The sequence below is a fragment of the Akebia trifoliata genome, chromosome 1 (genome assembly GCF_017979445.1).
Source record: "Akebia trifoliata isolate Shusen 1 chromosome 1, ASM1797944v1, whole genome shotgun sequence".
NCBI classification, from domain to species: domain Eukaryota; kingdom Viridiplantae; phylum Streptophyta; class Magnoliopsida; order Ranunculales; family Lardizabalaceae; genus Akebia; species Akebia trifoliata.
The window spans coordinates 31,528,506-31,644,339 of NC_141375.1; the positions used below are offsets into that span (position 1 = coordinate 31,528,506).

Consider the following 115,834-nt stretch of genomic DNA (forward strand, 5'->3'; position numbering starts at 1 on the left):
GTTGGTAGTCAACTCAAGACTGCATCTTAAACATGTGTCACTTATTTAGGAGAATTAGATACATAAAATATTCTGTGAAATAATTATTATTATTATTATTATCAGATATCCATATAGACAGTGGATCAAGATCGTATCTGGGCTTTCCCAAGACCATAGACTATGGTTTTATCTAAGAACTAGTCCTAGGGCACGTGCGATGCCACTCATCACACGCACCAAATAAGTGAGGGTGCATCCTCGCGAGTGGCTCCTGAGGAATTAATGCTCCTACAATCTTATAGGGTATCGAACTCACAAGCCTTAAAGGCAAAGGATTAGTAGAGTAAATTTTTTTTTTTCTTTTAAATTGACACCCAACCAATTAAAATATCCTATCATTTAAATTATTAGACAATAGTTCACACCAATATTACTATTCGACCCTTTTTTTAATTATCAAAATTACAAATTTATCCTTATATGAGTTACAATTTTTGGTAGTAAAACACTCCATAAAATAACGAGCAGCGATGTAAATCTTCAGAATTTAAAGTGCCCTATGAGTAAGTACGATATTCCCTTGAATTAATAAGCTGTAAATCAAAATGAAGAACACTAAATTATATATATGCCATAAGTCAAAAATATGTAGGTCAAGTCTGTGGGGGCGAATTTAATCTAATTAATTGATATTTTGATTAAACTATAAATAAGTCTTATTAATGATAGTCTGTTGCATGGTTCCATCATATTATTGTATTTCACCCCTATTTGTCAACAATTATTTGTCACAATCTCCAATCAGGTCCATTCAATTTCATCTAATCCTCTAATACCATTTTATTCGATCAATAGGGTTAAAATAAGATGATATTAGTTTAAGATTAATGATGGACAGAACATTATCGAGTGACGAATCTGGCAGTTAATTTGACATGGGGAGGCACGTGTGACTGTACATTTACCATCGGTGAAGCATGTGAAAATTAACAGAAAAAGGCCCTGTTTTTTGTGGTGGGTCCGCAGTTCTAGGTGGAGCACGTGCCACACGAAGAACAAGAAATATAATTATTTAAAAAGCATCTGTAGCAAAGGTGGGTAGGTGGCTCGATTTTTATATTTTCAGCTTATTTCAGTCTAAATTTCCTATTTATATGTGAATGAAAGGATGGCTCGCTAGTTACTGCTGACTATCTCACTCAATACTTCTCTCTCTCTCTCTCTGAAGACTCTCGGGAGGTCTCTCTCTAGCTCCGATTTTTTTTTTTTTTTTTTAAATCTTAATTTCTCTTTAAATGATCTACTTTTTGTTAAATATCTTGGAGAGTGTTGTTGATTTTGTGTGCTTCTATCAATCTCTTGTTTGATTCTTATTTCGTTCAGTATTAGATGGAGATCATATTTGCTTCGATTTAAATGTTTGATATCATGGAAGTGCTGTTGAATCTGTAATTTTAGCTCCACTATCTATTTTCGAGTCTAATTTCTTCGTTTATGAATGATCTTGATCGATTTCCTGCTTTTCTTTTTAGCTTTTTTTTTTGTTTGTTTTGAACTTGATTAGGATTTCCGTTTTAGTCAATTGGAGAACTATAGATTTGAAGGTTTTTCTCTGGATGAATTATTTCTCATTTTCTCTGTTCCATTTTTATTCGTTTATTAAAAAAAGGACGATAATTAGATCCAGTAAAAAAGATGCCTCTTTTGAGACTTGTTTTTACATGTTTTAGCCTTTTTGGACTCCGGAAGAGGGTGTTTTTAAGAGCTTTTCGAAGTGAAATATATGTTTTTTTTTTTAATTTTCTTTTTGTTGGTACAAAAGGTTACCTAAAGTCCTAAACATGCCCTTGGGCTTGCGCATAGTCATTTTGAGTTCGAGTGTTAATTTGGTTGTAACCATTTGAAAAAAAAAGTTTTAATTTGGTTGTTTCGAAGTGAAACCGTACTAATAGGTTGAATTAATACTGTGCAGATCTCATCTCTGATTTTTCGATGGCTCCAGTAGCAGCACATTCAGATTCACCGAAGCCTAGAGGTAATTTAATCGCTTGAATAAATTTGGAAAATAATACATTTAAAAAAAAAAAAAAAAAACAGTGCTTTTGAGCTAATTTATTGTTGTGGCTTCTGGCATTATGAATTTTAATGGGTGTACATATTTTCATGGATTTAGTTCAGTGTCTGTTTGAGTTGCAATTTATTGCCGATAAAGAGATAGAATACCTTTAAGATCTCCCCTTTTTTTTACTATAAAGTGGAGATCCAAAACCTTTGTACACCTTTTGAGATGTTGATCTCATAAAAATCTAGCTTACCAGTTGGCAATACCAAACACATACCCACGGAAAAGTATTGACCGAATTAGCCCTTCTATGTGGCTTGATGTCTAAAAGTAGTGAAAAAAATTACACCAAATTGAAGAGAGACCCGTTTTGTAATGTTTTTAAGCCAAGTAGTTATAGTTTCTCTGTCCGTTCCCCATATATCGTTTGTTCCATTTGTTTGCACTTTTTTTATATTATATATCGAGTCATTAGTGGGCTATTCTTTGATAGTAGGATATTGTTTTCCATAGAAGGTTGAAGGTTTTCTTGAGATCAGAATTTAGTACATGAACTAATGTTTAGAGTACTATTGTTTTAATTAGCTTTCTTGATTCTTCTGTGACAGATGTTTGTATTGTTGGTGTTGCGCGTACACCAATGGGCGGTTTTCTTGGTACCCTTTCATCGTTGCCAGCAACCAAGCTTGGGTCAATAGCTATTGAGTGTAAGATTCGAGCCCTTCTCTTCAGTCTCCTTTTGATCTATGGGAAAATATGCTCCTGCTTTCAAAATGTTTATTGAGATGTTCTATAATGGCAACTTGTAGCTGCTCTAAAGCGGGCAAATGTTGATCCATCACTTGTACAAGAGGTCTTTTTTGGAAATGTTCTGAGTGCAAATTTAGGGCAGGCTCCAGCTAGACAGGCTGCATTAGGTGCAGGAATATCTAATTCAGTGGTGTGCACCACAATTAACAAAGTCTGTGCATCAGGGATGAAGGGTGAGGACACAGTCTAATAAGAAAATATTTTGTGTTTGTCATACCAAAGTGTAAGTGTAATGACATGTTCCTTTTCTCCATTGTCACAGCGACAATGCTTGCAGCACAGAGTATTCAGTTGGGTATCAATGATGTTGTTATAGCTGGTGGCATGGAAAGCATGTCTAATGTGCCTAAATATCTAGCAGAAGCAAGGTTCGTGTTCCTTATATTTCACGATTGATATGTTTCTGATTCGTATTTTAGCAGAGGAAAGTCTTTTAAATGCTAAAAATAGGGTTTCTAGTAAAGAAAGTGAAAAAATCATACTTCCAACTATTAGTCTCCAATGTACGCCTTGTGGAGTTTAGCTAAGTAGGATAATAGGTCAAAAGATATAATTATTTGAAGAAAAATATCTGAAAGAATTATTTAAGTTCCATATTGTTTTTGCCTTTGGTTTTCATTACTCATGCCTTTGGTTATCATTACTCATGTCAAAATTTTCTTCATCAAACAGGAAAGGATCTCGACTGGGACATGATACTGTTGTTGATGGGATGCTCAAAGATGGGCTATGGGATGTTTATAATGATTTTGGAATGGGAGTGTGTGCTGAATTATGTGCAGATCAACATACAGTAACAAGAGAAGAGCAGGCATTGTCCTAAACCCATCTCTGCCATCTTAAATATTTTCGAGATTTTTTGGCCTTGTTGATTGAATCAATTATTTTTAACAGAAATTTTCACTGAGTTTGGTTTTAACCCTCCACAGTTTTAGCATCTAATGCTCCTAGTCTATGATGGTCTACTATCATTTTTTGGTGCAATTGCATCCATAATTAATTGGATTTAGTGATCTTGATATCCATGCTGAATAAACACATCAAAACATTTGATGATCGACACAAGTTCAACATTAACAGTCCACCCGAAGAAATTACTATTTGTTCTCTTGTCTTTTATTTTTTGGTTTCTCCTCAATAACTTTTAAATACCACTCAATATACTTTTTTGGACCTACAATTATCACTGTACTTCATTATTCTTCCGAGTCATCTCTGTGAAGCCTACTGCCTTGTGTGTTATGTTTTTGCCTTATGTAGAGGCTTTTTTAATTGGATTTCCTTATGCAACTCCTGCAGGATGCTTATGCTATTCAGAGCTTTGAGCGAGGTATAGCTGCTCGTGATTCTGGTGCCTTTGCATGGGAAATAACTCCGGTTAGACCTTTGGTTATATGTTAAATGCAAGCAAACTTTGTAGTCTGTATTTAGTTGCAATGATTTATAATGATTTTGTACCATGCAGGTCGAAGTTTCCGGGGGAAGAGGAAGACCATCCACACTTGTTGATAAGGATGATGGTTTAGACAAGGTGACAAGATTGATGGTTATTGACTTAAGTGTCTTTCGGTTATATCATGTCATATCTATTGAGTGTGTAGTTATGCTTAAATTTTTTCAGTCAATGTAGATTCAAATTACTTTTCTTTGCATCAGAAAGATGTCTTTAGATGTCCTTCTCCTTGCAAATTTATCCACTTTTGTGTCAAGAAAATTGTTGATATCTATCTTGTGCAAAAACTTAGGAAAAAACAGAATATGTTAAGTTTCTTTCACTTGATTTTTGGAATGAACCATTGTATTCACACCCAATTCTGTTGCAACATGTTTTTCCACCCTTGATTATTCCCCAATGTTTCTCCTGTTTTTATTTATTTTATTTTATTTCATTAAATGCCCATGAATCTCGCTATTCCTTTCTGTTGGCACATTGGTGTACCTAATTAAACTCTTTTTATTGTGATTCATCCATATTAAACAAGAAAAATATGGCCCCATATCACCAAAATATTGTAGTGGTCATGTTGGATGCATAAACTAAATTTTATGAATCTGATGACCAAATCGTTGTGCAGTTTCCAATCATTTTTTTTTTTACCTATCAAAAAAAAAAAATTATCTCCTCATCTCCATATTACTGTTCTATTTTGACGTAATGCATATATGTAGTGAAATTAGCAATGTCATTCTTCTGGCTTGATTGATGTTTTTTGTTTCCAATATTAATACACTAATGCGTTGCCTTTGTATCCTCCCAGTTTGATCCTGCGAAACTAAGGAAGCTCCGGCCAAGTTTCAAGGAGAGTGGAGGTTCTGTTACTGCTGGCAATGCTTCTAGTATAAGGTTTATTACCTGTTCTACCCATGATTTAAATTTTTTTTTTTAATAATAATAATAATGTTTTAGTTTATTTTTTAGCGCTGATATCTTTCTAGGGTTAGTATCTTGTACTCGTACCCTCTTGATTTTACCAAGTGTATATTGATCATCGATACTAAGGTGCCTAAATTGATTATTTTGGAAGTTGTAGCACTGAATAACCAATACCGCCACTCTTGATATGTTTAGTGTCTCTGTATTGGTGCTATTCTCGATAAAGCAATTTCTAAGAAGTGGTTTGCTAGTGGTAAATACTGACGTTCTGTTTGTTGGATTGCATCACGAGGGCGGCCTTTGAAAATTAAAGTGATGGTTACTATTTCATGAGTGTTTAGTTGAATGTTAGATACTGCAACTGTTGAAATTACCATGTCGAATCAATGTGATGGTATTCTTTATCATTTGTTTTAAAAACAGTCCTATTCACAACCATTTTTAGCATAAATTGTTTATTTATTCGCTTTTCATATCTCGCGATATTTCACCTTTTTGATGCAACAAATATTTTGTAATCATTCTTTCAATTTTTGTTGAGTGATCAGTTACAAAAGAGTGCGAAAATAAGTTTCCCTTGAGCATTTCGAAATCTTGTGTACATGAAGCTGATTTCTTTGCTGAAATTGCTCTCATTAACAGTGATGGTGCTGCTGCATTAGTGTTGGTGAGTGGAGAGAAAGCAGTTAAGCTTGGACTGCAAGTAATAGCAAAGATCACGGGATATGCTGACGCTGCACAGGTATTTAAAGAATATTCTATATCTGTTCTTGCTTTGGGCCAGGCCCTTCAAATCTTTTTCATTTTATTGATGCTCTTTCAAAACATTGGGTAGCCGATTAATTACCCAGAAATTGGTGTCTCTTAATCCTCAAGTTCGTTTGCTACATTTTTTTTTTCTTTCTAACTAATTTTGTTATTTGTCTTTGTAAGTCACATATGATGCACTAATATGAGATGGTGGTTGTGCAGGCACCTGAGTTATTTACAACTGCTCCAGCCCTTGCAATACCAAAAGCCATTTCAAGTGCTGGCTTGGAGGCTTCTCAAATCGATTACTATGAAATAAACGAAGCCTTTGCTGTAAGATTTCATGCATTTATTGTGAATTATAAAAGAATATTATTCTTGTTGAAGACAATAAACTTAATCAATCATGTATGTGTTTCACCTCTTATTTCCAGGTTGTGGCTCTTGCAAATCAGAAGCTGCTTGGGCTTAATCCTGTAAGTCGTACTTCCCTAGGCAGTTCTCTCTTTAACCCTTCAATTTCTGTGTACTAAATGCTCTCATGAGTTGCATCTACCTTTTAGTTTATGTAATTGTGCGAGTTCCAACTGTATTCCCCTTTAACAAGTTATGCTGTCTTCTTGTAAATGCAGGAAAAAGTTAATGTCCACGGTGGAGCAGTATCTTTGGGACATCCTCTGGGTTGCAGTGGAGCCCGTATCTTGGTCACATTGTTAGGGGTATATTCTAATGACCTACAGTTCTTTCTTCTGCAACCTTTATAATTTAATTATCGAATTTCCATTCTTGGTTCAAATGGTAATGTGTTACCCAGCACAACAGTGTTAGCTTGAGACGCACTATCTCACGTGTTGACTGATGTTATAGTCAGAATTTGTATCGGTCAACATCCATTGACGAAGGCAGATGTTGACCAGTACAAAGCTCGCTGGGGTATTTCTATTACCTTATATCAAGGAAAAGTGTATCCATTGTTTTAATTTATCTCAATTGAGGTGTAATGAAATGCAAATTCTATTGTCATATGGCAGGTGCTGAAACAGAAAAATGGGAAATACGGAGTTGGTGGTGTTTGTAATGGCGGAGGTGGTGCATCTGCACTTGTTGTAGAACTTGTATAAGCCTATTACATTAGGTAAGGTTCATATGTTCTTGACAATCGATTCGAATTTCATTAATAATTTATTTATTACTATCTATACTTATTAAATAGTGTAATTTTTTGCCCAAAAAATTTAATACAAGTTCTCTAGTTATTGCACTTCACTGAGTTTACTAACTTTCACTGTGGATCATAAATTTTATGTAATTTCTAGCATCTAATCACCTGTTTTTCACTTCAGTTCCCAGTTTTGTTTGTAGTTTGTAGCATATTAATAAAGCCCTAACATGGCTGAGGTTTTTCATGTGTTGCAGGTATTGCGGCGTAGGATCTTCCTTGCTACGAAGTTGAACTTCTCTGCTACTTCATTCTAGTAGTCGGACATGGTCCTTTTTCATTTTCTCTTTTTGTTTTTATTATTCTACAATAGAAGTGTAGTATGAGGTACTTGGATCTCGTTAAGAAAATAAGATCCTGTTCTGTTGTTGCCATTTGTTCTCATAAATCATCTTAAGCCAGATGATATTTCACTATTTTTCTTTTTCTTTCTTTCTTTCTTTCTTCATGTTCTTGGAAATCTGAGAGTACTTCTTGTTGACAACAGCCCATTTCAAGTGGATTCGAACTGTGCCAAATTTGGTGAGATCCCATTTCGATCCATTTCAAGTCTCCTTTGAGTAGTGATCCCTACACCGAAAAAAAGTGGGGTGATTCATGAGTGCCCATTGCGCTATCATGGGCACTATCCTGACCGGTTCGTATGGGTACTTCGTATGATCATAGGCACGTGAAAATGAAGAGGAGTGTCTTATTTTATCTATAGTCAGAAAATATTCTTAAGCACAGTGAAAAACGACTCTTTTTTATAGGAAATTCCTAGAGGGACTTTATTTTCACTGTGTTTCACACTGCATTGATGTGGTGGTCGTGGTTGCATTTATGGGTTATGTGCGCACAGCCTCGTCGGTGCAGTATGAAACGTAGTGAAAAATGAAGTTCCCCCAGCACAACTCTTTCTTATATTATCAAATGGAAGAGAATGTTTGTCACTGAATTAAAAGAGCCGTGTTACAGTGACCTCAAGATCTGACCTCACATCTTACTATATTATCAAATGGAAGAGAATGTTTGTCACTGAATTAAAAGAGCCGTGTTACAGTGACCTCAAGATCGGACCTCACATCTTACTATATTATCAAATGGAAGAGAATGTTTGTCACTGAATTAAAAGAGCCGTGTTAGAGTGACCTCAAGACTGGACCTCACATCTTACACCCTAACGTGAAAGTGTATGGGAACCTTTCCTTGAGAGTTACTGAGCAGACACTCTTACATACAATCTATTATACAAAATAAGGGTTCCAATTCCTCAAATCCAAATTGTTAGAAGAAAAATGAGAGATGGAAAAGGGTGATTTTAGGAAGTTGTGTGGTTTATGACAATGATAGTTAGATTTATGATGGTAAGAAGTGTTTTCCACCGTTGGATGAATCCAACATAATTTGTCACCATGAAATGTCTTTGTGGGGGTGGGGGTGTTTCACATAATGGGTAGTTTCACATAGTTGCATCAGTTTTAAAGGGAATTGATCTCAACCCTTAAATCATTTTCTTGCGCATGTCTTTGTTATTTTAGTTGTTATTTTCAATTATTGTGTATGCTATGTTTCTCTGTTATAGTTTCAAAGAGAATAGAGAGTGTTATTTGATATTTCATTGATTCAGTCAATTTTGAGGAATATTCAACGTGTAAGGAACATGTGAATGTGTTACAAATGCCATAGGCAGAGGCATCCGTTAGTTTTATTACAAAAACTCCCTTCCTTTATCAAGTTTATTACTAAACAAATCTTACTTGATAAATCAAGTTAGCATGACTAACTTAATAAGGTTTCAAATCTTACTAAGGGTTGCTGGGCCCACATGGATTATTAAATTGGCAATCCAACACCACAACCTTTTAGATTTCATGGAACAATTTAGATTCAAAAAAAAAAATTTAAGGAAAAAAAAAAATATTGAGCTTGATCAAAGGTGTAGAAAAAGGATGGTTACCAAACTCCCTTCAAACAAAAAATAAAAATAAAAAATAAAAAAAAAAAAAAAAAATTCAACTGTGAAATTAAGTTTTGTTTCGATTCTACTTTCAAAGTCCTTTGAATTTTGTCCTTCAAAACCCTGTGGCATCAAACGTGGGTTCCCACTCCAAGGTTTGCGAGGTAATAAACTTAATAAAGTAAGGTTTGGTGAGTAACAAACTTCATAAAGTAAGATTCTCTTAGAGTTATCAAAATTCTAAAGGAAATTTTTAATAAAAATGCAACAATTAGGTCTGTCCGTTAAATCTCTCTTAAAATTATATGATTAAAGTGGAGGTACACGTAAAGAATTTTATTTGATTGATTATCTCAATCAAATTAAAAGAAAAATTGCAAAACGGGAAAGTGATTGTTCTGGAATTTGAATGTTGGAAATTTGATTGACATATCCCATTATTATCTAACCTTGGCGAATCATGACCACATGTTTAATGAGGCCAATATTTTTCGTGCGCACCTTAAAATGGTGCAAGATAGAGCATCCATGAATCCAATTTCCAGCACAATGTAGCAGCACAACAAACAGTCCTCTCATGGAAAATTGGAAATTATTGTGTAATAATTTTCTAACTCAACTCTGACATAATAACTCGAAAACTCATTTACACGACATGTGCAAAAGTAATAGATTTTTCCCTCGGGATACATAACTGCACATATGGGGATGTGCAATTGTGAATCCTATCCACAATTCTAATGTGTTTTTGAGTTATTTTGTCAGATTGAGTTAGAAAATCATCACTTGTTCTGGGTAATGATTTTCTGACACCCCCTTTTGACATACGCCCTTTGATGTGGCATGGATTAGAATCATAAAACTTTTCTTGGGATACCAACTGCACATATGTATAAGGATGTACCATTGTGTATCCCAAGGAAAAAGATCTGTGGTTCTAACCCATGTCACATCAAAATTGCATATATCAGAGGGGCGTTAGAAAATCATGACTGTGTATTACTAAATTCAGGATTTATGTATGATTAATCTTTTATAATTATTTTAAATTTTTATGTCATGTTTTATCATTTGATACAGTTCTTTTTGTAATTCATAATATTAATAAAGGTTAACTTGAAAATAACGTAATAAAAGGGCATTTTTGACATTTGTGAAACTACTTTGGTTAGAGGGGTCTTCCAATTGTAAGGGCTTTTGTGTAGTTTAATATATTTATTAAGATCTTATTAAGATGGCATAATAAAAAGATTGTGAAATTGTAAGAGTTTTTCTAAAATTTAAAATATTAACCAAGTTAACTATTGTGATTCTAGGAATGTTGGGACTGTAAATTTATTGTTTTTGATCTTGGTAATAATAAGTTTAAAATCAAATGTGGTGGGGTATTTTGGGTCTTTCAAATAGTAAAGATATTTAATTTCAATGTTGGCTTTTTGTCATGTTTTGGGAACGTTGAAAAGGTTTGATCCTAGTGTGTTTGGACTGAGAAATAAAAAGAAAAAAAATTATTTAAAAGAAAAGAAATCTTATTTCTCTCCGTCTTATTTGGTTTAACAGTAGGTAAACATAAGTTTGGGGAGAAAAAAAAAATAGTAGAGTTGTAATTGAACGGGTTATATAGATTGAAAGACAATTTATCTTTATGGATTACATGTCAATGTGGCACCAAAATACACCATTAGGTGCCATATATGTGTAGAACATAAAGTTTTTTGAACTCTTAAAATATATAATTGAAAAAAAAATATATTTTTTTCATTATTTGATTAAAAATTTAAATTTAAGAGTTCAATGACTGACCGTCCTTTTCTGGACTCAAGATCTAAAGCTAAGAAATGGTTTTTTTTGGGGGGAGGGAGGGGGTGTTAAAGCTCAATCTAAAACACAAATAAGAGATTGAGTTGTCATTTAAACCAATTGGGCAATCCATGGGACTCAATTATGGACCTCAGTCCAAGTTCTACATGGTCCTTTAATCCATGTAACATTTTCTCATATATATATATATAGGGTCGCGTTCGAAAGACAAGCATACGGACTCACATCTCTACAAACGGTTTAAACCGTCCGATATACAGTAGATTTATGGTTCAGATCGAGTGTGACTTTATAATCGTTTGTAAACAAACGAAAATTCCAAAATTGCAAGTACCTCCCCGTAAAAATAGATCTTAGTTTCTCCACTTCGTCTTCTTCACTACAAAACCCTCAATTTCAAATCCTTCTTCACGATTTGTCTACGATTTCTTTACTTTGAAGATCAGAAATATCTCACGTGCCTAAATCAAATACCTTGCATAGTCATTTCTCAAGTTTTTTGTCCAGAACTTTGTCACCAATTCATCATCAGACTTCCTTTCCTTCTCATTATCTACCTTGTTATTTGAAAGGAACCTCTCCATAGTCTATCTCACACTCCAATTAAGCAGAAGCACATGTTTCTTCACTGAATATTTGGGTTCTTCTTGACTGATTTGCTAAATATTTGATGGAATAATGTTGAAGTCAATCATTCACATTGAGTGCAGTGGGTGTTGTTGTCTTAATCATTTGAGGGTTGTTATGTGAAAGATAGAGTGTAGGGAAGAGATGAAGACAGAGATGGAGGTTTCTTCAAACTGAAGAGTAGGATTTCTTCGCTTTTTATTCGTTTCTCTTGTTCATAGGAGAGGGTTTTGTGAAGAAGATAGTTAGTTGGGTTTGGGGTTTTATTTTAAGTACGACGAGGGGTCTGCAATTTTGGGGAGGTATTTGTAATATAGGATAAGTTTTAAGTGAATAATTGAGCACGTGGTGTTTAAATTGATCTTTACTGTAGGATTATCTTCTATTAAATGAGATCGGACGATCTACACACGTTGTTGATATATGAGTAGATATGTCTGTACGCGGATCCTGGTCCACATATATATATATATATATAGGGTCATGTTCAGCAACAAACATTTTGACAAACATTTTGGCAAAACATTTTTCAAAACATGGGTTAGAGGTCTTGGAATAGGCTGATTTTTGGTGAGGACGATCTCTACGGTGAGGAGATCATCCTCACCAAAAATCAGCCCATTCCAAAACTTCTTAGCCCCAGTTTACAAGTTGAAAAATCGTGGACCGTCCATTTTTTGTAAATCCATTTTTTATGGGTTAGAAGTTTTGGAATGGCTGATTTTTGGTGATGATGATCTCCTCATCATAGAGATCATCCTCACCAAAAAACAGCCCATTTCAAGACCTCTTACCCATGTTTTGCCAAAATGTTTGTTGCTGAACATTTCCCATATCTATTATATATATATATAGAACAGCGTTCCTAAGCTTTAACAAACATGTTTTATCCTACATGGGTTAGAAGTTTTGGAATGAGTTGATTTTTGGTGAGGATGATCTATATGGTGAGGAGATCATCCTCATAAAAAATCAGCTCATTCCAAAATTTCTAACCCCATCAAAAATGATTTACAAAAAATGGACGGTCCACGATTTTTCAACTTGTAAACATGGGGCTAAAAATTTCGGAATGGGCTGATTTTTTGTGAGGATGATCTTCTAATCATAGAGATCATCCTCACAAAAAATCAACCCATTCCAAAGCCTAACCCATGTAGGACAAAACACGTTTGTTAAAGTGTAGGGTAAAGCTTAGGATGTTGAACATTTCCCTATATATATATGTATATGGGTCCCGTTCAGCACCCTAAGCTTTACCACACACTTTAACAAACGTGTTTTGTCCTATATGGGTTAGAAGTTTTGGAATGGGCTGATTTTTGGTGAGGATGATCTCTATGGTGAGGAGATCATCCTCACCAAAAATCAGCTCATTCCAAAACTTCTAATCCCATCAAAAATGGTTTACAAAAAATGGACGGTCCACGATTTTTCAACTTGTAAACATGGGGCTAAACATTTCGGAATGGGCTAATTTTTGGTGAGGATGACCTCTAAGATCATTCTCACCAAAAATCAGCCCATTCCAAAACTTCTAACTCATGTAGGACGAAAAAACATTTGCTAAAGTATGTGGTAAAACTTAGGGTACTGAACATTTCCCTATATATATATATATATATAGAGTCCCGTTCAGCAACAAACATTTTGGCAAAACATTTTTCAAAACATGGGTTAGAGGTTTTGGAATGGATCGATTTTTGGTGAGGATGATCTCTACGGTGAGGAGATCATCTTCACCAAAAATCAGCACATTCCAAAACTTTTAGCCCCATTTTATAAGTTGAAAAATCGTGGACCGTCCATTTTTTGTAAACCATTTTTGATGGGGTTAGAAGTTTTGGAATGGGCTGATTTTTGATGATGATGATCTCCTCACCATAGAGATCATCCTCACCAAAAATCAGCCCATTCCAAAACCTCTAACCCATGTTTTGAAAAATGTTTTGCCAAAATGCCTGCTAAAATGTTAGTTGCTGAACATTTCCATATATATATATATATATATATATATATATATTAGGGTCCCGTTCAGCAACAAACATTTTGGCAAACATTTTTCAAAACATGGGTAGAGGTTTTGGAATGGGTTGATTTTTGGTGAGGATGATCTCTATAGTGAGGAGATCATCCTTACCAAAAATCAGCCTATTCCAAAACTTCTAGCCCCATGTTACAAGTTAAAAAATCGTGGACCGTCCATTTTTGTAAACCATTTTTAATGGGTTAGAAGTTTTGGAATGCGCTGATTTTTGATCATGATGATCTCCTCACTGTAAAGATCATCCTCACCAAAAATCAGCCCATTCCAAAACCTCTAACCCATATTTTGAAAAATGTTTTGCCAAAATGTTTGTTGTTGAACATTTCCCATATATATATATATATTTATTGGGAATCTATATATTATCAATCATGTTGTTCTTTTGTTAAAGTCATTGAAGAGAATCTCCAAAATACCACACACGTGTGCACGCAAGCTAGGTTGGGTTGGCATGGGCTACTTTGCTATGGCCAGTTAGACTCTTCAAAGCCAAAGTTGTGGGCTATTCAATGTTTCTTAAGCAACAATTCCCTTCTTTGATTATATTTTCTATGCCTAAAGTACGCTTCAGAGATTTTCAAGATACATTTTTATATGTTGGTGAAAGAGATCTAACCTACCGAATCTTAGGAGGGATATCACAGAGACTTAACAACCATTGTTTTAAAATTCGTTTTGATGTCCCGTCCATGAACGAGATCAAGTCGTCTCAAACGAGTTTTCCAATTTGTTTGAGTCGTCTCATTCAACAATGAGAAAAATGAATTATGATTTTAAATCTCATCTGAAATGTTTGATTTGTCTATCCATCTCGTTCGTGGATGATACCAATACGAGATTTAAAACCATGCAGACAACAGCTTGACGTAGGGCAATACTTTTTGTGGGACAATGTGCATCATACGTACTTTGGGGCAAAGTTATTAATCACTTCATGGAATATTTATTGACGATTAATGCAATCGCTACAAATCAATAAGATCGTTCTTTCATTGATTAATTGTTTGCATGCTTAAATATTGCTTAAATCAAATAAATTATTATGTACATTTCTTTTCTAACAAAAATTACTGCTCCGAACAATGCATCTAAGATATGTTTAAGATGAAAATATTATTATTATTATTTTATTTTTTATTTGTGGGGTTGGGGGGTTTGCTAAGCAATGAAATAAATTAAATAAATACAAACACTAACTAAAAATATATAGGGGCATACCCCTACAAAGCACTAGATAATGATTTGAAGCGCTTCAAATCATAGAATTAAACACTTATCCATAACCAAAAATTTATATCAATAAATAAATAAAAAATATATTTAGAGGTAGAAGATGATAGTCTTTGATCATTTTTCATCAACTTATTAATACAAATCAAGGTCATAGTGGTTTACAATCAATTTAAAAATTTAAGGGAAAAGTTCAATTGTATCAAATACGGAGAGTAAAATGATGTAATTCAATCTGATTTGTTGCGCTTGACGAAAGCAAAGCGAACTATACCGCAAATTGGTTCAATTCGAATCGATTCACGATTCAGTATCTCATTAGCAAATTAAGTAACCTAGGTTTAGTGGCAGTAATGCAAATTTTTAAGACTTTACATGAACCACCTAAATTCTTAAGAAAACTCTTCGAGGTTAGAAAAGTCTTTTCCTAACTCATCATTTTTTGAGATGAGATATTTTTTTGTTTTTACATGTAAAATTGATAGATTCTTTATGACCCATATGTTACTTTAATCCTTACTTGGCTGTTAAGTTTACAAAATTCAAAGAATTACACGAAAACCAGAACAAGAAGAAGGAAAAAAAAAAAAAAATTCCAACTTTTATTCTGTATCCACTTATCACAAATGGCCGTACAATAGAAAAAGTTCAATGAAAGAAATCCCTTTCCTTAAAGTAACGAAATTCTATACTTCCAAATCATTTATTTTATTCTCCTTTTTTAAGGATATAATTTTTAAATATCTTAATTTTTAAAGAATAAAATTATAAATTTTTAAATTTCTTTTTTGATTAAGATTTTTGAGAAATTATTAAATGTATTAGATTTGAATCGAACACCCAAGAATAATTGAAGAGTCATGATAATATGACGTCTCTATGCCCCCATCAGAGAATCCTAAATCAAAAGATTTATGATTATTCGTATCCCGAGATAATTGATCTTTAATTTTATGATGATAGTGTATGGGCATGTGTTAGAGGGGGGGCGTCAGAAAATCATTAAACATATCTAAATTATTGAACAAATCAATTCTTACAATGACACTTGGACATCCCGATAAAGAACCAACTTAATCTCGACTAGTTCAAACTTAGAAATTTATTAGAAGTCATTATGTGTTAAAATGGTGGTTGTACACACATAATACTAGTATAACTCCAAATCTCACTTAATAAGAAAGTTGTAGTTTTTCGTAAAATTTAAAAGAAAATAAAAATTATAAAAAAAAAGTCAGACGAAGATAAATGTACGTAATTTTCGATACTCATTATTATAAATTTCTTTTTATAAGTTTATATGTGATTATAATTTTTTTTTCTTTTAATGGAGTCTAATTGATTTCAATATAAAGAGATCCATAATTGTGATTTTCGATTGGGATGGATGACACACCTTTGCCTTGGCACCGCCTTAAGTTCTTTTAGGAATAAGGTTAATTTGGCCAAGAAAATGAGATTTTTGAGGGTATAATAGGAAATTATAATTTTTTAGTTTTATAGTTTTAATTTTCATTATTCTTTTTTCCTTCTCTCGTTACTTTCTTTTCTTCTATCTATTAGTGTTAACTACGATGCTCTTTTTGCTTCTCCTCCGTTTTCTTTCGGTCTCTCTATTAACACGACACTCTCTTTTCCTTCTCATCTCTCTCTGTGCGTTCGGATCGGAAAGCGAAACCCTTCTTAGAAAACCCTAACTTTCTTCTCACAGATAATTTGATTTATTTATTAATCTCGCGCTCCGTAATTGATTCTCTCAACGATCCGATCCTTCGTAGAACAGAAAAGGAAGGAAATTTATAACCCTACTCTACTTCTTATGTTCTTCAATTCGATTCTTATAGATATTTCTCCTTGAATCGAAGTTCCAATTTTGATCGATTCTTGGTGGAGAATCGATCACTTTTTAGTCGAATTTTTTGTTTCTGGCAATGCTCTTCTTAGCTTAATTTAAGATGAAGTTTAAGAAGAAGAGGGTTTTGGAGACGGTATGTAGAATCTCGAATTCATCATTCAATTTTTTCTTTTCTTATTCTAATTTCGTGAATAGTTACCTATGAAGAATTTTTTTTTGTTAAAATTGGGTTTAATTCAAGCACGGAGTTTTTGATTTTTTGTTTTTGATTATTTACTCAGTTGTTGTTCTTAGCAAATAACTTTGATTTCTTAAGAAGCGAATCAGTTGAATATGTCATTGAATTTTACTGCATAAATCTGTACCTTGTTTAGTATTTTATTTATTATTTTTGTAATTTTGAAAGTTAGATATTGGCAACCCAACTTATCAAAAAAAGAAAGATATTGGCAGCACTGGAAAATGAAATCCAGCACATTTCAAAGTTTGAATTGCATGTCAATATTTATTTAAAGTAAAGAAATAAAAAATTGTGGTGGCCCTTTTCATTAATTTGCTTGTATTGCATGTTGAACCAGTCTTCCATTTTGAATTTTGGTTCGAACATTCAACATTAGCTCTTTTATGGTAAGCCCAGTTCAAATAAAGGAGTTATATTTACTTAAGTGGGAACCAATATATTTTCTGTTGGGTGTACAGTGTTTAGGTAGAGTTTAATTGAACTTTTGGGTATCTTCTACTATAAGAAATCCAAGGGTTTAGATGCATTTAGTGTGATGGGTAATCTTTTCAGGATGTGGTCAGTGAGTGTTCTTGGGATTGCTCTGCAATGTGACATCTTATAATATTGAGGCATTATGAATTTCAAATGAATTGTTCATGAGTGTATGATCCTGTCCCATACGCATCATATTGACCTGAAATGTATGGGAAAACATATTCTTCATTGTGATATTGTAATAGTTGATGGGTTCTTTGAATTCACTTCATTGTGATATGTACTGGGTGCTCATAAATTTTTGGACATCCATAATGTATTCTTTCTTCCAACTTAGCTAAGTTGGTAAGATGTGTGGAGTGTTGTTCCCACGTCCTAGGTTCAAATCCATTTGAACCCAAATTCATTTGCTAGCCACTAACTCATTATCTAAAGTTTGGCGTAAATTTAGATTTGATGATTTTGATCAAAACCTGTGACGTTCACATGCAATGTAAAGTGAATTTTCCGTTCACCCAAAGAAGTTAGTAACCTAATAGGGATTGTTCATGTGGGGACGATTCAGGGTTAGATTGTGCTTCTAGGACCACTATGAATGAACAAGAACATTCAAATTTAGCTAGACTGCCAGTTTTTTGGGTATGCAAATTTGAAAAAAATTAGCTAGAAAGAAGATAAGAGGTTCTAATAATTGTCTATACATTGAATGCTGTTGACTGAGGTTCTATTCAGCTTTCTATATAATCTCATGGTATTGTTGTTAGCATCCTTAACAGCCTGTTTGTGCAAGTGGATGTGGAGTAGTATTTCACTTAATTTTATTGGTAGAAAGATCAACAACAACAACAATGCCTTATCCCAAAGATTTGAGGTTATCTCAATGAATCTTGTTCCTCCATTCTACTCTATCTAGAGCCTAGTCTTTTGTTATTGAAAGTAAGTTCATATCTGCTTTCAATATCCCCATCCACATTCCTCGAGGTCTTCCTCTCGCTCTTTTAGGACCTTTAACTTGAATATTTCTTCTAATTGGGCCTGCAATTGGCCTTTGTTGAGCATGCCTCAGTCGATTTTCTCTTAGCCTATCAACTATTGGAGCTACCAATTTTTGTTTTCCAAATGATTTAATTTCTAATTTAATCCTTCATAATCTTTCCACTCATCCATTACAAAATTCTTTTAATTTGATTGGTATGCGTCTGTCACATAATACTTCCAAAAGCGTACCTCCACCTTACACTCCACACACTCGGCCATGGTTTTATTTATTCTAAAATTCTTCGACTCCAACATCCTATAATTTGAATCTTGTGTTGACTCCCTCTCTAGTCTTATCAACTTAAAATCGTCCAAAAATAACATACAACAAGGCATATACTATTGAATTTGAGCTGTTACTTCATCTTTAACTAGAGCAAACAAATATATAGACCCAACAAAAATCCTTGATATGGAGTATTAGTATTTTTGATGACTAGATAAATTTATTAAAGAAGGAAAAATGATGTTGATAGATCTTCCAATAAAGAAAGAGAACAAAAATACCAAGCTAGAACAATACATAACAAACACAGAAAAACATGTAAGGCTACATCCCTATGAGCCTCATAACAAACATGATATCACCTAAATAAAATGTCCTCAAAGAAAGTGCCTTGAAATTCTTTGAAGGATTTACACCAGAAGAAGAGAAACCCACTATACGCTGATAATCTCTTCTTGGATTGAGCTCTATTTTTTTTCCCAATAATTTGGTCAATGAGTAATATGTCAATTTGAACAAGTCAAGAAGACGATGCATTGTGTTTGGAATGGATGGGAATTATTTGTAGAGATGCTTATAAATGATTTCTCTCTCTCTCTTTTTGTTGACAAGTATAAGATTTTATTAAAGAAAAAAGGGAGGCAAGGCCGAGTTGGTCCCTAAACAAGAAGCAAAAACAAAGATACAAGAGAAGAGAGAAGCACAAGAAAAGCTACAAACAAGCCAACCCCCAACAATACTACTTGTGACAAAGCTCGTCTCACTTAAAAACAAAATCTTCAAAGAAGACCCCAACAGAGTTTTTACTCTGTCTGCTCCACTAGAATAATAAGCCCAAAATCTCCACGGTGAGGCCGTGAAGAGTTTTTTCCTTTCCTTGGAAAACCCTTCCATTCCTCTCTTTCCAGATCCCCCAACTCACTGAAAAGGCTGGGGCAGCCCATAGAAACCTCTTTCTTTTGGAGAACACGTTAAAGGACGAAGCAATGAAAAGAGAGAAATAGAATTGGGGAACACCCAATCCATGTGAAAGAGAGGCAGAAAGTAAGACCAAAGGAAAGAGTAATAAATGATTACTCTTTTCTTTATGTGCAGCTTATCACATATAAGCATTCATTGCTGCATTTTTATTGGAATGTAAATGATTAACAAATGTATCCTTTCCATTCTTAAGTGTGCTGAGAGATGCTTAATTTTGTAATTGTAGCATCTATTTTCAGACATAAGTTTTGGAGAATGGTTACAAATTTGATGTTCTTTACAGTTCCATTTATGTATTAAATTTTACTTATCAATTTTTTTTTTATGTATTGAATTTTATTAACTGTTTCATCCAAGTTTGCTTTCCCTTATTTTTTTCGTTCAAGTGTAGGTTCAGAGATAGTAATTTGTGATTCGGGCGTCATCATTTATCTTAGAACTATAATAACTAATAATTTTTTCTTGGATTTCAGCCGCCAAAAATTAGATCTTTTATCAATAGCGTTATTGCTGTTCCGCTTGAGAGTATAGATGAACCCCTAAGAGCATTTGTTTGGGAGTTCGATAAGGTAGATTCTAAATTTGACCTATTTTATGAAAGGTGAAACATAATTTGATCAATTCTTATTTCATGTTTCTTTGGCACAGGGAGATTTTCATCACTGGGTTGATCTTTTTAATCATTTTGATTCGTTCTTTGAGAAACACATAAAGTCGAGAAAGGATTTGCAGGTTGAGGATAACTTTTTGGCAGCCGATCCTCCCTTCCCAAGAGAAGCTGTTCTTCAAATTCTCCATGTCATCAGGATTATCTTGGAGAATTGTACAAACAAGCATTTTTATAGTTCTTATGAAGTACGTGTTGTATTGTTAAGAAGTTGGCTATTTTCGGTGATTTATGCTTAGAACAGTATTTTTTTATATACTAACTTTCTTAGTTACTAATGTAGATACATTACGTGTTCTCCTTGCTACTTCTGTTACATTACAAGTTTCTTTGTTCAATGTATATTTTTTTTAACAGCTATCAAAATTTTTTTTAAAGCTCAGAAAAGATTTATTGTTTACCTCCATCTTAGTCTTGGTAGCCATTCTTATGTGTTTTTTCAAACCTTATGTCAATGCAGCACCATCTTTCGTCTTTGCTTGCTTCCACTGATGCGGATGTGGTTGAGGCGAGTCTACAGACTTTGGCTGCATTCTCGAAGAAAACATCTGGGAAGTGCTCTATACGAGATGCTTCTTTGAACCCAAAGTTATTTGCTTTTTCACAAGGTTGGGGAAGCAAGGAAGAAGGCCTTGGATTAATTGCATGCTCTGTACCGAATGCATGTGATTCAGTCGCATATGAGTTTGGTTGCTCAGTCCATTTTGAATTCTATGCGTTAAATGCTTCATCAAAAGAGGCCACTACCGTATCGTCGTCAAACCATGGTTTACAAGTCATTCATTTGCCTAACATCAACACATGTGAAGAGAGTGATCTCGAGCTTCTGAATAAGCTGGTGACAGAATACCAAGTCCCTCCTGGTTTGAGGTTTTCTCTTTTGACAAGATTGCGGTTAGCAAGGGCTTTTGGGTCTCTACCTGCCCGACATCAGTATCTATGTATCCGTCTCTATGCCTTTGTAATACTTGTTCAGGCAAGCCATGACGCTGATGATTTGGCTGTTTTTTTTAATAATGAGCCCGAGTTCGTTAATGAACTGGTATCCTTATTAAGCTACGAAGACGCAGTTCCTGAAAAAATTCGTATTCTGGGTATTCTATCATTGGTTGCTCTTTGCCAAGATCGGTCCCGCCAGGCAACAGTCTTAACTGCTGTGACATCTGGTGGGCACCATGCAATTCTACCCAGTCTCATGCAGAAGACTATTGAATCTATCACCAGTGGTTCCTTAAAATGGTCTGTTGTTTTTGCGGAATCTCTCTTGTCGCTGGTCACTGTTTTGGTTTCGTCCTCTTCTGGTTGCTCGGCTTTGCGGGAAGCAGGATTTATACCTACTCTTCTTCCCATTCTTAAAGATACAGATTCCCAACATTTACACTTGGTCAGTACTGCGGTTCGTGTTCTGGGAGATTTTATGGACTATAGTAACCCTGCTGCTGCATTGTTCAGAGATTTAGGTGGATTGGATGACACCATTGCACGTTTGAAGATAGAAGTTTCTTATGTAGAGGAAGGCTTAAAGAAAAATGACGAAGACTCTCAATGTAGTAAGAAGGGCAAAGAAGTAATTCTGGGTTCCTCTGGTGAGCTAGAGAATATACAGCCTCCTTACTCTGAATCGCTGGTTGTTTATCACAGGCGGTTACTGATGAAAGCTTTACTCCGTGCTATATCGCTTGGAACCTATGCCCCTGGAAGCAGTGCTCGCATATATGGTTCAGAAGAGAGTTTATTGCCTCATTGTTTGTCTATCATTTTCAGAAGAACAAAAGAACTTGGTGGCAGGGTATTCTCGCTTGCAGCAACTCTCATGAGTGATCTCATCCACAAAGATCCTACTTGTTTTAATGTTTTAGATGCTGCTGATCTGCCTTCTGCCTTCCTGGACGCTATAATGGGTGGAATTCCTTGCTCTGCGGAAGCACTGAAATGCATACCACAGTGTTTGGACGCATTGTGCTTGAACAATAAAGGCCTCCAGGCTGTGAAGGATCGTGATGCCTTGAGGTGCTTCGTGAGAGTATTTACTTCCAGAACATACTTACGTACCATTAGTGGTGATATTCCAGGATCCTTGTCTTCTGGTTTGGATGAACTGATGCGCCATGCTTCCTCATTGCGTGGTCCAGGAGTGGAGATGCTGATTGAGATCATGAATACCATTTCGAAGATTGGACATGGGATTGAAGCCTCGCCTTCCTCAGCCACTGATTCTGTTTGTTCTTCATTTCCTGTTCCAATGGAAACTGATGCAGAAGAGATGAATTTAATTTCGTCCGATGATGGGGAATCGTCTTCCAAGATGGAAAGTTCTGAGCAGACAATCGAGGCGTCTTCTGAAGGTTCTTTGGTCAATGTTGAGTCTTTCCTTCCTGAATGTTTAACCAATTCTGCTCGTCTCCTTGAAACCATTCTTCAAAATGCTGAGACATGCCGCATGTTTATTGAGAAGAAGGGAATTGAAGCTGTTCTGCAGTTGTTCACTTTGCCGCTAATGCCTCTTTCTGTTTCGGTTGGGCAGAGTTTATCTGTTGCTTTTAAGAATTTCTCACCTCAGCATTCGGCTACGCTTGCTCAGGCAGTATGCACATTTTTGAGAGAACATCTGAGGTCAACAAATGAATTGTTGATTTCGGTCAAAGGGTCACAGCTTTCTGAGCTGGAATCTGGAAGGCAAATGGAGGTCTTGAGATGTCTTTCTAGTCTTGAAGGTCTTCTGTCTTTTTCCTGTTTTCTATTGAAGGGGTCCACTAGCATGGTATCAGAGTTGGGCACTGCAGAAGCTGATGTTTTAAAGGATCTTGGGGGGACTTACAAAGAAATATTATGGCAAATTTCTTTATCCAGTGATTCCAAGGTGGAAGAGACTAGGGACAATCAAGAAGCTGAAACCGCAGATGCTACCGTAACTGGAACTGCTGGAAGTGATGGTGATGCAAACATTGTTTCAACGGAAAGATACATGAATCCTGTTTCAGTAAGAAATGTTACTCAATCCCTCTGGAGTGGAGAGCAAGAATTCCTGTCGATGGTTCGTTCTGGTGAAACTGTACATCGTCATGGTCGGCTTGGATTGACAAGGATGCGGAGTGGAAGGACTGGTCGACCGATGGAGGCTCCGAACCTTGATTTAGAAGATTCTGCAAATGTATTAGAGAATTCCTCTCTCCAAGATGCAAAAACGAAAAGCCCTGATGTTATTGTCTTGGAAAATCTGAATAAGCTTGCATTTTCCATGCGTTCTTTCTATGTGACTCTGGTTAAGGGATTCACAAGTCCAAATCGTCGTAGAGCTGATTCTGGTTCATTGAGTTCTACTTCTAAGAGCCTTGCCACTGCTTTGTCTAAAATCTTTCATGAGGCTCTTAGTTTCTCGAGACATTGTACCTCTCCTGCCCTTGAAATTTCACCGTCAGTTAAGTGCCGCTATCTTGGTCTGGTTGTGGATGACATGGGGGCGCTCACTTTTGATAGCAGACGACGTGCATGCAATGCAGTCATCGTGAATAACTTTTATGTCCATGGAACCTTCAAGGAACTTTTGACCACATTCGAGGCTACAAGCCTATTGCTTTGGACCTTTAATCAACAGAAGGCTGTTGAAGGAAACACTCACAATTTGTGGTTGCTTGATACGTTACAGAGCTATTGCCGTATGCTGGAGTATTTTGTTAATTCTGCTTTACTTTTGTCTCCGAACTCTTCATCTCAAGCTCAGCTTCTTGTTCAGCCTGCTGCAGCTGGACTGTCACTTGGGTTGTTTCCTGTTCCGAGAGATCCCGAAGCATTTGTTCGTTTGTTGCAGTCTCAGGTTCTGGATGTCATCCTTTCCATATGGAATCATCCTATGTTTCCGAGTTGCAGCTCGGCTTTCATCATTTCTATGGTTTCTCTTGTTACTCATATATACTCTGGTGTGGGAGATGTAAAGCGGGCACGCAGTGGTATGGCTGGAAATGCAGCCCAACGGTTCCAAGAACCCCCTCCTGATGAAGGTTCTATTGCTACTATAGTTTCGATGGGTTTCACTCGAGCCAGAGCAGAGGAAGCACTGAGACGGGTACAAACAAACAGTGTCGAGATGGCCCTGGAGTGGTTGTTTAGCCATGCTGAAGATCCTGTTCAGGAAGAGGATGAGCTGGCTCGGGCCCTTGCCTTATCGCTGGGGAACTCATCAGAAACCTCTAAAGAAGATAATGGTGATAAGATTAATGATGTACCAACAGAAGAAAGAGGGACACAGGCACCTCCAGTTGATGATATTCTTGCTTCATCAATGATGTTGTTTCAAAATAATGATTCAATGACTTTCTCGCTTACAGATTTGCTTGTGACGCTTTGCAATCGCAACAAAGGAGAAGATCGTCCAAGAGTTGTCTCCTTTCTAGTTCAGCAGTTAAAGCTCTGTCCATCAGATTTCTCGAACGACACACGTGCACTGTGCACAATATCACATATTTTGGCTCTACTTCTCTCTGAAGATAGCAGTACACGAGAAATTGCTGCAGAGAAAGGTATTGTCTCTGCTGCAATAGATATCTTGATGAACTTCAAGGCAAGAAACGAGTCAGGAGAGGAGGTTCCAGTTCCAAAATGTATTAGTGCTTTACTTCTTATCCTGGATAACATGTTGCAATCCAAACCCAAAGTTTCTCCTGAAGGTACTGAAGGAATTCTCTCTGAATCTAGAACCGACTCCCTTCCAGCATCAGTTGCAGAGCAGAAATCTGCTTCAGATGCTACTAATGAAAAAGAATCTGGGAACCCATTTGAGAATATATTAGGGAAGTCTACTGGTTACATGACGGATGAGGAGTGTCAAAGGGCAGTTGCAGTTGCTTGCGAGTTTATAAAACAGCATGTCCCTTCTGTGGTCATGCAAGCTGTTTTGCGATTATGTGCCCACTTGACAAAAACACATGCTATAGCCATTCAATTCCTTGAAAATGGAGGTTTGGCTGCTCTTTTTAGTTTTCCAAGGAGGAGTTTTTTCCCTGGGTATGACAGTGTGGCATCTGCTATTATCCGTCACCTGCTTGAAGATCCTCAAACCCTTCAAATGGCTATGGAGTTGGAAATTCGACAAACTCTCACTGGCATTCTTAGCCGTCATGGTGGTCGTCGTTCTCCTCGGTCATTTTTGACATCCATGGCTCCTGTTATCTCCAGAGATCCGGTTATCTTCATGAAGGCCGCAGCTTCAGTTTGTCAGTTGGAGTCCTCAGGAGGGAGGATGAATGTTGTGTTATCTAAGGAAAAAGAGAAGGAAAAGTCAAAAGTATCTGGTATTGAAGTTGGCGTCTCTTCTAATGAGTGTATCCGGATAACTGAAAATAAACAACAAGATGGGGCGGTTAAATGTTCTAAAGGACACAAAAAGGTTCCTGCAAATCTCACCCAAGTAATTGACCAGCTTTTGGAAATAGTAATGAGCTTCCCATCTTCAATAAGGCAGGAAGAATGTACTAATTCTTCAATTCCTATGGAAATAGATGAACCTGCTACAAGGAAAAAGGGTAAGTCAAAAGTAGATGACGTGAAGAAGATGGAGATTGATAGCATCTCCGAAAGATCAGCATGGGTCGCAAAGGTCACTTTTGTCCTCAAATTGATGAGTGATATTCTTCTCATGTATGGACATGGAGTAGGGGTTATTTTCAGACGGGATTTGGAGACTTGCCAAGCCAGGGGATTGAGTCAAGTAGATGGAGTTGGACATGGAGGGATACTGTATCATATTTTGCATAGGCTACTTCCATTATCTTCGGATAAAACGGCCGAAGTGGCTGATGAATGGAGAGACAAGTTGTCTGAAAAAGCTTCATGGTTTTTGGTAGTGCTATCTGGTCGTTCTAGTGAAGGACGTAGACGTGTCATTGGTGAAATTGTGCAAGCCTTGTCTTCATTCTTAAACATGGAGAGCAATTCCTCCAAGAATACTTTATTGCCAAACAAAAAAATTCTAGCTTTTGCTGATTTGGTCAATTCTATTTTGTCAAAAAATTCATCATTTAGCACCTTACCTGGTCCTGGTTGCTCACCGGACATAGCAAAGACCATGATAGATGGAGGGATGATTCAGGCTTTAACTAGTATTCTTGAGGTGATTGACTTGGACCATCCTGACGCTCCAAAAGTTGTGAATCTCATACTCAAGGCTTTGGAGAGCCTAACAAGGGCTGCTAATGCTGGCGAGCAAGTTTTCAATTTGGACAAGAAGAAATCAATGGTTAGTAATGGAAGAGCTGAGGAACAAGCTAACACATTTTCTACCAGTGAAGTTGAGGGGAACGAACACAACAGGAGCAGTCAGCATGAGGGCACCGATGCACCGCAAACAGAACCACAACAAATTCAGGCAACTTCTCACAATGAAGGGGATCCTGATGTAGATGCAAATCAAAATCAGTCTATGGAGCAAGATATGAGAATAGATGTGGAAGAGACCATGATTTCTAACTCAACTATGGAACATGGGGTGGAGTTATTGCGTGAGGAAATGGAAGACGGTAGTGGATTACGGAATGCAGATGCAGTTGAGGTGACCTTTCGAGTTGAGCATAGAACAGATAATGACATGGGTATTGAAGATGATGCAGACATGGGGGATGATGGTGAAGATGATGATGGAGATGAAGAAGAAGATGAGGATGGGGATATAGCGGAAGACGGTGCTGGACTGGTGGCTCTAGCTGATACTGATGTGGAGGACCATGATGATAATGGGCTGGGGGACGAGTACAATGATGAAATGATTGATGAAGAAGATGATGATGATGATGATGATTTCCATGGGAGCCGTGTTATAGAAGTAAGGTGGAGGGAAGGCCTGGATGGTTTAGATCATTTGCAGGTTCTTGGGCGACCAGGAGCTGCAGGTGGTCTCGTTGATGTTGCAGCAGATCCCTTTCAGGGGATAAGTGGGGATGAAATATTTGGTTTTCGGAGGCCTTCAGTTGAACGACGCCGTCAAACTGCTAATAGGACTTTTCTTGAGCGATCTGGTCTCGATGGAAGTGGTTTTCAGCATCCACTCCTCCAAAGACCCTCTCAATCTGGGGATCCAGTTGTTTCAATGTGGCCCTCGGCTGCCAGAGATTTGGAAGCTCTGCCTGTTGGAAATTTTGATGCAAGTCACTTACATATGTTTGATGATCCTATTTTTCCATCTGAACATGCATCAGCTTCTCTCTTTGGTGACCGTTTGGTTACTGCAGCGCCACCAGCTTTGATTGATTTTTCATCAGGCATGGACCCCTTGAATTTGGTGGGGCGGAGAGGGCCAGGTGATGGTCGGTGGACTGATGATGGTCAACCTCAGGCAAGTGATCAAGCTTCTGCCATTGCACAGGCAGTAGAGGAACAGTTCATATCTCAGCTGCGTAATGTGTCTGCTGCCAACAGTTCTCCCATTCAGAGGTCGTCGGAGAACGCAGTACCACAGGAGAACCCCCAATTAGATGTTCCTGAGTCAAATGTTAATAATCAACCACCGATGTCAGGTGATAACATAGAAAGTCAACAACATGAAGCCCAGAATCAAGAACTTGGTACCGAATCCGCACAACATCAGGATAATCAAACGGTTGAAAGTGATTCATATATTCCCCAATCATCCCATGAACAGGTCAATGTGGAGTCTGTTACCGGAGAACAAGATGAAGGTTTACAAGTTCAAGAACCTATGTCCACACATCCATATGAGTTGAACAATAGACCAAATGAGAATGTAAGCATGGAAATTGGTGAGGGACATGGCATTCGCAGTGGACAGTTAGAGACTATCCCTGAGTTTGCAACTAACTTGCAAGGTGTGGATGCTCAGAGTCAAGGTGGTTCTTCTGTGCTTGCAAATCTCCATGATTCAGAGCTTTGTGATGGATCTTCAAGAACGGATAGCCAGTCTAGTAATTATGCACGTGTGAATTCTTGTTCAGAAATGCCTGATGCCGGCATTGGTCATGCTTCTTCAATTCATGTAAGTGTTGATGTCGATATGGATGGTGCAGACACTGAAGGAAATCAAGCTGAATATCCTGTACCTGTTTCTGATGATGGTGCTGGCGAGCCATCCACTGAGCTGAACACTGTAATTGCTCAAGATGCTAGTCAGGCTGATCAAACTAGTATTAATAATGAGGCCTCTAGTGCTAATACCATTGACCCAACTTTCTTGGAGGCCCTCCCTGAAGATCTGCGTGCTGAAGTAATAGCTTCCCAGCAAACCCGGCCTGTTCAAGCTGCAGCTTATGCACCACCTCCAGCAGAAGATATTGACCCTGAGTTCTTAGCTGCTCTTCCTCCAGATATCCAAGCTGAAGTTTTGGCTCAACAACGGGTGCAAAGGGTTGTACAGTCTCAACAAGCCGAAGGACAACCGGTTGACATGGATAATGCTTCAATCATAGCTACCTTTCCTGCGGATCTGCGTGAAGAGGTTTGTATTTTGCATTCTGCCTTTTAATTACTTCCTTGTTGAGTTTTAATGATCTTGTCTTCTTTTTCTTCTGGTCCAGGTTCTTTTGACTTCTTCTGAAGCAGTTCTATCAGCACTACCTTCGTCATTACTTGCCGAAGCTCAGATGCTCCGGGATAGAGCAATGAGCCACTTTCAGGCTCGCAGCCTTTTTGGAAGCAGCCACAGGTTTAGTGGAAGGACGAATAGTCTTGGATTTGATAGGCAGACAGTGATGGACCGAGGCATTGGAGTTACAATAGGTCGGAGGGCAGTTTCTGCCATTTCAGACAGCTTAAAAGTGAAGGAAATTGAGGGCACTGCTCTTTTGGATGCAAATGCTTTGAAAGCATTGATTCGGCTTCTGCGGTTAGCGCAGGTAACTGTCTTAAAATTGTGCATTGTATTATTACCTTTTTAGTTCATTAGTTTCTAACATGGTTACCTTTGGTTCTTTTCTTCTTCCTTTTTTTTCATTTGCATGGGAAGCCCCTTGGAAAAGGCCTTCTTCAAAGATTGTTGTTGAACCTATGCGCACATAGTTTTACAAGGGCCGTTCTTCTTCGCATTTTGCTTGATATGATTAAACCTGAAGCTGAAGGTTTTGTCGGTGAAGCAGCAACAGTTACTCCACAGAGGCTATATGGATGTCAGTGGAATGTTGTCTATGGTCGATCACAGCTGTTAGATGGTACTATTTTTGTCTGATTAACCACTATTCACTTTGTAGTTTCTTTATTCTCAAATATTCTGTAGCTTTGATTTTCATTGTTTTTATGAAGGTCTTCCACCCCTGGTGTCGCGTCGTATTCTTGAGATTTTGACATATCTAGCCACAAATCATTCGGCAGTTGCAGATATCCTTTTCTTTTTTGATCCCTCAATGATCCCTGAGTCTCTAAGTTTAAAACCTTCAGAAGCCAAGGGGAAAGGGAAAGAGAAAATATTGGAAGGAATGGTTTCGTCAAGCCCCCTAGAAACCTCTGAAGGGAATATACCCCTAATATTATTCCTGAAGCTCTTGAGTCAACCACTATTTTTGCGGAGTAATGCTCATCTTGAACAGGTATTGGTAGGAATATGTTGAAAGATAGCTGTTTTAATAGCCTTGTAAAATAATCTCTTTTCAATTCTTGTTCTAATTCTATTTGCGCAGGTTATCAGGTTGCTTCAAGTGGTTGTATGTACTGCTGCTTTAAAGGTGGAGTGTCAGCTTGCTGCAGCTGATATCCCAAGGCTACCAGTCAATGAGGAATCAACTGATATTCAAAAGGATCCTCCTATAACTAAACCAGAATCCAATCAGGAGTTAGATAAAAATACAAGCACTGAGGTATCCACATCGGATGAGAAGAGAACTGTGAATCCATATGATATATTCTTGCAGCTCCCTCAGTCCGACTTGCGCAACCTGTGCAGCCTTCTTGCTCATGAGGGGTAATTTTCATCAACTATTCTTAGCTTTGAATGCCGTCAGTAATTAAACACACTCTTTTATAACTAATCAGGATTACTGATTAAACTTTTTATCATCAGGCTTTCAGATGAAGTCTATTTGCTTGCGGCTGAGGTATTGAAGAAATTGGCCTTCATTGCCGCCCCTCATCGGAAGTTCTTTACTTCAGAGTTGGCAGCTTTAGCTCATGGTTTGACCAGTTCAGCTGTGGGTGAGCTTGTTACTTTGAAGAGTACTCACATGCTTGGGCTGAGTGCTGGTTCCATGGCCGGGGCTGCATTTTTACGTGTTCTTCAAGCACTTAGTACACTCACTTCACCTATTGTTAATGCTGATAAGGGCCAAGAAACTGATGTGGAGGTGAAGGAAGAAGAGCAAAACATTATGTGGAAGTTAAATGTGGCACTTGATCCATTGTGGCAAGAATTGAGTGACTGTATAAGCACAACTGAGACAAAACTGGGGCAGAGCTCCTCTCCTATCTCAAATCGAAATGCCAGGAACCATGGAGGAGGGGCCTCTTCTCCGATTCCACCTCTTCCTCCTGGCACACAGCGCCTCTTGCCATATATTGAGGCTTTCTTTCTTTTGTGTGAGAAGCTTCAAGCAAACTATTCCATTGTGCCGCAAGATTTTGTCAATGTTACTGCAAGAGAAGTCAAATTGTCTGCTGGGAGTTTGTCTGAATCATCTGGGATATGTGGTGGGCCTGTCCAGAGACGACCTGATGCTGCTATGACATTTGCGAGATTTGCTGAGAAGCACAGGCGTCTTTTGAATGCTTTCATCACACAGAATCCAAGTTTGCTGGAGAAATCACTTTCTATGATGCTGAAAGCACCGAAGCTTATTGATTTTGACAACAAGAGGGCATATTTCCGGTCAAGAATCAGGCAACAACATGAGCAACACACTTCTGCCCCACTGCGCATTAGTGTTCGTCGTGCATATGTTTTAGAGGATTCCTATAATCAGTTAAGGATGCGCCCCAATCAGGACTTGAAGGGACGTTTAACTGTGCAGTTTCAAGGTGAAGAGGGTATTGATGCTGGTGGTCTCACAAGAGAATGGTATCAGTTGCTGTCTAGGGTCATATTTGATAAGGGAGCTTTGCTTTTCACCACTGTGGGGAGCAATTCAACATTCCAACCAAACCCCAATTCTGTGTACCAAACTGAGCATCTTTCTTACTTCAAATTTGCTGGTCGTGTGGTAAATAAATCTCTCTGGATCTTTTTTTTTTTTTTTTGCATTTTAGAGCTGGGATCTTTATTTTGTTATATATATATATATATATATATATATATATATATATATATATATATATATATATATATATATATATTTTTTTTTTTTTTGTTTTTGTTTTTGTTTTCAAGCTTTGTTTTCTTCTGTTATGATTCCTTTTACAGGTTGCCAAGGCACTCTTTGACGGCCAACTTTTAGATGTCTACTTCACTCGCTCCTTCTACAAGCACATTCTCGGTGCAAAGGTGACATACCATGATATAGAGGCTGTTGATCCTGATTACTACAAGAACTTGAAGTGGATGCTGGAGGTTAGTGTCTTTGTCTACGATAGATTGATATTATGTTTCTTTCCGTACATCTTGCAAGTAGTCTTGTTTAGAAAAGTGACACATTTTTTCTTTACAGAATGATGTGAGTGACATACCTGATTTGACATTTAGCATGGATCCTGATGAGGAGAAGCAGATCCTTTACGAGAAAACTGAGGTATGAATATTCCAAATTCTATACTAAGCCTTTTTTGTTTTCTCTTCAAGATTGCCCATTGGTGCATTATCATCATCCATGCCTTATGATTTATGGAGCTACATCTTCTTTCAAGGCATGCATGGTCAGTTCTTACTACCTCAATTTACTCCATTTTCAGCCAACTTGAACCCATGCCAAAAAAGAAAAAAAAAAAATTTAGCCCAAGCACTCCTTACTGTTAAGTCATTTAGCTACTTTATATCTACTTTGTAAAACTTCTGAAGTTCTTTTCCTTCATGTGATCTTATATTCAGCTTCTTGCCATGAATTATTTTAGTTGTTCGATTGATTTCCTTTTAGCCTCATACTTGGGACTTATTCTTTGTCGTTTCCTACTTCTGAAAAAGGTTACGGACTATGAGCTTATACCTGGTGGAAGAAATGTCAGGGTCACTGAAGAAACAAAGCATGAATATGTAGATCTTGTGGCTGAACACATCTTGACAAATGCTATCCGCCCTCAAATTAATTCCTTTCTAGAAGGTTTTAATGAATTGGTGCCACGAGAGCTTATTTCAATTTTCAATGATAAAGAGCTCGAGCTTCTTATAAGTGGGCTTCCAGAAATTGACCGTGAGTTGGCTTTGCCCTGCATATTTTATGGATACTGTATACTCAGTATGTTGATTTTATTTTTATTTTTTTAATTTTTTAATGCTGTCTTTGTCTTTGTCTTTGCAGTGGATGATCTAAAGGCCAATACTGAGTATACTGGCTACACAGCTGCATCTGGTATTGTTCAATGGTTCTGGGAGGTTGTCAAAGCATTCAGCAAGGAGGACTCAGCTAGATTTCTTCAGTTTGTTACTGGAACATCAAAGGTAAACATGATGGCTTAAGTATCACTCTCACAAATATCTCCAATATTTTTGAAAATCTGCTGATATGTTTTAGATTTTGATGAAAAATGTACTAAATCTTTCCTTTTTTCTAGTGAGAAAGCTAGAGAAACTTGTTTATGACAATATATTTGATACCTGACAATCAATTGATTGTTTATTTTGTTATTACTATGTACATGATTATATCCAATTAATAGTATAATTATCTCTAGTATGATATGTTAAGTCTTCTAAATCTTTGGTGATTTTCTCTTCTGTCCTTTTTATTTGAATTTAATTATTATTTTTCAATAATTTCCTATGTTTTCTCTAGAAAACCCGTGATAAATTAAAAATGATTTAAATCTCCCAATAAAACATGGCTTTAGACTGAATTGGGTGGAGGAACATGGATCATTCAGCTGACCTATAAATTTTTGGAATGAAACTTTGATGATGATGACATCGAATGAATTTCTGTTGGATTTTCTGATATTTGGTGAAAATATGCCGTGCCTTCCATGGCCTAAGATATTGAAGTCCTGAGAGCAGGTGCAAATCTATTTAAGGATAAACAAACACATTACTGCTCTGTTGTGGTAGTTCTCCTGTTTGAGGTTTTCAAACCCAGGTCTAAGATATTTGCATATAGGGTGTAGTTTTCTCTGACCAGTTTTAACTTGGTTTTGAGTTTCATATATGATAAATGCACACGTGCAGACAATTTTTGTTTGTGTGTATATTTTATCCTTTTTACCGACAGTTTCAGATATATTGTGAGTATTTACATTGTTTGAGTTCGGTATAATGAACCCAAGTTCTCAAGATAGGATCATGAGCAAAATAAACAAGATAGCGGCTGCGCATGCAAGCTACTGAAACAACTTTTACTTCGATGTGGGTTTTAGGTACCCTTGGAGGGTTTTAAAGCATTACAAGGTATCTCTGGCCCTCAACGTTTTCAGATTCACAAGGCATATGGAGCTCCGGAGAGGTTGCCGTCTGCTCATACCTGGTTAGTGTTAAAGATGATTTGATTAATCATTTTCAAGAAAATCCATTCTTGATCTTATTGTAGACTCCTAATCCGAAGGCTGTGTACTTATTAACATCTAACGGTCTTTTTCTGTTTATATCTTCAGCTTCAACCAAATAGATCTTCCTGAGTATCCCTCAAAGGAACAGCTTCAAGATCGCTTGCTGCTCGCTATTCACGAAGCTAGCGAAGGTTTTGGCTTTGGTTGACCAAGTTTCCTCACTATGATTTTATGCCTGTGAGGCCGGCCTGCAATCTCGTTTGGGGTTGCCATGTATAGGTTAGCTACAGATTTGCATTTCTTTCAAGTATCTTTTTTTTTTTACCAATTAGTTCCAGAGCGCCCAATTCTACTACATATAGGAGACACAGTATTAGTATATTAGGAGATAATTTATATTTACTGTTCACATTATTTTTTGGGGTGGTTCCCCTTCTGTCCTATATTTTTCATTTTCAAAATTTTGTAATCTCTTCAAATAATTCTGATTACATGTTACATCTCTCTCTCTCTCTCTCTCTCTACCTCCCCGCCTTGTCGTATTGCTAGCTAATGATTTAATCAATAGTTTAGAATTTTTAATTTCAAATCAACAATTCAAAAGGTTAAGAATGTCAGAATGAATTGGTCTTTATGAGATTTGTGCATTATATTTTCGGAACATAAGATATCCCTCCGTGAGCATAGACGATGATATAGGGTTAACCTCATGATTGATCTTGAAATGTTCTTTCTAGACATGGTTTTTAAACTTGTCCGAGACCAAGACGTATCGCCCGAGTTAACTCGGTATCAGAGCTGAACGAGACCAACTCACAAAGTGAATTTTTTGACCGAGTTTTACATCCCATGTACAATTTTTTGAGTTATCTCACGAGACGTCTCAAACATATCGAAAACTCGTCCGAGACGACTCGGTATCGGAGTTGAACGAGACGAGACGCGATACCGAGTTTAAAAACCATGTTTCTAGACCCTTAGAGTCCTTGATCTAAAATTTAGGTTACTGAATTGGATCCCGTTTTGAAGTTTGCATTTACATCACTTTACCAAATTAGATGCATTTGCTTAGGATAAGAAATTTTCTTTCCGGCCTGGTTGAGATGGCTACAGATATGAGTTTCTTAGGGATCGATAAAAAAAAAAAAAAATACATAAATTTTCCTAAGGATTATAATTTTTTGTTTTCCAACTACACTCAAATTTCAGAAACACATTTGGTGTTAGATTCCAGATTTTATTTTGTATTTTTTATAATCGCTCTAAATTTAAATTCAACTTCGGTAACGAGTTTACTTCCCCAGATGGCAAACGAGGCCTTAGTGGAATATATGAGGAGTGGTCGACACGTTTTAAGAGAGACGAGACGAAAATAATAGAATAATAATAAGCCAAATAAAAGCCGCTAAGGTCATTTTCAACACAACTCCTGTCCTTACAGCAAGACGTCTTTGGACACCATCCTGTCCAACGAAGTCAGTTTAGAACGACTACATCAAGTGTGCAGATGACGATACGTCATTTAGGTAAATAAACATCAATCCTTTGTTGTTGTTGTTGGAACACGTGTCGACTATGAGCGTTTTTTTTTTAATGTTTTCTCCTGAGAAGAAGTAAAACACTAACCTTACATGTAAAACAGTTCCCTTAGTAAAATTTTAAGTTTTAATAAGAGTCATTTTGCTCAAATGCTTACCACATTGGTAATCCAACACCACAGCCCTTTAGATTTTATGAAAAATTCAGATGAAAAGAAAAATACATTTTTTTGGTTTCATCTAAGCTTTTTTTTAACCCCAACGGAACTGCCAAATTTTAAATTAAAATTTTAACTATGAAAAATTAAAAATATTAATATATTTTTTGAAAATTCATAAAATTTTGTCCTCTTGCAATCCTACGAGGTCAATCATGATACCCTTAGTTAGTGATGAAATTTTACCAAGTAAGGCTGGTCAGACTCTAAAAATAATTAGCATTTCTTTTTTAATGTTTTCTTATGAGTTCAACAAACCTTACTATATTAGCAAGGATTTCACCCTCACCAAAAACATCACCGGATGCTTAAGGATTGTAAAGGATAAAATTATATGAATTTTGAATTTATTTTTTAAAAGAAATTATTTTTCATTATTGAATTTCAATTTTAAGTTTAGGAGTAATGTGAAAGTTTGATAGCCTTCCATTTTCAAAATTAAGGATCAAACTCGATTTTATTTTTTTTTAGAATTATTTTTTTTGGATATGAGTTTTTCAAAGAAACTTAGAATGTTGTGGTGTTGGATTTTTGATGTCGTACCATTTGAGTAAAACGACCTTAGTAATTCTTAAGATCTCACCAAGTTAGTAAAAGGAAAATGTTTTTCTTTTTTTAATAGAAAAAGTTAGGGTATGTTTGGTAACACTTTTTGAAGTTAAAAGTCTGAAATCTGTTTTTTAAAATCTAAAATCTTATTTTAAAAAAATTATTTATTTATCATTTTTAAAAAATTTTGGTTACATAACATGTTATGTATAATGAAATCATCTACACATTTTATTTCGATTTCTAACACATCAAACATCTTAAAAGTATTGTTTTCAATTTAAATTTATACTTGAGAAATTATATTTCAACAAAGTAATACTCAAACAATAAATAACTATTTATTTTCTAGTTGAAAAATATAAGATTTTCGAACACGAAATGAGAGAAAGGGGAGAGACTTTAATAACACAATTGTAGAGGAAAGAGAGGTAAAAAAGTTAAAAATAAGAATTTTAGGATTCATATAAAGAAATAATGAGTGATAAAAATCAAGGTTTTGAGGAAAATATCTTAAGAATATAAAAAAAATTAGATTTCAGAAGTTTCGTCCAACATTCCTCCATCGTTGGTTTAAAATTTCTGAATTTTAATTCTAAAGTCTGAAATCTGAATCAAAACAAACGAAAATAAGTCTTCTAAAGTCTGAATTTTAAAAGTGGAGCACCTCCGTTCAGACTTCAGAAGTGTTACCAAACACACACTTAGCATCATACTCGAAGTCTCGAACTCGATTATGTCCGTACCGTCAGTCCCGGGAAATGATGACCAATGTAGACTGTACCCAGCTGGCTTAACGGTAACGGGACGGGTTTTCGAAACGGCGTTGAAAAGGTGGGCCTCACCACCATGTTCACATGGAGCTGCCCAACTCACTCTATATTCTATAAAGATAAACACGTCTCTCGTTTTATTAATTTTTTAATATTGATAAATACAAATATAATTCTGAGTCACGCTGTGTTGCAGGGGATACCATTTTTGAGGAAATCTCTTTCAAGAATTCATGTCGGTAAGAAAACTGCAAAAATCCTGGATTGTAAAATTGTTATTTGATTTTTTGTCATTTTGTATGTTAATTTCGGCACTGGAATTGATCGATTAGATGAAGGTTTCTTTGATTTTGATGTTGATTTAGGTTTATCGGCGAATGGTTTGTGGTTTTCCTTGAATTTCTTCTTATTTAGGAGTTTTGATTAATTTGATTGGGAATTCTATATATCACCTTCTGATTCGATTTGCAGAGCGAGTCGTTTTGCAGTGTTGTTTTTCTAGATTTTGTTTGCAAGGTGGGTTTTTTTTTTTAATTTTAAATTTCCTATCAAACTGGATCAAAATATTTGGGATTGTTTTGCAGCCGGTTTCTTGTTATTTTATAATTTTGGTTGATTTTGATTTATTTGCATTTCGTTGGATTCTACTAAGGATGAAATAATGCATTCTATCTATAGATTTTTGGCGCTTTTGACCCTTCTGTTGTTATTGTTTCTCTTTTCCGAGGTTCTTTGATTTTTCTGTAAGTTTGTGATTCAATTTCAGTTCTAATCAAGGGTTCTTTGATTTTTGATATATATTTTTAAATATACTATTTTCTTGTAGCTTATTAATTATGCATGCTTTGGTGAATGGCTTTCGTTTTAATGCAAATTTTTTTATTTTAAATTTTAAATCCAGCTTTATGATGTGCCTATTAAGTCTTTTAATGTTCATGTGAAAATGGGTATTGCTCATCATGTATAATTTACTATAAGTTTCTTTCTTTTTTCTGACCATTCATGCTTCAGAACTATGTAGCTTAAGGAAGATTTTTTTTTTCTTCTTGTCTGATGTACCTATGGGGGTGTCTATGTTTTTTATGCTTGTATGATAGACTGTTTACAATTGAGTGAAGAGTGATTCTATGGTAGAAAATAATGATCTCTCCCCCGAAAACCATTTATTCCTCTTTCCAAATCCCCCAACCAATGCGTAAGAGTAATTGTGGCTTGCCGAAATCTTTGAAACCCAAAAGTATTCGGCACCCATCTTCTAGTGATTGGAAATCCAACTGGATTCAATAGAGATGCCAGTTGTGGGTCTATTGTTATTGCCCACACATGAATGAGCATCGCCACACCCATCTGCCCTCCCCTTTTAGAGTTTGGTGTATCTAATTTACCGATATTTGTGTTGCAATGGGATTTGGGACACATACCTGTAGCTCATGTTTCTGATAAAAAAAAATTTAATCCGACTTTTTTGGTTGTCTTTCATCATCAAAGCATTCTCCCAATATTTGGGATGGGTTGAGTTAGGTTGGGAGTCAACTCAACCCAGTCCGAGCATTGGAGAAATCAGCCCAAGCCAACTTGAAATTGGGTTTGCACTGCTTTACTCAAGCTATAAATTGAGTTGGTGAGGTTGGTTGAAAGAGAGAGATACGAAGTGGGGAGGAGTGGAAAGAGGAAAGAAGGTGAAGATGGGAAAGTGGAAGATAGAAGAGCGGGACAGAGGGGACAGATGAGATGAAACAGTGACGATAGGGGAAACGTAAGAAAGGAATATGAACGTAGGTGAGGAGGGAGGAGGAAGAAAAGATTGAGAGCATACCGGAATGAACGTCCATTTTCTAGTTTGTTGTGAATGGCAAGGGATGTCCAGTGACCATAGCTGGTAAGTTGGTAGAAAATAGGAAGTAGTAGAAGGAGAAAAGGATCGAAACCCTACAACTTTTTTCCCTTCTTGGTTTTGATAACTACTATATATATGGTATACGTTCTGAGGTGTTGATCACTGGTATGCATAGCCATATATCTTTTAGCAGTCAAGTTCGGATTAGGGGAGCTCTCACCTCGAGTCCAAACTGGCCTTTTTATCGGGTACAAAAATTCTAACCTAAGCCTGACACAGTAACCATAATTCAAGACCAATCCCTAGCCGAGTTCATGTTGATCTTATCAGGCTCGGGTTGGACATACCCAAGCCCTTAGGTTGGGCTTAATGAAGCTTGTTTCTCTTATGTTCAAGTTTTGGAGATGAGCGAGTTTTGTCTGAGGACCAGGGCTTGATCAACCTGTGGATTGCAATTCACACTAGATCATACTTGTCTTTGGTAGTCTCGCATTAGTCAATTGTGTTTTGGTTTTATCGTCCTGGTCAAGTTATTAAATTTCAATTTTGGTGAGTTCATTTAGTCTGGAAGTGGTAATATTTCGATCAGTCTGGAAATTAAAACAATTTTTGGAAATGATACAAATATTGACGAAATTTTCATTGACCATGTAGGAAATGATAAAATAGGCATCATTAAGTCATCAAAATACAATAAACAAGCATATGAAGTGTGGAATTGAAGATCAACAACATTTTGCTATACATAATGGGCCTGTTGTACCTTTGGTCAAAACAAAACATAGACTTTGCGGGGATCACTTTTGAAGACTTCGTTTTTAGATGGAACTCTTTTTGCGATCATTGACTTTTTATTTTCCTTGTTCTGCTACTTTTTAGAGGTCATCTCGGCCTCCCTGTATTTTGTTCCCCTTTTATTAATATATTACACTTATAAAAAATAAAAAAAAGTGTTTAGAGATTGACTGTGAAAAAAATCATACTTTACATAGAAATAAGAATAATAATGTTGCGTTAACCACATACAACTTAATATGTAAAATACTGAACTGAAAAAACTATTAAGGATTGCATTCTTGTGTTATTATATATCTTTTATTTCTTGAATAAGTATGAATAAGTTGTGAATGTATCTAACTAATTAAAACATTGTTTATTGTGTGCATGCTTATATGCTTTTAGAATACATTAAAATAAGATAAAAAGATTACTAACTAATCATAATTCATTTATACTAACAGATTTATGTTGTATGCAATTTTTTATTAGTAGATACTATGTGCAATATACAAGTTCTCTCTAAAAGCAATAATAAGTTTTTTCAAAAAGGAATATTTCGGTCGAAGTTTAATATTGATCGAAATATTGCATTTTTATACCTAAAATTTGATAATTTCGATTAAAATTCACCATTCATCAAAATATTTCGCAAAATGAATAGTGATGTCCACCGAAATCTATACAAAAAGAAACTAGGGGTTAAATTTCATGTTGGAACTTGTGGAAATGGAAATATTTTGGTATATTTTGTAGACATATGTCAAAATATAATACTATGGTCCTAGTTGATTCGATTGTATTACACTGGATCAAACTTGCCTTAGGTTAACTCAGCATGTCTGGTTATTTTGGGTGTCAACAGCCCTAAAAACCTTAAAAAGTGACCTTTTCTTCTTAGCTTGGGTCTGTGTTATTCTAGTCAATTTGATCTCAGTTCCAGATTATCAAAATTCCAAGACTCAGACTATGAACCATGCTTATCAAGCTTTGGCAACTCTGTGTTTTAGAATGTTAATATGTTCTAACATGGATGCAGTTTTAGGTGCTGAAGGTACCAGTGTCTGCAAGTACACCATTAAGTACCAATTACAATTTCATGGCTAGCATTAACTTCAACTGTTCGGTACCATCGTAAGGATCTTCAATTGTCGTGCTCATCACAAATTCCTTGTGTGGATGTAATATTTTAAGGGATGATGGCATTCTATGTTGACATAATTCTTTATGACACTGGATCTTAACTGCAGCTGGGATCCATCCATCCATTAGTTTCTCCGTTATAGGAGATCATCTGGTTCATGAATCACCTGTTTTGATTGATCACTTCTATCCGATAGATGGATTTTGTTCTTGAACGTCACTCTTTTTCATATTCTGCCCTGCTAAGTGCAATTGGTCAGATGGTTAGGATTGTCTTATGTTTTGGCATAGTGTGGGGTTCACAATTGGACCCCTGGATCTGAGTATGTGCCCCCTGTTAAGGGGAGATCCTGTAGCATTTCGAAGGTAATTTCATGACATACACTTCGTCCACAATATTGTGTTTTATATTTACGGAAATAGAACCGGAACCCCTTCATTGATTTTTTTTATAAATACAGATATTGTATTTATTTGAATCTCTGGTTGCTGGTCTGCCTCAAGTGGCTATCTGAACATATATAGTTTTTTTTTTTTTTAACAGGATAAAGGCCGTCCTTTGCCGAAGTTTGGTGAATGGGATGTCAATGATCCTGCTTCAGCTGAGGGATTTACTGTGATCTTCAACAAGGCTAGGGATGAGAAAAAGACGGGCACCAAGCCCGAGTCTCCAGGAAAGGTTGACCTAACTTATAAACATGTAGCTGATTCTGGCAAATCCCAGTCCGTAAGTAGCTACTTTTTGCTTGTTCACTCGTTTAGTTTGGTCTGCTTTAAACATTGTGTCATGTGCACATAAGACGAATCAGACTTACCAAATGGTGGGTCATCCCATATTAGAGATCCTTACCCAAGATTTAGCCCAGTTGTATTATTTTTTCTACCCATCCAAAATGAGCAAAGTACAATTGGTTGTATCATTCAATTGGTTTTCATGCATGCATGAACTCCTGTGTTCTAATGTGGGATAATGTCTGATATGCAGAAGAAATGGTTTTGCTGTGTGCAACCTGCTTATGCGGAGTCTTGATATGGAGCTCTGAACTTGTAAGAAGACTCTGGGCTCCCTCATATTTTCCAGAAGGGTGGAACTGTAATTAGAAAGCTGTGATGGGTCCTGTGTAATTTGTTTGGTGTGCTGTGAACTGGGTTGATGAGAAAGGTGGGTTTGGGTAAGCGGAGGAAAGAATACTAACTGAATTATTTGTATTTAAACATATTGTTGGGTTTTGGGTGTCATCGTAATGAGCTCAGCTTCCTTCCTCTGCTGTTAGAGGAGTCTTTGGTTTGTGACAAATATCTGAAATTTGTGAATTATTGGAGTGACTTGGTTTTCCCATATGTACATATGGAGTGTGAAATTGCCATCCCCTTCACTTGCTTTTTAAAACTTATGCACCATTCTACACAATCGTGCTTATCAGCCCATCAATCTTAAATTTGATTGACCAAAGACTTCAGTTGGTTTAGATTTTATGAAAATGGGACTTGTAGATTATGGCCATGACCTCAGGTGCAGAGATGGTTCTTTTAACCAGCCGCACAGGTGATGCAAGACCATCTGTGGCTTTGAGTGGGTCTCTTGGTGGTTTTCATGTTTCCAATAAAAAAACTTGTTAAAAGAAAGGTGGGTTAGGTCTCAAGATTAGTGTATTATTGCCCATAGATTTCCTCTAGAAATTTCAGTTTTCCCTATAAACACTTTTGCATGTTAATCTAGGCCAAATTGTTTTGATAGGGATTCTATACCATCCGTCGAATTCATTCCCCAAGGAATTTGTATGATCTTAAAAACAAATTCCCTACAATCATACGGACCATGATATTAATTTATACTTTATTTGTTCCCGTTATATCAATATCCACCTTTCAATTAAAATATCACTCATTGATTTCTGGGTTAAAAACTCAAAATCATGAAGTTTACAAACTCTGTTTCCATCTGATATTAAATAGTGTCAAATTAAACTTCAGCACAAAGGAAAAAAACGCCAAAATCTTGGCCATTTTTTCACTTTATTATGTTAGAATCATTTCCACAAATGTCCAAGCATTGAAATTTAGAATCACCGCTAAAACTATTTTGAATAATCAACCAACCCTTTTGGAAGGTAAACACAACTCACCCCATACCAAAACAACCATATCTTAATCTCCGATAAATTCACCCAGGATTTTAAAATATTCACTTTATGTTAGAAGGTACTTTCTACAACAGAAAACAGGAGTTTTTTTAAAATATATATATATACATATATTTATAAATTAAAAAAAAGGCACCGAACGAACCTGCTCATTTCCAGATGGATATTCATAGAAGTTCTCTTTAAAATGCTGTTGGTATCTTCTCCCAATATATCACAAAATGCCCAATAAACTATTCCAAAGTCGTGCTCTCTATTTTATTACAGAAACCCAGCTTGCTATTCTCTGATTTTCCTAAAATCAGTACTTGTTGCAGCTCAAAAGTTCTACACAAACAAAATGAGCAATATGTTGGAAGAGAATGTGAATTAGAAGCACAAAGATAGGGATTAATGATAAATGAACAGGTATCAGGTACATTTGAATAGCATTATAATTACAACACCCAAGCTCTATAAGGTTATATGCAACTATTACAATTGGTTTCATAACCATATAATGCCCCTTATTTCGGAGATAGGGGGCTACAAGGTTAAATGTCAAATAAAATGGTGTCATACCCATTTTATTGCATATAATGAATGCTCTTTATTTCAGAAATATGGACCACTTTTAACATTATGGAACATCTTTTACCATTCTAAAAATAAAAATTGTTAGCGTAACATTTTCCAAAATAATGATTTTAAAGCCTAAATGTCAGTGTTATTTAAAATCTTAAAGTTTAAATTTCAAGTTTGATCTCAAAATTTGGGATTAGGCTTTGATGATGATTCGAAACTCAAAATCTTCTAGAAACTCAATATTTTTGCTATTGATAAGTCCCACCAACACAATATAACACCATTGTTGAATGGGTCATGTCAGCATGCTATCACAGAGTTATGGTGGTCCCTTTAATATGGAGACGTGTACATACTTACCTAAGCATTCCTTGATTTACTAGTAAAATCGGAGACGTTACCTGAATTCATTATGAGTTCTTCAAATATTTGTGAAAGCATTCACATCTGTCCTTATGTTGTATTGGCAGGTTGCATTATCTTCTTTTCCTCCAATGCTAGTGATTTGTGGAGCCTCTGAAGATGTTCTGAGAACTCCATAAATAACGCCCTTAACTGCTTAGCTTTCTTGTGTTCTTCAGTGCCAAAGCTGACAATCCTTATTTTTTCACCAGGCTCTGGAATTCTATCACATGGTTGACTCTGCATATGTCATCATGATTCAACAATAAAAAGCAAGCATACATAAATGGAAATTCTCTCTACTTGTGTAAACATTTGACACTTGGACAAGGTCAACCTCATCAGAGGTCGGATCCTTGTAAAATTGATCTGATTGGATGATCATAAACGTCAGCAAAAAATATAACAAAAATTTCTATGATGTTGAGTTGAGACGATATTATGAATTCCCCCCCCCCCCCTCCGCGGAGATTGTTAAACTAGTTAAATTTTGTTGGGGACATACCTTTTAATATAAAAGAAAAGCTACAAATAAAAACAATGCAAGCAAAATACTATATAGAGATTAAAAGATACAGTTATGGGTATCAGAAGAATGTGATCGACTATTAGCTATAAAACCAGCGACAGGGAAGACATTATTGAAGTAAATAGTATTTATGCATCCCAAGTTGAATTTTAGAAGAAAACATTAAGGGATAATTAAGGGAAAACATGGATAAACTCATACGAAGAATTTACATGCAGAGAGAATCTTATAGATGATTTCAAATGAATGAAAGTAGAATATATGATGGGGTATAGGAAGAACTTGGATTTGGAGAATGAAATTAAAAGAAAATGATATCCTTAAAATTGATGTGGCATATGATCTTGCAATAGCAACACATAATTCGAATGTGTAAATTAAAAGATGAAAGAGAACAGATGAAAGCATATAATAAGTTATCAATATAATTAATTTAGTGGGAATTGAAAAAGAAAGGAGTCATAAATAGATATACTGGCATTATTAAGGACATGAAATAAGGGAGTTGTGATTAATGTGGAAAAAATGATGAGGAGACAAATAAATTCCCAGTTACAATTGGTTTACATTAACCTGCAAGTTGAAAATTCAAAAAAGCAAGAGGAAAGCCCAAAAAAGGCATGAATTAGCGTAGTTAAAGTGGATATGAACACAACTGAATTAACAAAAAACATGGTTTAAAGCAGAATTTAATAGAGGAACAAGATTTGTTCAGCCAACCCCCAATTTTTGGGATAAGTCTTTGATGATGATGATGATGATGACGACAACAAGGATCTATTACTTATTATTATTATTAATATTGTTGTGATTGTGCTTTTCAACCCCAAAACTCCCAATTTAGATCATGTGGTACCATAAACAAGAAGTTCCCTTGCTAGAATATGCAAATATGCTCATCGGAAGACAGAAAAAAAAAAAAAAAAAAAAACAGAAGAGAGAGGGTAGAACAGAAATTATGTGCAGATTGAATCACGAGGGCTTTGACTCAAAAGATCAATGTAAATGGGCAACATTTACTTGACCAAGTATGGTGTATCCATGCAAGAAACATGGTTTGGTGGAAAATGGTTTATCATCTTAGCAATCCTCTATTATAATATGAAGACAATACTTCAAAATTAACCTCGAAGTTTGGCATGAAGTTCCCCAATGTTCCTGCAACTGTACCACGCCTTAATTTCTTCTCAGTTATCACCCACGGTCTGCATACAATGAATAATAACATAAACACTTAGTTGGTCATTGAATAATTAGAACATTAAGATATTCAGAGGGTGGCACAATTATTAAATAATAAGAAGTAAAAATACGCTGTAGGTTTTGAAATACTTGCTTTACAAAGGGAATGCAAATTTACGTTATTGAAAATCACCGATATTCGGGTGTGTGAATTCAACAAAGGTTGCCTTAGGGTTCATTTCTTTCTTTCTTTATTCATCTTGTCTGGCTATAGTTCTACTATAAGAACTTACAAGTCTGTCCAAGGATCGGGGCAATGTTCCCAAGGTTCAACCTCAGCAATAGGTCCTAAACAAACAAAAATTAAGAAAAAAATGCTGTCTAATTCATTGTGCAGTGTGACCAAAATACTTCACTGGATTTTGGGACTCTGCTTCTCGCCTCTCACTCTGTATTTAACATGGTTTTGTTCCGATCACAATAGACCTAGAACCAATTCAATAATTGAGTTTAACATGCTCACTACAAGGAGGTTCTTAAGTAAACTAGAACTAAAACCGCCACAAGTTCACGTTCAATGCATTAGTATTGTGGAAATCATTATTCGTCAAAGAGTCAAAAGTAATAAGAAATTCAAACCAAAACTGAATCAATAAATGAAACAGATGCAATAGATATTGGCCCAGCCACTTAGAAAACACTCTAGTGTAAACATAAAAAAACAGTGAAAATATATACCTTCCTCTCAAGGACAAGATGATATGAAAAGAATTGTTTACGAAGTCAAATAACTTCTGGAGCTTCTCTTGGTTATCAACAACAATAATCCCCCTTGTATATGATTCCAATGACAAGCTGGGGAACACATGTGCTTGACATGAAATAGAAGTATGCTTATATATGAAATCCACAATAGTTGAAGCAGTTAAATCCTTTTCTAAATTATCGATCAATATATAATGGAAATCGCCAGTTTCTCTATGACTCTCAGTAGGAGCAGATTTTCCTCCCAAGTCTACATCTTGCCCAGTCCTTTCCCAATGATTATTACTCCGCCCTGTTTTTCCAAACAAAAGAATTACATCGTTATGTTCTAACTAGTAATAGTAAGTGATTTACAGAAGAAAAAAAACAAACCTTTATACATCCATGTTGTATTAATTGACCGCTTAGAACTTTTTGTCTCCTACAAATGGATCAGAGGTAGCAATTAGCACTTTCAAAACCTTATTTTTAGCTCTTCATACAAAATCTTCAAAACCAGTAGTGTTATGTAAAATGACTTTACGTGAATTACCTCTGAATGGCATGCCTGGGATTTAGAATGAAGTGATCTTGACTTATATTCAACCGTTGAGTCATGAATTCGCTTATGGCTGCTAACAACTTCGCCAACTGAAACACCATCTTTAGAGATGAAACCAGGATTATGTGAAGCCACCAAAAGTTTCTCTCTAGACATCTTCAAAAAAGCATCCAAGATTGGATCAATACATGCATTTGGAGATTGGAGTAAGCAGATGTGTTCAACACCAGTCAAAGTCTTTGTCCCTGCATTGGGGCCATGTTGCCAAAAAACCTCAAAGGTGCAGTTGCACATCTCTTCTCCTTTGGAAAATGTATGCTTTTTAAAGTTAACCTGTTAAAACATAAGAGAGAAATTCATCAATATTTCTTGAGAGGGAGAGGGAGAGGGAGATGTGCATATCTGTTATAATGGCCTTCTTCCATGGGGAGGGGGGTATGCTAGCCCTTTCAACTTCAATCGTCCACAAAGACTAAAGTTAATGTAAGTGAGGTCTAAGGGCATGTTTGATGTGGGGTACCAAGTCAGCAATGAGTGCATTAGAGAAGGTGAGGTGAAAACCATCTTCTGCCTAAATTAACAGCACAATGCCAAACGAATCGGTGAGGTACCATGTTGGCAATGTCCATATTTCTTTTTAAAGGGAGATTCATTTAGAATCTGAGCTCTTTTGGTGTTTGTTGGCCAAGGTCTTTGGAAAGAAAGGAATACAAGGACTTTTAATGAACGGAACAATCATCTCATGACATTATTAATAGGACTCTTTCGCAACCATTCTTTCATAATTGATTATATTTCTAAAAATGACACTATGAGAAACCTTTATGGAAAAAAATTCTTAAAGATCTGTTCCCAAATGAGAGAAATTATTTCTCCACCTCCTCCACTTTCTCTCTCCCTTCAACGCCCCCCCCCCCCCCCCCCCACCACCAACAACCATCCCTCTTCTGCCAACAACAATTGTATGTGGATGTGAGTTTGGCGAAGAAAAGAGAGGGGATAGGGACAATTAAAGAGTACTCTAAAAAAAATTTCCAACCCCCCATCATACCATTGTTGCAAACAAGAACACATTGGAACAATGAGAGAAAAGGATTTACCTATCTTTAAGAACATTACAACGGTGATTGGATGGATTACAATAGGATCAGGCACAAAATGATGAAGATCAATGTTAGGGTACTAGTAGAGTTGTTAGGAATTCGGATTAGATGAATAACAATAGCTTCAAATCGGAACTAGATCTAATTCAATAGATTTTTTAGATCGGATCCTAACTAGGTTGTGTTAATTGGATATGTATCCAATCCGAGACTTTTTGGGATCAGATCCGATTTGATAAATTGTTGGATCAAATTGCTATCAGACTAAAACATTTGGATCTGAATCCATCCCGAGAATTAAATCTAGAGCCGTTCCAATAAGGGTTGGATCAGACTTGATGTGATACTTCTTAGATCATATCTGGATCCAATACTAGGTCCTTATCGGGTTGGATCTTATGGGATATCAACATTGGGATCCAAATTTGATATTATATCGATAAGAATAGATTGAACCAAAAATTGATTTGATCATTTATTGGATCAAGTTTTATCAGGTCAAGTTCTTATTGAGTATCAACATTTGTATCCAAAATTGATCTGATAACCACCCGGCCTTGATCGTATTCAATTCTCATTGGATCCAGTTCGATAACTTATTAGATCTCAACATTTGGATAGAAATCCAGTTTTAAAAAAGGCGTGCCAATTTTGACTGAATCATATCCGATCTCATAAACACACTACAAACACACAAGCATGCGCACACACACATTTTTTTTTTACCATATATATACACTATTACGAGCCCTATTTAGTTATTAAAGTAATTATAATAAACATTAGATTCGATATTTGATATTTTACCTAATGGGAATGAGTTGTGTTTGGTTTGAATTTTTAAAGATGTGATTTATTAGGTTAGCTTAATATATACACACACGCGCAATTTTTTTTTACTAAGCATATATCATATATGCATGGAATATAGATATACTTTACAGGCCTTATATAGTAATTAAAATAATCATTAGATTCGATATTTCATATTCTACCTAATGGGATTGAGTTGTGTTTGGTTAGAATTTTTAAGGATGTGATTTATTAGGTTAGTTTCACTTTCCTAGCTATCTTATCTATAGGAAGTAGACTATAAATAAGGGCTTATGGATTTAGGCTCAAAGAAAATAATATTTAAGAGAAACCCTTTAGAAGGTTTTCCTCCTTGAAAGGGCATATGATGTAAACAACCCCCCCGCCCGCGAGCGCCAAAAAAAGAAGAAGATGGAAACTCCTCAATTAAATATATTAGTATATTTTTATGTTTTATTTTTCAGGTATGTGACCTATATATCATATATTTAAAACAAGCTATATAATTTATATATTTCCACCCATATTATAGATTGGAACGTGGCTGATCCATAGACGTCTATATTTATCATATCGAGTCCTTATTGGATGCTAGACCCTTGATTCAAATCTTAAGTCATCGGATCTAATTTTGGACAATATCTGATCCATAAAGAAGCCTAGGCATTGGTGGGAAGGCAAGCAAGATTTCTATTTATGATTATGTAAATAGGTCATTTTAGTTTATGAAATAATTGAGTTCTTTTTAAATCATTATCGAATAGAAGATTGTGTGTACTGCTATCATAATCAATTATGGGACCCTTAATTGATCATCAACCACAAAATTAATTGTGATCGATAATGGTTATTAAACGGTCTCTTAGTGCATTTTAGTTTATGAAATAATTAAAATTTTCACCATTATCAAATAGTCAATTATGTATGTGTTGGTAACACAATCAATTATTATGGGACCCATAATCGATTATCAGCCACAAAATTAATTGTGATAACAGTCTCTAATTAGCGCGAGGCACCTTCTTTTCTTTAGTAAAAAAAAAAATGTTAAAAGGGATTTAGAAACTCTTTTTCTTTTGAGGTTCTTGTGTTTAGATGGAAACAAACAATTCTTAATGTTAGTTAATTTTTTTTTCTTCTTCAAATGTTTTGATCCATTGATTTTTCCTTTAAGCTATTCTTTGATTGACATGTTTTTTTCTTTTTAACACAACTTATATTTATCAACAAAATAGCTAAGAAATTTGTATTTTGATCCCTAGGAAACCTGTATTTCTCTGTCAATCTCAGCCTAGGGATTGGTACTGTTTTTCCTAGGGATATTTTTTTTGTCGAGAAGTCCTAGCATCTCAACCGTCTGTTTGACATATAACCTCAACTCAGTGTTGAGGCTAATGTTTCCCAAAAAAAAAAATGCAAACCAGAAAAGTAAACTTGAGGGTATGTTTGATTGCATGGAAAGTCACTTTCCATGGAATTTGAAATCCATGGAAAATTAGTTGTGGAAAATAGGTAGGGTTGGAAAATCAAATTCCATTGTTTGATTTCACTTGGATAAAATCATGGAAAATTATGAGAAAAAAGAAGAAGAGGAGAAGGAGGAAGAAGATGATGAAGAGGGAGGGGGGAGGATGCGGTGACGGTAGTGACAAAGGTGGTGGCGGGGACAACAGCGACGGTGGCGGTGGCGGCGACGACGGCGATGGAGGCGGCGACGATGGCGACGGAGGCAGCGACGACAGAGATATGCGAGGAAGATGGGGGGAGAACGTGGTGGTGGTGGTGGCGGAAGAGGTAAGGGATGAAGAAGAAGAAGGAGAAAGAGAAGAAGAGAGAGAGAGAGAAGGTGGTCGGAGACGGAGTCGACGGCGACGACGATGACGACGATTGCAAGGTTAGTGTAATGATGGTGGTGGTGGTGGGGAAGAATTGAGAATGGAAAATATGGGTGGATTTCATTTTCCCACCCATATGGGTGGGAAAGTGAAATCCATGATTTAGTGGACTTTTTGAATGGGTGGAAAATGAATTTCATTTCCATGTGCAATTAAACACTTGAAAAATGTCATTTTTCATGGAAATTGATTTTCCACCCTATTTTGCATGTGCAATCAAACATACCCTCAATAAACAAATAGAGAGGAAAAGAAAGAAACATTGATTTGAAAGCCGATTCAACTCACCGATTCGACGATTGCGTCGTAAAACTTGATCTCGTTATTGTGAGAAAAGACATACGAAGCACAAACAGTCATTCCTTCGATCAATTTAGAGCACTCGTTATCCTGCAATTGAACTGCAATCGGCCGAAACCTCTCTTTGAAATCTTCCAAATCTTTCAGATTCTTGAAATGTCCAATATGGAATCGCTCGTCTTCATCATCTGAGAAGTTACAGTATTTCACGATTAGTGTCTCTTTCTGTAAAACAATTCGAACGCCATACCAGGCGTCATCATCGTTTGATCGAAAATCCATGCAAGAAAACAACGAATCGGACGAAATGTTACAGGAATTAGGGTTTCTGGAAGAAAGTTGGGGAAATTTTGAAAATTTGTAGATGAGAGAAATGAAAATTTAACTAGTGGAGCGAAAAGACGGCTTCTCGTTCTTGGTGTTGGGCCTACTATTGGTTTGGGTAATATTTTATTATATATAAAGTAGAATTTTTGCTCACAACTCACAGACTCCCCAGTGCCTGCCACGTCAAGCATGCGAGGGTAATTTTGTAAATTAAAGATGCATTTAATACACGTGTATTCATGTGATTGGTGGATTTCAGATTTCCTTGAGAGGTTGATGTAGACAGTAAAAAGACCACTGTACAGACAGCTTCACAGTATGGTGTTCTTGTCTGGGTGGGTCTGGGAAACTATTTGGAACTTTCGGAAAATCTTTTGATAACGACGTATGTATAAAATGTCTTGAAACATGTCCCAAAATGTTAGTTTCTTTTTTAAGTTTCGAGTACTCAGGTGGTCCAATGTCACTTGTGATACATTTCAAGTCTTTTTCGCTCTAAAATATAACATAGTTACTTTTAATAAAAAATTAGAGCATACTAAACAATGGGTTCCGTACACGCGAAAAATGTTCAACGTTTAAATACTAAATCTAATGTGAAAAATACATGATCTCAGCCGCATAAATATAATCCAACGGTAGGGATCTATATTCAAGAATAAATATCAATGGGATATATATATTATCATCATATATACATATAAATCCTGATTTTTCTTTCATGCACCAAATCATGTATTTTTTCATTAGTCATCTGCCCAGATAAAAAAATGGAATGGAGGAACATGATTTAACAATTACTTGATCCAAAAATCTTTGGGACAAGAATTTATTGTTAAAAGGGTTTTGGTAACGTGTGTCATTAAAGTGCAATAAATACACTTGGGAATTGAATTTTGTATCAAAAATGCCTTTAAAAAAGTATTTTTTTTTATATTATCAAAATACTCTCCTACTCAAATTTCTAAAGTGTATTAGTTGCACTTTAGCGGCACATGTTAACAAAATCCTAAAAATAAATATATATATATATATAACACGAGGCATTTCAAGGTTAATTTATCAAAATTTAACAAAGGAGATGTATATTTTAACATTTTTAAGAAACGATGGCAAAATAGTGTATGATCGTCTTGTGATTGAAAAAGGGTGAATAGGATCGACACAAATCAAAATGCCCATTGCATTTTTTCACTTAATTTTCCAACAAGTCATGTGCAATCCTACCATGGTTTTCAATCTCAATTACCCATCTTATGATATCATAATGTACTCACATGGGCTGTGGATCTCAAACAATTTTCAAAATCATTGATCTCATAATACCATTCATCATTAAATAACAAACTTATTTTGATTTATAATTGAGACTTTTCTAGCCTTAATTGGTGGGTTAAGGCTATTATTTTTCTAATTAACTAAAGAGTAGGGATCCATAACAGTGTCCCATTCATAACCAAGGTCAGGTGGCACCCATTTTTTGGGACTCACTGATAGTATAGATATGTGGTCCATCCGTTGATGAACCTATGTATCAAAAGTATCAAAAACCATAGTGTTTGATAACTTGTATGCTCTAGATCTAAGTTCTATAAAAATAATTTAAATTCTTAAGACAATACTATAATCAATGGATGCACATAACCAATCAAACTGATCTTTTGTGCGTAGATTCACTAAGGGATGGACCACATATCCATATGGCAGTGGGTAACCAAAAATTGCCACATGGCATAAAATGAGGTGCCACCTGATGTACTTTAGGAACGGGGCACTGTTTTGGATCCCTACTCTTTATTAAATTACAATTTCTTGAGTACAAAAAGAAAAGATTTTGAGTTCATATTAGCCCAACACCATCACATTTCAAATACTTATTTTCAAGGTGTATTTAATGTATCTTAACGATTGCCCTTTGGGCACATGTTAATGAAAACCATATTAGAAAAATATGGGGTCTTCCCGGCTATAAGAAAAAAAAGATATTGTGTCAGTGTTGACCGAACACAATCAAGCTTCAAAGGCTTATTTCCAAGATTTTTTTCATTAAACATCCATAACCATTAGAGATACCCTCATAAAATTTTCACCATGCACCATCTCAGTGTTGGAACGAAGGCAGTTCAGCATTTTACTAATAAAAATGGTTGATAGGAAAATGCTGAATTTATTAACAAAGAATATGAATTTATTAAAAACTCTTCTTAAAATATAACTAGATAAAATGCCAAGAATATTGCGGAGGATAAAAATTGTAAGCCGCTACTGATGTCACATGTCACTTAGATATTTAAGTTAGCTCATGTAATCCGACCAAATTACACCAAACCCGAGAGGGAGTAACTCGGTTGAGTCAAAAGGTGAGATACGCCCAAATCCCCAAAAATAAAATATTTGCTAGTATCAAGGAAAATTCAAAATCTTGGGTAGGAAATAATTTAAAATGAAAAAGTATGAATAAATAAAGGATTTTGATTACATACATTCCGAATCAAAATGCCTTTTATACAAAAAGATAAGATCAATAAAGAATTCAAAATCAAAAGAAGATCTTAATGAGATTATAAACACAAAAAAGGCATGATTTTTCATCCCATCCATCGTTACTCTGTTATGTTTTTTCTTATCACCTGACTCATTCGAAGATTGTGTTGTATTGTTGACTCTAGAGGTGGAGTAAAAATTTTAGCATCCACAAATATCATTTTAAAAGAGCAATGAAAAATGACCTTAAAACCTCTTATTTGCCATTTATCACATCCTCTGACCTTGTTATATATTTTTTATTTTTTAACCACACTAAATCAAAGGAAACATTTATTATACAAAATAAAGTTATTAATTATTATTTATTTATTTATTTATTTATAATGGAAAAAAAAAGAGGGAAAGAAATAAACGATACTGACAACGATCAATATGATTGCTAGTGATGTCAAATTTTTGTGTTCCAGTGCACGTTACCTGTGCATCAAGATCAAATGGAGATTAAGAACAGCCACTTACAATTATTTAATTTGTTTTGTAATATTTGATAGGTACCCACACCACCTTATGGTCCCACTACTTACCTAACGTCGAGTCATGGGAATACATTTGAAGTAATGGGCTTGTTCAGTCATTTTCAACCTTCACTTATACATGACATGTGGCACTCAATCTAATTGACACATGTCAACATAACACACACCACGTGAACATTTGTAAAAAAATCTAACCTGAAGACCCAATGATAACGAGTTATTAACATTACAAGCATTTGAGATTACCTACATATAATACATAGAGCTTCCAGAGCCAGTATACTTGAGGACTCTCAACTCACTGCCTGCCTCTTATGTCCTTCAATCTCTTTGTAGAATCTAAGCTCAACAAAAAGAACTTCTTTAAAAGTTATTGTAAAACAATGTCACATCTTTAGGTGGACACTAGCATTTTCTGTAATAAAAGTTTCCTGATCGCACTGCCTTGGCATCCAATCACAAAATTTTACAAATTTTAAAATAAAATTGAATTTTAATTTTAAATTTGGGAATTCAGTGGCCATCCAGTTTCAAGACCTTCGATCAAACCAAAAATGATTTTTTTATATTTTAAATATATGTTTTTCCAAGAAATCAATAGGACTCTGGTATTGGATTGAAATCTTACTAGCCTAGTCAAGCTAGACTGACTCTATAATATAATGATTCGAAATGGATGCCTATAATAATTTCGTTACTTTACATTGGCCTCTGTCGTAAGACCATAGTCAAAATATAATTCATTAGTTTACAATTCTGGGAGGTATGAATAATTTTCAACCAAAATTTATTTAGACGCAATTGAGTATGTTTGATGAATGTAAATCTGAAAGAGAACATCTTTAATTTGTCGTGTTTCACATTCAAATTCAAATAGACAATAAACAGATTATTTTGTTGCTGAAGTCAAAATGGTGTTATGGATTGGAACCTAAACACAAACACTTACTTGAAGTGGCCCATATGCTACATTTCGAGTCCATCTACCCTTAAAATTATGGGGTGCATCATGACAACTGCAACAAGGGGTCTGAATCCGAGCTCTTTTTGTTGCATGACACGTGGCACAGTTGATACATGTTAGCAGCGCACAGACCACGCAAATGGGAGTTTCTTATAAAGGATATAACCTAGAACACTCAATGATCAGAGTTATTAACATTACCAGAGTTTTGAGTATTCATGCATAAACCCCAAAGGGTTGGTGAGACAACCAACACCATGTCTCAATAAATGGAGGTCTTGAGTTCAAATCACCCCTTAGCGCCACCCTCATGGAGGGGGGGACTAAATGTGCCCGAGGATTAGTTGGGTACTCTAAGAGGCCACTTTGGTTACAAAAAAAAAAGGAGTATTCATACGTAACACATAAATAAATCTTATCATTTGAAAAGCTTCCTGAATCCGTTCAGTATTGTGAGAGCTCTCAACTCGCCGCTCCTCATGTCCCTCAATCTCCTTCGCAGAATCTACATTCAATATATAAACATCATTAGAGGACATCATAAAACATATCACATCAAAAGGTGGACACAGCTACCAAAAGAAGGAAAATGATTCACTAGTAGATTCTTGATCGAATAAAACACACATAAAAACCCAGCTTCTCATTCTTTTAGTGCATTCTTACCATCAGGATTTAAAAGGAAACTCATCTATTGGGGAGAGCCTAACCAACGAGACGTACTCAGTAATTCAAGAAATCAATCTGCATAAAGCAGGAGAAAGTGTAGTCTTACATATTGTGTACGAAATAAGATCCTTTGCTCACTGGTACACAGGTCTATCGCTAACTGTTTCAAAAACAATTTTCGGTTGATTTGCTTTGGAGATGTCACATCCAAGTCAATTGACCCGCTTCCCTACAACATAGAAGGAAAAGATGAACACATTCAAAGCAGCTAGAGTAAATAACGGAAAAACATATCACACCCCTTTAATAAACTGAAACAAACTACTCAACTCACCTGGAGGAATTTGGTGTACTTCGATATGCTTGATTCACAAGTATCTAAGATGAATTGTAGTGCGTCTTCCTCTATCTCCGGGTATCTAATGTCCTTCTTAGATGCCGTCTTATTTGATGCTAGAGCAGCCATCTGGGCCAAATGTTTGTAAGATGATTCAGAAAATCATGGAAGGAAAGCGTATTTATTCAAAAATTTCATTGCAACATTTAAGAGTGCAGTGTCAAACCTCTTCAAACTGTCTAGACATATTTGGAGGGCTGACCACTAAATAAGCATATGCCATTAACTCTAATGGCCAACCAGTGATCTGCAGAGGAAACCGTTGAGATCTGCCCAAGAATTATAAGAAGATAATTATAAGCCACCATTATCTCCTTTAGAAGTAATGTGAAGATCTCATTCATGTCCAAAGTTCAGTAATGGAAAAGAAAAATATCATGGAATTGGTTACTATGCATGTAGAACTGTGAAAAAACGAAATAGCAAAGATAACACAATTGCATAAAACACAGGGACTTACGTGGTTCAGCAGTCTGCGTACGTTCATGGAACAGAACAAGAACAATCACTATTTTTTCATAAGTTTTACAGCCCTAGCAATCTCTATTTATATAACCGAGAGTAACCAAAACATGTAAAACTTCCCAAAACAGAAACCCCTAAAAAATAAAAAACCCTTAAGAAAATATTACACGATTGCCCTTTTCATACCCCTTAAAAAATTCGGGACGGGGGCGCTGCCCATTGCACCCCGCAGCTTTGCGTAGCACAACAGAATATAAGACAATTACACAACAAGAACCATCCCCAGACCTAAGAATATTCACATTTCCATGTGGATTGAAGCTGGAAGAACCAAAAATTCCATGATTGAAAATAAACCTAACACAAATTCAAACCAAGCAAAGACGAGTCGTTTGTTCAAGTAGAAACTCACGTGGATAAACCATGCTTCCTTAAGGCCTCCAGTTTCTCCTTGTAACATTTATCAGTTTTGTTAAGTGACAATGACAACTCAGCTGAATCACTCGGGTTGGTACCCTCCTTGGGAACAAATCCGTATGATAGTAATAGCTCTCCATTAGATTTCTTACCGTATGATATAAAAACCTGCGTTAAATCATATAGAGTTATCGGCTATTTTACCACTAAGATCTGACTGGACGGTTCATACATAGTTTCCAAAGTAGAAGTTTTCACCAAAATACCTTAATCCTGTGTATGAAAAAAGTTGTTTAAGATTGTCGTTTAAAACAAATTATATCAATTCTATGTTATATTAAAATGGAAATCCATCTAAACTATTTTTACCATTCTTGTTTACCTGCTCCCCAGGTTGATATGGCCTATCAGTAGAAAAGACAATTCCTGATGAAGATTTGTCATAGTCCAAAAATGTCTCCACCTAAGCCAATGAAGACATTTCAAATGAAAGCTTAAATCATATAACCGATAGAGAAAAAAAATTCTAATAAAGAATTTGTAATGTGGAAAATAGAAGGCACCTCACAGCTATGATTAAGCATGTCTGCCCAAGGGACTAAGGCAACCCTTCCATCCATTGAGGGCAACCGAACCTGTAATGACAGGTAATAGGTTAATAGCTTAAAAGATAAATCCTACCAAATCACAATTTTCACATAAACCTATTATCTTTAACTACGTCCATACAAAATCTCCATGCACTTTTCCCTAAATTATAATCCTGAAAATTACCAGTTGAGAATATAAACACATAAAGATGTAACTGTACAAGTCCCGTTATGATATATGGCATGATCGTCTGGTAGAAATGAACAAGAAATAATGATGAAAATATTTGTATAGTGAACTTACTAAACGTGAGAAAAGAATGCCGAAGGACCATTTGAATGTCTCCATATTGAATACCTGAAATTAGATATAAATGTACATTTATAACAAATGGTGATAGATTTGGTTTAACAGCAGTTACATGAACAAATATTTATCAAAATTCGGTAGTAGTATCTGGAGCTAAATGTTTAAATACTTCATGCTTGACCTATTGAGAAAGGTGTGTGTTCGGTTCATGGATCCATAAATGCATTACGATGGTTTATGCATATGAGAACCAACACAATTCCATGCAGTTAAGTAATTGAAGCCCAAGCAAGTATCTTACGAGTCCCATCTAGGATATCTTCCATCCCAGATTTTTCTTGACTGGATAATTGACCATCCGACAACTTCTATAGAATGGATGGTTATCATCACCAAATCGTGTTGATTCCAGGTGTAAATGATCCCTGTAGTCTTTCTCAATAGTATAGTAGGTTTTCCATATAACTTTATAGCAGTTAGCGGGGAGTGTTTACCTAGATTTTTCCAAGATATGTCAAGAATGTTGCTCCAATTTTGAATTTTGATAAACTAAATGGAAACACCAGTATTTGGAGTATGGCATAGATAATAATGATGAATTATCTAAAGTAAAAGTAAACATGAGTTCAACAATAGTTCTTTAAGAAGCAATTACCTCTTCAGGAAATAAATGAGGATACTTGGAAAATATCCTGAGCCTTAAATCATTGTACCTGCATATGTAATTGCAGACCATATTCAATAATTAGAAGCCACAAGACCGTGGATCAACAATCAAAGAAAAAGCCTAGAAAAGGAAATTTAAGTGAACACTCATGCATGAATGAAAATTGAAAAAATAAATAAGAACAAAAAGAATGCATACGTTCCAGTTACATCATTAATCCTTTCAATTGCTCGCTCCCTTATTTGAGAAGCTACCAAATATGTGTCTAATTCTGAACGTGTCCTGAAATAATATACAGAGGCTGAAGAGGAAAAAACTGAGAGTACACTCTTCTGTATTTGGAAATTGAGAACTTTAAAAACACTCCACTTAGTAATTAAGTTAAAGCTGAATAAAAACGTACCAGTACAAGAGCGAGTAAGGTTGTCGAGGCAAGGCAGAGATATAATTGCTCCATCTTGAAGATTTCATGACACTTGCTTCACTGATCAGGTAAGTTGCAATTAATGGCCAATCTGGTACAAAATTTCTTTTTAACACTTCACCGGCTTCAGGACAGCTCCAATCCTAACATACAAAGTTTTTTTATTATAAAAAAGATGGATAAACAGGACAATTATTTGTGAATTCATTATGAGGATTTCTAAATGAAAATGAATAAGATTAGTTTTGTACAAAAGTTGTTGGCTTAATTATCGAAAAACAAATTCTTCGGACGACAGACAATTATTGAATCTAGGCAAATAGTGCTTAAACCCATAGCTCGGTTGGTTTGACACATTGCAAAGCAACTTTGAGGTCGTGGGTTCAAAACCCAGCTTACCTATCAAAAAAATAAAAAGAGGCAAATAACTAATTACGAATACCGATAAAAAACCTACTTCTGAATGCTTTGAAAATCTGTTTATCTACCAAGATAAAATATTTTAGAAAGTTGGTTGCTCTGCAGGTTACAAGCCCATACCACTGTAAAGCATCAATCCGTTCAATTAGAGGGCAAACTCATTCATAACTACTTAATGAGTATACTCTAATTAAAGAGTATACACACCAAATTAAACAAATTTAATTTGCAAGAGTTAATTTAATGTAAATTATGTATAAACATCAAGTTAAATTAACTTAATTTGCTTAATTCGTGACAGCTAATTTGAGTATCAACTGTAAAAATTCAATACAGGTCTAACCCCCAAAATTATGTAAATCAAAGAAAAGGAAATCAAATTAAAGACAATTACCATAAAAGTAAAAAGAAGTCAAATTTGAGCTTAAATTGATAAGTTTGGAAATCTAATTCTTCAAAGAAACTTACAGAATCTGCTGTGATAACCAGAGATGGAGGAACAAACAGCAATTTCTCTCCCTTTCTTATATTCTTCAAAGCAACTAGGCCTCTCTCACCAACTTCGACTCTTTCGATCGCCATTTTCTGTGCTGGGAGACCTGAATCTGATAACCATCTCTGCAGAGCTGATGCGTTCTCCAATGAATCAGTATCACAACCCCATGGAATCTTCTGGTTTACTGTGGATATAGAGCAACGAATCGAAATTTTTGGAGATGTCTTCGGAGAATAAGAGTTTCTGCGAATTGGGGAAAGATTGTGAGAGAGATTAGGGATGAGTGTGGTGTAGAATGTTCTAGAAGCTTCGGCCATGGTTACAGAGAGAGCAAGAGAGGGAGGTGAAAGAGAACCTTATCTGTTCCCGTTGGAAGGATAACGTTATGTGAGATATTTAAACGTTGGTTATAGCTAAAGAAGGGAAGATTGTTTTTGCCCGTAAAAGGGCATTGTAGAAATATTACTGCAAATTTAGACTTGTTTGTCCCTCCAATTTTTGGTGATTATTTGAGATACCCTTGTGTTTCAACCTCATGGCATGCCCTTGACTTTGGTCTACTCTTGTGTACAAATGTTGAATGACTTAGATGCCGTCATCTTCACTGATTTTTTCTCCCAAAAATATGTGTGATCTTCAAACTCTTTTAACCTAGGTAAATTTCTTTTAATCTATTTCACCTTTTACCTTCAATCCATCATATGGTTTAAAATCTCATCCGAGACTCAGATGATTTGTTTGATATGTCTCAGTTATGGTACCATCCACTAATGATACAAATAGACAAGTCAAATGTATCGGACAAAATTTAAATTCATCGTTCATTTTTCTTATTATTGAACGAGACGACTCAAACGTATCAAAAAATTCGTTTGAGACAACTCAGTCTCATTCATGGACGAGACGAGATGTAAAAATGAGTTTTAAAACCATGACCATCAATCCATCATCTTTTTAATATCACAAGCTTCTCCTTACAAAGATTGATTCTATGCTATCAACCTAGGTATCATAGTCTTGGAACACAGTAAAACGATGATGATACAAGGATGCCGAGAGCAAATCCTCCATGACATTTTTTCCCTGTTAAATTTGATAATTCAATTGTTGCTGATTCTCAAATCCCTCAATCAGGGCTAAACGAGGCCTTAATGTTTTTTTATTTTATCCGATGGGGTTCTTCTTTATTAGTATTTATAGTTAGATTAGATAGACGAAAATCCTAATACATTGAATTTGACTAACAGTTTAGCAGGAAATAGTGCTGTTGCATCAAGAATTTGAGCCTATTAAAGCTGTCTAATGTAATTTTTTCCACTTCAAGCAAATGTGTTTTCGCCTTATTGCTATGCAATAGGAATGAACCTAGCTATCGTGCCAAGAATCAATGAGATTGAAAGGCTGTGAAGGCATAAAATCATAGTTACATGTATTTATTTATAGACAATTTTTGTTTCATCCATGTAAAATTTTGGTTCTCTATAGAACTTAGTATTGGAATCCCAAGGGATTGGCCCAATGGCACACGTAGCAATGAATTCCTTGGGGCCACCCTCTAGGGTTCAATTAACCCTCGACTCAACCAATTGCACATAGGACTTTTTGAGAGGGCAGAGTGTGTGACCATGGCATTAGTCGGGGATACCCACGATAACGAAAACAAAAATTAAAAAAATATATTTAAAAAAAAGTACTTAATATTGCATGATGCAAGCATAAACATGGGACCTATGTGTTGGAGATGAGCCCTACCTTATTTAGAGTCAATCCTATTTTAGATGGAACATGTTTCTCATTTAATAAAGGAGGTTCTTGATTTGCCAAATCGTACGGTTTATTCATGCGCATCTGATTCCAGTTAAGTATCCCTAAAAACAATTTAGAGAAGCGATTAGTGGTTGAAGTTCTTTCTTTAATAAAGGAGTTTGTGGATTCAATTCTAGTCAAGACCATCTATTTGCAATTTTCATTTGATAAGCATCATCATTCCACTATTTTTAACCTATTAAAGAAAAATAGAATCAACCTTATCATGTGATTGCAACTATATAAGCTAGATTTATCATGTTTGAGGCTGTAATGCCACAACTATTGTCAAACAAGGTATCGATTCTCACCATTTGAAGAGTACCTCCCAGGAATGTTGTATGTCGAAACACGATTCCTCCCTAGAGTTAAGGAAAGAAGGGTTTTTTCCACATCACCTAAATAACCCCCAAAGCAATCATAATTGACAACCTAACACCACTTAGTCCCAATGATGATTACTCGATAGATTAGAAAGCATGAATTGAGCAACGCATGCACATTGATAAAGAGTAGGTCACATTGCCATACCAACGTAATAATATGCATGTAAGAGAAAATAAAAAATGTGAATCAAAATAGATTAGAATATTAAATGCTTTGATCAATTTTACAAGTTCGTTATATGTTGTTGACCCAAAATTATCTATCTGACCCGATGAAATTAACAATGAAAGAAAATAATCAAATAAATTTAATAGATCCAAAGTGAGAGAAATGAGAGATAAAATAGGGGTTTAACATAAGAAACAAAAAGAAAGCAGAAAAAGCGGGAGGAAATTGAATAATCATAGATTTCAATGTGTTGTATCTTAGGTGGGCTCGATCATATTAAAATGAAAACTCATGCTACATTGACTTCATTCGACACTACATTGAATCATAGATTTATTTCCTCGAGAAACAAGTTCAAAAAATAGTGATTCTTTATGCACTATCATGACAACGCATTGTTGAATATAGTATCGAACGAAATCGGTCCAGTATTTTCCTAAAATAAATGAGCGAGTCTTGAATGTAGTAAAATGTGATCACATACGGATCCTCCAATAAGCAAAACCATTACCATCTAAAATGTGATCCAAAGTCATCTCAATCTTGCTCTTCGTGTCCAATCAAATATTACCACGTGGGCACTAGTTTGGCCATCTCGATGAACCAACACACCATGATCAACTTGATAATGGAATATCAGCCGTTGATACGATCACTTATACATAATAAACCTGTCCATTAAATCTATAATGAAAATTATTGAAATCCACTACTAGTACACACCACACACTATCTTTTTCAATAATTTTTGAAGCACGCGTGCTTTAAATAACGTGTAACGCATCTTATCTAAACTCAGTTCACACCACAAAGGAATCTTTTCCATTAAATAAGGAAACTTTAACCTTTCAAATTTCAACTTTTGAGTGAAATACGGTAGTTAAAAGTTAAAAAAAACATTGTGATTTCTCTTTCTCTTACAAGAGTAGATTTCAAGGTGGACCCACTACAGGTGTGGGCCCCAAAATTATAATTTTTGCGACACAAGTCGTGCTGACTGTCCTTAAAACATTTTTTTACTGTAAGATTAAAGGGTAATTTTTTTTGGCATTTTATGAAGATGCCATGCAAGGGCGTGCATGTCGGCTACTCATCACTGAGCACTTTGTTTTTGGCTCAAATGATCAAATTTGATGAGCGTAAGAATCGTAAACGTTGATGTTTGGCAACCTTAATAACTGCCACGTGTAAAAATAAAAAAAAATAAATAAAATTAATCGAATAATCATGTTAAGGTGACCTTAAGTTGAAATCTCATATCGCTTTGGATAAGAATCATAAATATTTTTTCGCTTGTATCTCAACGAAAACATCTATGTCTCCATCCACTTTCACGTCAAGAAGTGCCAAATGAGGTTATGGACTGAGGTCACTTCAGCATTAAAGGTGAGGTCTTCTGGCTAAAATCAAATTAACTTATTAAAATAATTCTACTTAGGTTGTCCAAAGCAAGGGGAACATCAACAATTATTGTAAATAGTGTAATTTTGACTGAAACATAATTCAAATCTGATACTGCAAGGGAGTTGGGTGGTTATCCTTCTTTAGGTCTTCTTTGCTTCCACATGACGCATTCTTTCGAGTACATGGCATTGGCTTCAATGAACATAAAACATTGATCAATAGAATTAGTGACTTCCGACCATTCGATTCAGTGTTTTTTTTATCATAGGACTCGAAGATCACAATTTGATCGTTAGGATCTAAACAAATTAAGGACACTTGACAATAGTATTTATTTGATTAAATTAGAACTCCTAAATATTTGAATACTAAGATAATTTAAGAAATAAAATAAATATTTGAAAAAAAAAAGATTAATGATAATCTTACTTGAAATTTTTTACTCAGTTGACATGGCAAGTGCACAAAATCACAGATGATTTTGTGCACTTGCCACATTAATTGAGTACAAATCGAGCAAAAAATTTTGAATCAGAATATTATGACTCAAAAAGAAAATTTCTGTAGAGGGTTTTGCATGTTTGAAAATATATCAAGATGCAAGGAGGTCTAGCTCTTTGAGGGGGACATGCCAATTTAATATATTTATATTTTCTACCAGTTTTACACTTTTATTTTGGGGTTTCCAACAAAAACACTGCTTTCCATGTCTTTGGATAAAACAAGCAAAGATCACTTGGATTGCTTTAAAAAACTTCCAATGCTTATAAAATGACTTCTTTTGTGCCACGACAGGATGGTGTGTAAAACCAAGTTTTTGTGCCCTATCAAAGTTAGTTTTAGAAGGGATTGGATAAAATATTGACACCGAAACATTGAATATTTTGATTATATTTTGTATTATTTTAAATAACTCGAAATGACATGATAGATGCACATAGTTACGTCAGAATGGGTCTTATATAAGATTCATTGGATTACTTTCATCACTAGGGGGTTGGCTCATCAACTGTAAAACTAGCAATAAGAATTTACTCCATGTGATCGTGTATTCGAAAATGGGTGGCCTTGTGGCTTACTCTATTGCATGTTTTCGACTTACGTGGGGTTGAGGTGCACTGTAAGAATTAATCTCATTCCAAAGGTAAGAGATACCTTATAAGAAAATGATGTGATGGGGAAAGAAAACTAGAGAGGGATAGGTCGTGATATATGAACCATCTCTATTGTTAACAGTTAGAACCCCCTCCCTATGGTGACAATACCTAGACACTCTTAAACGTGATTTTAAATATTGTCTAAGATTGAGATGACTCGAAAGAGACATCTCGATCTTGTTCATGAATAAGACGGATATCAACTATGCTACAACATTCACGAGACTCGTTTGATATCTCAAATATCTCGTCTGCTAAGATCTTGGAAATCTCAGACGATACAAATGAGATACACGAAATAGTTAAAGTAAACACCTAATTTTTTTATTTAAAAAAAAAAAGATGAATTAAATTTGTTTTCCACGTTTTAGTAATTATTTGAGATATCCCCTTGCCTTCGTCTCAACTCTAAACGCTTATCATAAACTCAATGCCGTCTTTTCAAGGGAATGGATCCTCTATAGCGCTTCTTCTATAGCTCACAAAACATCATTTAAAAAAAATAACAATTCAAATCTCTTTTAATTATGATTTGGATTAGATTTGAAAAAAATAAAATCGTTTTTAACATGATCCCAGGCAATGAAAATGGAGGTCAATGAACTTCCAATTTTCAAACACATTTTAACGTTGTGGTATAAAATTGTGGTTGACGTGACACTCTCTCAATCGTCTAAATGCGCTAAGGACGCTACAGGAAAAGAGCAATATAGAGGAGCTGCTCTCTCTTTCCAAATCCTATAAAAATTTACCAACATCAAATATCTACAAACACTTCATCGTCAGTGATTTTTTTTTTTTTTTGGTGTCAAAGTTCCATCTTTTTATATAAAAAATCCTATGGGACTTGAAATTTGAAAGTTGAAATCCCAAGGGATTGACTCAATGGCAATTTCGGATTGATAAGTGGTTAATGCATGTAAGTCGTGAGTTCGATACCTAATATGAGTATTAATTTCTTAGGGGTCACTCGTGATGGTGCATCCTCACTTACCTGATGCATGTGATGCGTGGGCGTTTTACATGCCCCAGGACTAATCCTTGGATAAGATCATGGTCTAAGGATTGGGCAAAGCCCAAATACGGGCCAATCCTTTGTACACAAGGATATCCTGTTGTTGAAGATGAGAGGTAAAATATTCACCTAAAGAGGTTGAAGACTTCTGGTTTTAAGAAAAAAAATCAAGGGTTTTTAGTAAGAAGTGGAAAAAGAGATGAATTACCTTTGATTGAGATGACTCGTAGACAACTCGATCTCGTCCATGGACGAGTCAATAGCCGAGTTTTGAAACCATGCACTTAAACCATGAAATAATGAATTAAATATTAAAAAACAAAAGAGGGAATTTTGGCTTTGACCACTCAACACTCACTCTCACTCTCTCTCTCTCTCTCTCTCACAATATCCAATATCCACAGACAAACCCAATGCTTTCTGACGCTCGCTCTTCTTTTCTTCTCTTTTATTTCCTTGACTCTCTCTCTCTCTCTCTCTGTTAAAGCAAAACCCTAAAGCTCTCTAATCTTTGAAGCTCAGGTACCCTTTTGGACTTCTTCATATTTACTTTTAAGTTGCCTTGCATTTTACTAGTTGGGTTTCCATCTCTTTTACATCTGATTTCATTTTCTGTAATTGGGTCTTAGTCGAATTTTGATCTGTGGTGGTAAGGTTTTAATGGGATTGTGGGTCTGCGTTGCTTTTTCGTCGATCCCTGCTGAATCTTGCTTATCTTCTTGGGTTTGATAATCTCTCTCTTTTTGGGGGTTCAATTGGAAGTTTCCAAGAAAGTAGAAACTGCATTTGTTGGAATATTGGATTATTCGATTTTTCTGTTTGGATGGTTCTTGGATCCTTACGTTTGCTGTAAAAATCTTGTTTTTCGAGGTGGGTTTCGATTTTTATGCCCTTTTTGGGGGAAATATTGCATTTTGATCGTTTATTCTTGGTGGAGTTGTTGATCGGTTTCTAGAAGCATCTTTTAATTAGGGTCTGCCTGCAGTTCTGCGTTTGCCCTCAATTTCTTTGTGAAAGTTAGTTTTTTTTTTCTTTCTCAATGAGTTTTATTCTGTTAGGGTTTGTAATTTTTTTTTCATGAAAGGTTGCATGTTGAACCTCTGGAACAAGGTTTCCATTGTTTTTTATTCTTGATCTCTAGGTTTTCTTAGTGGACTTGTTTTAAATCTAATCATATTTGTTATGTGCTTCTCTTGATCCTATTTTCCAGTTTCGACTTTGAGTTATGTAGTTCACTTTTTTTACCCATTTCATTTCCTTAATCCCTGTTCTTAGATCTATATATTCAATTGCTGAAATTGAATTTGAATGTTTAGGGACGGTTTGGAATGCCATTTTTGTGTTTAGGTAATTTTGAAAGCTTTCATTTGTTAAAATAATGTCAAATTCCTGGTGTAAAAATGGCTATAGGAATGAAGATTTAAAATTTCATTTCGGGGGCTATTTTGGTCAAGGAAAAAAACTGAAACATTCACCAATACAAAATTAAACTTTCATAAAAATTAATATTTTAATTATAAATAATGTAAAAAAATATATGTTTTAGGTTATGAAATGACTTACAATTATTTATTTTAAGTATAACACAGTTATTCTTATTCGTGTTAATATGCACTATTAAACACTAATATGCAGTGAATACATTAAGTTATATTGGATTGAAGTGTTTTTAATCTTTCTGTTGTTAAGGTGTTTGATTTTAATTAGTAGATTGTGGGTTCTTTCCTTTTAGATTTCATTTGAGAAAGGCTCTTTAAATAAAATTCATTCTCTGCAAAAAAAAAAAAAAAACAGAGATTCAAAAGGTCTGCAATATTTTTTTGTAGAGGTTGTATTGTTTTTTTTTTTTTTTTTTTGCAGAGTTTCTTGATATCATTTGCATCTTTTAAAAAGATTCAATTGCTTTTTTCTAATTATTATTTTTCTTTTTCCTGATTTTGGTTTGCTTAGAAATGTTTTGGTCGAAACATTTTGACATCTATTGGTATACAAACCAAAACATTTCAATACAAACCGGTCCCAGCCAAACCATTTAATTCCAGGAATGTTTTGTGATGTTCAAAAACCAGTATGTTCTGAGTCAATACATTCCGATGCAATACAATATTTTGAACCATGATATAAGATGCCCCTTATTTCCCTGTAATTACACTTTTTATAAAGATGGAAGTGGCAAATTTAATTCTTTTTATTCTTCTTATCTTATTGGAAGTTACTTATAAATGGGGTTTTCAACTTTCTGCTGATCTTGTCTCCATTTACTTGACTGCAGAGATCATCGATGTTAAACTTGCTGTTAAAGGAGTTAGAGAAGAAAATATTTTGTTCACTAATGGAAGGCAAACTGGGGATTAAATAATGGGCGTGTTCAATCTGATTTCTTTAAATTGTTCATGTTTCTTCCAATGGCCTCGAAAGCTGGTGCAAGATCTTACTCTGAACAGCAAAAAACAGCTAGTAAACAAACTGTAGAGGCAAATTCTCGCAGACCTTCACCTTTACAGGTTCCAAAGACAACCAGCAAATCTGAGCCAGTTACCCCAAAAAAATTACCAAGATCTTTGCAACAAGTTGCAGCAAAGCAGACTACGGTAGAAGCCTTAGAGGACCAAAAAACACCAAATCCTCACCAAAAGGGAGCTATTGATCCTTTACCCGATAAATTGGGTATAAATTCCTCGTCAGAAGCTCTGAAACAATTACAAGTAGATACTGCTGTAAATGAGACTAGAGGCTCATTGGAAAGTGGTGGGGATCAAGAGAAGAAAACATCTGAGTACAGTAGCGTGAAGTATAGTTCAGCTTCGGCTAAAGTAAGCGATGGGACCAGTAGTCTTGCCAAGACCAGTGGAAGTACGAAGATCAGTGACCGTGCTGATATTGGTGAGAGTGGTAAGAGCAGTATGTGTAGAGGAAGCACTAGTAGTGACGTGAGTGGTGAGAGCTCTTGTAGTAGCATTAGTAGCAGTGTGAACAGGCCTCACAGAGCGAATGATTCGAGGTGGGAAGCTATTCAGACAGTCCGGGCAATAGATGGTGTCTTGGGTTTGACCCATTTTAGATTGCTTAAGAAGTTGGGGTGTGGTGATATAGGCAGTGTTTATTTGTCAGAATTGAGTGGCACCAAATGTTTTTTTGCAATGAAGGTTATGGACAAAGGGTCTTTAGCAAGCCGTAAGAAGCTTCTGCGAGCTCAGACAGAAAGAGAGATCCTACAATCTCTTGATCATCCATTCCTTCCAACATTATATTCGCACTTTGAGACGGACAAGTTCTCATGTTTGGTGATGGAGTTCTGCCCGGGAGGTGACTTGCACACCCTTCGGCAGAGGCAGCCGGGGAAATATTTTTCTGAACAGGCAGTAAAGTAATGACCCTTGCTCCTTCTCCCCTTATTCTCATAAAACTAAGATTTTATAATTGGGTAATTGCTAAGATGCGCTAACCGTTTTTATAAAAAAAATTACTGATTTTATCTTTTGTGGGACATCCTGCTTTAGAGATCCATCCATTTGTACCCAACCTTGTGAACAATACTAATGGTCTGTATGATTGCGTGGGAAAATCAGAAGGAAAATGGTTTCCCCCTGTAGAATGTGATTTGCAGCTGTCTGATTGCTTATTTCATGGGAAAATGATTTCCGGAGAGAATGATTTTTCTCGTTGACAAGGAAATATTCTCCAAATCGACTTCCTAGGAAAATGATTTTCTTGTCATATGGAAAAATCCCAATTTTATTGTCACAGTTGACCCAACTTCAAAACCAAAAGACAACTCTTTTATTTTGACATTTTCCTAGGTGTAATCAAACACTGACAATCATTTTTTTTAGCAAATCCATTTTCTTGGGACTATTTTCCCAGGGAATTGATTTCTTGCGAAAGCATTTTCTCTGCGATCATACAGACCCAAAATGTCTCATGCTCATACTTCTCTTGTAGATACCTTCTGCAGCAATCTGTTATATTCTTTGTTTCATTATCTTTGATTCTGAAATTGAAATGGCCCTGCTTATTTGAGAAGCCATGAATGACACACAGCACTTGTAAAGTTAGACAAAACACTAGAAAATATTAATTTTTGTGTGGAAGATTTAGGCATAACTCATAAGATAGAATGTCTACATGGAAAGGAGAAGAGGGGGGTTCTGTGGGATATGAATTGCTTTAGAATGACAAATGAATAGATAGACTATCAACTACCTAGTTGGGATTTTAGCACAAGTATTATTGGGTTGAGTGAGTTGTCAATCGAATCGTCTAACTTAGCATAAGAATTCCCGAGCGGATTGTTGAGTCACTTGTTTTTAGAGATCGTGCCTTCTTTATATGGTGTCTCTAAGCACAGGTCCAGGGTTGGGGCCTTGGGGGTGAGGGGTTCTGTTGGAGTATGAATTGCATTAGAATGACAAGTAAATAGATAGACTATTCAACATCCTAGTTGGGATTCATTTTTTTGGTAAGTTTAAATTTATTAATCAAGAAACAGGAGGATGAGGTGAGTTGTTAGTTGACTTGCCTAGCTTCGTAAATTCCCAAGCAGATTATTGAGTCAGTTGTTTTCAGAGTTTTGGCCTTCTTTATGGTGTGTCTGACTCTGAGCACAGATCCAATTATGTATTTCCAAACATATCAAAAGTCAATCCAGGTCCCTTTATCTTTGATAAATCAATCCAGACCCATTTCATTGGTTGATATTTGAATGATCCAAATATGTATGGAACTAATGCATCAATGGTGCCTGAAAACAACACCAATATCTAGTAATCTACCAGTTCTATCCAAATTTCGTTAATCCTTGTATCCATCATATTCTCATTGTTACTGCTTTCTTTCCGATTATCTTATGGCAACTTCAAGACTAATCAGTTGCCATTGTTATTGACTATTCGTTTGGCACACATGAGAAATGTTGGTCACCTCACCTCCCTAAATTTTTTTATGAAATAGGTGGTTATTTGATGTGCCATAGTTTTAACCTTTTGATCCCAACATGCAGGTTTTATGTAGCAGAGGTCCTCCTTGCTTTGGAGTACCTCCACATGCTTGGAATTGTCTACCGAGACCTCAAGCCAGAAAATGTTCTTGTGAGGGAAGACGGACACATTATGCTAACAGACTTTGATCTCTCCCTCCGATGCAGTGTGAGCCCAACTCTTGTCAAATCTTCATCCGTCGAGTCTGATCCCTTTCGAAAGAACCCTGTTTATTGTGTTCAGCCAGCTTGCATTGAACCTTCCTGTATCCAGCCATCCTGTGTGGCCCCCACGACATGCTTCTCCCCCCGTCTCTTCTCCAGCAGGTCCAAGAAGGACTCAAAACCCAAAAATGAGATTGGAAACCAAGTCAGCCCATTACCCGAGCTCATTGCCGAGCCAACTGGGGCTCGGTCAATGTCATTTGTTGGGACCCATGAATACTTGGCACCCGAGATCATCAAAGGCGAAGGACATGGGAGTGCAGTAGATTGGTGGACTTTTGGAATATTTCTATATGAGCTCTTATATGGTAAGACTCCTTTCAAGGGATCAGGGAATCGGGCCACGCTGTTTAATGTTGTGGGTCAGCCTCTGCGATTCCCGGAATCACCAGTTGTTAGTTTCTCCTCGAGGGATCTGATAAGGGGACTGCTCGTAAAGGAGCCGCAGCACCGTTTGGCATACAAGCGTGGGGCGACAGAGATTAAACAACACCCATTCTTCGAAGGTATAAATTGGGCTTTGATACGTTGTGCCAGCCCTCCTGAGATCCCAAAACCTGTTGAAATTGAGCAGATCCCAGTTCCCAAGGGATCATCAAGTGAGAAGGCTGCCGTTGCAGCCTCTGATCACAAAGGTTCAGATAATTATCTTGAATTTGATTTCTTTTAGTAATTTTATGAAGCAATTTGTTTGTATTTGAGGGATGGATGTAGAGAGCTTTTCAACTTTCAAAGATGGTGGTGGTGAGTGGGAAGAGTTCATATAATGGGTAGATGATGATGTGCTTGTTGTTGAGAATGGTTCCAAATTTGTATTACAGAAGATGAAATACTTATCATAATCATTAATGATTTGGTACCTTACCTTACATTCTCTCTTTTTGGTCCAAGAATTAAAAGTAAATTGCAACTTGTTTTTGTTAATAATAGCAACTCTGCATTATATTTACTTTAATTGAATTTGTGACAGTTTCATCTACAAACCATACTGTACAAGTGGTAGACATCATCTTATTAGATAAACTTGCGTGTAAAGCAGGCACAAGAAGAACTGGGGTCTTCATTTTGGTCTCCTGTCTGATTCTCTGTGATATCACCACCACGTGGAGAGGTGGCTGTCATATCTGTCTGATCGATCACTTCTTTTCCTTGGCATATGATCATAACGTTGCAGGAATCAGGTGCACTCTTGAGTATCTGATCAGCTATCCCATTCGCTTTCCTCAACTTTCTAAAAAAAAAAAAAAAAAAAGAAAGATAGTTTCAGTAGTTTGTTGGAATCTCATATACAATGGATTTATTACTTTTTATTTTTATTTTTACCTGAGATTGGATTTGGTAGTCCCCAATACTAACGTTCTTATGTTGAGAATAGGAATGAGATCAAGAACAGCCTTGGCAATGTGATCACTCTCCATAACCATAGTATCTACTTTGACCTGTTTTAAGTTTTTATGATGAAGATGATCAAATCCTGTTTAAAAGCTGTCTGCATAGTAAGTATGTTAGCTAAGTACCTTGGAAATATGGCATATATCAAGGTACTTCCGAAGGAGTTCTCTTCTCTTGTTTCTCTCTTGGTTCATGTAGTTCTCCAACATATCAGGGCTCACCTGGTTCTTTGGGAGCTTCCCTACTATATATATCATCAATAACAAAATATGCAATATTGGCAGTGCAACTGATCTAATGTTGTAATTTCATTTTTCCAAAGAAAAGAAAAAGGATTGCCTGTTATTGGGTAGGCTGAAATGGGTTAGATCCAATTAGATCTGGATCCCACTTTTTCTGAGTTGACCCAGACCCAGATTTGGATCCACATTGTGTGATCCATGTCTGACACCCAATCCATGAATTATATAGGGGTGGGTTGGAACATAAATGAATGCATGATCCATGTCCAATCCAAATCCAACCGATTCGATAGCTCAACCCATAACCTATCATAATTATTATGGATTCAGCTTGAAGGATCCATAACCATGAACATAGGAGGAACAGTTACGTCATACGTGGGATCTTGGATCGGACCTGATCCACTTCCAAGGCCTAGTTATGGGCTGAAAACATTTCCGTTTTTATGGTCCAGATTCCAAATTTCCTTCGATAGGAGAACCAAACAACAGACCTTTTTGGCATCATTTGGAAGATTTGGTCCAAAATATCATAAAAATTCCAACCGTCCCTAATTAATAGTCAAAAGAAAACCAACCCAACATCCATATTTTACAAAATTGCCACGTTCATTCATAACCATTCATTCACTAAATTCAATAATACACACAATCTAAGCCATTGATCTAGTGGAACCACATTGTCGATCAATCCCTTCCTCCCACCCTCCTAATTAATGGTTAGGAACGTAAGATCCACGAGTCACAAAATTGACTCAATGGGCCGACTCGGTTGACCAACAATAGATTCTAGATAGATAGATAGACAGAGAGAAAAGATCTGAACTTACATGGAGTGGGAATGTAGCGAACCTCGGGAAAGACATGAACAAGATAGATAAAGCTAGAAGAAGGCCTGGTCGCATATTGCTTGAGTGCCCACAAGAGAGCTTCCATGCTGGAATTACTCTTTCCAACTGCAACGTAAATGTCTTCTTCTCCATTTTCAAATTCTTCCTTGATTGTTGCTGGGATCCCAAGTTTGGTCTCGAAAATCTCACTACAAGGCTCCTCTTCAATCTCACTCTCTCTTGAAATAAAGTTGTCCGATTGGCTACTAAACACCGTGATTTCTCCATCTTCTGTCGAGAATTCAGGCATTTTCTCTAACTCACAGAATTTGGATTAGAAGAACTTGCAAACTTGTTTGCGTAATTGGTGTCGTAATAGATGGAGAGACAATTTTGGCCTCTCTGTTTGACTTTACTAGCTACAAGACTAATATATTTTGTCTTTATTTTAAATACCCTTGTATTTTATACGATTTCATGACGTTATCTTAATTTTTATTTATTATTAAATGTATAGTTTGAACAGCTAACGAGACAGAGAAAGGAGGACCAGACCAACCTTTCGTAATAGTCTAAAGTTGTCTACTTTGCTGACGTGGGGGTGAGTATGGAATCTTAGATGTTTTTCATTGAGATACGAGTGAAAAGCATCAATGATTATGTTCGCACCTCCATGTCAGCAAAGTATGAATTGAGATCAATCTTAAGGTCATCACGACTCTTAATGTTTTTGAGAGATATAATCACAAAATTCTTTGAATTAGGGTTTAGTAGATTAATTCTGTGAATTGACAAATTAATCAACAATCCCTTAATTAATCATAAAATATGATAATTTTTGTACCTTTTAGTTGTTTTGACATTGCGGGAGTGGAAACCATTTTCTTAGGAAAAATTCACTTTGGGTGGAAAAATGAATTCTAGAGAAAATGTGAAATCATACAACTAAAATTCACATTTTGAGCAAAACACGAAAGACTGAGATTGAAAGAGATTTCAAAGGGAAATTGATCCTTAAGAAAACCTGTATTTCCAAGAATAATTCGTAAGAAAATGCATAATCCCACCGTTTTCAGATACAAAATCCAACCGTTGAGATTTATGCGTACCTTGATTACACATATCTTAGAGATACTTATCCCGAGGATAAATCTCAACTATTGGATTTTGTGTTTAAATGGTTGGGATCATGTATTTTTTTTTTTTTCCATGAGTGATTCTTCACGATTCAAGGGAACCTGACCTTTAATAATATTTAGAGTCTTGATAAAATGACTTGGCAGGTAGCTTACTCAATTGACTCACCGTCGTGGACAAGTTTAGAAACTATAGATCTTTCTGCCTCGGGATACACAGCTCTCTTGGGAGACTTTTTTATGAGGAAGTGCAATCATGTATACTGAGGCGTACAGATCTACGATTCTAAACTTATCACGTCAGTGAGTCAATTGAGTTTGCCATCTGGCCATTTATCACGAATCAAATATTTATTGGGGTAATTATGTTATTTTTATAAAATCAAATAAGGTTCATAAATCATAATTAACATTGTTCAAAAATAGATACAAGACTTAGGCTTGCAAGCTACATGAAACTTACTTGCCCAAATTTTGTAAATTGAGGATGAGATTGGACATCTCATTTATATAGTTAACATTTTTATTGTTTCGATAATTAATATTTACATAGGTTAGGATCCGTGGTCTCATAAAATGGACTCATATCCTTAATGTGTAAATAAAAAATCTAGCAATCATGATTTATATCATTACGTGAAAACTGGAAATTTCGACATGAAAATTCAATGGGCCTAAAACCCACGAATTTTAGAAACCAAATTTTAATGGTCCTAGGTGGTCAAAATTGGTTATGTTCCGTAAATTTGATGGCTTAGAGCCATTAAATTTCTCTCATCCTCCATGAATTTGATGATTTCAACCTGTCGGGAAAAAAAAATCTACAAGGAACACCTTGGGCTGTTGAATATGGGCATTTTCACGTGATTGTTGGATTTCACGTTTACATGGTTAAGATTGGGTAGGGTTGTTAGATTCATAAAATGACAAATATAAAGTTTTGTGATCCTGATCTTTACATCCTAAATCTAGCTAACAAATAGAAATTTGAAGTTATTGATTTGTGTGTGTGTGTGTGTGTGTGTGTGTTTTAAATGGAGTGTACTAAGTAAAAACTGGGGTGCCACTAGTAGGTCTCATTTTTATTAAAGTAGTAGTAGTAATAATATATTAATAATAATCTCACTGTTGGAAGAGAAACTTTTCTTTATTTATATATAAACTTTTCTTTATAATACTATGAAATGTAACAATTTTTAATGTCAATTAAATATTAATATATTTATTTTACTAATCATAATTGAATCATGAGTCATCTACTTGACGATCTTATAAACCTTAGTTAATTTTGAAGTTTTCAAATCTTTTTGGGTCAGTAAGTCAAATTTGAATTATTATTTATTTTAAGAGAAACTTCAATCAAACGAAACTAAAAAAAGAGATCAACTAAGAGCAATTCCAACCTACGTCTCTAAATTTTTGTTGGCACATTCTCTAAATCTCACCTTTGAACCAATTTGAACTCCAACTTATCACTTGAAAAATAAAGGAGATAAAAATGATATTTAAAACATATTTCAAGAAAAAAGAAAAAGTTAAAAAAACGACATTTATGAAAAAATGAGGATAAGATAGGTATTTAAAAAAAGGTGATTAGTAATTTAGAGAAGCCCTCTCAAATTTCTCAAAAACTCTTTATTTTGGAGACGTAAATAGTGATTTACAGGGAGCTTCTCTAAAATAGATACCGGTTGGAGTTAAGTTCTAACGTCTCTATCTCTAAATTTTGAAATTTTACTAACTGACAGCAGTTGCCCTAAGAGAGACTTAACACAAGAAACTAAATTTGAAGGACTTCTTATATTTTACTATATGATTCTCGAGACTCAAACACGCGTTTTTTTACTGACTATCAATGATAATAGATTTAAAGATGAGACGAAGCTTAGGATAAGACCATCATTTTATTTTGAAAAAAAAAAAAGAAGTCATCTTGAACGCTTCTTTGTAATATGAATGGGTCACGTACTAGAATACAAAAATTAAATTTTTAACGCGTAAGGAATATATACAAGCACGCGTAAGCATGGACATCCACTATTATATAATAAAAGAAAAGTTACAATATTTATATTTTCTCATAAGTGATTGCTGTATTAGGAAAAGCAAGTGAGACGTTTGGGGCTACAAGTGCTTGATCTAGAAAGATATAATTTACTTAAATAATATCTTTAACTTTATGTCACACATCTCTAATACTTTGCTTTCGTTAAAGTGTAACTAACAAACAATGAAAGATCAATTGTTATTTATCTAAAATCATGTCTTACCACTCATATTTTTGTCCATTTCTTCTCGTATTTATTTTCATAATTATTGAGTACCACAAGAAATTTGCAACCTTCTCTACCTCATGCACAGTTCTACTATTCTAATTGCATTATATAATAGTTTGCTTTTTCAATGTAGTTTGCTATATGTAAAGAGTGGATCAGAGTTTCAATGAAGAAAAATGGAGAAAACAAAATTGTTCATTGAAAAATCAATCCTAAATCAACCAATCATGCGAACTCACATGTATTGAAGGCATTTCTAATTTACAAATCTAACCTTGTAAGATTTCGTGCGATTGGTTATTCGAGATTCTACGAAATCTGTTATAAATATTCTTGGAAGCAAAAAAATCTATATATATATAAAAAAAAGAATAATGCTGAAGAGACCTAAGGCTGTTGGAACTTCATATCGCACTTCTTGAGGTGAAAGTGTATGGGAACCAAAGATTTTTTTCATCGAGATACAAGTGAAAAAGCATTTATAGTTCCTATCTACCTTCACGTCAAGAATGTGATATGAGGTTCGAGCTTGAGGTCACTCAAGCACAATTAAAAAAAAAAGCATGTATTGTGCATGTGGAGGAAATTAATTTTATTGATAATTCTTTGATGAATTATTGCATAAATCTCAATAGGATATTTAGAAAGATTACATCAACTAAGATAAGAAAATTAACTTAATATAATTATTCTAATTTATTGATACTTCATAATATAGAATATTTTAATTGATATTTTTATATATATTCTCCATCACTACCTTTTCTTTTATGATGAAATACATTGATAATGATTCAATGTATCTAATACATTATAATATGATTGCATCTATTTCTCTAACAATTTAACCCACTCACAATTATAGTCTCAATCCATGGTTGAGTTCTCCATGAAACAAATAGTTTTTATTTATTTATTTATTTATCCATCAAACAAACAATTGAGATGTTAGGAACTTTCAAGAAAAAAAAAAGTATCTTTAAAAAAACTTTACTAATCTCTAGAAAATCAATATCGACAACTTGGAAGCCTTTGCTACGAGATCCATACTGATCTCATGGAAATTTTTGTTTTCCCTTAAAATCTTTACCATCTGTTTGATGGAGAGCCTCAATTGTAGATCGAGACTTTAAAACTCCTAGATAAAAGACATTATTTAAATAAAAAAAAGGCTAGCCCCATCAACATCGTCGGAATGGTAGGGATTCTCATGAAAAATGCATCTCTAGGAAAAGATGTATTAATTCCTAGAAGATCGAGACTTATCCCGAGGAAATCTGTGTTTTCCCTTAAATCCCGAATGTCATGTTGACGGAGAGCCTCAACAGTGGCTTGAAGCTACAAAAGTCCTTAAATTCAAACCGTCAAATGGTCTTTGATCATTTGAATGTGTCGACTTGAATAATTAATAATTAACATTACCTTGTCCACCCAATTTAGAGAGAGAGATGGCCGTGGCCCCACACGTTTGTTGGAATGGGACGAAAATGAGATTTGTCTTCAACTACATACACTTCGTGGCATATTAACAATCGCTTACATGAGCAAAGACAAAGAGTGTAAGTTACGAAATCGAATATCTTTAAAGCTCTTTTTATTACAGTCGGCCTTAGTCGCCTATCCACCATTTCCACTATCATGGTTTTAAAAAATAACTGAGTCGACTTAGAATCAATTCGATAAGAGTGGATTTCAAGCTAACTGAGTCTTAGAATTCGTTTGAATTGGAAACTTTATTAATTTTTCTCTTTAATTTTAATTGTGTAATGATTTTTTCGTACCAACATTCTAATACACGCCCCCATCACAGAATCGTAAATCATTTGTCTCGAGATATGTATGATCATAAATCTTTTTTTGTATATCCCGAGGTAAATGATCTACGACTCTTTGATGGGGGTGTCATATTATCACGACTTATTTTAGTTTGTTTAATAAAATATTTCTAATAGTTCTCACTCATACAAATACCTTTTATCAGGTACTTCCGTCTAGTTGAAAAGAAGGGAAATCAATGAAAACTCATACAAGAGCAACTCCAATCCACATCTAAAATTTTTTTCTTGAAATCAATGTCTTTCTTCTCTTACCTTCAAACCAATTTAAATTCCAATCAATCCTTTCTCTAAAATACTATTCATACATTTGAAAAAAAATTGAAATATGAAAAGAGTAATATTTAAAACATGTTCTTTGATAAGGGAATGTCAAAAATGGCATCTATGAAAATATAGGGATACAATAAATATTAAAATAAGGTGAATAATGATTTAGAGACAAAAACAAAGATCTCAATACTTAGGGATGTGAATAGTGATTTAGACGGGGTTTCTCAAAATTAGAGACCAGTTGGAGTGAGGTTCAAACATCTCTATCTCTTGAATTATATTTAGATACCAGTTGGAGTTACACTGATCAGAACAATATGATAGTTGTGCGTCTCTTTTTATTAGAATCGTTTTTAATTGGATTTCCTAAAATTAAACCAATTAAGAATCAAAATCAATAAAAATTAAGAAATAAAATCATTCGAAGAGAAATTTTTAAATGATTTTGTTTGTGTTTCATTAATTTGAGAACCGAAACCTTAACCAATATGGTTAGAGTAAAACCATAACTGATGATTTTGATGGTTCTCATTTTTGTTCCTAAATAAAGTGAGCCAAAACCAACCCATTGACGGGAATAAATCCTTTGCAATACATTTTTTTCCCTTATAACATCATGTAGTACTTCTCACAAGGTTGAGAGAGCACCACATTGAAAAAAAAAAAAAATTTACCACAACAAACCTCTAGCACTTATGGCGTAGATAGATTTGGAGAAAAAAAACTTGATCAAAGGCTTTTAAAATGGATTGATTTAATTGATGATCGATTTTCACTATTTTATTGATGTGAATCTCTTTCAGAAGTCTACAAAATATCACAAGGTACTATAGGAACGATGTTATTATCTTGGGTACTGATTTCTTATGAAAGAAAGAGAAAAAACGAAATTTGCCATTGCTATGGTATCATAATTTGTAGACGTTCGCTTTCAAAGATATAACAACCCACATTTTCAATATGGTACTCTAATTCCCCTTTACTAGGAAATGATACTTTCACAATGAATAATAGAAGTATACTGATAAAGATAAAACAACGAAATTTGTTAAGTAAAAGATCAATTGATAATTAAAACAAAAACAAACCTTCGTGTGCACCTACCTGAAGTATAAATTCGAGATTTTGCACCCACCCTATGCTCACGTATTAAGATTTTCGAACCGAAGAATTAAAATCCTAATTAGAATCTTGGATTTTTCTCTTGGGCCCTTGTGTGAGGGCGTGAGTCCATTTACTACTTCTATCAACTTTAAAACTATTAAAAATACACTTATTTAAGAATTACAAATCAATTATTCTTTTAGTCTAAAATTATACAAGACAAAATCAATATTAACAACTAAAGCTTAAAGCAAAAAAGTATAAAACATAAAAAATAAAAAAATAAAAAAAAGATTGACTCACCTTATAATTTAAATCCATTGAATATTAAAGTGTTTTCAAATTCAATTCTCTAAATTTTGTGATCTTTAATCTACTTGAAATCGTCACTATCATTTAGAGATACCACGTGGCCAATCATCAAAAAATCTAGGTCGTGTGCAATAAAAGTGGAGGAATAAAACCCTCCTCCCCCACCCCAATACTGCCACGTTAGTCATATTTCAAGAATTAAAGTCTACAATATCTTTTTTTAGGTGTGGGCTAGATTTACCAGAAAGATAAATTTAAATATCTAACTTACGTGACACATGAGCTGAGGTCATGATGGTTCGTACTTTATACACCTTAACCACGATATTTTTGACACGTGGCATATACTTTAAGAATATACTGAAATCAAATCTCGCAATAGTATTACTGCTTGTTGAACAACACATCAAGGTTTCAAAAGTCAGAATAATTTTGAGTTTAGGAGATTTCCCGGAAAATAAAAATCTGATTTTATTTCGTAAAACTTAAAACTGGGTTAATTGTCACCAACCCATAGATCGTAAGTCAAGGTTATAAGTCTTTCACCAACTTTGACTTTGACTTTGACTCTCTTCCTCTTGAACTTTGCTTGGTTGGTAGTAATTCTTAAGTAGAGGATAAGGCGGTGGATAGCTCGTTCGAAACTCCTCAGAGATACTTCAAAATTGAAAATCAGACATACCATGCCTTTTATCTTTCAAGGGTGCTGATTTACTTACTCTATCAGACAAAATAACTCAAAAACTCACTGACATATTTGTGGGGATATACAATTGTATATTGTACATGAAAAAAATATATGGTTCTTACATATGCCACATCAATGAGTTTTTGAATTATTTTGTCGGAGTTGAGTTAGAAAGTCATTACACTTCTTTCAAAGTACTCATCAAAGTCTGACAAGTAATCTTCGTTTCTACATGTGTCACTATTTTGTACACAAACCATTGGACACTATAAATTTTATTGTTGAAAGTTGAAAGTTGAAAGTCGAAACTTGAAATGAACGATCTCAATTTTAGAAAACTTTCTATTTCTATTGTCACACCAATTTTTATTTATAGAACATCAATTAATGGATTTATACATTATACAAGTAAAAAGATAAGATTTTAAAGACTAAATATCTGGAGTTTTAAGAAAAGGAAATTTTTAGAGAGAAAAGCTTGGTTTAAACAACAAAAAAAAAAAAAAAAAACTTTAACTTATTACAATCACTTACTTATGAAGAATAATGAAATTTGAATCAAAACACAAATAAGGATATTTTGATGAAGGAATAATGAAAATTTAATTTTGTTGAAAATCCTTGAAAGTCATAAAATTAAATTTGGCATAAAATCAAAATTTCACCATTAATTCATAAAAAAAGGGGAGCTTGACTTTTAGTCAAAGATGAACCTGATCTTGCATTTTGCAAGGTATAAACTTAATTATCTTCAATTTTGTAAGGGTATTACTAAAAATTTCCAAAAACCAAAATGAAAAGAAAAACTTTGACAAAATATAAAAATTATCAAAGACAACACCAATGGCAGTAACACCTAAATTTAGTTTACTATAACTAGGGGTGTCAATGGGCACCCATTTAATTTGAGCAACAACAAAAAAATCTTGGTTTTGAATCATTTTTTTCCATACCTAATTACATCAATCGAGGTTTTAAATTAACTAGATCAATAGCAATCAGAATTGATTCGCTTTACTTGATTGGTTGATTTATTCGATTTCTTCCCTCAATTTTTCATTTTCATTATTAGAATTTCAACTCGCTTCTATGTGTTCTCATTAGAGTAACCCTTAAAGATTCATGAAAGAATATTTAATTAATATGAACAAATATATTGTCTCAATGTATGAGAAGATGAATCATATTTATTTATTTATTTTTTATTAGAAGAGTATCTGGGCTAACTTGTGCGCATCAACTATTCCCTCCTTCCCGAACAAGACTTGCGAAATAAGATTTTAATCCTGCGGTCCGTGGTCATTGATATTAGTAGTTGGTGGGAATCAAACTTGAAACCACAAGGAAGCACACCCCTTGATCCGGAAGTACTACCACTGGGCCACCCATATGGTGGTTACATTTATTTGTTAAATGCACGATCATTCAATGTATGCAAACAATGACACGTACATTGAATTTCAATATTAGATTAATGAGACTTTATTATTCAATAAATTCCAATATGTGTCTTGTCGACACATTTAATGCATTCATCGAATTATAATATTTGATAAATGTATTTGTAAAATTCTAATACTTAGCCAATGAACCAATGGCATTAAGGCTCATGTACTACATATAAAAAAAAAACAATAGTGATTAATCAATTAAAATAAATTTTGAGAGCAATTTAAGTGTTTGATTTTACTTATTTTTTAAATACACGTGGCATAATCCCATTGGTTCATCAACTTATCTCATAAATTTAAGAACAACAAATCTATGTTCTAAGATTTCATCCTTAAAGATGCAAATGTGAGAAATGTGTTTTCTGTTTAAGTTTGAACAAAGGTACTAAGTTGACATAATAATTGAGTACATAATAAGGATCTACGACAAAGTGAGAGAAATTCTCAGATGTTGAATCAAACATGAGGATTTAGAAGAAAGTGAAGAATATTCTATCTTATTTTAGACTATTTGTATTGGCCAATAGAAGATTAGAAGTGGTTTAACACTAAAACTTGAGTTAACATAAATGCCCCCCAATTTAATATTTAAATTTAATATAATTAAGATTATTTTGATCAAAGACAAAGAAATTTGCTAATTCATCTTATATCCCTAAAATCCTGTCTATTTGTTTTAATATTAAAAAATATCTGTTTTAATATATAATTTTTAAAATTATCTTTTAATTAATATTTTAAATTACAAATAAGCCCTTTAGGGATATATTAGTTTGCACGTGCCACCACCTAGTGTTTTATTATAATTGAAATTAGAAGTTGGCAAAATCAAGATTCGGTCATATTGATTAAAAAAAAAAAAAAAACAAGAAACAGTAAAAGAGGAACCTAGTCACGTGTAATCAATATATTTTCGCACGTGCTAATGTATGGAAAAATATTTAGTTTTTCTTTTGACAGCAGTGTTTAATTTTGAAGTTTCTCTGTAAGAGTGTGAAGGCCAGAGAGCTTTAAGAGCAGTGAAAAGTGGCAACCTCAGGAGGCCTGCCTTTATTGACCCTCTCTCTCTCTCTCTCAGTATATATATTGCAGTGTTCTTTGTTCTCCCTTCGGAACCAAAACGAGTAGAGAGAAAAACATAATAAAAAAAATCTGAAAAACTCGTTTGTTCTTCAAATTTTTGTTATAATTTTAGCAATTTTGTAAGAAAAAAGTAGAAAAAATGGGAATCGTTTCTCACGATGCGATCAAGCAATTTCAAGCTTTAATGGAGGAAGGTGAGCTTCTGATCACCACATCTCTCTCTCTCTCTCCCTCCTCTGTTGATTTCTCATTCAGCGATCTTCGAATTACGAACTGATTTTTAATTCCTGTTTGTGTTGCAGTCGATGAGCCTTTGAAGAACACGTTTCAGGTTAGCATTTTCTTACTTATCTCTCTCTCTCTCTCTAATCTCTATGTCTATGATTTTCTAGGTTCATGTTATATTGATTTTATCTGTGTGTGTTTTAAATATATTCTGTGTTTTTTTATGGTTGATTCGTCTTGTATATGTATTTTATTATGAAACTCTAGAATCTGCTGTGGATTCGTAGGGTTTGATCTATTTATGCTCAGCTTTTTCATCAAATTGTCTCTTTATTAAGTAATTTTTGTTGTATGTCGTTGGCTGAAATTGCGCCCTATATGAATCAGATTCTCTTTAAATGATTGTGTTTTTTTTATTTTTTATTTTTATTTTTATAGCAGGAAATTATGATACTGTAATGTTGTTGGTTTTCTGTTTAGAATTTTTCTGATCTCCCAAATTGGTTGTTCATTGGGGCTGCTTAGGGGATGTGGTGTTTTCTTGTAAAATCAACCTCCTTTTAGTGAAAAATTTGGAATTTTTCTTCCATTGTAATCTTCAGTTTTAGGTGAAACTCATTACCAAACTGATTAAGCCCTTTAGATTTGTGAGTGGTTTGATGTAACACGTAACTTTCAAATAGAACATAAAAGTATTTCTTATACTTTCCTTTTTATTGTACAATTGCCTATTATTTTGTGCAACAAAATGTGTTTTTTTTTATTTATGACAGGGGTGTCCGAACTTACGTCCGACTAGGGGGACCCGAAGAGCCAGACTTAGTCTAAGTAGAGTGATCTTAAGCTTGTGGAATTGCATGAATTTGTCGTCCATCAATAAAATCATGGTTGGGGGTGGGCAAGAGTCCGAGACTGATTAAACAAAGAATGCTATTTTAATCCATTAATTAGCATTTTGAAAATGAGAAAGTACAAATGGCTGCATAATACCAAGTAAAAAATGCATAAAGTTATATAATTGGTTTTGGTTACTGCTTTCATGGTTTTCGGAAGAGTTTCCTCGTATTCAATTCGAAGGAAATAATGCAGCTCAATAAGTAATTTAATTCAAAATTTTAATTGTATAATGAAAGGTTGCACAAATCTTGCTTTGAATTCTCATTGGTAACTTGTTTTAGAAGGTGTTGTATTATTTGCTATTTTTTAAACATTGTTAGTTAATATGTTAAAAAAATCAGGCAGAGCTGATGAGTTCCATATTATCACTTTCACTTCAGAGCTTTTTCTTTTTAAAATTTCCAGAATGTACATCAAGGATTTATTGTTGAAACATTGGTGCGGTTTCTCAAGGCGAGAGATTGGAATGTTGCCAAAGCACATAAAATGGTTAGCTGCAAATATTTCAGTTAAAATATTGTTTTATTTTCTTCTTGTAAGCTCAATTATTTATTTATTTATTTATAGTAATTCTTTCTCTATGCTGATGGTGCCTTTATCTTGTCCCAGTTACTGGATTGTTTAAACTGGAGGGTACAAAATGACATTGACAATATATTGGCGGTGAGTTTTTATGGCACTTTAATTTCAAAATTTGTTTCTTAATTCTTAGCTAATAGGATTTCAAAATTGTGATCGTTTTTTTTGCTTTTCTAAGTGGACTTTGGTCCCTTGTATCTTTTTGGGCTTCATCCCTCTTAATAAATTTCACTTACCATAAAAGAAAAGTTGGACTCTAGACTTCAATGACTGGTTTCTCACAAGAACAATCTATAATTTTTTTTTTTGGGATCAGTTTTATCTATTTATAGCACAGTGAATCAGTATATATTTATGCATTTTTAGGGAGAGTGGATGACACTTTTCTAGGCAGAGACGATGTAATTAAATTAAAAAGTACCAAACTTGATTTTAAAAAACCCCTATATGTCGTTTTCAATCTGCAAAATTAACCATTTGTACCAGATTAATGTAAATGGTTGTGATGACTTAGGTTTTATTTTCCAATAGATGTAAGTGCTTTCCATTTTGGGGATTCTTGATTATTTTTAACAGAATAGGGATGAATGAATCTCTAGAGTACTAATTTGACTGCATTTTCTTTATACAGAAACCTATAATTCCTACTAAATTATACAGAGCACTGCGGGATTCACATCTCTTAGGACTATCAGGTTACTCAAAAGAGGTATAGCTCTCGTCTTTGTATTTGGAATTCTATGGCCACAGTTTGGCACATTTCTGTTATGTCCGCTTTATTTGTATTATTAGTAATGTTGTTGCATCTATTTAATGAGTGGAATGTCTATCAATGACTTCACTTTCACCTATCTTCAGATTTTATGCTTGAATACCGTTCCATGTCCTTCTTAATTAATTCTTTTTTTTTCCTTAGACATGATATTGGCATTTTTTTAAATAAACATATTGTTGTTGCTTTGCATTATGAGACAAATGGAATGATTTAAAATGCTGGTTTCACTGTCAGTGAGAATAGGTTTTAACATTTCCAACATCACTTACCAGAAATACGCCAAATCTTATGGGCTTGATTGGAAGTTCTTATGTTGAAAAACCTTTCTCCATTTGGTTTTTGAATTTTTAGTGGTTGCATATATTTGAAGCCAATAAAAATCTCTCCTTTTGTAGACTATATTTCACTTGTTTGTTCATCATAGAAATTTTATGGTATGCTTAGACATTGTCCTTTTCGTTTTAGAGAACACGAACTTTTTGTTTCTGTTTACTTTGCTATTGGTTATTTTATGTATTGAAACCTATAATTCAATGGGTATCAATTTTTCCAGATGCTTATAATTCTGAAAATGCTTTACAACTAAATTCATTAGCTTGCACATCATTTCTAATAGAATGCCTACTGTGCGTAAACTAAAATACGATCATGAGAATTCTGTTATTCACTGGGTTTTGTATTTTTTTCCTCGAAGGCTCGAACTTGGTAAGATGTTAATAATGTCTATGGGTGGTAAAAACTGTTGATCTGGGTTCAATATGGTTCTTCACTAACTTTGCTATCGAGAAATAAATGCTTTCATGGTAACCACACACTCTATCATGTACCACAACTTAACAATTTCTCCCTCTTTTTTTACAGGGCTTTCCTGTATTTGCTATTGGTGTAGGGCAGAGCACATTCGACAAAGCTTCTGTAAGGATTATTATAATTCTAAGTTGCTTTCATGGGTTTTTCCACTTTATATTCAGAATGTCAACTTGGAGTGATATTTACATTGATATTTCCTTCCTTTTAGGTCCATTACTATGTCCAAGCACACATCCAACTCAATGAATATAGAGATCGTGTTGTTTTCGTGAGTATAATATTTACAGGCACAAGCTCTTTCACATGTTTAGTCACTTTTTTTAACTTTTAGCTATTGTTGTAGCCTAATGCGACAAAGAAATATGGGCGATACATCGGCAACTGCGTGAAGGTATTAGATATGACTGGTCTAAAGCTTTCAGCGCTGAGCCTGGTTAAGGTATGTGTCTTTCTGTTACAAAAGTTTTCTATATTGTCATCTTTCTCTTTTGAACTTATTTATGGAAACCTTTATTTGGTCTATACCATTTTTGTCTCTTTTTATTTTTTTGGTTAATCTTTCTAGAGGCATGTGGTTTTACTTAATATTTTTGTTTAAGTCTATGACATCTTGGTTCTGCGAGTAATTCAGAACATAGATTTATCTTCCTTTTGATTGTAGGCAACTGAATCAGATGTTACATAGTGTATTGGCCAATATTAATCTGATTCCACTAATTCATTATTTTTCTAGGCCCGCATCCTCCAATGATCTGGACATCTTTTATCTGATAAAATGCTCACTCTCTCCAAAAAAAAATGCTCACTCTCATTTTATTTTTCAAAATTGTACTTATATCAGCTCGCTATAATTCATTTTCCTAAAATTCTGCTTTGTAATGTGTATCATATCTTCTGAGATTTCTACGTTCTGTAAATGCAGCTATTGACCGTCATGTCAACCATTGATGACCTGAACTATCCTGAGAAGACGAATGCATATTACATTGTAAATGTCCCATATGTATTTTCAGCGTGCTGGAAGGTTAGTCTATTTTCTCATTTGGGTTTTTTTATTTCCTTGTATCATCCATATGTTAGTTTCCTCAATAGGCATTCATTTGATGTTCTTAAGAAGATTAACTTAGTTTCTCTGTCAATAATGTTGGCAGGTTGTGAAGCCTCTTTTGCAAGAAAGGACGAGGAGGAAAGTTCAGGTGCTGCAAGGTAGTGGGAGAGATGAATTATTGAAGGTAAGATGGTCTAACATATTTCGGGATATCAAGAGCTTGAATATTTTGAAATACAGAATCTTTATTAAAAATGTCGTTAAATGACAGAGTTGATATTGAGATCTGACCTTGGGTTTGTGTTCATGGAGATTCTTCTGAAACACTCTTGCATATATTTTACTTTTTTTTAAAATAAAAACTTGTACTGACATTTGGTGTTTTGTTTATCTGGGGCTTCAATGTAGATAATGGACTATGAATCCCTCCCACATTTCTGTAAAAGAGAAGGCTCTAGTTCATCCCGGCATTCAAGCAATGGAATCGATAGCTGCTTCTCCTTAGACCATGTCTTTCATCAAGAGCTCTACAATTATATCAAGAAGCAATTCCTGAGCTATGTATCTGTTGCACCCGTCAGACAGGGATCTTTTCACGTCGAAATGCCAGATCCGGATCTAGATGGAGCAGACATTATTGAAACCTTCAAATCCGAGTTCCTCAAAGTTGGGCATCAGAATGGGCTTTCCACATCGTTAAGTGGACTCAAAATTGACAATGATTGACGCGGAGAAATCAGCAATACTCGTGTCAATGCGCAATTAATTTTGTGACTGCAGCTGTCAGACAAGCGAGTTGGTTGTGACGTGCCACTCCTGCAAATGTTTGGCATTTGAGGTTCCGAATGGGATGTAATAGTAATAGTAATATTTATGGCTCGGATAAGCTCAATGACGGGCTTTTAGGAAAGCTAATTTATGTAACTTAACATATCTCACTAGAATCTCTTCTTTTAGTCTGAAAGGTCGGAAGAAAGAATTATAGGCCTACTAAGTTGTATAATTTGGGTTCATTAATCCATCAAAGCCTTGAAGGAGTAACTTATTTATGATGCTTCTTTAGCTTCTAAATCGCAATGTCGCTTAAAACTAGGGCTGACAATGGGTTGGAAAATATCCACTTACCCGACTCATCAGACCTCAGTTATTCTGGTATGGGTACAAATTTCTTTATCTGATCAAGAATTCGGGTAACTTTAGAGGGTCACTATTGCCACATCAACTCTTATTAATGCCACACCAACATCATGCAATTCTTTGGTGATTTGGTGTATTCCTAAGGATATATCCTTAGATCAATTATTTTGAAAAATAAAAATAGTATAGATATGAATGTTTCCTTCACCAGATATATTGCCTAATTTTTAAATATAATACGTAAAACAGATTATTTGTGTAGATAGACTCAATTATGATAGGAAGAAAATCTTCATCAATTAATTTTCTTGATTTTTTTATTTTTATATTTCCTCTAAAGACTCTAATATTTATAAATAAATAAAAGTCAAATTTTCTTCTAATGGTAAAGAAATGCAAAGTTCTTTTGATGAAGTATATAATCATATTATATATTTTATTTAAATATATAGCATAATAATTATAGATTTGGCACAATCTGAAACCGATCCGATTGTTTTTTAATGGATTTGATTGATTGATTATTGGATCGCATCTGGGTCTGTTCTGATACATTTCGATTTAGTACAAAATTGAATTCGATCCAATCCGCACCCGATCCATTGATAGTCTTGTGGTCCGAAACTTGGAAAACAATGGTTACTCTAAAGGATACAAATAAGGTGAATGAATCAAATATAAATTGAATTCGAACATTGTCGATAAGGCCTACACAATGAATAAAAAATAAGAACATACGATGGACAAAATAACGTAAAATGGTTTTAAATTGCGATATTTTCGTCGCTAAGGACTCAAAAACCGTCTCTATAACATTTAGGGGAACCACCCAAAAAACAAAAAACATTTAGGGGCAGTTCGTTCACGAAAATTTTAAATTCTTTTAGAAGGCCTGTTTTGTTCTTGTAGAAAAATGATACCTAATCTTAATTCATTTTTAGAACCCACAAATTTTTTTTTTCTTGTTGAGTGAACACCCTTGTGAAGCTCACTTAGTAATTTGGTCAAGCACCTATTGAGTACTTAACTCAACACCTTATATGCTACACCTTCTAAGATCTTATTTGATAATGACAATGAAAGGTAACCCAACTAATAGTAACAAATGCAAAGAAGATAAACAACCACACAAATAAAAGAGTAAAAATACAATACCCAAAACATGAGATTTTATGTGGTTTACCCAAAGACTATATCCATGGTGGTATGAGCACTGGAGCTCGATTTCACTATGAAGGAAACGAGACAAATCGATACAAGGAATCCGTTTATCACTTAGATTCACCTTCTTCTAGGTCTTAATCCTTCCAAATCTCTCAATCTCTTCTCTCTTGGATTTCTTTTTTTCTCTATTCTCTTTTCTAAAAAAGACTTAGACTTGAAATTAGACATCTTATAATAAAAGAATATAACCCTTTTTAAAAGTACCACATAATGGGCTACAAACATAAGTTACAAGTCCAACCCAAATTATCTTGGACTGACCCAACAATATACACACTTGGATTGGGTCTAATTGATTTTTGAGCCATACTTCAACATTTCTTTGAAGTTTTGATTCTTTTTCTAAGTATATCATGCATCGTCGTTGACATATCCCATGAATGAAATTTATTTAGTGTCAATCATACAGATTTTGATACCTCTTACTCGTTATTTGTTACAATGATTTTTCTCTTAATTGTAATCTGATAGTGTTACTTGCAGCTTTCATGAATATCTTCATTTCAAGGAGGTACAAATAAGTTATTTATTGGTTTGCTTGGGTTCACTAGATCGATCCAGGCGTTGTAAAATATGTGTGCCTCGATTTTTTGTAACTTGGGTTAAACTTAGAGCTGTCAATGGGTGGATTTAGATCGGACTCAATTGAGCTCTAACCTGCCCCTAAAGTGTGGGATCTATCTAAATCAGCTCTATAGTTCTATCAGACAAAGTCCTAACAATACCCTAATGTGTCGACAGGCTCATGCAAATTCTAGTATATATAATTCAAGCATGCAAGTTACAAGTATAATTAAAATTTTGAAGATTTCCAATAGTTATGTAGAAAGGAAGTTGTGCAAAAATAGAATACTTGAATTTATAATTGGTTTGCATGGGTCACTAAATTTAATAGCCCAATACTAATCGGTCCTTAAATCCTAGATTGAACAGTCAGGTTGGGCGATCCAAATAATACATTGTTATGTCCAAAGCCTGAACCCGACCAAGATATATTAGGGCCTATTTGTGGTATGGGCTTGGTTGGCTTGAAAACATTAGGGAGAATGACTTTTTATTGAGAATATGTACCGAATAGTCCCCTAGTAAAGAATACGGACCATTTGAGTCTCACTTAATAAAAAATTAGTCTACTAAGGGTTTTTTGAAGATTTTTTAAAGAAAAATACATGAAATACCTTTTTAACAACTTTACAAAATATTTGATGTAAAAATATACAGGGTCAATTAAAAAACTCAACCAATTTATTTAGTTATTAATATTTGTATGAAAAATAAAAGATAAATATTTTATTTATTAAAAATTAGATTCAATATAATTTTAGTTGACACATTTGTGTCGACTTGCTAATTTTTGAGTTGAATTAATTCGATGAACATTCAAGTCGAGTTTTAAAATTATGTTTTTATTATTTAGATATTTTAATAAATCTAATATTAATTCATAGACCAAATCAGTTTGATGATGATCATCCTCATCTCCATTATCATCATTGGTGTAGTCATCATCATCTATGTGTTTTAAAGATTATTTGGTAAAAGAAACAAGTTTTTATTTATTTATTTTATATTTATCTATAAGAGATGACCATAGTTAAGGGTCACGCCATTAATTATAAAACATAGGAGTAAATCAAATATTCTTAAATAAACATGTTTTTTTAACCTTCAAAAATAATTGAAAGGGTAATTATAGTATTTTCGTTTCAAAAATCCTTTTAAAACTAATATTTGATAAATTGGGTACTAAAGAGTCTATTAGGCCCTCCTTGGTACAATACAAATGTTTTGCAACACAAATATTTGGCGATGGAAAACTTAAAAAATGCTTAGTTTGAAATTACAAAAATATCCCTCATCAAATAATATAATATATATATAAACCCTCATTACTAAATAAAAAAGTATATGAATTTATGAAAATACCCTCATAAAAATCTTGTAACTTTGATATGCAAATTAATATTACCATTGATGAGGGATAATTCTGTAAATTCATGTGTGTCATTACTATAGATTCTAAGGCCTATTGTTGTAATTCCAATAATTTTTTGATGAGAGGTATTTTGGTAATTTCAAAATGAAAGTACAAGTATATTTGATGAGGAGTATTTTTGTAAATTCAAATATTCATGTTCATATATATTGTAAGTACTGAGGACTATCTCATAATTTGGGATTTGGTAGCCGTTGATCAGTTTCATAACCTTGGACGTCATGATAACAATGACTTTTTTTTTTTGCTAACCAAGTGTGCGGGCCAACTTTCGCGCACCACAACTAATCTCGGGGAGGACTACAACAGCAACCCATCACCATAGTCTCCCAGTTAAATCATGAGAAAAAATTCAAGAGAGAAATTGAACCCGTGACGGCGCCTAACCCACACTTCATGTGCTCATCCTTAATGGTTATTATCTGCAAAGCCTAATCAGAAAGTAGGAAAAGTTACTAAAAAAATAATTTATTATTTATTAAAAAATAACGTAAAATATTAAAAGTGCGCCATTTATGTACCTACCTTGAAAATGAAGTTGTTTGACTGCCTTCTTTAAACTGTCTTTTTAATTAGGCTTTGCACATAACAACCATAAAAGGGGCTGGGTTTGAGCTAGGTTTTTGACATGATTGGCTCGTCTGGTTTGTGGAAATTGATAATCCGTACTATCCAAGTGAAAAAGCTAATACGGGTTACCAATTTTTAACTCAGAATGTAAATTCAAAAAAAAAAAAAAAAAAAAAACAGAAAAATTCATTCAAATTTGTCCACATTATCAAGTTTAAAATTAAAAATTGAGCGGAGCACATGTGACGAATTAAACTAGGTTGTTTAGGCGGTCAAAAAACCTGGCTTGACTTGCCATTGCCAAGGGTAAATCTGAAAAGAACAATGATTTTCTAACTAGAAAATCTTCGATACTCGGCTGATGAGGCATGGACACGAAATCATAGATCGTTTTCTTGAGATATTCAATAAAAGATGTGCAATTATTTATCTCTAGAAAAAAGATCTATGATTCTGTGTTCGTGCCATGTCAGTCAAGTATTGATCAAGTAAATACTTTTTATTTAGAAAATCAGTACTCATTTGAAAATAAAATGATTATTATTTTAATTTTGATAATATGATGCATTTTTGGCTAACACACCTGACACCCTTTTCTCTCTCTTACCCATAGTGAAAAAAGAAAACTTTTTTACCTAATCATCTTGTGACATTCAAAATCATAATTTGATGCAATAGTGATGTTGAGGAAAAAATTGTTATTTTTCATTGGTGAAATTTATTTTTAATATATATATATATATATATATATATATATATATATATATATATGGGTCACGTTCAAGGGCCAACTTTTTGGCAAAACATTTTTCAAAACATGAGTTAGAAGTTTTGGAATGGGCTGATTTTTGGTGAGGATGATCTCTACGGTGAGGAGATCATCCTCACCAAAATCAGCTCATTCTAAAACTTCTAACCCATGTTTACAAGTTGAAAAATCGTGGACCGTCCATTTTTTGTAAACTATTTTTGATGGGCTTAGAAGTTTTGGAATGGGATGATTTTTGGTGATGATGATCTCCTCACCATAGAGATCATCATCACCAAAAATCAGCCCATTCCAAAACTTCTAACCCATGTTTATAAGTTGAAAAATTGTGGACCATCCATTTTTTGTAAACTATTTTTGATGGGGTTAGAAGTTTTGGAATGGGCTGATTTTTGGTGATAATGATCTCATCACCGTACAGATCATCCTCACCAAAAATCAGTCAATTACAAAACTTCTAACTTCTATATATAAATATATATATATATATCTTTCTTTTTAATATGAATGAGTCATGATAATCTTAATTAGGCATGTGGCATACTCAATTGACTTACTTGACGTGACAAGTTTGAAAATCGTAGATGTGCATTCTTCGGGATGAAAAACTGCATCTTTTTATGGGAAATCCTTATTCTGTATCACAAGGAAAGCACATCTATGATTCCCGAGCCTGTCACATCAGATAAGCTAATTGAGTTGTCATGTGCTTAAGTCAGATTATAAGTACTTATGAATATTTTTATGAAATCTAAAAGGTTGTGTTGTTGGATTTCAAATGTGATAATCAATATAGGTTGAACGACCATTTTTAAGATTTGAAATCTAAAAAAATAAATATGTGAGCAGCGGGCAGGAGAACACTGAGGTCAAGCGATATCTCAAATATATGCCAAAACGTGGAGGGGTATGTCTAAGAAATCCAAGTCTAATTAAAAAATTTCCTATTGAGAGCGGATCATTGCTTCTGTCCAAAATATCATTAGTCCCATTAAGGAAAAGATTTTATTGACATTGTGGAATAAATTAATGCGGTTAGTCGAAATGAACTGTATTTTTTCGTCTTTCCAAATTTAAATAAAGAATACAGTTCAATTTGATTCGGTTTTACTTTTAGTAAAAATAAGGTATCAACGAAGATGGTGTTTCGGCCTTTGGGGGAAAAAAAATCAAATATGGTAACAATCGAAAGTTTCCTTTATATGTTATATTGATATAAGCATGGATTTTAAGAGCTTTAGTAATTTGTTTCTGTATCTTTGAACTTCAACATCATCAACGTATCTCTTCCTCGATCATGGAGGAAAACCGAGGTAACTGTTTTGTCTTTCTTCTCCTCCTTCTTCTTCTTCTTGTGGAATTCGTATATATAGTTCACCATTTCATTTGGACTGAATCTATCCAAATGGTGTTTCATTCATCAAAGTTTTGTTTTTGTAAGATTAGTGTTTGTCAGGCAAGGCATGTTTTGGGAATTAAAATGAAATGGTAATTTAACCAAAATAAAAGACAAAACCTTGAAATATTATCAGATTGAAATTTATTTTCTTTCTTTTTTATCCCCCCAATAGTTCGATGGGATGTTCTAAACATCTAAAACCATGTGTTTTACAAAAATAACTAGGGCTAATAAGTAAGAATATACACCATAATTGATTTTATTATAAAATCATGCCATCTAAAATGAGATTTTTTAACTGTAGCATCTATTCACTTATATATGGTGCATATTCATAATATACTACTATGGAGTGCCCAAAATTATTTTATTGTTTTAAGGGACGAAAAAATTGAGAATTTTATTGTTATTTTTCAACAATTTTTTTAATAGCTCAAAATCTCAAAAATTAATTATGTATAACAAGCTATCATTGTACAATGAAAACAAAAATCATGATTTAGTCTAGCTTACTTAAAAAAGAAGTTAAGGATTTCCTACTTTGGAAGGCTATTAGACATAAGGCATTAAGAATTTGGTTTCATACATCAGCTTTACTCAATTATGGAACTATGCTCTAAGTTTAATTATTTGTGATTTCAGGCGAAATCAATGATTCTCCCATTGAGCAAGTAAGGCTGACGGTCCCCATAACCGATGACCCAACGTTGCCTGTCTTAACTTTCCGAACATTGCTGCTTGGACCAATTTCATGCATTCTCTTGTCTTTCATGAAAAATTATCAAATATTTAATCAGCAAGTGAAGGGTATTCCACCCACCTGTTATATAGTCCTTATTGTTCCAATTGGAAAGTTGATGGCAGCTATATTACCAACCAAACCAGTAAGAGTTCCGATGACAACATGGACTTTCTCAATGAATCCTGGTCCTTTCAATGTTAAAGAGCATGTTTTGCTCTCTCTTCTAGCCATTTCAGGCATGAATGAACCCTATGCGATGTTTGTGGTGTCCATTTCGAAGGCCTTCTACCACCAGAAATTTAACTTTTGGGTTGGTTTTCTTTTGATCCAATCAACTCAAGTATGCTTTCTTTCTATCTTCTCCACATTTACATTTTTATCTTTAGAAAATTAGAAAAAAACTAGTATTTTCGAAACCTTTCTAATTTTAATTCTACAATAAAATATAAAGAAAAAACCTCATTGGCGTTAAAAAAAAAACAAAAGAAAGAAAGAAAGATAAAATAGAAGAAGGAAATCAAAAGAAGGAATATTTCTTCAAATGTCCATAATTTTGTTATTTAAAAAAAAAAAAGGGAAAAAAACAAACACTAGCCATTGAATTATTTGTGATTGGTGTTTTAGATGTTGGGATATGGGTTTGCTGGGATTTTCATGAAGTTCTTAGTGAATTCGCCTTACATGTGGTGGCCTTTCACTGTAATGGAAGTATCTTTCTACAGGTACACCCTCCTCCTGTTTTACATGTACTCACACTGCCGATAAATGAAGTTTTCTTTGAAATCTGATATGTTTATTTTTTTTAAATTGTCTAGGGCATTACATGAGGTAGAAGTGAGACCCAAGGGACAGTTAACCAGATTTCAGTTCATTCTTATAACAACTGTTTCAAGCTTTGCATATTACCTTATCCCTAACTACTTTTTCCCATCTATTACTGCCCTCTCCTTTGTTTGCTGGATTTGGAAAGATTCAGTCACTGCCCAACAAATCGGTTCTGGTTTTACAGGTCTTGGCATTGGCTCATTTTCCCTGGATTGGGCAACTATAACTTCTTTTTTGGGAAGTCCTCTAGCATTCCCTTTGTCCACTATCATTAATATGATGCTTGGATTTCTCTTATGCCTTTATATAATAGCTCCCATTTCCTATTGGACCAATTCATATAGTGCCAAGAAATTTCCATTTGTTTCTTTGGATTTGTTTGATTCCAACGGATATGTCTACAATGCATCGCGAGTTTTTGATGACAACTTAGAAATTGACAAACAAGCATATGATGGTTACTCAAAGATTTACTTGAGTACGATAATGTTATATACCTATGGATTTAGCTTTGCAGCCATAACAGCCACACTGACTCATTTTGTGATATACCATGGGAGGTGAGGTTCTTACTTTTATATATGTTCAAATAGTAGTGTTACTTTTAAGTTTTTATACAAATTAATATTTTTGATGTCCTAGGGAGAGTTGGGTCCAATTTAAGCAAACGTTTAAAAACGGTGATCAATTCAATGATGTTCACAATAGGCTAATGAAGAAGTATAACGTTATTCCACAATGGTGGTTTTATGCAATCTTATTCTCAATGTTGGGGATCGCTATCCTCATCTGTGAAGTATTTCAGGACCAACTTCAACTTCCATATTGGGGGGTTCTGTTCGGGTGCCTTTTGGTTTTGATTCTAGTCCTTCCTAACGGTGTACTACAAGCTACTACAGGCCAGGTAACCTTGTATCGATTGTGCATTTTTCAGTACCCATGGTTTAGGGTCTTTTGACAAACAGTTTGGATTTTGACATGGTTAGCAAGAATTTTCTGTGCTTTGGATGTAGGGCATTGATTTGTACATTATGACAGAGCTGGTTTTAGGGTATGTATACCCAGGGAAGCCTATCGCTAACTTGGTCTTCAAGTCATATGTTACTGCTGCAATGGGTGGGGCTATCGACTTTATTCAAGAATTCAAGCTAGCCCACTGAAAGATTTGAGGTAATTTTCCTCTCAATTTCCACATTCTCTATAGAAGTTAATATACATGAACAATCCCAATCATAATCACTGATTTGCAGGGATACCTTTAATCAAGGAAAAGAAAATAAAGAAACTAATTGTATATGACAACACATTACAGAATGAGATTGAGGTGTTTAAGGAAACTTTCCAACTGCTGTAGAGGGAATCTTGGATTTACTATTCATGTCTGAGTCACTATGAGTTGTCACTGAGTCAATTGATTTGATGACTGAGTCAACTAGTTTATCACACCCCCGCAAGCTAAGAGGCCGAGAACGGACCATAAGCTTGGATTTTAGACTATGAAACCGAGTTGGAGCTAGACCTTTAGTAAAAATGTCGGCAACTTGATCGATTGTGGTGATGTATCGAACGTCGAGTTCATTGCGAACAACTTTTTCGCGAACATAATGGTAATCGACTTCTAAATGCTTCGTTCTTGCATGAAAAACAGGATTGGAAGCTAAGGAAATGGAACTGACATTATCACACCAAATCAGAGGTGATGTGATAAGGTAGAGATGTAGATCTCGTAGTAATTGGCGCAACCAAGATATTTCAGCAGCAGTGAGTGCGAGTTGTCGATATTCAGACTCTGTGCTTGATCGGGAAACGGTGGATTGTTTCTTAGAGCTCCAAGAAATGAGGTTGCTACCAAGGTAGATGCAATATCCACCAGTTGATCGCCGATCTACAGGGTTACCGGCATAATCAGCATCAGAATATGCTTCTAGTTTTAAGTTTCCAGGTTGAAAGAACAATCCTTCATTGATTGATCCTTTAACATATCGAAGGATACGTTTAACCGCTGTCCAATGCGAGGTTGTTGGTCGATGCATATGTTGGCAAACTTGATTGACAGCAAAGGTGAGATCAGGACGAGTTAAGGTAAGATATTGTAGAGCTCCTACAACGCTTCGATACTCAGTTGGATCATCAAGAGGTTCCCCATCAAATGGTTCCATCTTTTTGCCACTTGTAACAGGGGTGCTGTATGGTTTAGCATTCTCCATATGAAGACGTTTCAATAGATCAACGGCATATTTGGTTTGTGTTAGGTAAAGTCCCTCTTTTGTAAATTGAGCTTCGAGACCAAGAAAATAGTTCAAGCGACCTAGATCCTTCATAGCAAAATTCTTGCCAAGATCAGAAATAAGTTGTGAAATCTGAGCGATATTATTTCCAGTGATGAGAATATCATCAACATAAATCAAGAGAATGATTAACACTTCATCTTTATGATAAACAAAGAGAGAATAATCCGCTTTTGACTCAATGAAGCCAATCGTCTGTAGATAATCAGAAAAGCGTTGAAACCAAGCACGAGGTGCTTGTTTCAAGCCATAAATCGATTTTTGAAGCCGACACACATGAGAAGGAAAATTAGGATCTTCGAATCCCTTGGGTTGGCGCATATAAACTTCTTCGTTAAGAATGCCGTGAAGGAACGCATTTTGAACATCGAGTTGTCGGATGGGCCAATTTTGATGAATAGCCAATGCAAAAACTGTACGGATAGTGGTATGTTTCACCACGGGACTGAAGGTCTCCGTGTAGTCCAACCCTTCTTGTTGGTGAAAACCATTTGCAACTAGTCGGGCTTTATATCGCTCCACAGATCCATCAGATTTTCGCTTAAGTTTGAAGACCCATTTATTAGGGAGCACGTGCATATGAGGCTTCGGAGGAACAAGAGACCATGTCCCTGATTGTTGAAGAGCATTAAATTCTGCACACATAGCCTTCCTCCATTCAGGTTGCTTAATGGCCTGACTATAACAAGTTGGTTAAAGATGATTGTCATTAGTAACAGCAACAAGTGCATAACGGGGGTTAGGTTTGCATTTTCCAGTTTGGGTTCTAGTTACCATGGGATGTCTAGGTACTTCATTTTGGTTGGGCACTTGTGGTTGAGAAGAGATGGGAATAGTGGAAGCTGAAGAAAGTATAGGAGAGGTGTTGTCATCAGTAGGTGAGTGGGTCACGTGGTTAAAAGAAGATGAAAAGGTTTCTTCAGAATCAGCATGCTGATTTTGAAAAGATGAAGTGTGTGAAGGGGTTAAAAGTATTGGTGAAGACGCTTCCATAGGCTGATGTGACATGGGCGAAACCTGCATAGATTTAAATGGAAAAGTAGACTCATTAAAAATCACATGGCGTGATAGATAAACCCGTTGATTTTCCATATCAAGGCATCGATATCCTTGATGTTGAAGAGAATACCCAATAAATACACAATGTTTTGATCGAAACTGAAGTTTATTTTTGTTGTAAGGTCGGAGATAAGGAAAACATGAACATCCAAACACACGAAGGGTGGAGTAATTTGGAGACTTGTTAAACAACTTTTCATATGGTGAAACATAGTTGAGTTGTTTTGTTGGAAGGCGATTAATTAAATAGACAGCAGTATTAAATGCTTCAACCCAATATTGAGGTGGTATACCGGCTTGAGCTAATAAAGTAATTCCCATGTCTGCAATATGACGATGTTTTCTTTCTGAAACACCATTTTGTTCAGGTGTATGTGGACATGAGAGACGATGAGAAATGCCATGTTGAGTAAGAAATGATTGAAAAGGGATACTTTGGTATTCACCTCCACCGTCAGTTTGTAGAGATTTTATTGTACAAAGAGATTGAATTGGACATGAAAGAAGATTCTCAACTTTTGCTTTAAATTTAACAAAGTAATTCAAAACTTCATGTTTAAACCGCATTGGAAAGATCCAAGTATATTTAGAAAAATCATCAACAAAGACAACATAGTACTTGGACCCTTTTATGGAGTAATGCGGAGATGTCCAAATATCTGAATGTACTAACTCTAATGGCATAGAAGAAATTGAATTTGATGAAGAAAACGGTAATTTAGTACTCTTCCCTAAGGGACAAGAGTCACAAAAGACATTATTCTTAACAGATCCTTTCATAAGTAGAGATTTGGTTGACGCCAAATGATGTAAGATTGGAAAAGCGGGGTGGCCCAAACGTTGATGCCATATGGGAGTGGCAACTCGTTCACCAATAAAAGCAAAGGAACATTTATTTGGAAGACCTCGGGGAAGTCGAAGGGGATACAACCCATTGTCACTCTTGCCGTGGAAAAGCGTCTTCTCCGTTTTGGTGTCCTTCACAAAAAAATCATCAGCACGAAAGACAAAGTAACAATCATTATCAAGTGAGAATTGATGAACGGAAAGTAGATTTGAGGAAATAGATGGGCAATGTAAGACATTATTAAGACGAAAAGGATAAGAATTATGATGGAAAAGAGTAGAACCAATATGACTAATCGGCAAACCTGTACCATTCCCTACTGCAACTTGGTCTGTACCATGATATTCATCATGCAAAGCTAGGTTAGAGAGATCTGAAGTAATGTGAGTAGAGGCACCACTGTCTGTGACCCACATTTGTTCATTTGATTTAGTACTCTGCGAGGCCACCATGGCAGCCAATTTCTTCGTCGGAACACGTCTTTCATAAGAGTGGTCCATCCTATGATAACAATTAATGGCAGAGTGCCCTGATCTACCACATATTTGGCATGTTGGACGAGCTTGATTTGGAGATTGCTGTGGTACAGAAGATCGGAAAGATCCCTTTTGATGTGATTTGGAGATTGGAAGGACCTATTTCGAGTTGTGAAAAGAGCTGTTGTGGTCTGTTCGGTGTGAAGAGTAATCTGTTCTTCAAGACGCATTTCAGCACTTAATAATAATCCAATAAGGTCATCAAGAGATATTAGTGTATCTCTAGCTTGTACCGAGTTAACCGTGGCTTCGTAGGCAGGTCCAACACCATTAAGAATGAGTGTGATGAAGTCATCATCATCAACAGGCTTTCCAGCAAGAGCAAGATTGTCGGCAATATTGCTCATTTTGTCGACATAGTCATTAATAGACAAATCTCCTCGCTTTGTAGTTTGCAACTGATTCTTTAATTGCATGATACGAGTTCTGGATTGTGAAGCATAACACTTTTCAAGAGATCTCCACACATCTCGAGATGTAGAGAGACGTGCCACAGTAGAAAGAACGCTAGGGGTAAGTGTAGCGTTGATCCAACTCAGAAGAAGCTGATCTTGTTGGTGCCATAACAAATAGCTTGGATCAACTGTTGGAACTTCATTCCCGTTTTGATCAACGAGAAATTTATTTGGACAGGGCTTTGTTCCATCGACAAAGCCAAGCAAGTTGTTGCTTTTAAGGACTGGAAGAAATTGTGCTAGCCAAATAACATAGTTTGTTCGATCAAGCTTGATCGAAACAAGATGTGAAATATTTGGGATAGGTGAAGAAGCAGCCATGAGAAAGAAGATTTCAAAAAAAAAAAAAAAAAAATTTCTCAAAGTCACTAGAGGTATGGCTCTGATACCATGAAAGATTTGAGGTAATTTTCCTCTCAATTTCCACATTCTCTATAGAAGTTAATATACATGAACAATCCCAATCATAATCACTGATTTGCAGGGATACCTTTAATCAAGGAAAAGAAAATAAAGAAACTAATTGTATATGACAACACATTACAGAATGAGATTGAGGTGTTTAAGGAAACTTTCCAACTGCTGTAGAGGGAATCTTGGATTTACTATTCATGTCTGAGTCACTATGAGTTGTCACTGAGTCAATTGATTTGATGACTGAGTCAACTAGTTTATCACCCACTACTTGAAAATCCCTCCAAAAAGTTTATTCATCATTCAGGTAATTTGTAAACAATTCATCAACATAGACCTATCTACATTTCAGTACTATGTATCATGGTCATGATCTGTAACACTTTTGGGAGACAGATTATGGCCACCTTTATTGGATCAACCGTAAGCTATTGTACCGAATGGTGGTTACTCACTACAGTGGAAAACATATGTGACTTGAACAAGCTCCCAAAGGGGAGCACATGGACATGCCCAGCTGATCACAACATCTACAGTTCTAACTTGATTTGGGGTGCAATCGGTCCAAGCCATGTATTTGCTCCGCACGGCCAATACTCGATGATCTATATATTTTTTCTTGTTGGACTGATTGCACCGGTGGTTGTGTGGATTCTCTCATCAAGGGTGTTCCCTCGAAATAAATGGTTAAAACTAATAAACGTTCCGGTTCTATTAGTTGGCCCTACAATGATGCCCCCAGCTGGTCCAACCCATTACTGGTCCTGGTTCGTGCTTGGTGTCATCTTCAACTATATAGTGTTCAACAATTACCGAGAGTGGTGGGAAAAGTACAATTACACCTTATCGAATGGGCTTGATTTGGGTGTTTCTTTCCTGACTTTATTAACCACTTTGCCCCTCCTACCCATGGATGTGTATGGACCCAATTGGTGGGGTTCTAGTTTCGATGACCACTGCCCTCTTGCAACTTGTCCAACTGCACCTAATATACAGGTGGATGGATGCCCCATTTTTCATTAAAGTTGTTTGGTGTATAATTTTAATGAATTGCTTAGTTACTGATGACTATACATATTTTTCTAGAGCCGTGTTAAACTTAATAAAAAATATTACACAAAGATCTATGATTCTGTGTTCCACGTCATTTGAGTATCTATTTTTAGTGAGTTTTATAGTCACCTCAATATTGTATCTCATATCGCACTTTCCTGACTGGAAATCTCAAGGATCCATAGGGGATTTTCATTGAGATACAAGTGAAATAGGGTTATTTGCTATAGTAACTCATGTTTTTAATCAAGAATGCCCCTACTTATAATTTCTCTAATAAATTCTTGAAAAAATCTTTTAAATTATAACTTCATCTCTTCCAACATTTTATACCTAAGAGTGAGAGTACTCTAATTCCATTCTTTGGAATTTTTGAGTGATTTAGGTACCTATACTTTGATGAATATTTGGGATACTACCATGCTTTTGAAACCGATAACGGATTCTATTTGATCATGTTGCCCCCCATCCCTGAAGGTTTTGGGTTATTTTGACAACCCTCTGCATTTGGTCAATATTTTAGTTGCCCCATATGTTTTAAAACTGATTAGATTCCCTTTGACCTTATTTTCTATTATAGATTAAGAAATAATAAACTAATGAAATAGCTTTATTTTAAGTCTATAAACCAAAACTCCTAGTTTTTTTAATCCATAAATCCGGTCATTTTCAAGCTCAATAATCTTTATAGTAAATTAATTTTACTATTAAATAGTTTACACTTAAATACCTATATTTACACTTAAATATTTCTATTTATTTAAAAAAAATAGTTTTCTCTTCCTAAATATATTTGTAAATCTAAGGAAGAGAAATCTTTTTGTTGATTTTTTTTTTCTTTCTATGTATATATATATATATATATATATATATATATATATATATATATAGGGTCCCGTTCAGCAACAAACATTTTGACAAATATTTTGGCAAAACATTTTTCAAAACATGGGTTAGAGGTTTTGGAATGGGCTGATTTTTGGTGAGGATGATCTCTACGGTGAGGAGATCATCCTCACCAAAAATCAGCCCATTCCAAAACTTCTAGCCCTAGTTTACAAGTTGAAAAATCGTGGACCGTCCATATCTTGTAAATCATTTTTGATGGGGTTAGAAGTTTTGGAATGGGCTGATTTTTGGTGATGATGATCTCCTCACCGTAGAGATCATCCTCACCAAAAATCAACCCATTCCAAAACCTCTAACCCATGTTTTGAAAAATGTTTTGCCAAAATGTTTGTCATAATGTTTGTTGCTGAACATTTCCCATATATATATATATAAACCCCTTGGAGTTGGCCTAGTGGCAAGCTGAGCCTTTGTTCTAAACCCCTCGATGCTATGAATTTCTTGGGGCCACTCTTTAGGGTTTAGTGGATCCTTGACTCAACCTATTGCACGTAGGACTTTTCGAGGGGGGGGGGGGGGGGGGGGGGGGGGGGGGGGGGGGGGGGTGGGGGGGGGGGGTGCATGTGATTGCGGGATTAGTTCCACCCAAAGGGTGGGGATACCCACGATATTAATAAATCACAACTACGAATGATATTGACATTAAGAACTAAGGAGTGGAGGGAAGCATCATGGATTTTTTTTTTTATTTTAATTTTAATTTTAATTATTTTGATTTTATCTTAGTAGTGTGGCTTGTGGATGATTATTATTTATTTATGTGAGATTTGATTTAATATGATTTGTCTAAATATTATTTAAATAATGGATTTGGAGGATGTGTGCAAATTTATTTACTAGTGAATTTTTTTTATTGTATTTTTATTTTAAGATATAAATAAAATCTATGTATCGATCAAAATGAAATTAAACTTGCTCAATGAGCCCAACCCGTTCAACCCATCCAAAATTACCTAACTTTGCCTAACCCAAGCTCAACCCAATTTTAGAAGCTCAACCTGGGGAGCTTGGGTTAATGAACTCTAACCCGATAGTCGGGTTGAGGGTTCTACATTGGGTTGGGCCTAGGTTAACCCTCTAACCTGCCTAGGTTGCAGCCCTACTTCTAATCTAAAAATCCAATTTGGATCTTTAGGTTTAAAGGTTAACTTACATTAATTTTAAGGCTGAAATCCAATCGGATTTTGTATATTTTAATTAAAATATTTAATTTTTGTTTCAAGTTGAAGTTGATGGTATTGAAGTCATTTTTTTGTTAGTCTATTTGAGAAGACTATGGTTATTCACATTCAAATTTTTTTTTTTCCCACAAGAAGAAAGTAGGGGTTTTAGAGAGACTGACAATGATGGCTTTTGGTAAGAAACCCAAAAACATATTTGTATAATTTTCGAAAATATTAATCGATTTTCTATTGAAACTTTTCTGAATTAACTGATTTGACTACACACCTAATAATTACCCAATCAGAACTTTGTAACTGGCTAGGACATTTAGCATAAAATTTTCATAGGTTTATAGCAATGGCAAAAAAGTGTCACTTTTTTAAAATACTAAAATAGGGCTATTTGTTACTGTATCTCATGTTTTTCGACAAAAATACCCTCACCTACAATTTCTCTAAATAAACCAAGAATCCAGGAAGAGATTTGCACACATTCAAGAGATATTACACACTCAAGCAAATCTTGGGCTGAAGATATTCATGATCAGGATGAATATATGCAATAAGAAATCAAGGAAAGATCACCACCAAAATAAATTCTGCCAAGCTATTAATTAAATTTATGTAAAGAATATATATTCACTACAAGAAAACAGATATATCGCGACGGCTGAGACCCTCGCTATATCTTTCAAAGTCCGTCGCTATTTTCATTATCGACGGCCAAAGTGATCGTTGCTGCTCGTCGGTATAACTGAAGTCGCTATATCTTTCTGCGACGGCCACCTTTACAACGACTGTCGCTATAGTCATTTTTTCAGGAAATTTTATTTTGGGAAAACTTTTTTTGCTGATAGAAAATAAGGTTATAGCGACGATCATGTTTGACCCTCGTTATAGGGTTTCGATTTCAAAAAAATAAAATTTGCAAAATAATTCCCTATGAAAAAAATTAAAACAAAAAGGATAAATTTCAATTGTTTCCAATGTAAAACTAAAAAATGGAGAATCCAAAGGTGGAGAGAGAGAGAGAGAGATTCCTGGATTTTCATATTTGAGTGGAGTTCTCAGCGTACCTCCCTTCTTTTTCTTCTTCTCGCCTCTGTTTTTCCCCAAAACGTCAGACTGAAGGAACGTTTTGATTTTGAATGCTTTTGAAATAATGCCCTTGACCTCGGTCTCCTTCCAAAGACCACTTATTTAAATAACCCCCTCACTGTTTTGATAAATATTTGAGATACCCTTTTGTTTTCAAACTGATGAATGCCCTTGACCTTGATCTCCTCCCAAAGACCATTATTTAAATAACCCCCTCTTTGTTTTCGTACATATTTCAGATACCCTTTTGTTTTCAAATCGATGACATGCACCCTGACCTTGGTTTCCACTGGAAGATTTGTTTTTGAATATATCAAATGTAACCATTGTATCGAAATGTATCAGTTTCTAAAAAATATCAAAACATTGAAACAATACGAGATTTTAGACCATGGGTTGGCCATCTCCATCTTCTTATGCATTAACAGTCCTACCATGGAAGAGGCTACAACTTCATCTCTTCTTCCTCACTAAAAGTCCTCTTGTTAATCCTTGGATCTAGCTGGTTAAACCATCTTAATCCACAACTTTTCCCTACAAAAAAAATCCCAAAAGGAATACCATAAATAACCATCAAACCAAAGCATTGATTCCATGATGAATCAAGATTCAAAATTCAAAACAGAGGATAGGGAACTCAAAATCTTCATTTCCCAACCCCAAAAAATAAGGAAAATAAGTTAGGATTTTAGATTCTTTGAAGTTACTACAAATATTATTATATGGTTTGTCTTTAAATCCATAGCATGCTTTGAATTCAAAATCTAATGAACTTTCTTATAGCTTCAACAAATATACAATTTTATAAAGCGATGTTTCAATGTCTTCTTCATAATACGCTAAGGACATTGATCTTGGAGGGTTGTATGTAGATAAACACCTTCATCCTTTATAGTATGTAGAAGCTATTCATTGAATGCCCTCCTAAAGAGAAAATTAATCCATAAAGTCCATCAAATTGAAGATTTTAGTTAACTAGTGTCTAACTAGTAAGAAATTCAAATTGAATTATTCTAGAGAAGCATACCTATTTAACTTATCTAATTCAGAGAGACAACAAACATCTTGAACTTATCTCCATCGTTTGCACCCACGAAACACTACAAAATCGGAACCAATTCAGCCATATAAGCAATGATATTTCTACATTCCCCATCCTCTTTCATGCATCTCGACAATGATATTTCTATATGTGCCAAACATCCTTACAATTATAGAAAGGGACATATTCATCATGTAGAGAACAAGATCAAGTGTAAATCTCATACCTGAACATTGTTGTATTGCCACAGCTTATGAACCCCATAATCCACAACTTGCACCCAAGAAACCAATCCATTAGTTTCACCAAACAAATATGCAAGGAAAAAATCAATCTCAGAAAATGAGGACAACTCTACACCTTTCACTGGCTATCCAAATCAAGACCACACAAGCTAGTATGATTGTTTGTGATGGGATCTCTTCACCAAGGAGCTCATCCTATAAAAAATCCAGCCAGTATCTATGAAATTTGAGGTATCAAGGTGTTAGTGGTAACAGAAAATCACAACAAAATATTAATTTAATTTAGAACATCAAATTAAGTTCCATAATGTTTATTCTACTCAGTAGACTATAATGTATAGATCTGACAATGGTGGTTCAATGTGAGCTTATTTTGTTAGTAGTGGTGGCAAGGGGCTGCAAGTGTGCGAAAGCAGTATAGTATATATACATCATTAGTCCTGCTTTCTATTTATTTAGAAACGATTGTGGGTTCTATTAGACATATCTAATTGGCTCATTTTCCCCACTTGGAAATGAGAAAGGCATAAGGGTCACCTAATGGACTGACACACAACTAAGCTTGTGGTATGTGCACTATTAATGACATGCCATAGTAAACCCCAAGAATACTAGAAAAGTTTCCAATACTAGGATATGTTCAATACTTGACATCATCCAGAACTCAGTCTTCTCTCGACAACTCAATACTAGGTGTTTCTATCCCACCTGTTAACAAAGACACCACTAATGAATCAAAGACAATGTCTTGTGCCAATCTCAATTTTGATAACTTACCAGGGCAGCAGCATACTTATTACCTAGTATGATTCTCATATTATTTCTATAATGGGGTGACCCTTGACACAATAATCTTATCTTGAGTACTTGATAAATATTCGAGGTTTGGTTCCTTTGTGTCTAGCCCCTTCTGTCAACATAATAGGTAGATTTTCAGTAACAACATGGTCCCATCTAAAAACAAAATCCTCAATAGATAGCCTTTTAAGTTCTTCATGGACTAAAACCATTGAATAAGAGCCCCATAATGCAAAATACAATTTTATGAAGACGTTACTCTTCATCTGTGAATACTCTTTTTTTAAATATGCCAAATTAATTGCATAAGAAAGAAATATCACCAAGAAACATAATACATCTTTAACAAAACATGACACAATTCAGTGAATAAGTGTGTAAAGAAAGATCCCTAAATCTTCCATGCCAAGTTGCAATGAAGAAGGAACATATTCAATGCTAACATTTCACAATGAACAAACGTTCATAACAATCTAGTAATGGGTAACTAAAAATATCCATTTTTGTAATTCTACCCAAAGAAGCCAGACCAAGCAAGAAAGCAATTAGTTTTCTTTGGATGTGGATTCCACTTCCAAGTCAAAACTAGTTTGATATGAACCTATTGAGTTGGGAGTGATCAGGAAGTAACATGTTAACAGATGGAGCATAAAGAAGAGAAACGCCTTTGAGAGAGTTAAGTGGGTGTTAGCATAGTTTGGTTAGCTTACCCGAGTCCCACTATTGGGTGCATCCAACAACACCCGATCAACATAGTTTAGCCCTAAGACCTTGGGAAGCTGGCACAAAAAATCACATGTCATCAGTTCACGCGAATCCATAAAAATTTTGTGGAACTTCAAATAGGATAGAAATAACCATTGTACAGGTGAAATCAAGAGTTCTCAACTACCATCTTATAGATGGTAACTTCGAATATTTACAATAAGATCAAACAATACAATAACAACATTTAATTATAAAGATTTCCAAGGATCCAAATTAAAATACCATTCTCATTTAAAAAAATAAAATTCTAGGCATTTAAAGATTTTGAATCACCGTAGTGAATCACATTCTTGTAAGACATTGTCCAAGGGAAGTGCTTACAAAATGGAACACTTATAGAAAACCATTCTCCTTTAATAACCAAAAATTTGGAAACTGCAACATAAATTTTATTATTTTTTAAATTTTCTTTTATTGGTTTCTCTTCTTTTCAGACTCATGACCCATCCAAGGGACCAAAAAGTCACATATATGTTGAAAGCTAACTTGCTTATGACACCTAATTTAGCAAAATTCACAATCAAAAGAGTGCAGTAGTGACCAAATTAGGGATCAAATAATTTCTTCAAAGAAAAAAGAAGCAGCAAATGATCCAATAATTTCTTTACACGAATGGCCTTTTAAACAAAATCCGTAGTTTTCCAAGAAAGGAAGTAATTATAAAACTGGGCGAATCATGACTAAGTGTTCAAACTCTAATATGTGGAATTTGAAAAGAATGTAACCACTCAAGTTAATAAAAACCAAAATTTGAATCTACCCGAACAAGATACAAAATGTAAATAAGAGAATTAAAGCTATAAACTTACATCTGTCGAGAGTCTTCTAAAAAACTCCATTTTCTGAGGTTGCTGCAACTTGTAAAACATGTTGTAATTCCCAGTAAAACAAACAAAAGATGGAGATGATTCTTGAAACAAAAGCGGAGAAAACTTGATTTGTACGTTGTAATTCCCACAAGTCTCGCCTTCTTCGAAGTAAAGCTCTTCTCACAAAAATTATAAAAATTGTACCCCAAAAATCCTGCATCATCGTCAACAAACAAATATTTGAAACACACTTCAGAAATAAAAAATGGTGCAAAACTCGCCAAAGAATCGCCCAAAACCAACATGATCAGATCCATCAAACCCTAGCAAAATTAAGAAACTCTCCATCAAAGATCTTACGATCATGAATAGTGCTATCGAAGAAAAGATTTCGAATCAATTATCAGTAAAACTCTTCTTACCTTAGATAATATCAAGCTCGATTCAACAATGGAAACTAGAGAAATTTCGTTAGCAATTAACAATCTGAAAAACCAAACCAACTCAACTACGAATCAATGAAGTAATGAATCAGAAAATAAAATCCAATAAAATTGAAATCTCGAAACCCTAATTCTAATCTGTAGTATGAAGGATCGAGAGGGAAAATGTTGGAGAGTTTTACCCTTTTTTTCCCTTAATTTCCCTCTTCGATGTTGAAATTTAGAGGAAAGAGAACTGAAACTAAAAACAGAGAAGGGGGAAGTCGAGAGTTTATGTCGTATAAATGCCCCTATAGCTACAGCCAAGTTTAATCGTCGCCATAGGATAATTTAGCGACAGTGAGCAGGAGTGGCCGTTGCTGAATGCACACACAAGGACGACAAAAGAAATTTCCATGACAAAGACTTAAATCTGTTATGACGGTCAAGTGAAAAGCCGTCGTTAAATGAGTCCATAGAGACGCTCAAGAAATTACTGTCGCTAAATCTCGTCGCTACATGTGATATTTCCTGTAGTGATTCAAATCTGTCCTTTACTTTTTGTTGGGATGTAAAACTACTGAAACCTCTACAAAATATTCTTTGAATCAATGGTAGACACACAAGGATAATTGCTCGTCATTTTTCAACCTTCTTGAGTTGTTTCTTTTACTTTTTATCACATCCTTGTGAGTGCATTTTGACTTAAGAAACTATAGGATGCCGATGCTACCTCTTGTTTTATTACCATTAATTACATGTAATTAATTATCAATAATATCAACAAATAATTAAAACTAACAGTAGGTAGCTCAAAGCCTTTTGACTTGAACATAATGATGCCAATGGCAACAAGGCCCACAACTGAAGGGATATTTATACATAGGCCCAACCCAAAGCTTGTTGTAATGATTGGTCTACGAATATGGTTGTGGCAGTTGACCTGGTCCAATACTATTCAAAATGAAAATATAAAGATAAGTGTTTCACAACAGGTTCTAAGTGATTCTATTTGATATTATATATTTCACAACAGGTTGTAAGTGATTCTATTTGATTATATATATATACATGACATTGCATATTTTGGGAGACACCATTGTTGGAGAGACATGTGAATCCTTATTTGATTTAAGATGAGGGTTTTGGGTCCCCACAAACGTAACTAGACCAACTCCAACGCATTACCATTCCCCTTACCCATCAGTTCTCAACTGTCCATATGGGTAATGGAGTTCAAAACTATCAACTCCAACGGAAGACCCATCCCTTACCATTTTTTGGGTCTAAACATTTTCAATACCATAAAAAGATACTCCCACTTGGTTATCCATCCTTTTTGGAGGAAAACAATTCAGCCAGTTATGTTTTCAGAAAATTTTAAATCTGAATTAAATTAAAAAATCATTAAATAATTTAAGGGTAGCACTTATGGGTAACAAGGTTGGAGAGCATATCACATGGATACCCATAATTGCTATACACAATACTTAAAACACTCATTTATGGATATGGGTAGAGGGTGCTACGTATGGATCATGAGCACAGCACTACAACACACTCTTCTGCCATTGCTGTCATCACCCATCACTGAACTTCGCCATTATTGCTTATGTTGCTGATTTTATTCATCGTGATATATACAAAATGAAAACCAAAGTAATTGATTGGTTAATTGGTCCATCGATTGATTAGTCACGCAAAAGCAACATTCAGATTGAAGGAGATGTTATAGAAAATTATTAGACCCATATATAGTTCGGTTGGTTTGACACATTGCAAGGCAACCTTGAGGTCGTGGGTTCAAGTCCAGCTTACCTATCGGAAAAAAAAAGAAAAAAGAAGGGTCCACACCCTACAGAGGGAAGAAACAAACAAAGGCCTGCTTCTCTCATTGGAAAATTTCTCTCTTTTCATGTGTGTTTTACGAGAGTTTACAGATGGGTCTACATGACAGTTTGTGCCGTTAGTTACTATATCAAAAAAAAAAAAAAAGATTAAATAATAGAAGGTAAATTGATTTATACTAAAACGCAACTTTTATTTCATCACAGATAACATACATCCTCCTAGCTCAAACACAAAACACATTTCAAAAGAAAAGTAACGCAAACACAATTAACAAAAGACATCACACCTTCAAATTAACCTAACTAGAAAAGAAAAAAAAAATTAATTACACTTTAATCTAGTTTAACACTAACTAATCTTTTAGTGCTCTCTATATAAAGAGTACTTCTTCATTCACTTCCATTCCACCACCAAATCATCATCTCTCTCTCTCTCTCTCTCTCTCTCTTCTGCAAATATGAAGTCTTCCACTATTTACACAATTACTTTGATTTTCGTATTCTTGTGTTACTATTTCTTCATCTCAAACGCCTCACGAGGAGGAGGAGGTTGGCAGAAGCCATGCTGCCGTATTAATCGTCTGTGTTGTAGGGGGTCTGTTCGTCCATACATTTCAAAAGAAAAGAAACACAAACACAATTAACAAAAGACATCACACCTTCAAATTAACCTAACTAGAATAGAAAAGAAAAAAAGCTGGAGGATGACACACTAATGGGAATACGTTCGTCCGACCCTATGGACGAACAGACCACCTACAGCACAGACGATTAAAACGGCAGCATCACCTCCGCCAATCTCCTCCTCCCTCCTCGTTCTGGTTCCCAACCTCCTCCTCGTGAGTCGTTTCAAATGAAGAAGTAGTAACAAAAAAATACGAAAATCAAAGGAATTCTGTAAACAAGGGACGACTTCATATTATCAGAAGAGAGAGAGAGAGAGAGTGAGCTGATTTGGTTGTGGAATGGAAGTGAATGAAGAAGTACTCTTTATATTAGAGAGCACTAAAGGATTAGGTAGGTTTAAACAGGATTAAAGTTTAATCAATTTAAATAGATTGAGACGTCTCAAAGTATTTTGTCGTGTTGTATACGAAACTTTTAAAACAAAGACAGATGCGGATCAGCCCTCATTTACACATGAAATTAAATTAGAGCCTCGATTGTCACGCCAACTTTTACTTGTAACATTTCACTTTCTTAAATTATTTATCTAACCCCAATCAAAGATTGAAACGAACTTTTCAAACATTACAAAGATTTGACTCAAATTATAATCTCAACCTTGTAAAACATTATAATTTCGAGACTTCATATAAGATTAAAAATTCAAAAAATTAAAATTTAACAAGAAAAAAAAAAGAATTTCTATTGGCACCAATTCAAGTGATTATAATTAATGAAAAAGGTATAAATTCTTTTTTTACAAATGCCTTAGGGATGAAATATTAATCCTATCACCCATAAACATTTTACGAGCAAGCAAACCAAGGATCTCAACAAAATAAAAAGAACAAATACATTTGAAATTTGTTATTGAAAAAAACCTAAATATCAGCATCAACTCTTTTTTTTTTTTTACTTCAATATATTTTTTTATGTCGAACCATGTTATATTTGACCATCATTTTTCAAAAAGTTATGTTGAGAATACATGAGACTAATTTCTCAATTATTTATTTTAATTTTTCTTTGATCACATGGAACAATTTCAACAATATTATTAGACTATAGCCTCCTTCTAAGTAACTTTTTCTTCTTTGATGATCACATAAGCAATCTTTTCATTTCCATTTTCACAATTTAAGAAATATCACTAAAGCCATATACCAAAGAAATTTAATGCAAAAGGGCAGTGGTCATCAAAACTGGAACCCCTCCAATTGGGGTATCCTTAATTTGATTTTCATTATTAATATGCAAAAGCACATGTAACCCATAAACAAAAATAGAAATAATAATATTTTTGGTTCACTGTGTGAAATCTGAAGTGATTCTTCTCAAAGAAAGTCTAAAATGAAAGTAGGAAGCATTCTGTCTCCCAACTTACAAACTCCACGAGGTGGTCCCTAATCGTAAATTATCCATAGAACGTGAAGTGGTCCCTAATAAACCTTAATGTTGACGAACTACCTCATAATTGACCAATTCAATTTTCTCTTGATGTCACCTCACCCCTCTCTCTCTTTCAACTCTTTAATGGGAAGGTAAACTTTTTATTTTTTTCATCATATACAGAATGATGCATTAAATCAACAGGGCTTCTACATGTCTATTTTAACACTATAAAAAAAAGTACGGAGTAACAAAAACGTGACAGGACGTTGAAATTTATCCATGGAAATCGAGAAAATCTGGAAAAACTTAATGTTTACGAACTACCTAAAATTTGACCACATTAATCTCTCTCTCTCTCTCTTATTCCTGTTTTTGGATGAGCTTTTATTAATATAAAGTCAAAAACTAAAACTGAAAGAGTACGTATGATAGCGAAAGAGGAACAAATATATGCTCTATCATCTATGTACTCTATGCAGCGACTATGTGCATATAAATACGATTTATGTACAAAGCGAACCACCTACGATAGCTAAAGAGAGAAACAAATATAAGATCCATCATCTATGTATTCTATGCAGTGATTACATGCATTTAAATCAGTTTGTGATTCAGTTTTTTAAGAGTGAACTACCTCAAATTTGATCACATTAATTTCCACTCCTAGTGACATACTCAATTGACTTTTTGACATGCCAAGTTTGAGAATCATAGATTTATGATTGCACTTCCCCATAAAAAATTGTATCTTGAGGGATTCATGTAACCCGAGTTGCAGATCTAGAGATTCTCGGACTTGTTTACGTCAAGCAGTCCATTGAATAGGTCACTTAACGGGTCATATCACCAGGACGCTTTAATAATATATAACCTATGTCCTCTACCTCCTTAAAAAGTAAATTATTTTTCTTACTTTTTTAATAAAAAATTAATTAAAAACATTTTAACTAATATTTATTGAAAAACCTGAAATTTCACGTCTTTTATAATCCCATCCCTCCTTTTAATTTAATTATTACTTAAATTAGAAAATATTATTTTTTTACTTATCCATTCTACGATTTTAGAAATTTCACATCTCTTATAACTCAGTGCCTCTCTTTTTTCAAAAATTAATTATTAATTG

The 115,834-nt window shown here is 34.9% G+C and overlaps 9 protein-coding genes and 2 long non-coding RNA genes across 27 annotated transcripts; 6 read left to right on the forward strand and 5 right to left on the reverse strand.

The window, feature by feature from the left end:
- The first annotated feature begins 1,080 nt into the window (after positions 1-1,080).
- On the forward strand, positions 1,081-7,628 carry LOC147411758 (acetyl-CoA acetyltransferase 2). Its single transcript, XM_086452093.1, has 15 exons — positions 1,081-1,221; positions 1,955-2,017; positions 2,653-2,751; positions 2,854-3,027; positions 3,117-3,222; positions 3,527-3,665; positions 4,154-4,231; positions 4,320-4,385; positions 5,113-5,198; positions 5,871-5,970; positions 6,201-6,311; positions 6,413-6,454; positions 6,611-6,697; positions 7,010-7,113; positions 7,395-7,628. The coding sequence occupies exons 2-14, from the start codon at positions 1,975-1,977 to the stop codon at positions 7,097-7,099; spliced, it is 1,221 nt and encodes a 406-aa protein (XP_086308219.1). The 5' UTR covers positions 1,081-1,221; positions 1,955-1,974; the 3' UTR covers positions 7,100-7,113; positions 7,395-7,628.
- An 8,784-nt stretch (positions 7,629-16,412) lies between these two features.
- LOC147411759 (E3 ubiquitin-protein ligase UPL1-like) lies at positions 16,413-34,401 on the forward strand. Its single transcript, XM_086452102.1, has 15 exons — positions 16,413-16,849; positions 20,153-20,248; positions 20,328-20,534; positions 20,807-28,786; positions 28,866-29,183; positions 29,294-29,495; positions 29,587-29,870; positions 29,961-30,241; positions 30,341-31,472; positions 31,673-31,819; positions 31,917-31,997; positions 32,387-32,612; positions 32,721-32,860; positions 33,769-33,875; positions 34,003-34,401. Exons 1-15 carry the CDS (start codon positions 16,817-16,819, stop codon positions 34,103-34,105), a joined length of 11,337 nt encoding a protein of 3,778 aa, XP_086308228.1. The 5' UTR covers positions 16,413-16,816; the 3' UTR covers positions 34,106-34,401.
- A 2,654-nt stretch (positions 34,402-37,055) lies between these two features.
- On the forward strand, positions 37,056-42,077 carry NOI (RPM1-interacting protein 4 (RIN4) family protein). Of its 3 annotated transcripts, XM_086452136.1 has the most exons (4): positions 37,338-37,355; positions 37,447-37,491; positions 41,277-41,459; positions 41,718-42,077. In XM_086452136.1, the coding sequence occupies exons 1-4, from the start codon at positions 37,353-37,355 to the stop codon at positions 41,760-41,762; spliced, it is 276 nt and encodes a 91-aa protein (XP_086308262.1). In that variant the 5' UTR covers positions 37,338-37,352; the 3' UTR covers positions 41,763-42,077. The 3 variants fall into 3 exon arrangements, with proteins under 3 accessions (XP_086308268.1, XP_086308275.1, XP_086308262.1); XM_086452142.1 differs by lacking the exons at positions 37,338-37,355; positions 37,447-37,491 and adding an exon at positions 37,056-37,214; XM_086452149.1 differs by lacking the exon at positions 37,447-37,491 and having other exon boundaries at positions 37,334-37,355.
- A 380-nt stretch (positions 42,078-42,457) lies between these two features.
- Positions 42,458-51,390, reverse strand: LOC147411761 (SAWADEE protein). 2 transcript variants are annotated; one of them, XM_086452122.1, is made up of 7 exons: positions 50,959-51,390; positions 46,851-47,015; positions 46,691-46,739; positions 46,292-46,610; positions 45,498-45,576; positions 43,842-44,082; positions 42,458-43,203 (listed from the first exon to the last, which is right to left on the reverse strand). In XM_086452122.1, the coding sequence occupies exons 1-6, from the start codon at positions 51,250-51,252 to the stop codon at positions 43,894-43,896; spliced, it is 1,095 nt and encodes a 364-aa protein (XP_086308248.1). In that variant the 5' UTR covers positions 51,253-51,390; the 3' UTR covers positions 42,458-43,203; positions 43,842-43,893. The 2 variants fall into 2 exon arrangements, with proteins under 2 accessions (XP_086308248.1, XP_086308240.1); XM_086452114.1 differs by having other exon boundaries at positions 46,851-47,192.
- A 4,061-nt stretch (positions 51,391-55,451) lies between these two features.
- LOC147411762 (Rubisco methyltransferase family protein) lies at positions 55,452-60,525 on the reverse strand. The gene is made up of 12 exons (XM_086452158.1): positions 60,112-60,525; positions 59,203-59,366; positions 58,998-59,081; positions 58,788-58,845; positions 58,127-58,180; positions 57,796-57,867; positions 57,615-57,695; positions 57,228-57,400; positions 56,517-56,619; positions 56,288-56,419; positions 56,060-56,182; positions 55,452-55,789 (listed from the first exon to the last, which is right to left on the reverse strand). The coding sequence occupies exons 1-12, from the start codon at positions 60,454-60,456 to the stop codon at positions 55,703-55,705; spliced, it is 1,476 nt and encodes a 491-aa protein (XP_086308284.1). The 5' UTR covers positions 60,457-60,525; the 3' UTR covers positions 55,452-55,702.
- A 5,895-nt stretch (positions 60,526-66,420) lies between these two features.
- Positions 66,421-72,145, forward strand: LOC147411763 (serine/threonine-protein kinase D6PKL2-like). 4 transcript variants are annotated; one of them, XM_086452166.1, is made up of 3 exons: positions 66,421-66,598; positions 68,349-69,443; positions 71,076-72,145. In XM_086452166.1, the coding sequence occupies exons 2-3, from the start codon at positions 68,470-68,472 to the stop codon at positions 71,944-71,946; spliced, it is 1,845 nt and encodes a 614-aa protein (XP_086308292.1). In that variant the 5' UTR covers positions 66,421-66,598; positions 68,349-68,469; the 3' UTR covers positions 71,947-72,145. The 4 variants fall into 4 exon arrangements, with proteins under 4 accessions (XP_086308292.1, XP_086308299.1, XP_086308308.1 ...); XM_086452173.1 differs by lacking the exon at positions 66,421-66,598 and adding an exon at positions 66,684-66,946; XM_086452182.1 differs by lacking the exon at positions 66,421-66,598 and adding an exon at positions 66,981-67,092.
- Positions 72,146-72,169: 24 nt separating this feature from the next.
- LOC147411764 (Adenine nucleotide alpha hydrolases-like superfamily protein) lies at positions 72,170-74,150 on the reverse strand. The gene is made up of 4 exons (XM_086452195.1): positions 73,741-74,150; positions 72,794-72,912; positions 72,600-72,715; positions 72,170-72,507 (listed from the first exon to the last, which is right to left on the reverse strand). The coding sequence occupies exons 1-4, from the start codon at positions 74,048-74,050 to the stop codon at positions 72,291-72,293; spliced, it is 762 nt and encodes a 253-aa protein (XP_086308321.1). The 5' UTR covers positions 74,051-74,150; the 3' UTR covers positions 72,170-72,290.
- A 9,726-nt stretch (positions 74,151-83,876) lies between these two features.
- Positions 83,877-89,284, forward strand: LOC147411765 (phosphatidylinositol/phosphatidylcholine transfer protein SFH1-like). The gene is made up of 11 exons (XM_086452206.1): positions 83,877-84,092; positions 84,201-84,229; positions 85,426-85,509; positions 85,630-85,683; positions 86,231-86,308; positions 87,236-87,289; positions 87,393-87,452; positions 87,528-87,623; positions 88,107-88,208; positions 88,336-88,416; positions 88,641-89,284. The coding sequence occupies exons 1-11, from the start codon at positions 84,038-84,040 to the stop codon at positions 88,956-88,958; spliced, it is 1,011 nt and encodes a 336-aa protein (XP_086308332.1). The 5' UTR covers positions 83,877-84,037; the 3' UTR covers positions 88,959-89,284.
- Positions 89,285-95,869: 6,585 nt separating this feature from the next.
- Positions 95,870-104,071, forward strand: LOC147411766 (oligopeptide transporter 1-like). The gene is made up of 7 exons (XM_086455689.1): positions 95,870-96,409; positions 96,694-96,791; positions 96,885-97,454; positions 97,537-97,798; positions 97,908-98,046; positions 102,757-102,800; positions 102,890-104,071. Exons 1-7 carry the CDS (start codon positions 96,098-96,100, stop codon positions 103,514-103,516), a joined length of 2,052 nt encoding a protein of 683 aa, XP_086311815.1. The 5' UTR covers positions 95,870-96,097; the 3' UTR covers positions 103,517-104,071.
- Positions 104,072-106,266: 2,195 nt separating this feature from the next.
- LOC147411767 (uncharacterized) lies at positions 106,267-111,337 on the reverse strand. 11 transcript variants are annotated; one of them, XR_015181069.1, is made up of 7 exons: positions 111,004-111,337; positions 110,801-110,864; positions 110,379-110,701; positions 109,512-109,580; positions 107,985-108,220; positions 107,744-107,816; positions 106,271-107,250 (listed from the first exon to the last, which is right to left on the reverse strand). It is a non-coding gene; the product is annotated as an uncharacterized LOC147411767 (long non-coding RNA). The 11 variants fall into 11 exon arrangements; XR_015181060.1 differs by having other exon boundaries at positions 106,272-107,250; positions 110,379-110,592; XR_015181092.1 differs by lacking the exon at positions 111,004-111,337 and adding an exon at positions 107,597-107,640 and having other exon boundaries at positions 106,267-107,250; positions 110,379-110,997.
- Positions 111,338-112,668: 1,331 nt separating this feature from the next.
- LOC147411768 (uncharacterized) lies at positions 112,669-113,644 on the reverse strand. The gene is made up of 2 exons (XR_015181094.1): positions 113,440-113,644; positions 112,669-113,247 (listed from the first exon to the last, which is right to left on the reverse strand). It is a non-coding gene; the product is annotated as an uncharacterized LOC147411768 (long non-coding RNA).
- Between the last annotated feature and the right edge of the window lie 2,190 nt (positions 113,645-115,834).

Excerpts from the sequence above, each read along its gene's own strand:
- NOI (XM_086452136.1), top strand. Across the intron at positions 37,492-41,276 it reads TTCTAGATTTTGTTTGCAAG|GATAAAGGCCGTCCTTTGCC; the intron begins GTGGGTTTTTTT and ends TTTTTTTAACAG. Across the intron at positions 41,460-41,717 it reads ATTCTGGCAAATCCCAGTCC|AAGAAATGGTTTTGCTGTGT; the intron begins GTAAGTAGCTAC and ends TCTGATATGCAG.
- LOC147411763 (XM_086452166.1), top strand. The coding sequence starts at position 68,470 with ATGTTTCTTCCAATGGCCTCGAAAGCTGGTGCAAGATCTTACTCTGAA. Across the intron at positions 69,444-71,075 it reads TTTTCTGAACAGGCAGTAAA|GTTTTATGTAGCAGAGGTCC; the intron begins GTAATGACCCTT and ends CCCAACATGCAG.
- LOC147411761 (XM_086452114.1), bottom strand. The coding sequence starts at position 51,252 with ATGGATTTTCGATCAAACGATGATGACGCCTGGTATGGCGTTCGAATT. Across the intron at positions 46,740-46,850 it reads CCCAGGCATGCCATTCAGAG|GAGACAAAAAGTTCTAAGCG; the intron begins GTAATTCACGTA and ends ATCCATTTGTAG. Across the intron at positions 45,577-46,291 it reads ATCTTGTCCTTGAGAGGAAG|ACCGTGGGTGATAACTGAGA; the intron begins GTATATATTTTC and ends CATTGTATGCAG.
- LOC147411765 (XM_086452206.1), top strand. The coding sequence starts at position 84,038 with ATGGGAATCGTTTCTCACGATGCGATCAAGCAATTTCAAGCTTTAATG. Across the intron at positions 84,093-84,200 it reads TCAAGCTTTAATGGAGGAAG|TCGATGAGCCTTTGAAGAAC; the intron begins GTGAGCTTCTGA and ends TTTGTGTTGCAG. Across the intron at positions 86,309-87,235 it reads TATCAGGTTACTCAAAAGAG|GGCTTTCCTGTATTTGCTAT; the intron begins GTATAGCTCTCG and ends CTTTTTTTACAG.
- LOC147411764 (XM_086452195.1), bottom strand. The coding sequence starts at position 74,050 with ATGCCTGAATTCTCGACAGAAGATGGAGAAATCACGGTGTTTAGTAGC. Across the intron at positions 72,913-73,740 it reads TCGCTACATTCCCACTCCAT|TAGGGAAGCTCCCAAAGAAC; the intron begins GTAAGTTCAGAT and ends TGATATATATAG. Across the intron at positions 72,508-72,599 it reads ACTACCAAATCCAATCTCAG|AAAGTTGAGGAAAGCGAATG; the intron begins GTAAAAATAAAA and ends TTTTTTTTTTAG.
- LOC147411766 (XM_086455689.1), top strand. The coding sequence starts at position 96,098 with ATGAAAAATTATCAAATATTTAATCAGCAAGTGAAGGGTATTCCACCC. Across the intron at positions 96,410-96,693 it reads TTTTGATCCAATCAACTCAA|ATGTTGGGATATGGGTTTGC; the intron begins GTATGCTTTCTT and ends TTGGTGTTTTAG. Across the intron at positions 102,801-102,889 it reads AAAGTTTATTCATCATTCAG|ATTATGGCCACCTTTATTGG; the intron begins GTAATTTGTAAA and ends TTTGGGAGACAG.
- LOC147411759 (XM_086452102.1), top strand. The coding sequence starts at position 16,817 with ATGAAGTTTAAGAAGAAGAGGGTTTTGGAGACG. Across the intron at positions 29,184-29,293 it reads GGCTTCTGCGGTTAGCGCAG|CCCCTTGGAAAAGGCCTTCT; the intron begins GTAACTGTCTTA and ends TTGCATGGGAAG. Across the intron at positions 31,820-31,916 it reads ACTTGAAGTGGATGCTGGAG|AATGATGTGAGTGACATACC; the intron begins GTTAGTGTCTTT and ends TTTTCTTTACAG.
- LOC147411758 (XM_086452093.1), top strand. The coding sequence starts at position 1,975 with ATGGCTCCAGTAGCAGCACATTCAGATTCACCGAAGCCTAGAG. Across the intron at positions 3,666-4,153 it reads CAGTAACAAGAGAAGAGCAG|GATGCTTATGCTATTCAGAG; the intron begins GCATTGTCCTAA and ends CAACTCCTGCAG. Across the intron at positions 4,386-5,112 it reads AGGATGATGGTTTAGACAAG|TTTGATCCTGCGAAACTAAG; the intron begins GTGACAAGATTG and ends GTATCCTCCCAG.
- LOC147411762 (XM_086452158.1), bottom strand. The coding sequence starts at position 60,456 with ATGGCCGAAGCTTCTAGAACATTCTACACCACACTCATCCCTAATCTC. Across the intron at positions 58,181-58,787 it reads CTCATTTATTTCCTGAAGAG|GTATTCAATATGGAGACATT; the intron begins GTAATTGCTTCT and ends ATCTAATTTCAG. Across the intron at positions 55,790-56,059 it reads TCTTATTTCGTACACAATAT|ATTCTGCGAAGGAGATTGAG; the intron begins GTAAGACTACAC and ends TATTGAATGTAG.